Source organism: Rattus rattus, chromosome 9 (genome assembly GCF_011064425.1).
Source record: "Rattus rattus isolate New Zealand chromosome 9, Rrattus_CSIRO_v1, whole genome shotgun sequence".
NCBI lineage: Eukaryota > Metazoa > Chordata > Mammalia > Rodentia > Muridae > Rattus > Rattus rattus.
The window spans coordinates 32,887,373-33,028,663 of record NC_046162.1 but is presented as its reverse complement, the minus strand read 5'-3'; the positions used below and the strand labels follow the sequence as shown (position 1 = coordinate 33,028,663).

General features: G+C 46.1%; 6 protein-coding genes across 10 annotated transcripts; 4 read left to right on the top strand and 2 right to left on the bottom strand.

The window, feature by feature from the left end:
- Nucleotides 1-6,023: 6,023 nt before the first annotated feature.
- Nucleotides 6,024-7,923, bottom strand: Cby3 (chibby family member 3). Its single transcript, XM_032914147.1, has 2 exons — nt 7,874-7,923; nt 6,024-6,693 (listed from the first exon to the last, which is right to left on the bottom strand). The coding sequence occupies exons 1-2, from the start codon at nt 7,921-7,923 to the stop codon at nt 6,060-6,062; spliced, it is 684 nt and encodes a 227-aa protein (XP_032770038.1). The 3' UTR covers nt 6,024-6,059.
- Nucleotides 7,924-31,094: 23,171 nt separating this feature from the next.
- On the top strand, nt 31,095-31,562 carry LOC116910237 (40S ribosomal protein S19-like). The gene is given in 4 exon segments (XM_032914127.1): nt 31,095-31,211; nt 31,214-31,238; nt 31,241-31,311; nt 31,452-31,562. Coding segments are annotated over 4 exon segments (324 nt in total).
- A 5,592-nt stretch (nt 31,563-37,154) lies between these two features.
- Canx (calnexin) lies at nt 37,155-68,187 on the top strand. 3 transcript variants are annotated; one of them, XM_032913914.1, is made up of 15 exons: nt 37,155-37,290; nt 50,912-51,092; nt 51,647-51,720; nt 52,108-52,166; nt 53,275-53,416; nt 53,815-53,896; nt 54,903-55,095; nt 57,729-57,918; nt 59,999-60,112; nt 60,782-60,938; nt 62,365-62,580; nt 63,667-63,786; nt 64,707-64,827; nt 64,963-65,042; nt 65,971-68,187. In XM_032913914.1, exons 2-15 carry the CDS (start codon nt 50,919-50,921, stop codon nt 66,022-66,024), a joined length of 1,776 nt encoding a protein of 591 aa, XP_032769805.1. In that variant the 5' UTR covers nt 37,155-37,290; nt 50,912-50,918; the 3' UTR covers nt 66,025-68,187. The 3 variants fall into 3 exon arrangements, with proteins under 3 accessions (XP_032769805.1, XP_032769803.1, XP_032769804.1); XM_032913912.1 differs by having other exon boundaries at nt 37,169-37,326; XM_032913913.1 differs by lacking the exon at nt 37,155-37,290 and adding an exon at nt 37,355-37,374.
- Nucleotides 68,188-69,732: 1,545 nt separating this feature from the next.
- Maml1 (mastermind like transcriptional coactivator 1) lies at nt 69,733-104,866 on the top strand. The gene is made up of 5 exons (XM_032913911.1): nt 69,733-70,534; nt 93,393-94,808; nt 97,080-97,304; nt 99,370-99,466; nt 101,726-104,866. Exons 1-5 carry the CDS (start codon nt 70,199-70,201, stop codon nt 102,703-102,705), a joined length of 3,054 nt encoding a protein of 1,017 aa, XP_032769802.1. The 5' UTR covers nt 69,733-70,198; the 3' UTR covers nt 102,706-104,866.
- Nucleotides 104,867-125,973: 21,107 nt separating this feature from the next.
- Ltc4s (leukotriene C4 synthase) lies at nt 125,974-128,023 on the top strand. 2 transcript variants are annotated; one of them, XM_032912832.1, is made up of 5 exons: nt 125,974-126,074; nt 127,065-127,164; nt 127,241-127,311; nt 127,403-127,484; nt 127,784-127,925. In XM_032912832.1, exons 1-5 carry the CDS (start codon nt 126,017-126,019, stop codon nt 127,923-127,925), a joined length of 453 nt encoding a protein of 150 aa, XP_032768723.1. In that variant the 5' UTR covers nt 125,974-126,016. The 2 variants fall into 2 exon arrangements, with proteins under 2 accessions (XP_032768723.1, XP_032768722.1); XM_032912831.1 differs by having other exon boundaries at nt 127,082-127,164; nt 127,403-128,023.
- A 1,258-nt stretch (nt 128,024-129,281) lies between these two features.
- On the bottom strand, nt 129,282-139,036 carry Mgat4b (alpha-1,3-mannosyl-glycoprotein 4-beta-N-acetylglucosaminyltransferase B). 2 transcript variants are annotated; one of them, XM_032913119.1, is made up of 15 exons: nt 138,631-139,036; nt 133,529-133,714; nt 133,292-133,432; nt 133,069-133,202; nt 132,622-132,668; nt 132,247-132,360; nt 131,991-132,066; nt 131,703-131,817; nt 131,313-131,443; nt 131,011-131,118; nt 130,728-130,921; nt 130,239-130,401; nt 130,072-130,159; nt 129,878-129,990; nt 129,282-129,793 (listed from the first exon to the last, which is right to left on the bottom strand). In XM_032913119.1, the coding sequence occupies exons 1-15, from the start codon at nt 138,725-138,727 to the stop codon at nt 129,770-129,772; spliced, it is 1,731 nt and encodes a 576-aa protein (XP_032769010.1). In that variant the 5' UTR covers nt 138,728-139,036; the 3' UTR covers nt 129,282-129,769. The 2 variants fall into 2 exon arrangements, with proteins under 2 accessions (XP_032769010.1, XP_032769011.1); XM_032913120.1 differs by having other exon boundaries at nt 130,239-130,317; nt 138,631-139,034.
- Nucleotides 139,037-141,291: the final 2,255 nt, after the last annotated feature.

Sequence of the window (141,291 nt, the reverse complement as noted above, 5' to 3'; positions counted from 1 at the left end):
GGTTGTGAGCCACCATGCGGTTGCTGGGATTTGAACTCAGGACCTCTGGAAGAGCAGTCGGTGCTCTAAACCACTGAGCCATCTCTCCAGCCCAAGGTTCTGTACTTCGTGGCTAGATTTTTCTCAAATTTCTTAGGGTGCTGTCTCTAGATGGCTCCCCTCCCCTGATACAGGAGATATGTTTCTTAAACTGGCCTGGAGCTTGCTATAACTAGCTAATGCCGAGGATAACCTTGAACTTTTATTTCTTCAGCTTCCATTTCTCTAGTGTTGGGATTACAGAAGTGTAACATTATGCCCAGTTCATGCAGTGTTGGGGAATCAAACCCAGAGCTCGGTATATTCTAGGCAAGCATCCTACCAAGTGAGCTAGCCCCCTCTTTCCTTCCCCCCCTCATCTTTATTTATTTGCTTGCTTGCATTTGTTTTGTCTTTCAGGCAGTCTCATGTAGCCCAGGCTGCCTCAAGCTCGCAAAATCAAGACTAACTGTTGGCTTCTGCTTGTCCTGACTGCACCCCTGAGCGCTGGAATAACAGGTACAAACACTGTCAGCTGCGCTGTCCTAGCGATGGAACAGTTGGGACTGTATAATGCGGGCTGTGACGTCTGTTCACAGTGGTATGCAAACATCCCCACGCTGCCTCCGAGGCTGCTCACTTCTTTTTCTGGCGGAAACGCTGCGCTCATTTACAGATTCACTCAGTTATGTCGGCTCATAGAACAAGGGTACAGTCAATTCATCAGGGCTGGGAAGAAAGCAGGACCTCAGATCAGCCGCTGGCACTTGGATTTTGCCAGTTTTTATCTCCAAAGGACAGGCATGGCTGAAGGAATTGGGCATGAGAGGCAATGTTTGAGGCACAGCCTACTGAGCCAATTAGGACCAAATTGATAAGAGAGGTGAGAAACATGGGCTGAGCTAGGCCTAGTGTCCAACACCTTCGATCTCAGCACTCAGGAAGCACAGGCAGGCAGATCTCTATGAATTCGAAGCTGACCCGTTCTATAGAGTGAGTCCCAGGATAGCCAGGGGTATTAAACAAAGAAACAATGTCTCAAAAATCAATCCATCAATCAATTGTGGGATGGGGAGAGGGCTCCGGGGCTAAGAACACTTGCTCTTCTTGCAAAGGATCCAGGTTCAATTCCCAGCACCCACAGTAGTTCACAGTCATCTGTAACTCAGTTCTAGGAGATTCAATGCCCTCTTCTGACATCTGCAGGCACTGCACCCACATGGTGCCCCCCGCCCGCTCTACACACACAAAATATCACATTCATGGCGCTGGAGAGATGGCTCAGTGGTTAAGAGCACCGGCTGCTCTTTCAGAGGTCCTGAGTTCAATTCCCAAAACTACTTTAGTGGCTCATGACCATCTATCAAGGAATTTGATGCCCTGTTCTGGCATGCAGGTACATACAGAGCAACACACACATTAACAAAATCACACTCAGCATCTACACGTATGCATACACACGTACCATCTCTCCCTAATTGCTTACACGTTTTACTGGTCTGTCACAAGGCCTGGCCATGTGCCAGGCCACCTAGTGGTCACACCTGTTTCTCCCCTTTAACCTGCACGAGTTCTCACAGGTCCTTCCATTCTCTGATTGCCAGGTTGTTTTCAGGTGGTGAAGCTCGGGCACAGCAGTCATAGTTCAGTCCCCCGAACTCATGAAAAAAGCCAGGGATGGTGGCATGCTCTGGCAGTCCTGGTGCTGGTGAGGCAGATCTCTGTGGCTAGTCGGCCTGGCCTACTTGGTAAGTTTCAAGTCAAGGAGAGACCTGTGTTTATTCTATTTTTATTATTTTTAATGTGTATGGTTTTGTTGTTGTTGTTTTTGCCTAAGTGTTAAGGCTGTCACATACATGCAGTACCTATGTGGGCCAGAAGAGGGCATCAGATCCCCGCAACAGAGGTTAAAGTTGTGAAACAACTATGGGTTCTCAGTATTGAACCCAGGTCCTCTGCTCTTAACGGCCATCTCTCCTAAACTAATTTTTATTTTTATTATGCGTTTACTGTTTGTTTGCTATTTGTTTATTTACTCATTTATTTGGTTTTTCAAGTCGGATTCTTTATATAGCCCTGGCTGTCCTAGAACTCACTCTGTAGACCAGGCTTGCCTTAAACTCACAGAGATCCACCTGCTTCCCAAGTGCTGGGATTGAAGGCATGTATTGTCACCCCCTGCCTAGCTAAACTAATTTGTTTTTATTGATCAGCGTTGGACTAAACTAATTTTTAAAATGAATGTTACTCCTGTTTCTTTTGTCTTGTTAACCCAGTCTAACCTGGAAAATAGGAAATCCACAACATTGCAAAATCTGAAACGTTTTTGAGTAACAGGATGATCCATCTCAACAGAACAAAATTTGGCACTTTCATGGTTTGGATCTGCAATGTCCCCCAAAGGCCTTCAGGCTTGTTGTGTAACAAAACGTTTCCTGGGGAGATGCAACCCACGTCCACTCCTCCCACCTAGGGAACCCTTGACACACCAGAGTACAGGTATCGGCGAAGTCCAACTTGGTGGAACCAATGAGTTTTATTGTGAGTTCTTACAGTAATATGGGTGAGGGGTTACTGAGGAGCAGAAATGACTCACCACCAAAGCCAAATCCCAGCAAGAGTGACAGCTCACAAAGCTGGGAACCTGGAGCACACTGCACAGCCTGCAGGCCACTCAGTAGGCTGCAGAGTGTCCTTGCCAGGTGCCTCAGATGGCTCAGCTTCTTCCAGGTAGCTCAGCTGGTGTCTGCTTCCTCCAGACAGCTGGTCTGGTCTCAAGAGTCTCGGAAGCCTTTCCCCTCTGAGAGCCTTCTGTGCAACTCAGCTTTTTTTTTTTTTTTTTTAAAGATTTATTTATTTATATACATGAGTACACTGTACTGTCTTCAGACACACCAGAAGAGGGCATCAGATCCCATTACAGATGGTTGTGAGCCACCATGTGGTTGCTGGGAATTGAACTCAGGACCTCTGGAAGAGCAGTCAGTGCTCTTAACCTCTGAGCCATCTCTCCAGCTCGCAACTCAGCTTTTGTTCATGTGAGAGGGACTCTCATCTTTTATTGCTTACTCTGGTAGGGAGGGGCCTAGTGAATCTGCTCAGTTTCAGGGACTTCTGAAGCTATTTCGAGTTGTTTACCCTTCCTGCTCAAGGAGCTTCCCTGAAAGATGTAAAGTTTCAATCTCAGAGGAAACTTACACAACATAGCTAAAGACTCTAAGCCTACGTGGAGGAGTCTTTGGTGGTGGTGGGAGGACCTAGAAGGTCACTAGCCCTGTGTTCCTGAGGGCATGTTGGACCCATCCTCTCTGCATTCCGACCTCTGAACACAGCTGTTCCTCCATGTGCTCTCACCATGCTACACTGCAACCAAAAGAGCCCAGAGACTATGGCTGAAGCCTCTGAAACTGTGGACTGGAACAAACCTCCCCACTTTGAGCTATTACAGGCTAGGAGGATAGCTTAGTTGACAGAGTACTTACCTGGCTCTCAAGAAGCCCAGAGTCTGATCCCCAGGCCTGAATAAATCAGGCGTGTGGTGGTGCACACCTGTAATCTCAGCACTTGGGGGAATGGGGCAAGAGGATTGCTGTGATTCTAACAATAAGAGGGCTACTGAGTGTGACCCTGTTTTAAGAAAAAAAAATTAAATAGGGGCTGAAAGAAAAGACCTTAGTTCCCAGAATCCACAAGGAAGCTCGCAACCCATGTAACTTTAGTCCCAGGAGATCTGATGTCCTTTTCTGGACTCCACAGGGACTGCATGCACGTGATGCACAGTCATACATGCAAATGACATACACATTAAATAAATTACCTCAGGCTACATTATAAAGTGTGCATAAAATAAAATTAAGCTCTTGTTTAGATTTGGGTGCTCTAAAACACCGCAGTATGTATAGGTAAATGCCTATAAATTAAAAAAGAATCCAACACAGGGCTGGAGGTATGGCCCAGTGGTTGAGAGCTTTTGTTGCTTTGGCAGAGGGCATGGGTTCAGTTCCTATGTGGCTCACAACTGTTGGGGATTGGTTCCAATGCTTTGTCTTATTTTGGCTCCCAAAAAGCCGTGCTTCCAGACCTGAGGATCCCCACCCCTAGCTGGCTTCCATTGATAATACAGAATTGCCAGCCTGCTAACGGATGGGTAGAAAGACAGAGGCAGGGCTGTCAGATTGCATGGACTGTCAGGATCCTTGTAGGGGCTAGGAGAGAGAGAAGAGAGAATCACCATGACTCCGAGGGAAACTGGTCAGATTGAAGAGTTGCAGGAGGGAAAGCATCCTATAATGTAGGTAGAAAGAGAATGCGGCCCTATAGAGGGCTGCCCAGAAGGTAATGGGGCAGCAAAAATAAAATAAAGATTTAAAAGGTGTTAAGCCAGGAATACCAGAGAGAAGTGTATGCTAGCCACAGGGAGGATTAGAAATACCCAGCCACTGAGCTAGTCAAGGCATATCAATCAAAATTAACTGGCTTACGCCTGTCTTTCATTCTCGAATCCAGAGAGCTCTTGGGCTGGTGCACGAGTGTGACCACCAGGAGCAAAAGTGGTTTAACTAATTCACCACTACACACAACCATTCCTAACTCCAGTTTCAGGGGTTCTGATGCCCTCTCATGACCTCAGAGGGCATGAGAAACTTATTCAGTTCACATACATGTAGGCAAAATATAACACAAAATTTCATAAAATACAAAACAATAAGGGGTTGGGGATTTAGCTCAGTGGTAGAGCGCTTGCCTAGCAAGCGCAAGGCCCTGAGTTCGGTCCCCAGCTCCAAAAAAAAAAAAAGAACCAAAAAAAAAAAAAAACCAATAAAAAATTATATACTTCTGGGTCCCAGGTATTTCAGAAAAGGGGTCCTCAGTCCATTAATAATTATTATTATTATTATTATTGTTATTATTTTCAGTTGGTTGGTTTGGAGCTCCTATGTATGTGTGTATATTTGAGGCAAGAGCTGGCCTGAAGCTATGTAGACCTGTCTAGTCTCGAACTTAAAACGGTCCTCCTGCTTCAGACTTCCAGACGCTACCTGGGATTCCAGGTGCCAACCAGGAACACCTGGCTATAAGCTGCGTTCCAGTCTGCAAAGCACTCTACCACTAACCATTCTTCCTGGCCCTTTCTCTAGTCTCAGCTGCCACCTACCTGAGCTGGTAGGCAGGTAGAATTGTAGAGTGCCTGTCTTTAGATAGGGCTCTGGCCTCACGACCTCTGCTTTCTACCCACTACCCACTCTGGGTCTTTCCCACAAGGGATGTGCTCACTAGAGAGGAGCCTCCCTCCCAAAGGGTCAAATACACTTCCCCCTTGCTGTGACTCAGCCTCTCCTATGTGTCTTATCAGCTCTCCCACAACCTCCAGTGTATTAGAAACGTGTATAAGTAGTTATTTGCTGTTGGGTGAAGTGGTGCATATCTTTAACCCCAGAAAACTGGCAGTGGAGACAGGTGGATCTTACGAGTACCAATCTGGTATACCTGACCCTTCCTCAAAAATGAATTATAGTCCTGGAGTTTGAACACAGGGTCTTGTATATACACACATCACACATATATTTGTGTGGCTCCAATGCTTTTTTTTTTTTTTTCTTTCTTTTTCAAGTTTCTCTATGTAGCCTTGAACCCCAGAGATCTGGCTGCCTCTGCTTCCCGAGGGCTTGAATTAAAGGCGTGGGCCACCCTCGCCTGGCTTCCTATACATTTTTTAAAATGCTGGGTCAAACAGAAGTCTTTATTTCGCGTATGATAAAATTACGGGCTTCACCAATAGAAAGCAAAACAAAGAGAACCATTCCTGTGCGTGTGGGAAAACAGAACCTAAGGTTTCGAGAAAAATCCAAGCGCCCTCTCCCCCCACCGCCCAAGGGCCCCACGCGCCTTCACTCCGGTCCCCACTTATCTGTGTCACACGCAGCTCCACCCAACGAACACCCGGCATGCCCCCGGGAAGCAGATCACCCGGGCTACACGGGCGGGGCGGGGCGGAGCGAGGCGTGCACGCGCAGCCCTGCTTTAGGTACAGCTTTATTGCATCACCGCGACTCGAGAGCGCGCGGCTGGACTATAAGTACGCCCGCGCCCTCGTGCTTGTGAATCTTTCTCTTCCAGGAGCGCGCCGGGGCCGCGGGGTCGTCATCTGTGACCACCTTCTTCTCCAGCAGTTGCATGCGCGCCGTAGTCTCGGTCAGCATGTCCATGAGCAGTTCTTGCTGCAGCTTCAGGTAGTTGTTCTCTTCCAGCAGCACCTGGCTCTTGATCGGCTGCTCTTGTGGCTTCCAGGTCGGGATAGTGGGCGAGGGCGGAGACGTGCGCGCGCGTGCGCGTTTCCCCTCCGAGGTCCAGCGGCCGCCGCGGAACACGAAGGCCTCGTCGCTCAGTCGAGTGCGCGGCGCGCCGTAGCTGAGCCCCAGCTCGGCCTGTCGCGTGCGGTAGTCCAGCAGGTAGAAGGTGGACGTGGATGAGATATGGCGCAGCGGCGGCCTCCGCGGCGAGAAGCGACGTGAGAAGTGGTCGGCCCAGAATTGCCTCACTTGTTCCCACAGGCGGCCCACTTGGCTCGCGGACAGGCACTCAAAAGCCTCCAGGGTGAAGTGTAGGTTGGCCACGCTGGGCGCACGGGTGTCTGGAGCCCTGATGTCCTGGAATGATGAAGGCGAGCCAGTGGCACTGCTGAGAAGCAAAGCGGCCTGCTCAGGATAGACTGTTACTCAGGGTGTCCAAAGCTTTGCAATTGTAGGCTAATGGGGGAGCCCTTTCCTGCATAGTCACACCAGCCGCCTTCACCACAACTACCTCCCCCAGGACCCTTTATCTGTGGGTGTGTAAGAGGTAATGTAGGTAAAGGCCTAGGAACTACATTCTCCAAAATGCAGCGGGAAGAGACCACAGGTGGGTGGGGGGCCACAAGTGGGGATCAGTAGCCAAGCAAGTAGGACAGGCCTTTCCTTGGAACACAGAGCTGTGAGGCAGTGACTAGTGAGGCTGTCATGTTCCAGATGTGTGAAAGAGCCTCCCAATAGGATTGGTTCTGACAATAGCAGAAATGTTGGCTAGAAAGGCGAGCCAGGGCATTTTGAGGTGCAGGACAGGGAAGCTGAACATTTGTACTGTTGTTCTTTAGGGGAGGCTGCTGATGGTTGCAAAGCCAGGGTTAGTATGAACTCTGCAGTGTGTCTGGTTAGATGCCTAGCATTTTCTTAAACCGGCAACTGCTCCATGTCACATATAGTCTGCACAGAGGACACTACAAGCACAGCCTTTGTCGACCCTCGATGTTACTGGTCCAGTTAGAAAGACATATATTAAAATCAAGTATGCCAATGACATCTTGGGATAGGTGCCTTAGCCTAGACCTTATGCTTAGCTTTGAAGTAACTAGAATTCTGGAGCTCAAGGAATCTAAAGCCTAGATTACTACCAGAACCCATTCTACCTGCTTCTTAACTCTTCTCACAACACCTATAAAGTGCTGATTCTACAGTGTGTTTTTTCAAATTCCTCTCCTGCCCATGGTGGGTGGGATTAAAGAAAAATGCCGGGGTTGGGGATTTAGCTCAGTGGTAGAGCGCTTGCCTAGGAAGCGCAAGGCTATGGGTTCGGTCCCCAGCTCTGAAAAAAAGAACCAAAAAAAAAAAAGAAAGAAAGAAAAATGCTGCCAGGGTTCCCTCTACCACACCTTCATTAAACCAACACAATTCTACCCGTGGGCAGAGGCAGGGTGCTCCCCCCACCCCCACACCGCCATTTGGTTCATAGAGATGGTCTCTGAAGTCCCTACGTATCCATCTTTGAGGTCACAACTCCCCAGGAGACTGTTTCCTGACATTCCTTGCAAGTTGTTCCTCACCTGGAAGATGTGGTGGAGTTCCCAAGCTGCTGTCCCAGGCCTGGTCCCATTGCTGGATTACTTCACCCACCTGTCTGCCAGCTATGACTCACAATGCCTCCTTGCCAGGGCCCCCAGGGTAGAGGAGGTGCAGACAGTGAAATGTGTTCAGTTAGGTGAAGTTTACTGTGCTCCGGGCGCTGTCCTGGGAGAGGGACAGCATTCGATTATTAAATGGCACTCCTATTTTGTTTAAGTCTTTGTTGTTTTGATTTAGGTCCTTTTTTTTGTTTGTTTGTTTTTTGTTTTTTTTTTTTTTTTTTTGTTTTTTTGTTTTTTCGGAGCTGGGGACCGAACCCAGGGCCTTGCGCTTGCTAGGCAAGTGCTCTACCGCTGAGCTAAATCCCCAACCCCGCTTTAGGTCCTTTTGAGACTAGATAGCCCGAGCTACCCTGTAGCCTGAGCTGGTTTGACTACGTAGCCCAGGCTAATAATATCTGAGCCAGTCAGGGGTGGCAGGTAGGTCTCAAGAGTTCGAGGCCAGCCTGGTTCAGAATTGCCAGGGCTATACAGAGAAACTCTTGTCTGCAAAACAAAACAAAACAAACTACAAAAAGGGAACCTTCCTGTTTCCTGCCTTAGCCTTCTGGCTGGACTATAGTAACCCAGCACGCAGGGTTTTGTTTATTATTTTTTTGGTTTGTATGTGGAAGGTTGGGTATGGGTAGTGTGACCTCTGGCCAACAGTTAACATCCAGTGTTTTCCTTGATCACTCTTCGCCTTATTTATTTGTTTTTTTTTTAAAGGATTTATTTACTTTATATATGTGAGTACACTGTCGCTGTCTTCAGACACACCCGAAGAGGGCATCTGATCCCATTAGAGATGGTTGTGAGCCACCGTGTGGATGCTGGGAATTGAACTCAGGATCAGGAAGAACAGTCAGTGCTCTTAACCGCTGAGCCTTCTCTCCAACCTCTACTTATTGTGTTTTTAAAGACAGGGTCTCTCTATGGAGCCCTGGCTGTCCTGGAACTAGCTATGTAGACCAGGCTAGCCTCCAGCTCACAGAGGTCCGCTTGCTTTTGCCTCCGAGCGCTGAGATGAAAGGTGCTTGCCAACCTCCCTGGTCTTCCACCTTATTCTTTGAGTCAAAGTCTCACTGAGCTAACAGAGTCACAAGGCCAGCTGGCCAAATAAGCTGTAGGGATCTTCCTGTCTCTACCTCCAAAAGGTGAGAGTGAGGGAACGCCCAGAGATGCCGTCTATGAACCAGGTGGGAGCGGGGTCCCACTCAGCTTCCTGCCAGCTGTGAGAATCATGTGTTCAATCAATGGACGTATGGCTGAGGGACCTTACTCATTCCTTCTCTCCCTTCCTCAAGTTCCAGAGAGACATTGCAGTGCCCTGCAGATTTTGTGTGTCAATGTCCAATGTCCTCTTGTCAGCGCTGGGGTTAGAGAAGCAGGCTGCCACACCCATAGGCTTCTGGTACACAGTTGTCTTAACCCAGCATTCTCGGCAATGGTGTGAAGTGGGAAGCGACCAGAAGAATCTGAGAGTGTTCTGGATATTTCTCTGGCGTACATGTGGATTGTCCTCCAGAAATTTGTGTCCTGAATGTGGCAATGGGAACTTTTGGGGGACAGATTGAGCCCAGGGCCTCCTGCATGGTTTATGTATACTCTCCTGTAACTTTAATTTTTTTTCAAATCCTATTTTAAACGATGGTTCTTAAATGCTTTAAGCTCCCTTGTGGCCCACCACCCACCAGAGGTAGTGGGAAAGAAAGGATAAGAAGGGGGAAGTGGACCTGTTTAGAAAGGTTCTTTGGAGCAGCTCCCGTCTGGGTCTGTCTGGAAGGCAGCAGTTCAGTTCACAGGTCAGCAGCCAGCGGCAGCTCGGTCCACTCGCAAACGCTTCAGGGATACACACCAGCAGCTGAGTTCAGAAGAATCAGGATAGCAAACTCCAATCAGGCACTACCTAGCAGAGACAGCCAGGCCTCAGCCTCCACTTGAGTCAGCAGGAGGGACCAGGAGGAACACCGGAAGTTCTCTGCTGTGCCTCTCTCAGCAAAGTGAAGATCAGGAAGACTCAAGACCCACAAGCATTGCAGCTCTGTAAGCAAGTCTAGCCCAGCCTCCTTCACTGAGTCCTACTTACACCCTCCACACATCACGTGTCCAACACAGGTCTTGCCTCAGCTGACATCGTCTGCCAATCAGCCTCAGTCCAAAGAACGGCAAGAAACCCGGAACATACAACCAGAAGGTTTTTGGTGCATTTCTCTCTATGGAGTCCCAATAAATGTGCCTCAACCATGCAGTGTAAGGCGGGCCAATATATGCATGTTGTTAGCAAAGACTCCTTCATCACGTGTCCTTTCAAATGCTTGTTTTAGCAGAACATCCTTTTCCCTGTGTCTGCTTTAGCTAAACGCTCCTTCACGAGTCTGCCTTCGTCTTTGACCTGTGTCCACTTCAGGAAAACACTCCTTCACATGTTTGCCCCAGCAAAATGCCATCCAACTGACTTGCTAAAGAACCCTTAAGTTTCCACTGTCCTTGCCTACGGGAACCTTTAAAAGGAGATGCTCAGTGAAGCATTGAGGGCTCTGGGGCTACTACACCGACAAGAGATTTCTGCTGGGCTTGAGTGCTTAGTTCCAGAAAAACTGGCTTACAGTGAGCCTGGAGCCAGCCGTACCCCACCCTGGGGGCTTATATTCAGTTAATGGTTGATGGAAGGCCACTGGTTAAGGTCCCAGTGCTCCTGTGAATAAATTACCCATGTTCCTTTTAGCCCTAATGAAATTCTTTAGCTCATTTTGGGCTTGCACAGGCTCCTTCCCCCCAACATACACTAAATACAATGTGAAATTAGAAGAGAGGCTAGTTGGTAAGAGGAAAATGATTAGTGATTGTGGTGGAGGAAAAGAGGGTAAGAGGGTAAATAAGACGGAAATGCACTGCGCGCGTCTATGAATGAGTTAGGATGAAACCCATTGTGTATAATTAATGCATACCACTGAGAGCATTTATAAAGCGGGTGAATGCCAGCCCCTCCTTATGTTAGCACTTAGGAGGCTGAGGTCAGAGGATTAGTCTTGAATTCAAGGTCAGCCTGAGCTACAGAGTGAGTTCTAGGTCAGCCTGGGGTAGAGTTAGACTGCCTTAAAAATGCAGAGACGGGGAGAGGTGGGGGAAGGAAGAAGCTTGACGTCAGCTTTTCTGTGTGGTCTCTCCTCTTGAACCCCTACCATCTCGCTGTCTGCCATGTTCTACTACAGCCAGGAAGACCTCATCAGGCCTGGAGAATATCAGCACCATTCTCCTGGACCTTCCAATTGTGAGCCAAATAATTCTGTCTCTTTTTAAAATTTGCTTTAAAAAAAAAAAAAAAAAAAAGATGCAGATATGTGTGTCTGTGTGGAGTTTGTGCACGTGAGTGCAGTGCCCAAGGAGGCCAGAAGAGGGCATCAGATCCCCGCATGCAGTTATAGGTAGGTAGTTGTGAGCTGACCTTTTCTGCGCTGGAAATCAGATTCTCGACGAGATCTGCAAGTCCTCTTAACCTGTAAGCCAACACCTCAGTCCCAAATCCTTTTTTCTTTACAAAGTACCATCATCATGTATGCTGACAGAAAGCGGAGTGATACAGGGAATTACTAGACAACCTCTCATAACATGGTGTCGTACCGCAGGTCCTTGAGATGCACAGTGTGTGATGAAAACTCTTGTTGAGTGATTTATGAGGGTGTGCTCTCAGGAGAACAGGCGGAAGGACAGGCTTAACACTAAAGGGAGACTGGCTTCAGTCTGAGCCTGTGGGTGACTCAGCACAGACTGTGCTGACTGCATCAAGAGGGGAGCCAGTCTTTGCCCCTTCACGCCTCATGTTTCTGTCAGGTACTGCTGGGGTGTGCGGCTATGAGGTATCACCTGATAACAGAAGCAACAGTGGGATGGCACACAGTCCGTAGGAAAGATCTGGGTAGAAGGCTGGAGACATGATGGCCCAGCAGGTCACAGTCTTGCTCTCTTCCACAGAACTCAGGTTTGGTTCTCTGGATCCCACGTCAGGTGGCTTGCAACTGCGTAGAACTCCTGCTTCGGGGGATCTGACGCCTTCCCTTGACCTCCACGGCCATAACATATACAGGCACACCCAGGCAGTCCTAACTAGGTTTCTGTCAGCTTGATACAAAGCTAGAGTTCTTCAGGAAGGATTCTCAGTTGAGAAAATAGCCCCCCCACCATAAGATTGGTCTTTATGCAAATCTGTAGTCCACCGTCTTAATTATCGATTCAGTCCACTGTGGGTGGGGCAGTCCCTGGGCAGGTAGTCTGTTCAGGATACCGTAAGAAGGCAGGGTAAGCAAGCCAGGAGGGAGTAAGCCAGTAAGCAGCACTCCTCCATGGCCTCTGCTTCAGCTCCTGCCTCCAGGTTCCTGCCCTGACTTCCCTGAATAGTGAACTACAGGTTTTAAGAAGAAATAAACCGGGGCTGGGGATTTAGCTCAGTGGTAGAGCGCCACCTAGGAAGCGCAAGGCCCTGGGTTCGGGTCCCCAGCTCAAAAAAAAAGAACAAAAAAAAAAAAAAAAAAAAAAAAAAAAAAAAAAGAAATAAACCCTCTCCTCTGTTTTATCACAACATTAGTAACACTAACACACAAACACAAACACATACATACACTTACCCCCCCTACACACACACAATAATAAAACAGGCAGTGGTGGCATAGGCCTTTGATCCCAGCAGTCAGGAGGCAGAAGCAGGCAGATCTCTGAATTCTAGGCCAGCCTGATCTACAGAGCGAGTTCCAGGACAGCCAGGGCTGCAAGACCCTGTCTTGAAAAACAACAAACTTTTTTTTTTTTTTTTTAACGCCAGGAATCCAGGCATGGTGGCACACACTTTCAGAGAGATTGTGAATTCAAGCCTTGTCTACATAACAAGTTCCAAGCCAGCCATGGCTATACAAACACTGTTTCAAAACCCAAAGCAAATAAAAAAAAAATGAAAAATGGCAGGAAAATCGTTATATGGAGAAGAGTTCCTAACTACAATGCATGCCATGAAGAAAGTAAAAACTAATACAGAAAGTGGTTTTAGGGCAAGTGTAGGGTGAGAACTTATTTATTGTTGGATTTATTTGTTGTTTATTTTTTTTTTTTTTTTTTTTTTTTTTCGGAGCTGGGGACCGAACCCAGGGCCTTGCGCTTCCTAGGTAAGCGCTCTACCGCTGAGCTAAATCCCCAGCCCTTTGTTGTTTATTTTGAGACAGGATTTCTCTGTGTAGCCGTAGCTGTCTTGTGTAGACCATGCTGGTCTTGAATTCACAGAGATCCACCAGCCCGGGATTAACGGCATGCACCACCACCGCCCAAAGAATTAATTTATACATGCTATTCAGAGAGGACACTTACTTATCATGCCTAAATTTGAAGAGTGACAACACACATGGAAGATCTGTGGTCTAGAATGGAAAGAGCTCGCCATACATGGACCACACTTGGGACAGAGGAAGTGCACTACTTGGCCTCTCTAGTCTTGGTGGTTTCTTCTCAGGGCCTAACTCATTAAACTTACCCTCTGCATGCCCTAGGAGAAGGCGGGCCCAACCCCAGGGGAATGCTCAAGCATAAACAGGCAGCAATACTGCTTCCTGGAGGTTTTTTTTTTTTTTCTTTTTTTCAGAGCTGGGGACCGAACCCATGGCCTTGCGCTTGCTAGGCAAGCACTCTACCACTGAGCTAAATCCCCATCCCCTTCCTGGAGGTTTCTTTAACAGTTTTAAGAACTGGGTCTCTCTATACTACTGTCCTTGAACTTCTGGGGACTGTAGACTCACAGAGTGTCTGCTCTGTCACAGTTTTATAGAGGTATAATTAACACAGTAAATTGCATGTCTAATGTACAATTTGATGTTTGGATAATTTCTGTCATCTCCAAAAGCATTTGGAAATAAAAATATGGTGAAGGTTTAAATTGCTTGCCGAAGTCATCTGTTCTCGTCTCTGTAGTTAACAATCTGTGGGATTTTCTTTTTAAAGATTTATTATTTCATGAAGGTGAGTACACCATCGCTGTCTTCAGACACACCAGAAGAGGGCATCAGATCTCATTACAGATGGTTGGGAGCCACCATGTGGTTGCTGGGAATTGAACTCAGGACCTCTGGAAGAGCAGTCGGTGCTCTAAACCACTGAGCCATCTCTCCAGCCTGAATTGTAAATTTTTAATGCAAAACAAAAATTGTCAAGTAAAATTTGTAAATATTTCCATGTAGTCTGTGATTTCCTGTTAGAGTAAAAGTTTTAACTTGTCCAATTAATCCTTTTTTGTTTTTAGAGTTTATAATTCTTGTGTGATATTTAAAACTCATTGTTAATCCTAAGGAAACTAAGATTTTTTTTTTCCTTTATGTTCTCTTCTGGAAAATTATAATTTTAGTTTTACATTTGAGTCTGCTCCATTTTTAATTAATTTTATTTATGTTTTTTTTCCATAATTGTTTTTCTTTTTCTGTAGTATCCAGTACCATTTATAATAACTTTGTGCCATCAGTGCTGGCACAGGCTTTTAATGCACTTGGAGAAGCAGGTAGATCTCTGTGAGTTGAGGCCAGCCTGGTCTATATGGAGAGTTACAGGATAGCCAGGGCTGCACAGTGAGACCTTTCTCAAAAAACAAGCAAAGTGGTGTTTCCTCCACTAACATTTTGTGGGTTATTCTGTTTCTGTTCTTGCTCACCTTCCTCAGCCTTCCCTTCCTCCAGATTAGAGCTGTTTAACTTCAGTGTCAAACTGACTGGTTTAAAATCACCATGCAAGTAACTATTTTTTTAAAAGATTTATTTATTTCATGTATGTGAGTGCACTGTCACTGTCTTCAGACACACCAGAAGAGGGCATCAGATTCTATTACAGATGGTTGTGAGCCACCGTGTGGTTGCTGGGATTTGAACTCAGGACCTCTGGAAGAGCAGTCAGTGCTGTTAACCGCTGAGCTGTCTCTCCAGCCCTGGAAATTTAAGCTTAAGAATTTTTTTTTTAATTTAGTTGTATGAGGGTTGGAGAGATGACTCAGCAGCTAAGGGCACGTGTTCTTGCAGAGAACTAGGTTCGATTCCCAGCGCCCTCATGGTGGCTCACAGCCATCTGTAACTCTAGTTGCAGGGAAATCCCACACCTTCTGGTCTCCTCTGGCACCAGGCACACACGTGGTGCACAGATTTATGCATGGACACTCATATTCAAAGATTAAAATAAATACAAAAGTGCATTTTTAAATTTGTATATTTGAGCCAGTGTGATTCTGTGTGTGTGTGTGTGTGTGTGTGTGTGTGTGTGTGTGTGTGTAGACCAGAAGAGGGAGTAAGATCCCTTGGAGCTGGACTTATAGGCGGTTGTGAGCTATCCATGTGAGTGCTAGGAAACAAACCCAGATCCTTTGGAAGAGAATAGCTCTTACTCCCTGACCCATCTCTCTAGCCCCAGAATATCCCTGTTTGGGTGTACACTACATGTATGTGTACCAGAGGAAGCCTCTACTATTTCCACCTCTTCCTTCAAGGCAGACTTTCTCCCTGAACCTGGGGCTGTGTTTCTCTGCTAGTCTGGAAGGCTGCAAGTCACAGAAATCCTCCTGTCTCTGTACCTCTCAAAGCTAGGGTTACAGGGGCCTGCAGATGGCTGAGTGTGCTGCAAGGTTACAAGCTTGTAAGTGCTTCGATCTGAAATCTGGTCTTTGTGCTTCAAGGTGCTGGGCTATTTCTTGAAGATGTGTAATGTTAACTGAAGGATTCACATTCGCAATATAAACAAAAAACAAGCACAGCACTCCACAGTAGGTCTTGACTTTTTTTTTTAATGTTCTACCTGCATGTATGTCTATGTGAGGGTAGCAGATTGCCCAGGAACTGGAGTCACAGACAGTTGTGAGCTGCTATGTGGGTACTGGGAATTGAACCTGGGTCCCCTGGAAGATCTCTCTAGCCTGTAAATAAATTTTTTTTTTCTTTTCAAGACAGTGTTTCTCTGTGGTGTAATAGCACTGGCTATATGAAACTCACTTTCAGTTCAAGGATGGTCTCAAAACTCGCAGAGATCTGCCTGCCTAGACCTCCTAAATGCTGGGATTAAAGGCCACCATGCCTGACCTATCTGTTCTTCCTTTTTTTCTTTTTAGCTCACCCAACAATATTATCTAATCTGGTCCCTGTGAGAAGGGAATACCAAGTACAAACAGATCTGAATAAGGACATAAAGTTTGTTGTAATGACATTAGGGAAGAAGAGGAACAAAAAAGCCAGGGGTGGGCCTGCAGACGGCTCAACGAGTCAAGATGCTGTGTAGGCCTAACAACCTGAGTTAGATCCCTGGAATCTGCACCAAGGTGGAATCTGTACCAAGGTAGATGGAGAGAACAGACTCCATAAAGCTGTCCCCTGACCTGGGGACAACATCTGCGTACATAATACATACAGAATAGATTTTTTTTTTTTGAGACACTCTCCTGTGAGCCTCCCCTGACCTGGAGCTTGCTTGATATGTAGACTATCGGTCTCAAACTCATAGAGATTCACCTGCCTCTGCCTTTCCAGTGTTGGGATTAAAGGACCACCACATCTGGCACTCATGCTAAATTTAAAGCTTGGGGTGGGATTATACAGCTTCTGAAGGCTGAGGCAGGAGGATTGCAGAAAGTTCCAGGCCAGCCTGGGATGGATGAATAGTATTTGAGTTTGAGACCAGACCTTGTCTGTCTCTGAAAAATAAAAATGGAACCAAAAATAAGTTTTCAGATCTCCCAGTACTGCATACATCTTGGCCAGCGGGTCCCTTCTGGTGATCCGGGATAATACTCCTATAACTGAAATTGTGAAATCCTGTTTTACCCACAACAATTTCATTCCAATTTCTGATAATTGACTGATTGTTTATTGTAGTTCTAGGAATCAAGACCACAGCCTTGGGTGTGCTGGGCAACCGCCCTACCCCCGAGCTACACCGTCTACCCTGGTGAATACTTCTGAGTTATCGTGCTGGGGACACTTCTCTTTCTCTGAGAGAAATGAACTGATCTCTGTGCTTTGCAAAGAGTAAAACGGGGTTGGCGAAGATGGTTCATGGTGCTAACTGTGAAAGTCTGACAACCCGAGTTCAGTCCCTAGAGCCTGGTTAAGAGCCGTCTTAGGGGATGAACATCTGTAACTCCAGCACTCCAGAGAGATGGGAAGCAGGACAGAGTCATCAGGAAGTTAATGGATTTGCTAGCCAAAGTTCTATAGTGTAGCAACAGAGACAAGAGACCCTACCTCAACAAGGTAGGAGAGAGAATGACCCCTGAAAGTTGTCCCCTAACATCCACATATGTGCCATGGCACAACTCATACCCACCTGTAAGTGGAGTTTCAGGAGATCGTATGCCCTTTTCTGGCCTCTGCTGGTACCTAACATGTGTCATACGCACACACACACGCTGAGTATAGTCCTGCACGCCTTTAGTCCTAGCACTTGAGGAGGCAGAAGCAGTCAGATCTCTGAGTTTGAGACCAGCCTGGTGTGCCAGTGAGGTGTAGACCAGCCAAAACTAAAAGTGAGATCGTTTTTAAGCCAGTGATCCCAGTAGCAGCAAGGCAGGCAGAAACAGAGCCCTGAGATGTTTCAGGGAAGATTTCAGTCATGGAAAGAATGCAATGAACTAAAAATAAGCCTCCCTCTAGTACACATGCTCTCTAACGGTTCCCTGAGGCACCAGGCCAGAAAACCCTGCCCTTTTTGTTTTCAGCAGAACAATGTTTCTTTTCTAATTTTTAAAGCCTGGGCAGGGCACTGTGGTATCTCCTCTAATCTCAGCATGTAGGAGGCAGAAGCAGGAGAATCTCTGAATTCATGCCTGCTCCAGTCTACAGAGTGAGTTCCAGGCTAGCCAGGGCTACACAGTGAGACCCTTTCTCGAAAACAACAAAACATAATTTACAATTTTATTATGTGTACGGAATTTTTTTTGCCTACCTGTGTATCTTTGCAACACATACATGTGTGTCTGGTGCCCATAGAGGTCAGAGAGGGCATTGGGTGTCCTGGCATTTGAGTTGCAGATGGTTGTAAGCCGTCATGTGGGTGCTGGGAATCAAACCTGGGTCCTCTGGAAAAGCAGCCAGTGCTCTCTCTAACCATTGAGCCATCTCTCCAGCCTTCAACCGTCTCTTGCTGTTGTCTTCTTTAAGTGTTCATTTGCTTTCTATCTTTGTTTTTATATCTAAGTTAAAAAGTCTTTTGTGCTAGTGGAGCGTGATGGCAGGTGCACACCTTTAGTCCCGGCACTCAGGAGTCAGAGGCTGGTGGGTCTCTGTGAGCTCCAGGCCAGCCTGGTCTACAAAGAGAATTCTAGGACAGCCAGAGCTACACAGAGAAACCCTGTTTCCAAAACCCAAACTAAATAACTAACTTTTGTGCTGGGCATGGTGGCTTAAGTGAGGAAGAGAAGCAGACAGTCTTTGGAGCCTGCCTGGTTCTATAGTGAAACCCTGTCTCTAATACAGGTAAAAAAGAAAAATCTTTAATAAGAGCTGAGTGTTTATAGAGTAGTAGAGTGTTGTCTTGGGATGTCTAAGGCCCTGAGTGCAGCACTGCGGAAATATCTTATGATTTATATTTATACGATATCTATCGATAAATAAAGTTTATTCGCTTATTTGTTTTCGCAGCTGAGCTACATTGTCTTCTTTTTTTTCTTTTAAGATTTATTTATTTATTTCATATATGTGGGTACACTGTAGCTGTCTTCAGACACACCAGAAGAGAGCACCGGATCCCATTACAGATGGTTGTGAGCCACCATGTAGTTGCTGGGAATTAAACTCAGGATCTCTGGAAGAGCAGTTAGTGCTTTTAACCACTGAGCCATCTCTCCAGCCCCTACATTGTCTTCTTAATTGAATCCTTTAGAAGTAGGTCTGCGCTTATGTGCACTCAGATACATCTGTGTGGGGTTAATCTCTAGCCCATGTGTGCTTGCTTTGTCTGGACCGATCCCTTTTCATCTGGAAGCCTTGCTATCACTTCGATGAACACCTCAAGTCCTCTACACAAAACAGAATTCTGTTCTGAGCTTTGAGCTTCTAAAATAGACTCGGGGCAGTTGTCCTTAATGATCAAAGCCTGTCCCCCTCCCCCCTTTTTGAGGATAAGTTCTTTTAAGTCCTGCTGCTTCAGCAGCACCTCCCACCCCACCCGATGCTGGCATTATACAGTCTTGTACAACCTTGCTAGCTCAAAAGTTATGTGAAGAATATTTCTATCCTGTCAGTGTTCCAGCCAATTTGCCTTGTTTTTAAACATTTATATACATTACAGCCATTTTTAAAATTTATTTATTTATTATATTATATAAGTACACTGTAGCTGTCTTCAGACACACCAGAAGAGGGCATCAGGTCTCATTACAGATGGTTGTGAGCCACCATGTGGTTGCTGGGATTTGAACTCAGGACCTCTGGAAGAGCAGTCAGTGCTCTTAACCACTGAGCCATCTCTCCAGCCCCATTACAGCCATTTTTAAAAGAATTATTTATTTTATGTCTGAGTACACTGTAGCTGTCTTCAGACACACCAGAAAAGGGCATTGTATTCCATTACAGATGGTTGTGAGCCACCCTGTGGTTGCTGGGAATTGAACTCAGGACCTCTGGAAGAGCAGTCAGTGCTCTTAACCACTGAGCCATCTCTCCAGCCCTATAGTCATTTTTAAAAAACTAGTGTATATCATATATTTGTTGTTTCATTTTTATTTTCAAGCCAGGGTTTCTCTGTGTAACCCTGGCTGTCCTGGAACTAGATCTGTAGACCAGGCTGGCCTTGAACTCAGAGATCTGCCTGCCTCTGCCTCCCAAGTGCTAGGATAAAAGGCAAGTGTGCATTACCATGCCAGAATGTGTATTCTGGTTTTTTTGTTTTTGTTTTTGTTTTTGTTTTGTTTTGTTTTGTTTTTTGAGAAAGAGTCTTGAATAGCCCAGGCTGGCCTGGAAATTGATATTTAGCTGAGGATGACCTTGAACTTTTGATTCTCCTATGTCTACTCCCTGAGAACTGGGATGGTGGGCATGTGACGCCATGCCCAGTTTATGAAATGCTGGGCCCAGGACCTCATGCGTGCCAGTAAACCACCTTATCAACTGAGCTGCATCCCCAGGCTTCAGTGTATATTCTCTTAATGATTCCAAGATATCTACCAAGGTTACATGGAGTAGTATGTAAATTTATGCTTCAATTCTGCAGGTTTACTAGGATCATCTACTAAGACTGCAGCTACTAACATACCCTGTTCATGCCAGGCAGTGGTGGTGCACGCCTCTAATGCCAACACTTGGGAGGCAGAGGCAGGCAGATCTCTGTGAGTTCCAGACCACAGAATTCCTAGGTCAAAAAAAAACAAAACAAACAAACAAACAAAACAACCGAAATAAACAAAAACCCAAACATGCAAATAATTAATACCCTGTTCTTTATCAAGCTTCCCCCCAAATTTGCATCTGTTAGTGATTTTTGCTTGATTTGAAATTTTAGAATTTGGCTTCGGACTGGAGAGATGGCTCAGCAGTTAAGAGGGCTGACTGTTCTTCCTGAGGTCCTGAGTTCAATTCCCAGCAACCACATGGTGGCTCATAACCATCTGCAATGAGATCTGATGCCCTCTGCTGGTGTGCCTGAAAACAGCTACAGTGTATTCATATATAATAAATAAATCTTTAAAAAATTTTTTGGCTTCATGTGCATGGGTATTTTGCTTGCATATGTTTCTGTGTACCAATTGAGTGCTTGGTCCACTCTGGGGCCAGAGGAGATCAGGAGATCCCCTGAAACTGGAGTTACAGTTGTGAGCTGCCATGTGCGTTCTTATATGGAATCCATATCTTTTGGAAGAATAGCCATCTCTCTAACACTCGATCCGAATTTATTTAAAAATTACGTTGTAGTCAACTTTGGTGACACATCCAGCACCTGGAGCTCAGGGGCAAGTTGATCTCTGAGTTTGAGACCAGCTTGGCCTGCATAGCAAGTTCTCAGCCAGCTAGAACTACATAGAGAAATTGTCTCAAAAAAAACAAAAAAATTCCAGGGTTAGGGATTTATCTCAGTGGTAGAGCACTTGCCTAGCAAGCGCAAGGCCCTGGGTTTGGTCCCCAGCTCCGAAAAAAAAAATTCCTCTCATTATACTGGGTAGCAAACCCATAGCCTTGTACATTTGAAATGCATGCTTTGCCACTAAATTTTACCCCCCAGCTGCCTGCTCCAAATGTCTTATGATGTAGAAGTCATCCTTTCTAGAATCATCCTTTTCACTTATCCTTCCTCAGTCGATGTCTGCCATTGACCCTCAGCAAGCTCCAGGAAGCATGAGGTCCTCTTTCTCTTCTATTGAATCTCGTTTGGTTTGTTATGGGTACGACTTACAGTGGGTTTTCTTTTACATTTATTTACTCATGGTAGGGACGTGTGGGCACACACATGCTATCGTATAGTGTACATGTGGAGGTCAGAGGAGATCTTTCAGGAGTCAGTTCTCTCCTTTCACTACATGGGTTCCAAGGATTACCGTCAGGCTTGCCAGTGCATTTACCACCTGGGCCAGCTGGACCGCTCTGGGGTTTTGTTCGCTTGTTTCCTTGAAGATTTATTTTTGTGTATGTGTATGTCTTTGTGCATATGACAGAAGAGGGCATCAGATTCCCTGTAGCTGGAGTTACAGGTAGATGTGGACACCCCCGTGTGGGTGCTGGGAACCTGACTCAGTCCCTCTGTAAGAGCAGCAAACGCTATGAACTGCTGAGCCACCCACCTTTTTTTGTTTTTTGGGGGGAGGTGTTGGGTTTTGTTTGTTTGTTTTGTAAGACTCTCAGAGAGAATCTTTCCTCAGGAGGGAGATCCTCGAGCCCGATGACCAGTCCGAATCCACAGGCTGCAATCTGCAAGAGGATTTTTATTGATCAGGATACGCAGGTATCTGTGGGCGTCCCAGTCAATTCGGAAGACTGGCGCGCCTAGCAGAACCAGGGACGGGTTTTTATAGGGTATTGGGGCGCAGAAGCAGGCTTACAGAAGCAGATGCATGGTTGGTGGATTCAAGTGAGGCACGGATGTATGGTTACACCCAATTGGCTATTCAAATGAGGTTGTCACACAGCAAGAGAATACATGCAGGTTGGGGCGTCCGGAATGTCAGGGGCTAGGGGCTTATCTCTTGTTAGGTGGCCCATAAAGCAATACTAATAATTTAGACTGGTTTCTGTATTTTGTTTTCTTTTATGGTTTGTTTCGTCTAAATGATGGGTCAGCTTGTCCCACAAAGCTTGGACACATCTGAACTTTCCCAGGCTTATTTTAGTTCTGAGTCTGTGTATCTAAAAACTTACTTTTTACTTCTATAGTTGAGGGCCTTGGGCTTGTACAATTCCCTTTCTGGGAGGGGGTCTTTCAGTTTTTTTTGAGATAGGGTCCAGTATAACATAGGCCTTGAACTCTGGATCCTCCTGTGTCTTCCAAGTTTTGGGATTACAGGGATGAGCTAGCATCCCTGGATTAATTTCCATTTTTCAGTGGTTTATAAGTACTTCAATTACTTCAGTCCTTAGATGGCTGAGTCCTAACCCTGAAAATCTGATGCAGTATTCTACAATACAGTTTGGGTACGGGTTAATTTATTTATTTGTCTATTTATTTATTTATTGCCAAGATCTCCCTGTGAAGCCCAGATGGCTTCACAGGACTTTTTCATGTCATTATCTATTTATACTCTTATATAAGAATTCAAGGGTTTAATCCTGTTTTTAGAGATCAGACCTGTGGTGGTTTGGATGCAGATACCCTCCCCCCACCCCCAGCCCCACTCATATATTTGTGTGCTTGGTTCCCGGTCAGTGGAATTGTTTGGGAAGGATAAGGAGGTGTGGCTCTGTTGGGGGCAAGTGTGCCACTGGGGTGGGCTTTGAGGTTTCAAAAGCAAGAAGCAAGGCTCGCTCTCTCTCTCTCTCTCTCTGCCTGCTTCCTGTTGATCACGATGTAAAGTTCTCAGTCACCTGACCCAGGGCCATGCGCGCCTGCTTGTTGCCATGGTGATCATGGGCTGACCCTCTAAAACTGTAAGCATGCCCCCCAGTTAAATGCTTTATTTTCTTGTAGGAATTTCCTTAGTCATGATTTTTTTCATAGCAATAGAACAGTAACTAAGATACCACTTCTTGGGGTTGGGGATTTAGCTCAGTGGTAGAGCGCTTGCCTAGGAAGCGCAAGGCCCTGGGTTCGGTCCCCAGCTCCAAAAAAAAAAGAACCAAAAAAAAAAAAAAGATACCACTTCTTGACCATTGTTCATGTCTGTTAAATGCATGAATTAAACATCTTCATCATTATCATCATCGTCATCACCACCACCACCATCATCATCATCAGTTTTTCAAGTCAGGGTTTCTCTGTGTAGCCCTGACCATACTGGAAGTCACTCTGTAGACTTAGAGATCCATCTGCTTCTGCTTCTGCTTCTGCTTCTGCTTCTGCTTCTGCTTCTGCTTCTGCTTCTGCTTCTGCTTCTGCTTCTGCTTCTGCTTCTGCTTCTGCTTCTGCTTCTGCTTCTGCTTCTGCTTCTGCCTCTGGATTGCTGGGATGAAAGGTGTGCACCACCACTGCCCAGCTAAAACATTCCTACTTCCTAAGAAGCTGGTGCCTTACCGTACAGAAAGGTGTGATAAACCCAGACCCAAAGTGCATGGTCCTCATGGCCAGTAACTGCCTCTTATTTCCCACTGAGATTGGACATTTTCCCGTGTCCTCCCCGCAGTGGCTGTGATGGACCATGGCGGTGAACCTCTGGTTGCTCCGGCACAATATGGTGGTCCCTCTGCAAGGGACTCAGAAATAGAAGGTAGAGGAAATGGTCACACCACCGGACTCTCCTTTCCTCACAACCTTACTATCTAAGCTTTTGTTTTATAAGACTGGGACTTCTATAGCCCATCTGGCCTCAAACTCATTACATAGACAGGAATGACTGAGCTCCTGATCATCTGGCCTCTACCTCCCCAGGGCTGGCATTACAGGCGAGTACCACCACACCTACTTTATGCAGCCCTGGGAATAGAACCCGGGTCCAGCTGAACCACACCCCCAGGGCATGACCTCGGCCTCCTGCATATTGGGATTCTTGTTGATTGGCACTGGGCTTTGAGAATCCGTTGGGATGGTGCTGACACGCAGGCAGAGAAAATAACTTACACAGAGAGCAGAGCCAAGGTAAGCAAGCAGCTAAGTAAGGTAGGGCACGTAGAGAGTGCGGTGGGAGAGCGGAACTGTTCAGCTAAGGGTAAGGGAGGGCAGTGGTTTGGTATATTAACAAATCCTAGCTCAGAAAACTGTAAAACTGGAGAGAACTTAATACCACACTCAAGGGTCAGGAAGATTGTGTGTTGAAGACCCATTTAGGCTACATATTAAGTCCCAGCAGTTTTAGTTGAGTGGTGAGACCCTGTCTCAAAGAATAAGACAAGAGTATGAAGATCACTCACTGGGTAAAAGTGCCTCACACTTAAGTGTGTGGGACCCCAGAACCCATATAAAAAAGTGTGAGAATCCCCAGGACCCACAAAAAAGCTGGCTGTGTAGTGCAAGTGACTGTGACCCCAACCTGCTGACAGGGAAGTGGGAGGCAGAGAATCCCCAGAAACTTAAGGGTCATCAGACTTGTGTTTCAGTAGAACAAAGAGACTGTCTCAAAGTGGAAGGTTGGGGGAACCAACAGCCTAGGTTTTTCCCAGATCTCCACACAAGAGAGAGAGAGAGAGGGAGACGGAGAGAGAGGGGGGGGGAGGGAGAGGAGTGGGGGGAGTCCAAATTATAGCTATAGAAGTTGAACCAAAGCCAAAACACTGGAGCGATTTTGAAAGCGTTTATCCAGGCAAATCTTGGGATCCAAAGGGTCAGAATAGTAACATTGTTGCCTAGGGTTGTTAATTTTGCCCCACCCTGGTCAGCAGGGTTAGTGTACCAGGAAAGGTTAGGCAAACTGTACAAAATAACACTTCTATTGCCAGAGGGGACTCATCTGACCTAGAAGGAACCACAATGAGATAACCTTGCAGCCACTAAATGGCTTTTAAAAAAAACAGACAATAGCAAATTTTTAATGACATAGAAAGACTGGAACCTTCCACAGGGGACTGTGAAATGGCACAGTGGAAGACAGTTTGGTAGTTTCTTTACAAAGTTAAATATAAACCTGCAGTCAGTAATTCTACTATCTGCAGCACAAGAGAATTGGAAGCATGCCCACAAAAAATACTTGTGTACAAATATTCATAGCAGCTTTACTCTTTACAGCTAGTAACTAGAAGCCATTCAGATGTCCTTCAAATGATCAGGCGATAAGATGTGGTATATCCATATAATGGAACACTATTAAGCCATAAAAAGGGATTAAAATCAAGCTAAAAAGCATCCAAAAGAAATCAGACATTGCAAGTTGCCACATGACATTCCAAAGCTAAAAGGGAAATTCCGTGGTTAAATTAGTAGAGTCAAAGCCAAAGAAAACATGAATTGAACGTCAAGCAGCTCCCAGAACCAGAGCAATCAATGACTTGATCAGACAACACAGAAAAACAAGTGAGATACTATAAAAGCAACTTTATTGGTTATAGCTCAATCAACAAGTTAATTGGATAGTTTTTTTTAACGTGTGTGTGTGTGTGTGTGTGTGTGTGTGTGTGTGTGTGTGTGTTACCATCTGTGTGTCTGGCACCCAAAGAGCAGGTTATCAGACCTTTGGAGCAAGAGTTAGGAGCTATCATGCAGGTGCTGGTAACAGAACGCAGGCTCTCTACAAGCACAGCCCGTGAGTGTTCTTAACCACTGACCTGTCTCTCCAGCCCCTGGTTCCAGTTTTGACTTGTCAATCTGTAGCTTAGTTCACTGGCTTAGGGCCTTTCGCAACCAGTCTGAGCATGGTGATAAAGATGTCAGTTTGTGAATGCCAGCTCCAAATCCAGGGTCTGTTACAAGATATGATCTAGAGACACATTTCAGTTGGCTGGATGCTAACCGTCAATACGCACTAGGGAGTTTGCTAGCGGTACTTGTACTGTATAAATCAGTGAAAGTAATCACTCTTAAGGTGAGTAACATTTATAGCCCGTAAATTGTATCTCAGTAAAGATTTTGTCCTAGCTAGAGTTGACTAAAGGTGGGTTAAAGATCACTTGATATCAGGAGTTCAGAGGCAGCCTGGGCAACATATAATAAGACACCATCCCTAAAGTAAACAAGATAAAAATCATGTAAATATGGTGATGGGGGTTCCATTCTACGTGAGCACTTCTACATTGTGAAAAGGACGTAACGCATGCGCGAGTGTGTGTGTGTGTGTGTGTGTGTGTGTGTGTGTGTGTGTGTGTATCCCATTACAGGTGGTTGTGAGCCACCATGTGGTTGCTGGGAATTGAACTCAGGGCCTCTGAAAGAGCAATCAGTGCTCTTAACCACTGAGCCATCTCCCCAGCCCTGCTTGGTGTTTTTGAGACTAGATCTTATTATGTAGTGCTGGTTAGTTTCCTCTGTGGTAGTCTGTAATGTAACATTTATTCTCCTGTAGCAGTTGTCACCTCTGCTTTTACTGCCTTGCCTGCTAACCTAGGCCTAGTCCTGGAAGGTTCTAGACGATCTCGTCCAGATCAGCCTCTGAGACTTGCTCCTGAATAAGCTCACTTCTGACCTCTGGTTGGCTAATTAGCTTCACAGTAGCTCTGGCGATCTGTTGTAATCTTCTGACTCCTCCTCATTCTCTGGCTCGTTCTGCCTTCCCCTGTGTCTAGCTCGTTCTCTCTTTACAACTGTGCTGGTAAAAATGTCTCCTCACTATATATACTGCCCCTCAAGTCATCTCCCTTTCTTTTTTTTTTTTTTTTTTTTCCCCCCCAGAGCTGGGGACCAAATCCAGGGCGTTGCCCTTCCTATGTAAGCGCTCTACCACTGAGCTAAATCCCCAGCCCCGTCATCTCCCTTTCTAATGAGAGTTGGGCATATCCTATTCTGTCAAACCTTTCTCTGATTTGCTATTTTGTCTGTCTATTCAATTAGACATCACTTTCAAACATGGGTGCTTCCTTCTACAAACTAACTTTAACTTCATTGTTTGGGACTAAAGGTGTGTACTAAGGACTGAGCCGCACTACAACTAGAGACAGGTTTTCAGTAAATAACACAATCTTGGGGTTTATATTGTGACTAAGTATCCTGCAACAGTGGCCTTCGTCTGTCTCCTGAGGACTGGAATTCCAAACCTGTGTAACACCTGATTTACACTTTCCCATTTATTTTAATATTGTTTGAGATAGGTTCTTCTGTACTGTGCGGGCTGGTCTCAAACTCTTGGACTGAAATGACCATTGAGCCTCCACCTCCCAGCTGCTGGGATAATAAACATGTAGTAACCTGCTGTGCTAGAACACACAGTTTTAGGGCTGAGGAGATGGCTCGGCAGTTAAGAGCACTTGCTGCTCTTGTAGAAGACATGAATTCAGTTCACAGCACCCAAATGGTGACTCACAGCCATTCCCAGGGTATCAGATGCCCTCTTCTGACTCCTATGGGGTACCCATACAAATACCAGAGAGAGAGAGAGAGAGAGAGAGAGAGAGAGAGAGAGAGAGAGAGAGAGAGAGAGATTGGCTTAGTGGGTAAAGGCATTTGACCTCACCCCAGCCTGACAACTTGAGTTCAATCCCTGGAATCCACAGAGTGGAAAGAGAGAACTGACTCCTGTAAGTTGTCCCCTGATCTCCACATTCACGTGGTGGCAAGTGTGTAACCCTCCATGCACAAAACATGAAAAACATCTTTTTTAAGAATGTATATTTTGGGGTTGGGGATTTAGCTCAGTGGTAGAGCGCTTGCCTCAGCAAGCGCAAAGGCCCTGGGTTGGTCCTCAGCTCGAAAAAAAAAAAAAAAAAAAAAAAGAATGTATATTTTGGTGGTGGTGCCCACCTTTAATCTCAGCACTTGTGATGTAGAAACAGGTGGATCTCTTTAAATTTGAGGCCAACCTGGTCTATATAGCAAGCTCCAGGCTGGAAAGGGCTACATAGTGAGGCCTTGTCCCCCTCCCCTCTTTTTTTGAGACAGGGTTTCCCTGTGTAACCCTGGCTGTTTTGGAACCAAGATAGCCTTAAACTTAGAGATCTGCCTGCCTCTACCTCTCAAGTGCTGGGATTAAAGGTTTTACTACCGTGCCTGGCTTGAGCCCCTATCTTAAAAAAAAATAGAAGAAGAAAAGAAAGAAAAAGGAAAAATGGAGACCACCAGGACTCTGCTCCTTTCTCCAGTTCTGACCATTTTGTAGCACAAGTCTAATCAGGCCTGTGTCTGCTTCCCTTCTGAGAAGGCAGGCTCCTCCAGGGGGCCAGCCAGGGGTTCCTGACCAGTGTTGTCTCCTGGGGTATTGACACAATTGGTGCAGCAGGGTCAGGGACTGGCACTGGAACGGTGTTTGGCAGCTTGATTATTGGCTGTGTGAGGAACCATAGCTCAAGCAGAGGCTCCTTTCCTCTGCCCTTCTGGGCTCTGCCCTCATGGAGGCCGTGGGCTTCTTCTGTTTCATAGTTGTTTTCTTCATTCTCTATCATGTGAGGTGCCATCGGGTCACTGATGGGCTCTGACTCCATGCCAGTCCAAAGCTGCCATCAAGCACATTGTCACAATGCTTCTTTTTCTATTAAAAAAGAAAGAAAAGGAAGAGAGAGAAAGAAAAGTTCTGATGAAGATTTACAGTATAAGCAAGGATTCTAAAATAATATGCTGATTGAAAGGCTGCCCAGAATCACAAAATACAAAAAAAAATAAATAAATAAATAAATAAATAAATAAATAAATAAATAAAAAGGAAAAAAAAAAAAAAAAGAAGGGTTGGCAAGAGGGCTCATCAAATAAGGATGATTGCTGCCAGTGCTAATAATCTAAGTTCAAGCCCTGGAGCCTATATGGTAGGAGGAGAGAACTGACTCCTACATAGTTGTTCTATGGTCTTCATACATGATTCATAACACACCAGTGCATGTACACACACACACACAATGTAAAAAAACCCTAAGAGCCAAATACAAAATACTGCACGGTTATCTGCCGTCTCTCTGGAATGTGTTCTGAGGTATTCCTCACATGCCTTGTGTGGAATCTTGGATACTTCTAAAACATTTATATTTATTTTTGTTAAAAGCCCATACACCCATACTTGTGGTAGGTCAATGTATGGATAGAATAAGAACTTAACAACAATAGCTAGTAGTAGGATAACTGTAACTATACTGTAATACAAGTCATTTTAAAATTGGTTATTTTGGGGCTGGAGAGATGGCTTGGTGGTTAAGAGCACTGACTGCTCTTCCAGAGGTCCTGAGTTCAATTCCCAGCAACCACATGGTGGCTCACAACCATCTGTAATGGGATCTGATGCCCTCTTCTGGTGTGTGTGAAGACAGCTGCAGTGTACTCACATATATCAAATAAATAGTTTTTAAAAATTGGTTATTTTTATTTCTGGAATTTCCCATTTACTGATTTTGGAGTGAGGTTAGTTGAGGTAGCAGAAATCTTAGCAGGGGGGTTGGGGATTTGGCTCAGTGGTAGAGCGCTTGCCTAGGAAGCGCAAGGTCCTGGGTTCGGTCCCCAGCCCCGAAAAAAAGAAAAAAGAAAAAAAAAAAAAAAAAGAAATCTTAGCAGAACCTTGGGTAAGGAAAGGCTACGGATGATTTCATGTTTATAAAGTTCTACAAAAGACAGATCTCACCTGTAGACGCAGCTCAGCTTTCCTGATGCTGGTGTCAGGAACAGACTCAGAACAGGGTGAATTGTAGTAAAAAAAAACTCCTCCTACCACAGAGTCCTAAAGCCTTTGACTTCCTGGGCGAAGGAAGAGAATCGAACCCTTCCCCCCACCCAAAGCCACACTTAACAGTAAACGTTCTACAAAGCAAATCGACTGGTTAAAACTTCTGTGACTGTGTAGAGCCAAAGTGTTTCCTAGGTGGGAGCCAGATTCTCTTGGGATATATTTAGCTCTTTAAATGAGTCATCTATTGCCTACCCCTCTGTGTAATCCTGAGTAAGTCCTTTTAGAATGTACCAGCAAGACCCCACCATCTTCTATAAGATTGTCATTATATAACATCTGAGGCCTAGAACAGAGACTTCCTCCGAGCTGCTGTGGCCGCCTACCTGATGTTTCTAACCATGCATTTGAAGAATCTTGATTTATGGGTTTTGTTGTTGTTCCGTTACTATAAAACCTTCAGCAAGCAGGTAGGTTGGGGTAACCTAAATCGGTTTCCATGGGGATGGTTACTCATGTTTGACTCCAGAATGAACTTCCCTTTGAGGTGAGAAATGTGTTTTGAGTCCTATCTTTTGTACTTCAGTCGCTCTAGAGTTTGCTTGGGTGAGATGTCTACTGATGGACTCTGGACAGTTTCGTCATGGGGGCTGGTAACGAATGAAACACCCCTGTGAACACTGCTTCGGAACTCTCCACTCTCACTCCAGCGGAGAAGAGACGTCTCGGAGACTGAGTTCAGTCACCTATAGCTTGGAGACTGAGTTCAGTCACCTATAGCTTGGAGACTGAGTTCAGTCACCTATAGCTAGTGATAGCTTGTGATTCCTGTGTAATGAACCCTTCGCCCCTGCCTCCCTAAAATCCCCCAAACAAAAAAATCCCAACATACAAAACCCTAGCACATAAAATTAGGAGAATTTTCTACTCAGTCAACAACTGAGGTACAAGGAGAGTAGTGCGCACACAGAGGGCATGGGAGCTTCAAGTACACGACCTATCACCCCTCTTTTGCTCCATGTATCTCTTCATTTGGCTGTTCTTGAGCAGGATCCTTTAGTGTAAACCAGTAAATACGTACAAGGTACCTCTCTGAGTTCTGGGCTTATTCTATTTAGCAGATTATGCACCCTGAGAGGAGCTTGTTAAAATCCTCAAATTTGTAAGTCAGTCTGGAAATGTGGCTGGGCATCCTGGCCTCCTGTTTGCAGGTCTCATCGAAGGGAATACAGTCTCGTGAGACTGAGCATATGGATCCTGGTTTGTAATTGGATAGCATCAGGACAGAATTGAACTGACAAGTGATGTCTGTAAAAAAAGATGTCCCCGCCCTTTCCCCTGGCTGGCAGCAGAGGCTACAGGATGCCTGGAGTTACTGTAAAAGACGTTAACCAGCAGGAGTTAGTCAGAACTCTGGCAGCCTTCCTCAAAAAGTCCGGGAAGTTGAAAGTCCCCGAATGGGTGGCCACAGTCAAGTTGGGTTGGCCAAACATAAAGGGCTTGCCCCATAGATGAGAACTGGTTCTACACACGAGCGGCTCCCCCAGCACAGCACCTCTACCTCCGTGGTAGTGTGGGGGTTGTTGGTTCCATGAACAAAATCTACGGAGGAGGAATGGTGTCAGGCCCAGCCACTTCAGCAGAGGCTCAAAGAGTGTGGCCCGCCGGGTGGCCCGCCGGGTCCTCCAAGCTCTGGAGGGGCTGAAAATGGTGGAAAAGGACCAAGATGGGCCGCAAGTTAACACCTCAGGGACAGAGAGATCTGGACAGAATCGCTGGACAGGTGGCAGCTGCCAGCAAGAAACATTAGAACAAAGGATGCTGGGTTAATAAATTGCTTCATTCATTTAAAAAAAGATGTCCCATTGGTAGTCAAAAAACACATCATGAGCATTTGGCTAGTGGGAATGTTCTTTGTTGTGACAATGATAGTGATCTCATGGTACGTACTGTACATTTTCAAAATCATGGAAAGGTAGAGCAAACTTTAAACCACAGATCAAGGAGTTGGCAGATGGGTCAACGAGTAAGGCACTTGCACAAGTGTAGTGAACAGAGTTCAAGTCACTGGGACCAACATAAATGGTGGAAGGAGAGAGCAGACTTCTCAGAATTGTCTTCTGACTTCCTATACTCCTGCATGTGCACCCCCCAGTCCATGTATATGAAACAATTCTTAAACTTATAGACCACGAAGTCCTCAGTCGATAGGATGCATACTTAACGCACAGAAGGCCAGGGTTCCATCCCCAGCGCTGCATAAACCATATGGTATCTCATGCCAGCACTTAGGAGGTGAAGGAAGGAAGATTAGATGTTCAAGACCATCATCAGCTACAGACTGAATCCGAGGCTAGCCCAGTATACCTGAGACCCTGTCTCTAAATAAGTTAATAAGTAAGGGACAAAGAGGTGACTTCGGGCGACAAAGGTGCCAGATGTCAAATCCGATGTCCTAAGTTTGATCCTGATACCCACATTGTAGGAGAGAATAGATCTGTTGAGTGTGAGGCCAGCCTGGTCTACAGAGAGTGTTTGAGGTCAGTCAGGAGTACACAAAGAAACCCTGTCTCGAAAACCCAAAACAAGCAAACAACACCAACAAACGAAAAACAAAAGGAGAGAGCGATTTTCTTGCACGCTGGTCGCTGGCCTTCACACCCATGCAGCGGCAGATGCAAATGGCCTCTACCTGCACGTAACGTTTAGAACAGCCTGTGTGTATGCATGTGTCTGTGGCAGCGCTTATTTAGTAGGCACAAGTGTGGGTGTGTGTGTAGGGGGAACGAGGGGAAGGGGTTGTAGGAGCAACCCTGCTCGAGATCAGTTCTGGAATCCCAGAATCAGGAGGCAAGTTCAAGGCCGGTCACAGCTACACGTCGTGTTTCAGGTTAGCCAGCACTACTAAGATCCTTCCTCAACCAGCAACTGGAAGCACAAGTGTTTAGTGAGGGAAGGGAAGAGCAAGCAGGGGTCAGATGGCTCCAGAGGAAAGGACAGCCTCCATTGCAAGTGCCAGGTTGGGCTGGCGTAAGGTGAGTCGGTATTCTTTTCTGCTTCACGTGTTTTTGACATAGCTATACATGTGTGTGTGCGCCCGTGCATTCCTCTGTGTGTGTGTGTGTGTGTGTGTGTGTGTGTGGGTGTGGGTGTGTGTGGCCTAAGGAGGCTGAGGCAGGAAGATTTCAAATTCAAGGCCAGCTTGGCCTTTATAGCGAAGTCTATCAAAAAAATAAAAACAAGAGAGACAGTTTAGATGGCTCAGCAGGTAAAGGCATTTGCCATTGTGCTGACTAGTTTTTTTTTTTTATTTTCGGGGCTGGGGATCGAACCCAGGACCTTGCGCTTCCTAGGCAAGCGCTCTACCACTGAGCCAAATCCCCAATCCCGTGCTGACTAGTTTTATGTCACCTTAATACAAGCTAAAGTCATTTGAGCGGAGGAACCTCAATTAAGAAAATGCCTCCGGGGCTGGAGAGATGGCTCAGTGGTTAAGGGCACTGACTGCTCTTCTTGAGGTCCTGAGTTCAAATCCCAGCAACCACATGGTGGCTCATAACCATCTGTAATGAGATCTGATGCCTTCTTCTGGTGTGTCTGAGGACAGCAACATTGTACTTATATAGAATAAATAAATAAATCTTAAAAAAAAAGAAAGAAAAGAAAATGCCTCCATAGATCGGGCTCCAGGCAAGACTGCAGTTCTCAGCCTGTGGGCTGCTACCCCTTTGGGAGTTGAAAACCCTTGTCACCTAAGACCATTGGAAAGGGTCGATATTTACATTACAGCTCATAATAGCAGCAAAATTGCAGTTATAAATTAGCAATGAAAATAACTTCATAGTTGGAGGTCACCATAACACAAGCAACTGTATTGAGTGGTTGTGGCATTAGGAAGGTTGAGAACCACTACTAATATGGGACTCTCTTAATTAGCGATTGATGAGGGGGGGCCCAGCACATTGTAGGTGAAGCTACTCTTGGGATGGTGGTCCCAGGTTCTATAAGAAGGTAGGCTGAGCAAGCCATAGGGATAAGCCAGTAAGCAGTACCCTCCATAGCTTCTGCATCAGCTCCTGCCTCCAGGTTCCTGCCTTGTTTTAGTTCCTGTCCTGACTTCCAGTGAGATAAACAGTGATATGGAAGTATAGGTGGAAAAATGAACCCTTTCCTCCCCAAGTTGGTCATGGTGTTTTATCAAGGCAATAGTAACTGAACTAAGATGTCCATTAGGCCTGATGACAACCTCATTTCATCCTTAGGAAACACAAGAAGGAAAGAGAGAATTGACTCTTGGGTGTTGCCTTCTTTTTCAGACATTCATGACATGTGTACACACACGTTTTATTGTTATTTTGTGTGTATTTTATCTGCATGCATGTCTGGGTACCATGTATGTGCCTGGTGCTCACAAAGGTCAGAATTGGGTGTCAGATCCCCTGGTATTGTAGTTACAAACAGTTGTGAGCTGTCATATGAGTGTTGGGGATTGAAGCAGCATCCCTTAAAAAACAAACAACAACAAAAAACAGTGAGTTCTAGGACAACCAGAGCTACACAGAGAAACCCTGCCTTGAAAAGCAAGAAACGAAGAGAGACAAACAGAAGGAAAACTGTACAGGTATGGAATTACTGAAGGATAAGTAAAAAAATATTTTCTAACAAACCAAGGGCATGGTGCACATGCCTGTGACCCCAGTGAGGTTGCAGGCAGAGGCAGGAAGAGCAATGGGGCATGCTGGCTACCAGCCTATCAGGTTCAATGAGGAGACCCTGTCTACAGCGTTTCAGTGGATTTGGGTGGAGAAGATAAGGACATGCTAATCTTGTTCCATATACACAGACATATGCAAGTGTAGCACACTCATAGAGCCCTCGAACCCACACAAACCATAATGAGGAAAGAAGTAGCAAATGAAATTAAGAGAAAAGAGATAGCTCCTAATTTAAAACTTCTAATGAAGCTAGATATGGGTGGGTTATAGTAGTAGCTAAAGAGCATCTCAACACATGAAGATTTCTCATAAACCATCCAAACTTGCTCATCCAGAAGACCCTTAGGCTGCAGATTTCTTACAAGTCAATAAGAGAAGCTTAGAATACAAAATTGGGGGCTGGAGAGATGGCTCAGTGGTTAAGGGCACTGACTGCTCTTCCAGAGGTCCTGAGTTCAAATCCCAGCAACCACATGGTGGCTCACAACCATCTGTAATGAGATCTGATGTCCTCTTCTTGTGTGTCTAAAGACAGCTCCAGTGTGATTATATATAATAAATAAATAAACCTTAAAAAAAAAGAAAACTGGACAAGTTGCATGAATAAGCAACTAAAAGAAATCTATGTGGTCAATGAAAAGTATTTAATGTATCTGTGACAAAATAAGCTTTATTTTCTACCAATTAATTTGACAGTGTCTGATTAGTGTGTGTAGAGAGAAATGACCAATACTAATGTAGCCAGTGAGACAAAATTGTGTGGAAACATGAATGCTATTGACTTGAAGGTATATATTTACTAACTTCCTTAAGGTTTTAGCTATTGGACAAACTGAATCTCAAAGGAAACTAATATTCTATAATGACACACCATGAAAGGATCAGACAACTGAGGTTCCCAGTCTCTTAGTGGACTGAACAGTTTGGGGCCATCATGTTCTCATTTTTAATAGAATTTCACATTTATTATTGTGTGTATGTGAATTTGTGTAGAGGTCAGAGTACATCTCAATTCTCTTCTTCCACCATGTTGAGTTCTGGGAATCAAATTCAGGTCATCAGGCTTGGTGGCAAGTGTCCTTACCTGCTGAGTCGTCCCCATGGCCCTCAAAACGTTTTTTGTATATAGATCTCCCAAACACCCGAGAGCCACTTTCGTGCTTTTCTGTAGAGTTTTCTCATCTCAAGAACTTCTTTCCAACTCCACCTACAGAAAATTTGCATATCTATGAGGTCCAGTCCAAGTCTCACCTCTTTCTCTTTCTTAGACAGAAAAGTTCTGCCTCAACTCCTCTACTCCTTCAGTACTGACATATTTTAACACCTTTCTGCAGAAGTTGATTTTTTTTTTTGTTCTCTTAAATTCAATGCCACCTTGGGTAACACAAGCCAGAACCCTTATCCTAAACAAATTAAAAAAAATATATATATATGTATATATATATGTGTGTGTGTATGTATATATATATATATATATATGTGTGTGTGTGTGTGTGTGTGTGTGTGTGTGTGTGTACTTATGTAATGTCCGTATGTGACTAGAGTGTCGCTGTCATTGGATTCGAGGCAGCATAAAATCCCCTGGAACTGGAATTACAGGCAGTTGTGAGTGATGGGAACTGAACCTGAGTCCTCTGGAAGAGCAAGTGCTCTTGATCACTGAGCTTTCTCTATCCAGATCTTTAAGGGGATTCTTCTGCCTTAGCCTCCTAAATACCTAAGAACTGGGACTAAAGCATGTGCCAACCTGGCTTCAATTTTTTTTTTTTTTAAAAACATGCTCTTTATAAGGCAAATAAGGAAAGGGATTCTCTTCTTTAAAATTAGGGAGAATTGGCGGTTACTAAATTGACCTAAACATCAAATCCTTACTGCCTTTCTCATGGGGTGGCAGGAACAAAGCTGGTTTCACATGTAGTCACATTGATGATAAAAATCTGTTTCTTTCTCCAGTAGTCAAAGCTTTGGGTCACCAAACACAACCAGGAGCGATCAGGATTTTCAAAGACATAGGCAAATCCATAGCCACTTCAATCTTACAGCGTTTTCACCATATTGAAAAAGGAGTGGATTACGAAATGGCTATTTTAAATCTGCACATGGCATCACCCTGTCACTAGAGTATGTCTGATTTTAACAACTGAAACAGCACGGGAACATGGGAAGGTGAGTTCATGTTGCATGATTGTGACTCTAGATAGTGTTTTGTTAGGTAAAGAGGTCCCAGGCCCAGGGCGATGACTCCGCAAGACAGGCAGTGTCTGCTGCCCAGAGGGATCTCATTCGCTGCATAAGCACACTGGCCTGACCTCTCACCATTTCTGATGAAGGGCATAGGTCCCAGACTGGATTGGAACAGGGTTTCTAACTCAATGGGTGGGAAAAGGTATCTTTTGGATGGCCACCAACACACCGGCCCTGAGGAACCAGGTCGACCCACGCGAGGACGCACGCCAAATCCGCCCGCCCTCCGGCCCGCGCACCCGCCCGTTTGGTGACGGCCGCCTTCTTTCCTCATACCCAATCAGCAACCACTTCCTGCCTCACTCTTGTCCAATCATCACGCTCCACGAAGAATAGCCCTAGGGGGCGTATGGGAAGGAGCTTCGAGCGATGGCCGTATCTACCAATAGATTCTCAGATCTTGCGCAAAGGGACGGGAGTTGACGTTTGTTGTAGCCACTCAGGAACGAGGGGCGGACGCGGGGTTGGGCTTCGTGCGGTGGGGCTCGCTCGCGCGGCGGCGGTAGCCGAGGCCTCTTAGTTCTGCGGCACGTGACGGTCGGGCCGCCTCTGCCGCTGTCTCCACTGCAGCACGGGGCCCGGTGTGCGGGTGGGAGAAGGTGAGGGAGCCGCCAGTGGTCCCCGGGAGGCTCGAGGTGAGACGGGAAGCGTGTGCGGGGGCCTCAGGCCTGGGACGAGTCTGGGTGAGCGGCGGCGCGGCGGAGGGGGTCGGGCGTGGCAGGAATCTCGACGGCTGAGGGTCCGGCGGGCTTTGGAGTGGCGCAGGCCCGGGCGGACGCTCAGGGCAATGAGGAGAGTGGCAGGGTTAGAGAGACTGGTCTGGGCAGCGCCGCCGGGGTCGGGAGGCGTGGCAGGTGTCCTGGGGTTTCCCTTGACCTCTGAGAAAGCTAACTACTTCCTATGGCTTTGGTTCTAGAGTTTTCTTAGGCCCTGTCCTGGCCCACCCAGAGGTGGACTGAGTAATCCGGTATAGTTGTAGTATTAGAATTAGGCCTAGTAGGTAGCCCAAATAGTAGGGAAAGGTGAAGTAAATCCGTAGAGATAAGCGTTACAGTTTCAATATTAGAAAATAATATGTCCAAAGCGAAGTCTGGACCATAGCACCCCGATGAGGGAGTAGAATGTACTAGAACGTGTACCGCTTGAGAAACTTAAGGCTTAACTATTAAAGCACCTGCCTATTCAGTGGTGATAGATAGTGATCCAATGAGGGTATTCACTGGACCTTAAAAGCAGGAAATACAAGCGAAAGTTCAGTTGGTGAGTGTAGGAAACTGAGGCCTAGAAGTTTGAAATGACTGGCCCAAGGTCATACAGGTAGTTCTAATCCAGTTCGGAGTGTAACTGAGGACTAGACAGTTTGGGTTTCTTAGTTAAGGTTAAAAGGCCTGGTGCAAGCTCCTAACTGCAGTTTATCGGGGGAAGTGGGAATTTGGGAGATTTTCTACTTTATGGCTCAGTCCCCTAGGAGTAGACAGAATGGCTGATGATCTTGTATTAAATTAAGAGGTAATGGGAATGAGAAATTGGATGTATAGTAAAGATTCAGTGAGTAGTAATTGCACTGGCTTCTTGTAGTCGGAATGAATGCTTTGGTCATTACACTGATATACTAATTTTTATGTTAAGTCCTGAGGGCACATTAGTGACACCTTGTATATTAACTGCTGGTCATGACATTAGTGATTGCTGGTTGTGTGAAGTTAAACCGAACTGAATATTAAACGCTTGACAGAGAAGAGCTACAGTTTCTTTACCCTGAGGAAATGGAAGATTCTGCCTGTTTTTTAAATAATCCTCCCCCTTTTTAAAGGGAGAAATAATTGGGTTATCTGAAAAATCTTAGTATATTTTCTAGTACCATTTGAAAGGACACGAACGGAATCGATTCTCATTTTGTACTTGAGCTGTAATTAAGCTTACAGGCCAGGCAGGGTACACAAGTGAGCCAGGCCCTGAAGAACTGTTTATAGAAGTGAACTATCCAAAATAGGAGTTTACTGAGCTGTCTGAAAAATGGGTGTCTCCACCTTGCTATCTTAACAGTGCAATTAGCTCTGTAATCTTTCAAGGGCCACAAGGCACGTGCATCTTGACAACACACCTTGCATCCATGTCCTAGAGAGGTCACTTGCCCTGCCAGAGAACTTTAAGGGAGTAGAGTGGCAGTTGGTAAGCATAACTGCAGAATACAGTGTCCAGCATAGTAGCTTTGCTTCCTGTCCTTTAAAAATGGGAATGAGTCTCCTACTTGCTTTACCTTTGAGGGGGCAGCTACTAAGAAACTGCTTTGGATATAAGGAAATGGGCAAATAGAATTGGCAGCTCATAAAAAGTCCTAAGAAGTAATTAAGTGCCAACCAAAGATAGTTGTAGTCTGTATAACTTACTGTAAAACTCATTAGGAACATGCTTATTAAATGCTTTGTTATTGCTACAAGTGCTAGGTAAGAATTTTTAGGCTTATTTATCTAATTTTTGGTGTATGCGTGTTTTGCCTGCATGTATGTATGTGTACCAATGTGTGTGAGCCATCATGTTGGTGCTGGGGATCAAACCTGGGTCCTCTGGAAGAGCAGCCAGTGCTTTTAACCAGAGCTATGTCTTCAGCTCTGAAAAATTTCCTTTTTTAAAGAATCTAGAAAATTTTCATATTGTGGTATTAATGTCTTTTAAAAAATCTCTTTAAGGGTTGGGGATTTAGCTCAGCGGTAAAGCCCTTGCCTAGGGAGCGCAAGGCCCTGGGTTTGGTCCCCAGCTCCGAAAAAAAGAAAAAAAAAATCTCTTTAAGATTTATTTAGGTCGGGAGAGATGCTCAGAAGTTGGGAGCACTGGCTGCTCTTCCAGAGGTCCTGAGTTCAATTCCCAGCAACCACATGGTGGCTCACAGTCATCTCTAATGGGATCCAATGCTCTCTTCTGGTGTGTCTGAGGACAGTATACTTATGTACATGAAATAAATAAATCTTTATAAAAGATATATTTAAAAACATTTTTATGTGTATATAGGTATAATTATATACAATATATTCATGGGTACCTGTGGAGGCCAGAAAAGGACATTATATTCCCTGGGGTTGGAGTTACAGACTGTCATAAGCTACCCATCTGGGAACTGAACCATCTCTCCATCCTGGGTATTCACATCTTAAAGTGAATTAATATGAAAAAAGTTAATTAAAAAAAATTTAGTAGCTGGATGGTGTGGTAGTGGCTCACCTTTGATCTCTGCATGAGAATAGATTTCTCTCTGAGTTCAAGACCAGCCTAGTCTACAGAGTGAGTTCCAGGACAGCCAAGGCTGTACAGAGAAACCCTGTCTCAAGAAACAGATTATTTCTATATTTCTGTTAATGAAAAGAGATCCAAGAAGGTGGGTATAACGCTTGCTTAGCAAGTTTGAGACCAAGGGCTTCATTCCCAGCACATGAAAGCAAAAACCCGAAATCTGACCTGTGAGTAAGGTATTACAGATCTCATTGATAGAGCAGATCACAGATCACACTGTTTCCCAGGTGTCTCCCTCCTCCCACTCCCACCCCGCCCCACCCCCAAATGCTAAGGATGGAATCTAGGGCTTTGAACTTAGTCTACTACTCAGCTGTATCTCCTGACTGCCAAGGTAATCTTGAATTTCTGGGTTCACTTAATCATCCAAATTCAGGGACTACAGGAGTGTGTAATCATGCATATTTTTTATTATTTAATAGATGAGCATTTACAGCTGTATTTTTCCCTATTAAATATTATAATTCTCACAAGATGTTTTGTTTTTTGTTTGTGCATGCTTGTGCTGTGGCATTTAGGCTTCTTGACAAGTACCTTTCCCCTCTATGCCTTCTCTCTGGCCTTTTTTCTTTTCTTTTTTATTTTTTTATCCTTTTTTTTCCTAAAGATTTATTTATGTATGCCTGCAGGTCACAAGAGGCACCAGATCTCATTACAGATGGTTGTGAGCTGTTGTGTGGTTGCTGGGAATTGAACTCAGGGCCTCAGGAAGAGCAGTCAGTGCTCTTAACCACTGAGCCATCCCTTCAGACCCCTCTCTGGCCTTTTTTAAAAAGTTGTATATATATTTTTTTAATCGTGTGTTTCTATGTGTATATACACACATGAGTGCAGAATCCCCGAGAGTGGAGTTATAGGTGATTGTGTAAGCCACTTACTGTGGGTATCAGGTCCTCTGCAAGGGCGGTAAGCACCTTTAATATCTGAGTCATCTCTCTAGCCCATGTTTTAAATTTTGACAAGGTGTAAGCAGTAGTAAAATCTGAAGGCAAACACACACAAATAGAGGAAAGATGGTAAGAGGGTCAGGATATTTGCTGCCAGGCCTGATGGGTGCCATTGCTGGGTGCTACTTGGTGGAAAGAAGACACTGACTCCTGGAAGTCACCCTCTAACTTCCACATAAGTAATAAATACAACTAGGTGCTTATATTTTCCCCCAAATAAAGTTTAGAGTACTTGCTTTAAAATTCATTAAAAATCAACAAGTAGAAATATTAGCAATATCTAGTAACTGTAAAGAGTCACTAAAACAGACTTCATAAGCACTTTAGATACGTTTAACCTAGTCAGTAATTCTACAGTAGAAGTTAGTATTGGTTTAGAGAAGAAATCCAGGCCCAGAGATTAGCAGTTGACCCACATTATTGAGTAGCTAACCAGGAATTGTGATTTGAACATGTGTTTATAAACATATTGGGCAGAATATATAAAATAGTAATAGAAACCCCTAGAATTTATTTGGGTTTTTTTTTTGTTTTTTTTTTTAGGCCACCTAAAGTATTCCTTGCCACGACCTAAGTTTTTTAAGACCAAAAATTTTTTTAAGAGACTATGTCAAATGAGATGGTGACGTGCCTACCCTGTTATTTTTTTTTCTTTAAAGATTTATATATTTTATGTACAGCATTCTGCCTGCACATGTGACTGCAGGCCAGAAGACTGCACCAGATCTCATTACAGATGGTTGTGAGCCACCATGTGGTTGCTGGGAATTGAACTCAGGACCTCTGGAAGAACAGTAAGTGCTCTTAACCGCTGAGCCATCTCTCCAGCCCCTACCCTGTTATTAAGACCTGAGTTCAGATTGTCAGCATTCAGTGCTCGGGGCTGGAGACAACTGGGATGCTAGAGCTCACTGGCCAGGTAGTGTTCTCTTAGAGACCATGTGTCAAAAAATAAGGTGAAGGAAGATGAAGGAAGACATCAGGTCTGTGTCCTTTGTACACACAAGCCTGAACATAAACTCACATTAATAGAATGCTGAAATGAATGGAATGAATGCATAGCTTCCATAAAAATCACATTTTAAATATTCCATGCTATTTCACAAATTGCTTTTTATTTTAGAATAACCAAGAATATTAGGTCCTTTTACTATTCTTGTAATTTTCATAAATGAAAGAAGTTAGAGTTGAAGTTTCTTTTTGTTTGAGTTTTTTTTTTTTTTTTTTTTTTTCTTTTTTTTTTGGAGCTGGGGACCAAATTTAATAATTATTTTTATATTTTTAATTACGTTTTTACTTTTAGTCTTTTTTTTTTTTTTTCGGAGCTGGGGACCGAACCCAGGGCCTTGCGCTTGCTAGGCAAGCGCTCTACCACTGAGCTAAGTCCCAGCCCCTTGTTTGAGTTTTGAAACAGAATTATACCATGTAGCCCTGGCTGACCTGGAATTCATAGTGTAGAACAAACTGGCCTCAAACTTGTGATCATTCTGCCTCTGCCTCTTTGAGTATTGGGTTACAGGTCTGCAAAACCATGTCCTGCTTGAATTTGTTTTTAAGTTCTTTTAAGATATAAAATCTTTGATGGCTGGGGAGATGCCTAAGAGGTTAACAGTACTGGGTACTCTTCAAGAGGACCTGTCTTTAATTCCTAGTACCAAAATGGTGACTCACAATCTGTAAATCTGGAGCTAGAGAATTTGATGCCCTTTTCTAGCCTCTTGGCACTGTGCACATACATGGTACCTGGGCACACATGCAGACATCCACTCATAGATAAGAAATTTAAAAAATAATGTATCTTAAAAATATATGCGGGCTGGAGAGATGGCTCAGTGGTTAAGAGCACTGACTGCTCTTCCAGAGAACCTGAGTTCAAATCCCAGCAACCACATGGTGGCTCACAACCATCTGTAATGGCATCCTATGCCCTCTCGTGTGTCTGAAGATGGCTACAGTGTACTTATATAAATAAAAACTAATAAAAAAATTAAAAAAAATATATGCATTGGGCAGTAGTTCTATCATATAGTTCTATAGACTGGAGGAGGGAGGGACTGGATGTAGATGGGCTGTTATCCAGATAGATATAGTCACCCAGAAGCGGGAGAAACTGAAACAGTTTTCCTTGACAGGACAGGTTACTGTTCTCCACCACTGAGCTCTCTTGATAATAAGGATTTGAGGTTTCAAAATAGAAAACCTGAAGCTGAACACTGGAAATGCAGCTCAGAGGCAGGGTTCACTTTCAGAAGGCTCTGGTTTTGATCACAGCACTGTGAAATGATAAAACCTCAAGTTCCCATTTTAAGATAACTCGCCCTTCTAAAAGCTGGGTGGATTGCACTGAAATATGAGCGTGTTGGGTGGGTGGTTTTGAAGATCCCTTTGGCCCTAAAAACTAGGTCCTTTTGTCTTTGGTAAGTTGGGGAGCATGCTAGAGTCTTAATGCAAATAATGTGTTTTGTTGGCTTTGTATTTGTTTTATGATTGATTGCAGGTGGATGGTCATTTGATTACTGGAGAGCAAATCTAGGGCTTTCATGTGCTAGACAAAGGTTACACCATTGATACATACCCTAAACTTGCTGTGGGTATGTATATGGGTGTGTGCATATGCATATGGGCTGCATGTGTGTGCGTTGTGGCTAGAAGACCTCAAGTAGTTCACCTTGTTTAAGATAAGGGTCTGTCATTGGCCTCATGTTTGCTATTAAGTGGTTAGTAATTCTCAGAAATAGACTTGTGTTTTTCCCAGCTCTTCAAACCCATCTAAATTGAGAAAGACTAAACTTCATTAAGCTTAAATTTATTGTATTGGGGCTAGAGAGGACCTGTGTTCTGTCCCCAGCACCTATATAGTAGATTGTACAGCAGTTCCAGGGAATCTGACATCATCTTATTTTTCACAGGCTCTGGGGATGCACATTGTACAGAAACATGCATGCAGACATTCATAAAAAATAAATTAAGGTTTTACTATTGTGTGTATAGGTGTGCATGGTGTGGGTGGATGCAGGAGTTCTTTCTATTATGTAGGTTCCAGGGGATGAACTCAGATTGTCAGTCTTGGCAGTGTCTACCCACCGAGAGCTCTCTTACCAGCCTGTTTTTTTCTTTTCTTTTAGCCAGTTTTGCTATGAATCCCTGGATGACTAGGAACTTGCTAGCCTTGGGCTCATGATTCAGTAATACATTAAAAATAAAAAACCTAAAGTTTTGAAGTAATTATATGCATAACAGAACTGGCAAAAGCTCTCTTCATGATACAGTGGTACATGAATTTAATCTAGCTCCTGGAGATGGAGGTGGGCTATCATTAAGTCTGAGGCTACCTTGGATTACATAATGAAGATTCTGTCTCAAAAACAAGGGTAGGGATGAAGCTCAGCAATAGAATGCTGACTGACAGCCCTAGCACTTAAAAAGTGGCAAAAGTAATACAGGGTAATCTGTTGTAACCAGTGACTACTGAGTTTCCCTTAGTAAGACCCAAACCAAGCCTTTTACATGGGTCTACTCTTTAGAGTATATTCAGACCATACCCACTTTTATGTAATTTATTTTTGGAATTTTTCCCTTTTTGGCCTTGGCTTTTCTTTCTTTATTCTTTTAAACAACCAGGGAGGGGATGACACGTGTACATGTCATAGTACTTGTGTGGTGAGAGTGAGGGCAACTAGCAGGAGCCAGTTCTCTCAATCACATAAGTTCTGGGGATCAGACTTGGGCTTGTTGGTAAAGCATCTTTACTTGCCGAGCTATCTTGCCAGGCCTTGTTTTATTTCTTCCAGAGAGGGCCATGTGTGGCCCAGGCTGGCCTTGTTCATTCTGTTATTCCTGATCTTTCTGCTTAGTCTCTGGAGTGCTGTGATCAGAGATGTGTACCATTGCAAACCATTTCAGTGTATCATGCTCACTGCTAGGCACCAGATGGCATTTTTCTCTTTTGGCCCCATTATAAAACAGAATTTGTGTGGTATCCAATTATGTGACTGCTAGGAAACAGTCTTGGGATTGACCAGCTTCTTTTTCCTTTTTTTTTTTTTTTTTTTTTTTTTTTAAGAAACTGGATCATAAGTCAGTACTGGTGTCATGTAGTATGTATGCTATTCATCCCTCTGCACTATTGGCTTTATTGTTTGCATTAAAGGCAAAGCCATGTGAAATTCAGGTGTGATGGATGTACTTAAGCCATTTTGGGAAGAAATCCTTGCAGTAGGCTCAGATCTTAAGATTTTCATGTTATATGGCTTTAATTTCTTTCTTTTTTTTTTAAAAAGATTTATTACATGTGAGTACACTGTCACTGTCTTCAGACACACCAGAAGAGGGCATCAGATCTCATTACAGATGGTTGTGAGCCACCATGTGGTTGCTGGGATTTGAACTCAGGACCTCTAGAAGAATAGTCAGTGTTCTTAACCGCTGAGCCAGCCCTCCAGCCCGTGGCTTTAATTTCTAATTGCTACAGTAATTTGTAATTTTACAAGACAAAGATTTGAACTGCATAACACACACAAGGGTCTGGTTTTGCTACTCACCAAAACCTTTTCTTTTGGTTGAAAAAAAGGAAAAGTGAAAAACAGATTTATCATGGATATACACTGACACAGTTGTCTTTGTATTTGTAACCTGATAGCTGTGCAGCCTTGCATTTGCATCCTAGCTCAAAGGATAAAAAAAAAACTTAATGACAAAATCCTTTGTAGGACATGTTAGGGTTAAGACTAGCAGACAGGGCTGAGGATTCAGCTCATTGGTAGATTATGTGACTAGCATGTACAAGCCACACAGTTCAAGCCAAATAGGAAAAAAAACAGTAAATGAAGATCTTCAAGAAATCCAGAAAGTGGGGTTGGGGATTTAGCTCAGTGGTAGAGCGCTTGCAGCGCTAGCCCTGGGTTCGGTCCCCAGCTCCGGAAAAAAAAGAAAAAAAAATCGAGAAAGTGATATATCTTATAAGCAGAAAATAAAATTGTCAGAAGCCAGAAGAAATGGTATATAGGAATGCCAGAATCCTTGCTTTGGAAATAGAAAAGAAATCATAGGAAATGTGTTTCTATATAAAAGTGAGGTAATTTCTGTATTGACTTCCCTTGAGCCTTGCAAATTCAGGTTCCCTGCTGCTTGATTTTTATTTTTATTTTTTTAACTTTATTGCTTAGGTGGGAGGTAGTTCACTGTGTAAAAATGGTTACTGCCAAGCCTAATATCCTATGTTCATTTCCCAAGTCCCACATGGTGGGAAGAAGGAAAGAACAGACTCTAGAAAGTTGAAAGTTGTTCTCTTCTGACTGCCACACACAATAAATAAATGTTAAAAACAAAACCTATTGCTTGCTTGCTTGCTTGCTTGTCTCTTTTTCCTTCCTTCCTTTGTTCCTTTTTTTGGAGACAGGTTCTCTAAATAACCCTTTATGTCTTGGAACTTTGTAGGTCAAACTGGCCTCCAACTCACAGTCTGCTTCTGCTTTCTGAGTTCTGGGATTAAGAGTATGTGCTATCACTTTCCTTTGTTTTGTTTTTAAGCTACTTGTTAGAGATTCCTTTCTGACAATTTTTAGAAACTCTAGGAAACAATGTAAGTTGTGCTGTTTGCTTAGGAGACTGTAAAAAGATAATTTGGCTGAGTAGTGGTGAACAGTGAAACTGTCCTGAAAAACAAAAAACAGAAGATTGGGTATGAACAAAAAAAGTGGAAAAGTGTATACATTTAGATGTATGAAAAGAGCCTAGTGGTGGTGCATGCCTTTGATCCCAGCACTTGGGAGTCAGAGGCAGCCCTGTCTACAGAGTAAGTTCCAGGGCAGCTATGTTTACACAAAGAAACCCTGTCTTAGGGGAAAAAAAGAGAAAAGTATATGAAAAATCAACCAGGAATCTGTAGTCCCAGCATTTGGGAGACAGAAGAGAATTGCAAGTTTGAGGCCACCCTGGACATACCAGACCTTGTTTCCAGAAAATGTGTGTGTGTTTGTCAGTGTAAAAATTCTGTGTCTTTAGAACAGAATGTAGGGTTAATATGAAGGGTATTGGGAATCTTGGCTCCTGAACCTGATTCTATAGTTTACTGATTGTTTTTGGCAAGATGATTTTCAGTTTTTCCTTAGAATAAGTGACTAGATTCCTATAGCATATTCCGTTAGCTAGCAAGCCATGTCTGTCTTTCATATTATCCTAATCTCATAAAATTGGATGTTTCAAGAAATGTTCTTTCCTGTTACTGGCAAATATTAGAAACTAAGATCTTGTATTTGGGCTGTTGTTGGTTACAATAATGTATCTCCCCCTCACCACCCCCAGAGTTGAGGACCAAACCGCTCTACCACTGAGCTAAATCCCCAACCCTACAATAATGTAGTATCTTCATTTCTGTGGGCTTTTTGAGTTGATAGCAAGGAAGTATGTAAGTATTACAATTGGTGTATATATGCAAATTCATGGAAACTTTTTTAAGTGACTTTGTATTAAGCTAAACAGTCATACTAATTCTGTTTGCCCAGGTGGGTTCTTCCAGTCTCTCTATTTGCTTATCTATAAATTTTTACTCCAACAGAAAAAGTGGCTCCCATCCACCATCTATTTAATTCACTTATTGTTGATAAGCCTGGGCAGTGTCAGAGTCATTGACCCATCTGCCATGGGAAATAGCTCTTTGAGCTAGTGTGGTACTTTGAAAGGTTCAGTTTTACTGAGCACCCCTGTACCTCTCAGTGAGATTGTTTTATGGTCCGTAATAAAGCTGTAGATTGTTTGTCTCATTGTACATGTTGTCTTTGATCACTTGAGTTCCTAAATGGTTTTGTTTTGTTTTCTAAAACACCACATTTCTTTGGATTTATTTTTACTTTTAATTTGTGTATTTTTATTTTACTTTTAATTTGTGTATTGTGTCTGTAGGAGGTTGTGCATAAGTGTATATGTCTGCAAAGGCCAGGCTTGGGAATTGTAGATGGGTGTAAGCTTCTTGACATGGGTTCTGGGAACTGAACTTGGGTCTTCTGGAAGAGCAGGTAAGCACTTTTTTTTTTTTTTTTTTTTTTTTTTTTTTTTTCGGAGCTGGGGACCCGAACCGGGGCCTTCGCTTCCTAGGGCAGCTCTACCACTGAGCTAAATCCCCAGCCCCCAGGTAAGCACTTTTAACTGCTGAACCATCTTTGTATCTCTTCAAAAATGTCTGTCTCTATTTGTCTATGAATATTACAGAGTTTATAAGGAATTTGTAGTTCGGCATTAGAACATATTAGTTTACATTGGTCAGTATGGTAAATTGAGCACTTTGCCTTTTCTGTTTTGGACTTGCCTGCAAAATAATGGTTTTGCTTGTAAAAAGAGCCAAAAATAGGCTCAGCCTTCTCTGTTTCTTTTTCTTTTAATTTTGTTTTGTTTTGAAAAATACAGAAGTAGTTTGTGGGGCTAGAGAAATGGCTCAGCATCTGCTGCTCTTGCAGAGGACCTGGGCTTGGTGGTTCTCAGCACTCACGGTGGCTCACGGTCATGCATAATTGGGAATTTGACCTCTTCAGGCAAAACACTCATACAGGTGTGTGTGTGTGTGTGTGTGTGTGTGTGTGTGTGTGTGTGTGTGTGTGTGTGTGTGTGTGTGTGTGTGTGTGTGTGTGTGTGTGTACCAGTGTCTCAGCCTTTCTGTAGAGGTCAGTGGACAATTTCAGAGTCAGTTCTTTATAAATTTACCATGTGGGAGTTAGGGGTGTTGCTCATGTCATGATTGGTATCAAGTGCCTTTTACTTTTTTACACAGGGTCTGACTATCCTGGATTCTATGTAAACTAGGCTGGTCTTCAACTCACATAGATCTGCCTGCCTCTGCTTTCATCTCAAGTGCTAGAATTAAAGGCATACATCATCATGTTTGGCAAGTTTGCTTTCTTAAGTATTTTTAAATATGCACCTCACTAGTACTAAGCATATTTATACCAAATCTTTAGAACCTTTTCAGACTCTTCATATTAAACTCTCCTTTGTTTCTTCCCCCCAGCCTTTATCACAATTCTGTTGGTCTACCTTTATATTTGGACACTTAAGATGTTTTATGTGGGCTGGAGAGATGGCTCAGTGGTTAAGAGCACTTGCTATTTTAGGACCCAGATTTGGCTCCCAGCACCCAAATGGAGGACCATAACCATCTGTTAATTCCATCCAATTCCTGTGGGTCTAATGGCTCTGACCTCCAAAGGCACCAAGCACTCATACACATAACATGTAAAAAAATATTTTTAAAGACACCTTAGTACAGTGGTTCTCAACCTTTCTACAGATACAGTCCTTTTAGTACAGTTCCTCTAGGTGACCTAGGTGACCTCCATCCGTAAAATTACTTTCCTTGCTACTTCACAGCTGTAATTTTGCTGCTTTTATGAGTCATAATGTAAGTAATTGATATGCAGAATATCTCTTATGTGACCCTGGAAAAAGGGTTATTTGATCCTCCCCAAAGTGGTTGTGACCCACATGTTGAGAACTATTGCCTTAATGTCTCTATGTATCTGTAACAGGCTTGTTTTCGTCACTATTGTTATACTGATGAACCTTCATGTACAGATCCTCTGAAACCCTGCTCTTAGTTTTTTGGTTGTACAGCCAGAGTGAAGTTGTTGGATTAACTGTACAGTAGCTGCTTATCCATAGCACTTACATCATTTTATAATTCCACTCATGGTACACACGGGAACATTTACTATCATATGGATTATATTTTTAGTAACAGCTTTGTAAGCTTTTGTATCTTGCTGTGTTTATAACAATATGGTAAGTTTTGGTAGAAATTGTGGGTTTATATTGTTTCGAGAATGTGGGAAGTGTTCAAGAAAAGAATGAAAGTGGGTAAAAGTAATAGTGTAGCCAGAGTGAAAGGTGTGAGTGATAGCCACAGGGTGAGTGAGGAAAACACTTGGCACTTGTGTACATTTCGGGTTTTTGATTTTGTTTAAGGTAGGATCTCACTATATATTTTATCAGGTTAGACTTATAACCAGGTGGGTGTAGGACTCCCAGAGATCTGCCTGCTTATGTTTCCCAGGCGCTGGGATTAAAGGTTATGCTATCATGCCAGGCTGTTTTCTTTCTTTCTTAGCAGTTGTGGTTTATTGAAAAGATGAGCGATTAAAGTAGCTGGTACTCTGCTTAATGGTTTGTTGTGGAATCTTAGAATACTAATATAAGAATGTGTGTATACCTGGAGAACTGAACATCAACAGTGTCCATAGGAAGTCTTCAATGTGAAGTGAACCTTTGTTATTTCATCTTAATGTTTTAATCAGTAGTCACTGTAAATTAGATGTGAAAGAGATTATGGACATTATTCAGGAGATGGCTGGTGGGTAAAGGTGCTTGCCACCAAGCCTGATAACCTGAGTCAAATCCCTGGACTCAAGCCGTAGAAGGAAAGACTCCTTAAAAATTTTCTTTTCACAGCTCTCAGGAAGAGGTCACACATAATAAATAAGTATAATGGGACTAATTAATTAAATATCCTTGGGCTATGTATTGTTTGATACTGTATGTGAGAGAAAGTGACAGACAGGGTTTCCTGTGGTTTTGAGATTTTACTCTGTAGCCAAAGACAACATTGAACTTCTGATCTCCTACTTGTGCTTCCTGAGTGGAGCACTGGTGTAATTTTATTAATTTTTGATAGCACTTCACAGTTCAGACAGGCCTTTAATTCAGGGTTTTTCTGTTTCAGCCACCCAAGTACTAGTACAGGTATGCACCAGAATACCCAGTTTATATGGTATCATTAGATATTCTTTTGAATTTTGCTTTTAATTAACTGACTTTAGGAAAGTCCTTTTATCTCCCAGGGTTCACTTTTCGTTTTTTATAGGCTGAAAATTTTAAAAAAAAAATTTTTTTTTTTGTTCCATGATTTGAAAACCTGATTTTAAACAAGGAGGCTAAGGTTAGTGGCTTTATGGAATTTAAAATGGGAAACAGCACATTGTACATTCCATTCTTTTTGCAGATAGATCATGGAAGGGAAGTGGTTACTGTGTTTGCTACTGGTCCTTGGAACTGCAGCTATTCAGGCTCATGATGGACATGATGATGACATGATTGATATTGAAGATGATCTTGATGATGTTATCGAAGAGGTGGAAGATTCAAAATCTAAATCAGATACCAGCACTCCTCCATCTCCAAAGGTTTGAAGTAGATCAATCTTTTTCTTTTTGCTTTTATGAGACAGGGTTTTGCTTTGTAGCCAGGCTGTCCTGGAACTCAAAAGAATCCACCTGCTTATACCTTCTGAGTGAGGGGATTAAAGGTGTATGTCACCGCTCCCAGCTTAAAGTAGACCCTTTTATCTTTTGGTTTAAAAAAAAAAAAAAAAAAAGTGAAACCAGAGACTGAGGATATATAGTTGCTTGCCTGTTGCTTTGACACTTCCTCACCCCACCCCCAAAACTGGATTGTTTTTAAAGGCAAAGCAGCTTAAAAAAATATTTGCTAAGCTTTCTGTCAGCCTTTGGTACATGTGGATTGAATTCAGGGCAGCTCTGAAAGCTCTCTGACAATTGCAAACAAACCCGAGAGTAAATTCTAAAGAATGTTACTAAATGACCCGTTCCTTCCAGTACAGCAAGGATCTTCTGTAGCCTTGGAATTTTGATATCCTTCAGAGGGGCTGTGATTTCAAGCTTGTGTCACTATGCTTGGTTAAAATACTGCTGTTTAATTAATTTTATGTTTAACATAGGTCACCTACAAAGCTCCAGTTCCAACAGGGGAGGTTTATTTTGCTGACTCCTTTGACAGAGGGTCTCTGTCAGGGTAAGTGTTTTCCTGGGAGTAAAGGTTTGAGAGGTGAATGTCTTCTAAATAAGACAGTAGTGGGAAAGCTCTAGATCCTTTTTAAGCCGTATTGGGGCTGAACCTAGTGTCAGGCATGGGAGGCAAGTGCTCTGCTGCGAGCTACAGCCTGAGACAGTGGCCTGGGATAGCATGTCTAACTGCATCTCGTCATACATGGATGTATTGTGGAACTTTGCTTCCTGTTGCTTTTATTCTTGTTCTTCTCTTCTACCCTAGATTTTATTCTTGGGGAATTTTCTTTCTCTTGAGTCTTGTTGATTAGGCTAGCTGGAACAGGAGCATGATGGTACTTGAAGCAACATTTACAGTCACTTATTTTAACTGTGGGATTTGTCTTAATTACAGGTGGATTTTATCTAAAGCCAAAAAAGACGACACTGATGATGAAATTGCCAAATATGACGGTGAGAGTTCCATTTGTTCTAGACAATTTCTTTTGGCCTCCACGTGAGTGAATGCGCACGTGCACACGTACACACTCACTCACACAAACCTATTTATTCTAAAAAATATCTTTATTTTTAAATTAAATTTAAAATACAATTACATTGTTGTCCCCTTTCCTCCCTCCAATCCTTCTCATGTACCCCAATGCTTTCAAATTCATGATCTCTCCTTATTACTATATTTTCCCCAAGTATATAAATACAGCCTGTTCCCTTATATAACATTATTTGCATGTATATGATTTCAGGGCTGACCACTTGGGAACCAGTTTGGGTGTTCTTCCTTGGGAAGACTTCCTTCTACTCTCAGCATTCCTTAATTGCTAATAGTACTTTGTCTAAGGTTGAGACCCCATGAGATTCCCTCTTTGAGGGTAGCTTGTCTGTTGGTGTCTTCCTTGTTGAGGTCTTCTTTAGGCAGCCGTGTTGATGAGACTTCATGAGACAGGGTCTCATTGTATGTATCCTTGGCTGGCCTAGAACTTGCTATGTGGACCGGGCAGATCTGGAACTCATAGTCTTGACTTTACCTCACAAGTACTGCAATTAAAGGCTTGTGCTGCCATGCACAGCTGAGAATAAGTAATCTGCTGCTTCTTTTAGAGATAGGGTTTCTCTCTAACAGCCAGGGTTATTCCAAGTTGCTCTGTAGACTAACCTCAAACTCACAGATCTTCCTGCCTCTGTCTCCGGACTGCTGAGATTAAAGTCTTGTGCCGCCACACCTTGCTGAAAAATAAGTATTCTAAGAAGAAGATATTTTCAATTTTTTTTTTTTTGCTTGGGAATTATATCATCTTTGTATATGGGGCTTTATGTGTGATAGAATTAGAACTCTTAATAACCATTTAGAAATGAAAGTTTCTCTTTAGTATGACAAATAGGCCACTGTTATTATTCCAGTCATGTCTTACCATATGACAGATATACATGCACACTATGGAACTCAGCTCAGATGTAAATGTAATGGCAAACATTGATTATTTTTATACTTATACAACCCAGAATTTAAAAGACCTTAAATAGTGTGGCTAACAGTCAAGAGCCATTTTGTATTGTTTTGTAGGAAAGTGGGAGGTAGATGAAATGAAGGAAACAAAGCTTCCAGGTGATAAAGGACTTGTATTGATGTCTCGGGCCAAGCATCATGCCATCTCTGCTAAACTGAACAAGCCCTTCCTGTTTGATACCAAGCCTCTCATTGTTCAGTAAGTTCAGTGCCTTCTTGATAATTTTCTAGAAAGGGTAATTTCAGGTGACAGTATGAAACTTGACCATACTAAAAAACCATATATTCGTAGTAGGATTTTGTGTGAATTTGAGTATGTTGAGTAGTTTTATTTTTAACTGCTTGCAAAAAAATCTGGTTGTTTACCTTCTGAGAAGCAAACAAATGTCTGGATTTTACATTAAGGATTACTTATATATTTTGGTTTTTTGAATGTTGTGTGGTTGAGTGGCCACATAAAGGTGGTAGATGATGGAACCCTTTGGGTGGCTAATCATGACATTTGGTAAAACATGATCAAGCTGGGAGAAATCAATTAGGAAATATGATCTTTCAAAATGCCACAGGAGTTTTTTTTTCTTCTCTCTCTGAAACTAGGTATGAGGTTAACTTTCAGAATGGAATAGAATGCGGTGGTGCCTATGTGAAGCTGCTATCCAAGACCTCAGAACTCAACCTGGTAGGCTGTCTGTTTATGTACAATTTGCTTTATGAATCTTAGAGCTTGGGGTGTAGCTCACTGGTAGAGTACATGCCTACCATTTGCAGGGACCTGGGTTTAATCCCCATCATTTAAAAAGAGAAAAGAGATTGCAAGATCTATGAAAATAAATGGTGCCCTGCTGTTGAACCATGGAGGCTTAACGCTGATGGGCTTTTAACTTGAGAAGATGACTGTTGAAAATTGAGCTATATCTTATTTCTGGTCCCCCCCAAGCTGGGAACCAAACCCAGGGCCTTGCGCTCGCTAGGCAAGCGCTCTACCACTGAGCTAAATCCCCAACCCTTATTTCTGGTTTCTTAACTATGGAATTTTTAGGTTTTTTTTTTTTGTTTGTTGTTGTTCCTTTGTTTTATTTATCTTTATTTTTGACACAGGATGTCATTGGGTATAACTTGCTGCATGGAATTTGCTTTGTTGTAGACCAGGAAGGCCTCAAACTTCCAGAGCTCACCTGTCTCTACCTCACAAATGCAGGGATTAAAGCTGTGTGCTAGCAATTTTCAGTTTTCTCAAGTTTATTTCTTGTTTTTGAAAGAAGTCTATATGCATTTAACTCTTTTTTTTTTAAAGTATTTTAGTATTTTTTTTTAATTTATTCATTTATTATATATAAGTACACTGTAGCTGTCTTCAGATACCCCAGAAGAGGGCATCGGATCTCTTTACAGATGGTTGTGAGCCACCATGTGGTTGCTGGGAATTGAACTCAGGACCTCTGGAAGAGTAGTCGGGTGCTCTTAACCGCTGAGCCATCTCTCCAGCCTGTATTTTAATATTTCTAATGATTGCCAGTTATTTTTCATTGGTATCTGAAGAAGCCCTATAAAAGCATAAGGTTTTCTTTAGCACTAATAGAATAATTTACATGTAGTTTTATGAGAGGAAGTATATATTTTTCAAAGTTTGCTGTTTGAATTCTTTGATTAGAGTAACTTAAAGCACTCCACCTTTGTCTCTGAAGGATCAATTCCACGACAAGACTCCGTATACTATTATGTTTGGTCCAGATAAATGTGGAGAGGACTACAAACTGCATTTCATCTTTCGCCACAAAAACCCCAAGACAGGTGTATATGAAGAAAAACATGCTAAGAGGCCAGATGCAGATCTGAAGACCTATTTCACTGACAAGAAAACACATCTTTACACATTAAGTAAGAAAAACCAGCTGTTTGGGGGCTTAAGACATTACATAGTTAGCATCTAGTTCATGTTAAGATTGTATAAGCAAAAGCATTTCTTTATGGAGAATCTTTTGAAAAGACCCCATGTGCTGTCTTCCAATGAACGTGGGTAATATGCTTCAGCCTTGCCAGGAAACTACTAAACCACCTGTGGATTAAAGTAGAGTTTGATGAAGAGGAGAAAACTTACGATAACTGAGATGTCCCCATACCCTTTGTATAAATTAACATCTTTTGTGGTCACGGGTTTACTATAGAAAGAAAACATGCACTAATGCCAGGGACATTAAAAGCCATGTTGAGAGCCCAGGCTTAGTATGCTGAGAAGGGAACAGGTCAGTTTTAGAGAGATCCCTGCATAGATTTTAGCCAGGGTGTGAGAGTATTCACCCACAAGGCCAGTGTACTAATAATATACTAACCTCTTAGAATGGACATTTTCACCCACACCTACCCATTGACCTACAAAGTTGCAGAATAAATAATTTTATGTTCCTTTACATAGCAATAGGAGTTGCAATCTGTTCACTACATCAACAGATTAGTAATGTTTTCATAATATGAGATGTCTTGTTTTGGTTTTTGAGACATGGTTTTCTGAATAGCCATGCTCTCCTGGAACTTGCTGTATAGACCAGGCTGGCCTTAAATTCAGAGATCTTCTTCCCTCTACCTCCTGAGTGCTGGAATCAAAGGCATGTATATATTAGTATGTTTCTGTGTCTATAAGTGAAGACCTGGAAGTGAAGAGATTTTTTTTTAAAGATTTATTTATTTTATTTTATACGAATACACTGTAGCTGTCTTTGGACACACCAGAAGAGGGTATTGGATCTCATTACAGATGGTTGTGAGCCACCATGTGGTTGCTGGGTATTGAACTCAGGACCTCTGGAAGAGCAGTCAGTGCTCTTAACCTCTGAGCCATCTCCCACACAAGTGAAACGTGTGTGTTATATGTCTGCATGAATGTCTGTGTACCTCTTGCATGCCTGGTGCTGAAATGTAGGAAGAGTATATTGATGCCCTAGAGGTAGAATTCTAAATACAGTTGTAAGCCACAATGTAGGTGCTGAGAATTGAGCTGGGTCTTGTGGAAGAATAGCTGCTGTTCTTAACCGCTGAGCCACTTCTCTAGATTCTGTCAATGTGGTTTGTGGGTAATTATGTGGAGGTCAGAGGACAACTTTGAAGATGTTTCTTTCCTGCCCTAATGTGGGTTCTTGGACTCTAACTCAGAGCACTGGGATTGTGTGGCACGTGCCTTTATCTGCTGCTGTAGTGTTTTACCAATTTGTATTTAAAATTAACTAATGTTATTTTGAGACAGGGTCTTGCTATGCAGGTATGTCTGTCCTGGATTTTTCTATATAGTCAGGCTGGCCTCAAGCTCAGATCTGCCTACCTCTGCTGCCCAAGTGCTGGGATTAAAGGTATATGCCATTACACAAAATGCTTTTTCTTTTTCTTTTTTTGCTTACCTTATTCTTAAACTCCTATATAGCTGAGAGTAAAATTGATGACCCTCCTATCACCTATCACCATAGGGTTGAGATCACAGGAGTATGCCTCCTTACCTTGTAGGTCTTTATTGCTGTTTTGAGGCAGGGTCTTGTTGTATATGACCTCAAACTAGTTTGCCTAGCAAGTGCTGATATTAGAGGTATGCACAATTACATCTTGCCTGTGAGTGAGTAAGTGAGAGAGAGGGAGGGAGGGAGAGAGAGAGAGAGAGAGAGAGAGAGAGAGAGAGAGAGAGAGAGAGAGAGAGAGAGAGAGAGCGCGCGAGCACACATGTATATGCATGCGTTTACTCTGCTGGAACTGAAGTTAGAGATGGTTGTGAGCCACCATTGTGGTTGCTAGAAATTGAGCCTGGGTTCTTTGGAAAAGCAACCAGTGTTCTTAACCAATAAGCAATCTTTCACGCCCCTTATTTATTTTTAATTACTATTTATATATATGGGTTTTTTCATCCATGTATGCCTTTATACAATATGTGTGCTTGGTGCCCCTACAAACCAGAAAAGTTTATCAAATCTTTTGCAACTGAAGTTACAGAAGATTGTGAGCAGCCATTTAAGTCCTGGAATTGAGTCCTCATCCTCTAGAAGAGCAGTTAGAGCTCTTAATCAATGAGCCATTAATTCAGGTCCTTTAACTATTTTCATAGAGATGGACCAGGGTAAAAGTGCTTGTCCAGTGTGTATAAGACCCTGGGGTTTGAGTTTATTATTATTTATCATTTGTTGAGGCAGGTAGATCTCTGTGAGTTCAAGGCCAGCCTGATGTACAAAGAGAGCTTTAAGACAGCTGAGGCAAGACAGAAACCCTGTCTTAATAAAACCAAGAAAAGAAAGAGAAAAAAAAAATCATTATTTGTAACTTCTAGGAACCCAAGGAAATGGCATTGGGGCCCTAGGCTCTTACAGAACTAGGCTTTGTTGACTATGACATTCTAACTCCAAGTACCCTGAACTCTTTGTTTCATGACTACCCACTGGGTCTCTCTCTAGAAAATATGATCTACTGTGTTAGATTGATGGAAATGTTGGAATGAGTGGTTTAGTCAGTATTTCTAATTGCATTTAATTTCTTTTCAGTCTTGAATCCAGACAATAGTTTTGAAATATTAGTTGACCAGTCTGTTGTGAACAGTGGAAACCTGCTAAATGACATGACCCCTCCTGTAAACCCTTCACGTGAAATTGAGGACCCAGAAGACCGGAAGCCTGAAGATTGGGATGAAAGGCCCAAAATAGCAGATCCAGATGCTGTCAAGCCAGATGACTGGTAAATCTTGGAGATCCATCTTTGAATATTAGTTTACAACGTGTGTATTCTACATGGCTTAAACCACAAATGTTGATAAAGTGAGATACTATTATGTAAATACTCTGTGATATAGTCTAGGCATGTTAGCACATGCCTGTAATCCTAGCATTCAAGAGGCCAAGGCAGAAAGATTGAGTGTGAGGTGAGTGTGGGCTACATAGTAAGACCCTATGCTTGCTTGCGGGGAGAGGAGGAGAGGGAACTTACATAATCTATTTTACAGGAGAAAAGTACCGATTACTCTGATGGAAAAGAATACAGTGGTAATAGATATTATCCCTCACTAGGTTATAAACTGTAGGGTGCTAAAGCTTTTGTGGTTTGTCTGTGCTGACAGGGTCAGGGTCAGCTTGTGGCAATATTTTTGTACAGCCATTCTAGTGTTTCATTATTGCCAGTTAAACTGGGTTACAGTGCTAAGGATTTAACCCAAGTCCTCCTGCATACTAAAAACATGTGTTGTGTTGCTAAGTAATACTCCTACCACCCACATTGAAAGCTATTAAAGTTCTTGAAATTTTTGTTTTTGAGACAGTTTCCTTGTGTAGCCTTGGCTTTCTTTGAACTAGACTGACCCTGAACTCACAGATCTCTCTGCCTCCTAAGGTCTGGGATTAAAAGCATTGTACCACCACGCCCAGCTCACCAGCTGTTTTTTAATGGGATGAAGAGAGTATTGAACTTTAAAATATCAGGCGAAGTTACACGAAGCTTTGAGGTCATCATAGATTAATTTAAAACTAAGATAGTCACAAAACAGTCTCTTTTGAGGGAGTTATTTCTCAGTGGTAGAGGACATGAGGCCTTGAGTTTGGTGCCAGGACACTAAACAATACAATTGAGCACAAGTAGAATATTTTTGATTACCAGCTGAAGTGTAGTACTTTTATAGCTTCTATATGACAGTGGTCCCTGCACCATTCATTCCTGGTTCCAGAGGAGGAAACTGGAGCTATAATGGTTGTAACCTGCCACGTAGGCACTGGAACTTAAACTATGGTCACCTGAAAGAGCAGCCAGTGCTCTTAACCATCTAGCTATCTTTCTAGCTCCTCTGAGTCTTATTTTAGATGAGATACCACCTCCACCTCCATGCCTTGCCCCGTCCCCACCCCTTGCGGCCATGCATGCCTTTTTTTTTTTTTTTTCATTTTTCTTTTCTTTTTTTTTTTTTTTTTTTTCGGGGCTGGGTACCGAACCCAGGCCCTTGCGCTTGCTAGGCAAGGGCTTTCCCACTGAGCCAAATCCCCAACCCCTACGCCTTTTTTAAAATGCTGTTTTCTGTGTAATCTAGGTTAGTCTCATCAGGATTCTGTCTCAGCCTTGACAGTGATGAAATTGCTGTATATTGCCATGACCATCTTGTGTACCTTTTTTGTGGTGCATAACACAGTGATGGTTAATGTATCTGCAGTGCTGTATGTACAGTGCTATCTAATTGTAGGGTGTTATCATGTACCCTACCTTCACTCCCTTGTCCCAGACTCTGGCTACCACTCATCTTCCTGTTTTCTGTTTCTGGATTTCTCCATTGAGAAATTTATCGAAATAATATTGAATAATAATATTTGGCCTTTGGCTTCTTGTGGTCAACATATTGAAACATGGATAAGGACTTTTTTTTTTTTTTTTTTGGTTTTTTTTTTCGGAGCTGGGGGCCGAACCCAGGGCCTTGCGCTTCCTCTACCACTGAGCTAAATCCCCAACCCCCCTCAGAATTTCTTACTGTAATGGCCTTCTATGTGGATGTTTGATAGTGGTATATTACCATGGTTTTAATTTATATTTCTCTGATGACCAGTGAAGTTAAGCATCTTCTCTTGTAACTCTTGAAGATTCCTGTAGTTCCATTAGAAAAATCTTTACTTGATCTTTAGCTGCTGTTTTTATTTGTTTCTTTGTTTTTTTTCTTTTGGACAGTAGCTCAGATAATGATTTATAAATGTATTTTAAATGAATTAATCTTGGTCTGTAAAAAAAGACTATCATGACTGATCTTCTGGCCTGGGTTGTCATACCTTGTGTTTTCTGTTTTAAGGGATGAAGATGCCCCTTCTAAGATTCCAGATGAAGAGGCCACAAAGCCTGAAGGCTGGTTAGATGATGAACCCGAGTATATTCCAGACCCTGATGCAGAGAAACCAGAGGATTGGTGAGTTTGAGTTTGCTTTTATAATTACCTGGTTTTTTTTTTTTTAAAATTTATTTTTTATTTTATGTGCTTTGGTGTTTTGTCTGCATGTTTGTCTTAAGTGTGTCAAGTCAGTTGGAGCTGGATCTGGAAGAGAAGCCAGTGCTAACTGCTGAATCATCTCTCCAGCCCCAAGTAAAATCAGGCATTTAATCCTAGCAGAGGCAGGCAGGCAGATCTCTGAGATTGAGGCAAACCTAACCTAGTCTACAAAGTTAGTTTCAGGACAGCAAAAGCTGCTGCACAGAGAAAACCTGTCTTGAAATCAAAGCAATAACTATGTGCCCCTCTCCCCCAACAAAAAACAAAAGAAAAGAAAGAAGCTGGGTATAGTAACAGCCGCCTTTATCTCAGCACTCAGGCAGGTGGATCGCTGACTTCCAGGGGTACCAGAGAAACCCTGTACTAAAACCAAAAGGAAAAAGAAAAAAAGCCAATAGCCCAGGTTTGAGTGAAAAGCCTTACAAAAACTTTACTAAATTTCACTGTACAAAAACAAAGTAGGTTGTTAATGATAGTGGGAATGAGAAATGAGAATTCGTTCTGTTTATGCTGCTGATACAGCTCTAACAGCATCTTGAGAGCATAAGACTAGCAGTTTGTCTATATAACTTGTTTATACCTCCACAGGGATGAGGATATGGATGGAGAATGGGAGGCTCCTCAGATTGCCAACCCTAAGTGTGAGTCCGCCCCTGGGTGTGGTGTCTGGCAGCGACCTATGATTGACAACCCCAATTATAAGGGCAAATGGAAGCCTCCTATGATTGACAATCCTAACTACCAGGTTTGTGTCTCCTGATGGTTTAGGTGTTTTTGTTCATTTCTTGGTGTTAGGGCAGAAGTTTGATCAATAGTAAGACCAGCAAATCAAGAAGAGAAAGTAAACTTAAGAGACAGGTGAATAATGGGCTAAACATAAAACTTGGATTTCTATTGCTATGAAGAGAAACACCATGACTAAGACATTGGTTACAAAGGAAAGTATTTAATTCGGGGTGGCTTACAGTTTCAGAGGTTCAGTCCATTGTCATTATGGCAGGAAGCATGGCAGCCTGTAGGCAGACACAGTGCTGGAAAGTTCTACATTTTGACCAGCAGGCAGCAGAATGGAACTGTGTGCCATATTGGGCAGAGCTTGATCATACAAGAACTCAAAGCCCGTCTGTCCCCACAGTGACATACTTCCTCCAATAAGGCCACACATGAGTCTATGAAGCCCATTTTTATTCAAACCATCATAGTGACATTTATCTAAAAATAAAAGTAGAATAGAAGAACTTAGGGTGTGTATACTCTATTGGTGAGTGCAGATTGGCCATAAGGGAACTGTGATGGGAGTTGGATCTTGCCACGTCGAGACAGCAGATTGCTTGGTCTCGTTTTCTTCACCTGCCTAAGACAGGTGCACATGAAGTGGTAGTAATATGTGTAGTGAAGTTATGAAGCTCCACTTGTGTTCTGGGAAGTACCAATGTAGGTCCTTAATCTGGCTTCAGTTTCTAAACCAAAAAAGCTATAGGAATAGATTTTCACTTAGATTTTTAGATGTATGGTGGTACATCTATATGCATATTGTGTGTGTTTTTCTGTTGTAAAATGGTTTTAGTTGTTCACTTAGATAACTGATCAAACAAAAAAATTATACTTCAGCTTGCCATTTGGCTATCTGGATTTTTTTTTTAAACGCCTATAATTCTAACATTTGGTTATTGGCATGACGACCAGGAGTTGAAATGTCAACTTCAGGTTTAACTAGGAAGATCAGGAGTAGTTTAAAGTATCCTGGGTTAGAGTCATTGCAGCTGAAACCATCAGATGTTTGTAGTCAGTACTTTTTTATTTGATCTAAATTACTAGTTGCTAGGTGAAGACTGTACATTGTATATTTTAATCACTACTGGGAAATGGGAAATGGCTGTACTGACCACATTCCACCATCACTTGTTAAGGGTGGAGTGAGGGACATAGAACCAGGTGTTAGTATAGATCCTGCAGATTGGAAATTGAATTTGGTGGTAGTCCAGAATTCAGTACAAAAACAACACTAGCATTTATTGTTCTGTGCTTGTTTAAATTTGACAGTTAATGTTTATCTTCTTTGATCATTCAAAATGAGTCATATAGATTTCTTTTTTTCTTTTGGTTAATACCTAAAATGATGTTTTGGAACTTCTCCTGCCTCACCCCACCCCCACCCCATCACAAACTAGGGAATCTGGAAACCAAGGAAAATACCCAATCCAGATTTCTTTGAAGACCTGGAACCTTTTAGGATGACTCCTTTCAGCGCTATTGGTTTGGAGCTCTGGTCCATGACATCCGACATCTTTTTTGACAACTTTATCATTAGTGGTGACCGAAGAGTAGTTGATGACTGGGCCAATGATGGTTGGGGCCTGAAGAAAGCTGCTGATGGGGCTGCAGAGGTTAGTGATCGTTCATTACTGTGGATTTTATCTGCTTCTAGGGGAGACCGATCACTATGAAAAGCAGATTTTTAGTATTTATTTTAACTGCTAGACTCCGGTTTTGGCTTTCCAGCCCTGTGTTATGTGTAGATGGGTGTGTGTGTCTGTGTGTCTGTGTGTCTGTGTCTGCCTGTCTTTGTAGTATCTGTTTATCATTTTAAGTTTTGGGATCTTTTTGTTTGTTTGTTTGTTTGTTTTGGTCTTCAAGACAGGGTTGGTTTTTCTGTGTAGCACTGCCTGTCCTGGAACTTGCTCTGTAGACTAGGCTGGCCTTAAAATAACAGGGACCCACCTGCTTCTGCCTCCAGTGTTTCAATTAAAGTCATAAGCACTTGATTTAAATATGTTTCAATGCACTGAAAATACTGAATCTTGGTTTTACTCATTGTATGGAATTTTCAAATAACTAATGGTTTTGTTGAGTTGTGATTTGGAGGGCCAGAAAACTGGCACAAAGATATTCTGTTTTCTGAGTAAGGGACCTCTTTGCAGTTATTACAAGCCATGGTTTGCACCTATGAAGATAAAACTTCATGATGGTGAAAGCAGTAAGATCAAGGATATTTTTTTTCTTCTAATTTCTTTCTTTTTTTTTAAAGATTTATTTATTATATATAAGTACACTGTAGCTGTCTTCAGACACACCAGAAGAGGGCATCAGATCTCATTACAGATGGTTGTGAGCCACCATGTGGTTGCTGGGATTTGAACTCAGGACTTCTGGAAGAGTAATCAGTGCTCTTAACTGCTGAGTCATCTCTCCAGCCCTCTTCTAATTTCTTTCTTTCTTTTTTTTTTTTTTTTTTTTTTTTTTTTTTTTTTTTGAGCTGGGGACCCGAACCCAGGGCCTTGCGCTCTAGGCAAGCGCTCTACCACTGAGCTAAATCCCCAACCCCTCCTCTTCTAATTTCTTAATGTGCATAGTTTGACCCCTTTGGAAATAAAAGAATTAATTGCACCCCACCTTGTGTGAACATGAAACAATCTAGCCTATATTTGGTGTCATAAACCAGTTCTCTGAATCACTGTTGTTTTGTATTTCAGCCAGGTGTAGTGGGGCAGATGCTGGAGGCAGCTGAAGAGCGTCCATGGCTTTGGGTGGTCTACATTCTGACTGTAGCGTTGCCAGTGTTCCTTGTGATCCTCTTCTGCTGTTCTGGAAAGGTAGGAAAGCCTAACTAAATAATTGTAGCCACTGAGATTTATATATTTATTTATTTATTATGTATACATCATATAGCTATCTGCCTGCATGTATGCCTGCAGGCCAAAAGAAGGCATCAGATCTCAATACGAATGGTTGTGAGCCACCATGTGGTTGCTGGGAATTGAACTCAGGACCTTTGGAAGAGCAGACAGTGCTCTTAACCTCTGAGCCATCTCTCCAGCCCGAGATTTTCTTTAGTAGTTTGTAAATACTGGTCCATGTTTTGCAGGGGTTCCTTGTACCCAGACGATGACAGGATTTAGAGTTCCTTGTTTGTCATTCCACTCTGTTCTTGTCCTTTATATGGAGTGATCCTATCTAGGGGAAAAAGAACAATATGGATATAAGACCTTCCATCTGTGCACAAAATAGTCTTCCTCATTATTTCTATTCTTATTTATCTATGGCTCTTTCCCTGCCTTCACTCTCTCAGACAATACATCTTAAAACTGTGCTTTCAGGTTTTACAGCCTCAATGTTTTTCTTATTCAGACCTTGTTTCTTGCTGTCTCCTACTAACTTAGGATTTTGACTCTATTTAAATTATTTATACTTTGTCAGATCCAAAGGTTTCTTTCTAGCCTTACCCTCACCATTCACTGTTGGAGTATATGTATCTGAGTCAGCTTGACAAGCTTAGCCTGTGCTTCCTTACTGAATCTGTTTTGTTTTTCATGATACCTCTCTTCCTTAACTTCCCTCTCAGTCTCCCTCCCATGGGGCAAACCTATAGAGTAAAAACAATGTCTTTCATGTGTCTGTATAACTGCCTTGTACACAACCTTGTATATAATTTTGCCTTGTAGACATTCAGGAATTGAGGGGTAATATTTTTGTTATAACATAAACATGGTTCTTACACTTGACTATATTTCAGAAACAGTCCAATGCTATGGAGTACAAGAAGACAGATGCTCCCCAGCCAGATGTGAAGGAGGAAGAAGGGAAGGAAGAAGAGAAGAACAAGGGAGATGAAGAGGAAGAAGAGGAGAAGCTTGGTGAGTAGAGTCTAGAAATCTATTCTAGACCCTGATTAACAAAACAAGCTACAGTGGGTTGTTCTTAAATTATGCTATAATTATTGTCAGAACTTTAAGTGAAGTTCTGTTCAGTAGTTTCATTTTCTGTCTTAGAAGAGAAACAGAAGAGTGATGCTGAAGAAGATGGTGGCACTGGCAGTCAAGATGAGGAAGATAGCAAGCCTAAAGCAGAGGTAAGGCAGGATAGTAAATGCTTCCAGCCACCTAAGCTGAAAACAAATTTAGTAAAGATTTTTTTAAGTAAGTTTATGTGCAGTGTGGTTATGGTATGTACGTGTGAGTGCAAGTGCTTCAATTGCCAGAGCTGATGCATCCCCAAGGCACTGAAGTTACAGGTGCCATGGATCCTCTCAAAGAGCCATCTGTGCACTTACTCACTGAGCCATCTCTGCAAACCAAAGGCAATGTTTTATACATTAGTATACAATGCCTGGAAATTTTTTTCTGTGTGGGCAACGTGGGTCCTCCAACCCTCTTTCTAAATAAATAGGAGTACCAAGTTTCTTAACAGTCCTGTGGTGTATGTCCTCAAAGGTATTTCTTGAATACCACTACAGTGGCTTAGAACTCAGAGGTCTGCATGCCTTTGCCTTCCAAAAGCTAAGATTAAAGCTGTGGTATGCTTTAAACTTTTTGAGACAGGCTTTCATGTAGTCCACACTGTTCATTCTGTGTAGTCAAGGATAATACTGAGCTTCTAGTCTTCCTGCCGTCATACCCAGTATGTGCTCTACTCTATTTTATGTGTTGCTGTGGGTGCTCTCAAGGGTACCTGGATTCAATTCTTAATACACATATGGTGGCTCACAACTGCCTGTCATTCCAGTCCTGGGGGATCGGATGCCCTCTTCAGGCATGCACAGGGTGCAGAGATACAGATTCAGGCAGACACATTGGATAAAGTAAAAAATCCTCTACCAAGTTAGGTTTAAGGAAAGTACATGTTTTCTGAAAATAAAGACTAAAATTGAATACCTATAATTCTAGTACCTGTTACATTATAGCTTTTCACCAACTGAGTGACTTAGTTTAAATGCTTGTGGAAGTTTGACAGCATTTGTGTTTAAATATGCTAATTATATGAACTCTTTCAACTTATAGGAGGATGAAATTTTGAACAGATCACCAAGAAACAGAAAGCCACGAAGAGAGTGAAACAATCTTAAGAACTTGATCTGTGATTTCCTCTCCCTCCCCTTCCCCTGCAAATATGGTCCTAGGAGAGGGCCTGGTGTACCTTAGGTGGGAGCTCAGAAAACCTCAAGATGTCACCATCAACAGGTTCCAGTGAATACTAGCCTGTAATTTTAAACATCTAGCAGTAAACTATTGCAGTTGTAATGTAAAGGACCCTGTTTCTGTAGAAAAGAAAACATTTAACATAATGGTTGTGAAATGTAACATGAAGCAACTAACTAGTGTTTTGTTGTTTTTAAAATCTTCCAGGTTTGTCTTTTTTTCCTTTTTTTAAAGATACAATGATAGAATTTTTGCCAATTTAAAATCTTGGCTTAATTTAATATATTAATTTGTTCATGCAGAAATAACACCAACATTAGGAATGCTAGGGAGAATGAATTGCAGTTTTTATAACAATTTTTTTAAGTTTGGTATTAAAACATTCATGTGTCTGTCCCAAAAATTGTAATCACGTTCAAGTGCAGTCATTTGTGGTTATAATCTTGTTTTGTGTGCTTCCATTACTTAATTCCTCTTAAGGACACAAGAGAGATTAGATGGAAGCTCAATTTATATCAAATTTACATTGTATTGAATAGACCCAAAAAGAACTAAAAGGAGACTTTCACTTGGTGTTGGTCAGATCATAAAGTGCAGTGTTCTGTTGTTGGAACTGCTCCATTCACAAACAGCTTTGCAGAGGAAAGGAGCTGGTTTAATGTAGCAGTTCATACTGTACTTCCCACATAGGAGGTCTGACAGCTCGGATCCTCTGGAGCACAAGGCTTTTTAAGGAAGGCTGGTGGTGCCTGAGTAGATAATTACATCACTTGTTCCACTGTGTTGACACTGTTTTCCTCATGCATCTCCTCAGTCCCTAGCTTTCTCTGCTATGCATTTTCTTCACAGTGCAGCTTGCAGTCCGTTGCTGAAAATTATAAGCTCTGCATAGTGTTGGCTTTACTGTGATTACATGTTTCTTTTTTAGCAAGCCCACATCTTTCTAGGGTCCAACTACAGGATAGATTACAGACTTTCCATTAGTGTCTATTTCTTTTACTCTGTGTAGACTTTAGAAAGTCTAATCCAGAGATGGGCCAATTCAGAATTGACTATAATTGAACACAGGCTAAAAGTATTTATGGGAGGATTGACACATAGCATGAGTTATTTGACTTTTGTGTAGGATATTTAAAATCTTCATTTGCAGTTCATGTAACAGTTGCGTCTTAAAATTCACACAATAAAGCAGTCCTGTTCAATTTTATTTTATTTTATTTTATTTTTTTGTGGCTTGTACAATTTTTTAAAAGTGAATTTAGGGCTTTTTGTTTTGGTTTTTGTTTGTTTTTGTTTTGTTTTTCATGTGGAATGCAGATGGGTGCTAGAGAAGGCTCTCCCACATCACTATAGTGTAATATTATTACACCACACTGAAATGTATTCAGAAACATATGTTTCAATTTCATTCTTTCTCCAGAGGTGGTCCAGTTGTACCAATGATACTTTTCCTTGCACTGAATATATATAAACACTCCACAGTGTTTATATTGGGGGAATACTGGGAAAGAAATATATTTGTTAAGGATGAAGGCTGTATCTGTTGTCTTTATAAACACTGGTTCATTTCTTTTGAGGGTAGAATGCATTTTTCTTCCTGTTCAGTGCTTTATCACCATCTGTTGTTTGTGGTCACAGTGACCATAGCTATGTAGCGGACGTTTCCAAATGTATAGAGTGAAATAAACAGTTACTAGCAAGAAATGAATATATGTCTGCAGGTTTCTCCTTGAAGCAAAGGTGGAGATGAAATCTGTTTTATCTGTTTAATCATTCTGCATTGACATTGTTTTGTGCCTACTTTATCTTCACCCAGGCTGTACAATGACAGGTTTATTTATGTCATTGGTGGTGTTCATTGCCTTTCTGGGTCCCTCTTCCTCCCTCAAGGTTCCATTGAAGCTACAGCCTCCTTAAATGTCTGACACATTAATGAATGGCCAGCAGTTTTCAGCTCTTACCAAAAGCTTATAGGGCTGGTATTGTAGCTCAGTAGGTAGAACTGCCAAGCATGTGCAAGGTTCCATGGGTTTGATTCCTGGCACTGAATTAAAATAAATAAAGGCCCGTATATTCTGATTTTCTATGCTGGATTCTTTATGGTTGTAAAATACCCATTCCTTCAGTAGTACTCTTCTGTCGTCCACTTTTCAGACTGCCCCATTATTAAATGACATTACATTAAAGTCTTGTAAATATCTGCATTTGACTGAACTTCATCATAATGTTGGATGTTTTTACTGTTTGAATAAGTGTTAACTTATTCTTTTTATTCTTACAGAGTTTCATTTAGTTTTGTATTTAACTTCCTCTGTCCAGTAATGGTTTAGTCATTACTATTGTGTAAAATGGACAACAGCCCAAAACGGGGAAGTTTTTTGTATGTTTTTCAATTGCTGGTATTTGAACCAGTGCTCTAGCACTAAGCTACACCCTGTTCTCCTAGATAATATTCCTTAAGACATATGGAAACTATTTTAACATTTTTCACTAGAAAATTTTTCTCAGGCTCCATATTTGAGGATATTATTGAAAGTCATGCCCAGAACATGTTGTGTTTTACATTGCTTCCGGAATTTATATACTACAGTGTGTATATACTTCTAGGTAAGAGTTTTGAAGACCTTGCACTTCTAACTGGGCACAATAGACTTGTAACCCCAGCACTCAGAAGTTAGAAGCAGAGTAAGGCAGGCCAGCCTCATACAGTATGTTCCAGGCAAAAGTCTGGGGTACCTGACACTAAAAGTTTAATGGCTGGGTGTACTTAGTAGTAGTGGCACTATATGCATGAGGCCCTGGATTCAGCCTTTCAGCACTGCACACAAAAGTTGTTTTGTTTCATTTGAGTGCTAATTGTAATGTTTGGGTACTGGTAAGAAGCAGTGCTCATTTATCTTTGCAACTCCCTTCACCAAAAACTTAGAATTCCTTTTTTGTTTGTTTGTTTGTTTTTATTTTTACTGCATTTGTATAAAAACATTTTGCTGTTAGCTTTTTTTCTTGTGATTTTAAAAATAAAATTATCGTGAACTCCAGTAAGAGGTAACATGTTTGACTGGCTAATGAGGTCTTATAGTGCAAAGTCTCCCAATCATCTGTGGCAGTTTGCTCCTCAGTAACCATCTAGAACATGTTTTGGTCCTTTCCTGGCTTTTTACCTTCACTCAATTGCTTGCTAGTGACATCTCTGGAACCCAGTGCTTTGGATTGAATTTTGAGTGATTCAGTTTTCTAAATCAGTCGGTTTTAAGTGTATGTCCCTGTGGATCTAAATAACTCTAGTTCCCAATAGGAGGCTAAAGACCATTTAGTGCTCTTCTCTTCCCCTCCCCCCCACTCTAAGTAATGAGATATTGCTCACAGTACCTGTCAGTGATTCCTATCTCTACTAGGTCACTGAAGCGCAAAACAATTCTGATCAATTACAGGGCTGTATGTAAGGAATGAGGTCAGAAATGGCTGGCTTCGAAATAGTGTGGATAGACTAAAAAGATAGCATTGAGCATCTGAGTCTTAAGGCTCACTTACCCCGCGTTCCTCACGAACCCGGAAGGGACTGCCTTCAGGGGGCGGTGTTCTGAAAACGTGGCTCTTCTTGGATAGGTTCCTGTCAGTCACAGTACACTCTGCTACGCTGAGCCCGCCTCGGGGCTTCCCTCCTAGCCTGAGTGTTCAGTTTAAATACCCGAAGATTCCTGACGCGCTTGTCCCCCACGCCCTCCGGCAGCGGGTTTGGTTTGATTGGCTATAGCTCGGGTCCATCAGCAGTGACGCAGAGTTCGCCGGCCCAGGCCCCGCCCTCTTCCGAAAGCCCCGAAAACAATTTTAAGATGGCGGCGGCAGCGGCGCGGAAAACAATGGGGCAGGGGTATAGCGGACAGGCCGAAGCCTGAGGCGGGCGGTGTTCGCTGGCCTGGAATCGGGCCGAGCGGGGCCGGAGGAAGACCCGCCACCGCGCCCGAGTCTGCTCCACAGCCCACCCGGACATGGCGCGGCCGTGAGGCGGATCCGGGCCGCCAAAAGCGGAGGAACCCGAAGTGCCAGCCGGCGCCAGGAGGCCAGGCCGGGCCAGCGCCGCCCGCGGCCCATGGTGCTACCCACCTGCCCCATGGCGGAGTTCGCGCTGCCGCGGCACAGCGCGGTCATGGAGCGCCTCCGCCGGCGCATCGAGCTGTGCCGGCGCCACCACAGCACCTGTGAGGCCCGCTACGAGGCTGTGTCTCCCGAGCGTCTGGAGCTCGAACGCCAGCATACCTTTGCCCTGCACCAGCGCTGCATCCAGGCCAAGGCCAAGCGCGCCGGCAAGCACCGGCAGCCACCCGCCGCCGCCACGGCCCCGGCAGCGGCTCCGGCCCCCGCCCCGGCCCCAGCGGCTGCGCGCCTGGACTCAGCGGACGGCCCGGAGCACGGCCGCCCGGTCGCGGTGAGTAAGGCTGGCGCCTGCCACAGCAGTACTCACTCCCGAAAACGCCTCTTCCGGCTCGGATCGGGCCTCGGGGAAACTTCCCCGAGCGCCCCCATTTCTTAGTCTGGGTCCTGGGAGGAGGCTAACATGGCAGGGCGCTTGTCATCTTCGAGAAGTGGCACTGCGGTGTACTTTGGAAAAACGTCCCCGTGAGACTTTGAGCGAAGTCGGGGCTGGAAAAGCAGGAGAAGGTTAGTTGCTGATAGGCTTTTCTCCCAAATGATTTCCAACTGATGAGAACTTCGACCCGTGTTGGAGTTGCCTAGGATATAGGGCGTTCTTGCACCTTAGGCCTGGCCTCAGTTAATCTGCCGATGTTGATTGGATCTTTGCTTCGTGGAGGTTAGTTAAGGCTTTAATATGGAAATAAGTCTCCCTTCAGTTGACAGTATCCTGCGGCTTCTGAATAGAAAATCGAAAAGCCTTTGGAAGCTTCAGTAAACTGAAGTGCATAAAAGGCATTCTTCCCCCACCCCCTAAAGGGAATTTGCGAACGCAAGATTCCTGCTATACTATTGACAGTTCCAAATTTAACCTACTAAGCTTGTTAAAAACTTCTGATAATATTAATAGTTGTTAACGGAGGAAATGACGTTACTTGTTGGTCAGCTGTGCCCTTTGGGTTTTAGTTGCTAATCCTGAGATTTATTGGTTAGAAGTTTTGCCTCCCTGAAACTGATTTATAAACCGGAAACCTGTTTGGAGGGGGAGGGGCAATGGGTGTTACAAAATTCTTGGTAACGTTTAAAAGTCAAATTTTACAACACTTAAGTTGTTCGGTAATTCTAATTCATGTCTTCATAGTCTCTCACTTGGTCCGTTGTAAAACTCTTTCCTAACTAATGGTTAGTCTTTCAGTCACTTAATACCCTTCCTCTGAAATGTTAGAAACCCTTCTGTGGCTGGAGGGAATTGAGTTAAATCTTTGGTTGGCTTTCGGGACCAGCTTGACCTAGCCTATCTTCCCATGTGCCAAAGAGCTATTGTTTCCCTTCTTCCCCACACTATACCCACTGCAGGGTGAGAAGGCAGAAGAACACTTGGGTTCTGACCCAGCTGCTGGAGTCTTTTCCTCCTCACTTTCCCCGCCTGTACATCCAGGGTATGTTGGGCTTCTTACTAGTTTTCTTGAAGGAATCAAATGAGTTTGAGGTTAGGTGTGGTGATTCACGCCCAGAGGCAGGAGGAAAGAAGACATGAGTATGGATGTGAGCGAATTTCTCAAACTAAAAGGCTGCCTGCAGAGTTTTTGTCAGCATTTTCAGAATCCTGCCATCCTTCCCGCCACAGCCCATCTTCTTTTGCAGTTTCTGAAAAACCAGCCCACAGTAGAATCTCCTCTCTCAATACAGTTATGAAATATATATAGCTATCTGTATGCTTTTTTGTTGTTGTTGTTTGGTTTGCTTTTTTTTTTAAAGACAGTTTCTCTGTGTGCCCTAGCTGTTCTGGAACTCACTTTGTAGACCAGGCTAACCTCAAACTCAGAGATCCACCTGCCTCTGGCTCTGCAGTATTGGGATTAAAGAGGTACACCACCACTGCCCAACTTACACCCTTTGTTTTTAGCACATAGTCACGTATTACTTCAACCATCCTGTGTCTTGACAAGTAGACTGTAAGCTTTGGACCCTGAGAAGGCTTGGGCTAAGTTCCATTCATATTTTAGGCCATCCATATACTTGTTGAGTGATTGATAACCAACTTGGGTGTGCTTTACCCAAAATGACTTAACTGAATGAGTCACCTTACTAACCAATCTTTCTTGAAAGATCCCCACCTTCCTGTTGGGGGATTGAGCCTAAGACATTGTACTTATTGTTTGTCTTAGTTGGGGTCTCTATTGCTGTGAGGAGACACCATGACCACAGCAGCTTCTATAAAGGAAAGCATTTGATTGGGGCTGCCTTACAATTCAGAGGTGGGAACCATGGTGGCAATGCAGACAGACATGGTGCTGGAGAGGAGGCTGAAAGTTCTACATCTGGATGTATAGGCAGCAGGAAGAGAGAGTGACACTGGGCCTGGCTTGAGCATCTGAAACCACCCATGACATACGTCCTCCAACAGGACCACATCTCCCGGTAGTGCTACCCCTAGAGCCTATGCGAGCCATTTTCATTCAACCTACAACAGTAAGTACTGTTTGTTTTTTTTTTTGTTTTTTGGGTTTTTTTTTTTTTGGTTCTTTTTTTCGGAGCTGGGGATCGAACCCAGGGTCTTTCGCTTCCTAGGCAAGCGCTCTACCACTGAGCTAAATCCCCAACCCATAAGTACTGTTTTATCACCGGACTATACTGCCAACCCCAAGGAAAGACCTTTGAGGGCAATGGGGGTCATCCCAAGTGAAGTTGATTGTAAAAGCTCATAAAAAACTTACGTGTATAGTTTCCTTGAACACCTTTCAGAAAGAATATTAATAGTGTTTGAATTTTTGTTTAAAATTATGGTAAAACTTTAGAATTTACATAATTTTATAATTTTTAATTTCTGAATCACTAGAGAAAAACTGAGTTCTCATCTAGTGTTTTAAAAAGAAATATTAGAACTTGAAACCAGCAGGCTGTTTATTATGCCTGTGATCCCAGCATCTGGAGCAGAGACAGAGGATAGTTGCAAGTTCAAGGCCAGTCTGGTATATATAGCTAAGCCAGGTAGGGCTATGTAGGGAAGAGTGGGTTGGGGAGATGGCTCAGCAGTTAAGATCACTTGGTACTCTCCTAGAGGAACAGATTTGATTTACAGCATCCACTTGGCAGCTAGCCATCTGTAACTCCAGTTTGAGATCCTGGAGATGCAGTGCCCTCTTCTGGCCTCTGAGCACACTGGGCACATACGTGACGTACAGACATACATTTAGGCACAACACTCAAAAAACTGAAAATAAAAAAACTTTTTTTTTTTTTTTGGTACATTGTATGTGTGTGCGTGCGTGCATGAGCAGTCCTAGCTGTTTGAGTGTGGATATCAAAGGACAACTTTCAGGAGTTGGTGCTTTTCTTCTGCCCTGGGGATCAAGGAGTCCAACTCAGGTTGCCAGGTTTGTGGGAAAGCAATTTTACTACCTTGCTGGTCCCAAATACAAGTGTCATAATTTCAGGATTGTCTTCTTTTTATTGGGCTTGCTAGATTATAGAAAATTACCACCCGGGTTGGGGATTTAGCTCAGTGGTAGAGCGCTTGTCTGGCGAGCGCAAGGCCCTGGGTTCGGTCCCCAGCTCCGGAAAAAAAAAAAAGAAAAAGAAAAAAAAAAAAAGAAAATTACCACCCACTTCATACAAACCTTCATTCTGTGAGTGAAAATCATTTTCTATAGAAGTACAGATAGTTTATTTCTATAATAAAACATTATAAATGTTTATTCCCAGTCTCTCCTTGACCTTTATTAGACTTACTACTGAGTCAAGGGATTTCCCGTGAGTGGGTGTGACAGTTGCATTTCAGCCTGTTCATCCTTAAAGCCACTTTCCCGCCTCGCCTAGTGACAAGCAGCTTCTTTCCTGTAGCTAACTGCTGTTCTGTTTGTCCATTCCTGGTTGGTTTGTTTATTTGTGTTTGTTTGTTTGTTTGTTTGTTTGTTTTGAGACAAGGTCTCTCTTACTACAGACCACACTGTCCTGGAACTCATAGAAATCCACCTGCCTCTGCCTTCTGAATACTGGGATTACAGGTATGCACCAGCACATCCAGCTTAACTTGTTATATATGGAGAGCACTACACCAACAGTACAAAGAACACTTCACTTTGACCCTTTGTCACCCTTGAGCTCTGGTTTCCTTGTCACTTGCACGATGCTTCCCCTCCCAAATTTCCACTCGGCTTTGTTCTGTGAGCCATCTGAAGACACATACTTCTCTATCCCACTACCCCGCCTAAGAGCAAGACTGGAAATCCGTGTAAGAATTACACTAGTAAAGTCATTCTATGCATGCAAAGCCACTGTTGTGTGATGTGTGGGGCAGTCTTGTTTGTAAAGATGACTTTTCCTTTCTCACCTTTCTTTTCAAGCCTCTCAGCTTGAAAACAAGAGCAAGCATTCTCCACACTTAGTCTCCACTTTCTCATTTTCAGACTCACAGTCTGTTTCTCCTCCCTTTACCCTCTCCACCTGAAATGACTAGCACATGTTATCTGCTGTTTACCTACTTTTCTGAAACTGCCCCCTTCAGGACACCAGAGATGGTATTGCCAAATTCAGTGGTTTCTTAGTCACCATTCTTAACTTCCTCCTCCAAAAGACTCCTAGCTTCTGCTCTCTTCTGATTTGCTTTCCAGCTCTGACTCCACGCTTGTGTATGTGCATGCACGTGTGTGTGTGTGTGTGTGTGTGTGTGTGTGTTTACGCGCGTGCTCCTGCGTGCCTGTATGTGTGTCTCAGTCTCCTTTCCTATTTTTCTTTAGTTTTTGTAACAAATGTTGTGTTGAGATCCTACTGTGTGGGCCAGCATGTTCCAGGTACTAGGAATATAACAGTGGGCAGGACAAATTAAAGCTTGGTGCTGTGGAGAGAAACGATCAGTAGTTTCAAAAGTTAATTCAACCCAAGAGTGTTAATGGGCACTTAGGAGACCAGCTCCTCAGAAGGTTGAAGGAAGGCTTAATTAATCAAGTTAAGTAGGGTTTTACTGCGTCCTGTTTGAGACCAGCCTAGGTAACTTAGTGAGACCTCATCTATTAGGTGCAACCTTGGCTGGCCTGGAACTCCTAGAGATCTGCCTGCCTCTGCCTCCCAAGGGCTGGGATTAAAGGTGTGCATTACCACCACACAGCTTCTGTTTTTGTTTTGTTTTGTTTTGTTTTGTTTTTTTTTTTGGTTCTTTTTTCGGAGCTGGGAACCGAACCCAGGGCCTTGCACTTCCTAAGCAAGCGCTCTACCACTGAGCTAAATCCCCAACCCCATTTACACGTTTTTTTTTTGTTTGTTTGTTTGTTTTGTTTTGTTTTGTTTTACAGCTTCTGTTCTTAATTGTACGTAAAAGAAAGCCATTGCCTAGCTGAAAGTCTTAGGAAAAGACATTCCAGATAGGCCGGCCAGTACAAATTGTCTGAGACAGGAGACTGCTGAGTGTGGGAGAAAAGTCAGTGGCCTGAGCAGCCCGGCAGGTGGACAGCTGCTAAGTTGGTAAGCAGGGACAGAAGTCAGGTTCATTGGGAAGCAGTAGGCAACTTGAAACTCCATCTGTTGCTCTTACCACCCAGTGGCAGCACAAAGTTCCTAGCTGTCTGCCCCAATGTTCTGAATTCTTGAATGAAAGACAGACAGACACACGCGTGCGCACACATACACACACAGCCTTATTTTTAATATGTCTTAATCAGCCCAATGGCTGGACCATTGGCTGACCTTTCCTGGACAGTATTTTTTGTCTGTAGGTGAATTAGGGCAATTCTTGCCCAGTGGCTACCTTGTCACAGCTGGAGCAGCTCCATATGGAGGTTATGATGCTCAGTGTCTTCTTTGAACCATGAAGGGGGCACTGTCAGAAGCAGACCTGTCTCTTAGTCAAAAATCTAATTATAATGAAATGATTATAAATGTCACATTTTGTGGAATTTTGATATTTTTGAAGACTGTATAGAGTATACCTGAACTGTTAAACTTTGACTATTCTTAGCTATTTCTATTTGAATAATATTGGAAACACCTTATAATTAAACCAGAATCTAATATAACCATGAATTTATTATCTGGCCCTTAACTTGCATTAATCATTGGAGTTTTAATTTTTATTACATTTATTTATTTACTATATGGGAGGATGGTGCATGCATGTAATGGCAATTCTTCCCTTCTACCATGCTGGACCCAGGGCAACCCAGGTTATCAGGCTTGGGAATAGGAGTCACCTTGCTGCCTCTGACTTTTTTTTTTTTTTTTTTTTTTTAATATTTTGGTGCCAGATGGAAGATATCTGGGATTGGTGAACAGATCGTGAAGATCATGCACACACAAAGGCAAAATACTCATACACATAAAAGTAAAATTTAAGAAATGAAAATTTGGGGCTGAAAGTATAGGTTAATGGTAGAACATTAGCACAAGCATGATCCTGAGTTCAATTTCCAGCTCTTCAACAGAAACAAACAAACAGACAACCCCAGCTTTCCTTTGCGTGTTTGTTTTATGGAGAACAGACTCTCATGTGGTCAGGTGGTATAGCTAACACTGGCCCCAGATTTCACATTCTTGGTCTCCGCCTCCCAATTACCAAGATTACAGGTGCTGTCACTGGCTCCTTTTTTTCTCAGATTTCTTTCCTAGGTGTGTGCATATGCACACATGCATACAGGTCCCACAGAGGCCAGGAGAGAGGATAGATTCCCTGGAGCTGGAGTTGCAGGCAGGTCCAGCCTCCTGACGTGGCTCTCCCAGAGAGGAGGGTGCTCTGCATCACTGGGCATCTCTGCAGCAGCTTCCCACCCACCCCCTTTTTTCCTTTTGACACAAGATCTTACTATGTTACCCAGATTAGTCCTGAACTTGTGATCTTTCTGTCCTAGGCCCCAAAGTGCTGGTATTACAGGCATGCAGTATTATACCTGGTTCTTTTTTACACACTGGAAAAACAATATTCCTATACAAATACCTCTTCTACTTTAAAAAAAAAAGTGATATTTTTTTCCTAAGTAGCATTGTTGATTGTTTTGTGGCTTTATATGTTACCTGTAATAATAATTTTGAAACTTCCAGGCCAGATCTGTATTACTGCTAGTCTACTGTCCATTCCCATGTGTTTTTCCAATATATTTAAAATGGACTTTTTTTCCTACTATATCTATTTAACCTACCAAATCTTATTTAACCAGCCATACAAAAGCAACTTGTATTCCTCTACCTTGCTTCAGATGCTTGTTGTTTCAGCATCAATAGTAAGTTAATCCTGGGAACCAAGGATTTTAGATACTGAGTCTGTATCAACCACTTGATGGGCAGTGAAGCCCATGCGTCCGTCTCTTGGGAAGGGACGCCTCTTGAGTGCCGTTGGAGCACTTGAAAGAACTGACCTGTAACGTGAGTCTTAAGTTGTCCTTCATTCTCCTTCCTTTTTTGTTTTGCTTGGTTGTTTCAACACAGGTTTCCCCGTTTAGGTCTGGCCATCCTGGAGCTCACTCTGTACACTAGGCTGGTCTCAAAATCAAAGGTTTGCCTGCCTCAACCTCCTTAGCGCTGGGATTGTAGGTGTGCACACTCGCTGCCTGCTTATCCTTGATGTTTTTCAAGGGTTTTATGGAACATCAGTTTTGTATTGGCTGTTTCAGTTCTAGGGGCTGTGGAATGGCCTGGTGCTCCTTGCCTGGAGGCTCTGGGTTTGATCCTCAGAAACACACACACACACAACCTAAAGTGAAATATTTGGGACTCTGGGCTAAATGAATGTAATCAGCTTTCATTATTAGGTCATTGCAAACTATAACAAGCAGGCTGAAACCCATGAGGACTTGCCCTCTTACCAAAAAGCATCTAAGAGGAGTTTGATTTCTTTAGGAAACTAAACATTTGTGTGTGTATGTGCGCGCGTGCATATTTGTTTAAGCCTGTGTGAGTGTATGCCACAAGTGGGAGTGACTGTGGAGGCCAGAAAAAGATGTCGGATATGGAACTGGATTTAACAGGTGGAAACTTGGGTTCTGTGGAAGCACAGCAAGAACTCTTAACCGCCGAGCCATCTCTCTCAGCCACATCAGTTTGAAGCACTCTGAACTCCACAGCCCTTTACATATTTGGCCATCACTCCATCACTGAGCTATATCTTTGACTCTTCAGACTTTCTTTTTTTGAGTCAGGGTATCATGTATAGCGATAGCTGGTGTGGAACTCACAGACATCCACCTGCCTCTGTCTCCCAAGTGCTAGGATTAATGGGAAGCACCACCATGCCTGGCCAGATCTCTAAAACTTTTCATCTTGAGCTTTTAAACTTAGTAAACAGTAAGTACAGGTATAGAGCAATGGTTTCATGGCTAAGAGCACTGGTTCTCTTCTGAAGACCCAGATTAGGTTCCCAGCACCCACATAGTGGGCCTCTTGTAACTTGTAACCTTCTGTAACTCCAGGTGCTGAGAATTCAATATCTTGGCTTTTTCCAGCACCAGGCACACCCAAGGTGGTACATGAATGTACATGCAGGTAAAGCACCTATACACACACATGATTTTAAAAGATTTAATATTTAATACATTTATTTTTAGACCAGCTGTATACTGAATTATCATAATTCATTGAAGTGAAAAAGAAAAATTGTACATTCTACATGCTTAATAGAAACCAGATACTTTAGAAGGTGAAATGGTTAAACATGCTATTTATAGTTCAAGGAATTTAACTTCTAGAGAATTATAAATAATAACATTTAAAAATAAGATGGCTACATCACTTTTTAAAATGGAGCCAGTAGGCATCTTAGTAGCATGATATCCTTTAATAACCATTTGGAGAATGCTTTTCTTTAAATAAGACTTTGAATCACTACTGTGTTTCCTTTTTTTTTTTTAAGATTTATTTGTTTTATGTATGTGAGTACACTGCAGCTATCCTCAGACACACCAGAAGAGGGCATCAGATCCCATTACAGATGGTTGTGAGCCACCATGTGGTTGCTGGGAATTGAACTCAGGACCTCTGGAAGAGCAGTCAGTGCTCTTAACCACTGAGCCATCTCTCCAACCCCTGACTACTGTGTTAGAACTTAAATGTTTTACACTGACTCCATATAATACATATTTTGATTTTTTTAACATAACATGCATGAAAATATTTACTGATCACTCTTCCATATTTCTCTGCAACAAAAATAAATCTATAAATTGAACTTCAGATTTTCATTGTTCAGCATGTGAGTGGTGCAGGGGATGGAACCCAGGGCCTCTTGTGCACTCTACTTCTGAGCTGTAGCCCTAGCTCTTTAGAAAAACAGTAAGTTAATTAAAGAAGATGAAGTCGGTTCATAGGAGAGATAGAAAAGAAGACCTGTGCAGAATCTAGATTTAAAAACGATGGGGGTGGGTGTGTGGGGCACGGCTCTGAAAGGAACAGTGAGAGGAGAGGGAGAGACATGAGAAGGTAAAGGGGTGGCGACTGTGAGCAGAGCAGCTGTAGGTAGGTATAGGTGACATCACAATGACATTCTTTTATACAAATGATGTATCCTAACTATTGAGGAGTAAGCACATGGGCATGTGTGAATGTCTGTGTGTCACACCTGATTCGTAAGTTACATTATAATGATTTAATATGTAATGAACAACCATTCGTTTGCTGTCTGTTTGAGACAGTCTCTATCTATAGACTTGGCTATCCTGATCTCCCCAATGTAGACCAGGCTGGAACTCTGAAGAGATCCACCTGCCTCTGTCTCCCAAGTGAGACCAAAGACCACCACACGCAACTGTATTGTAAGTGTTTATAAGTAACTATTAAGCAAGATGCCCAGGTTTAGCAGAGATGCCCTCGTTAACCTTAATGAGACAGGTGAAGTAGCCACTCCTACCTTGTTCATAACAATGGACAAGCATTTCTTGCCATTAGAATGAGGGAGAGTTCTCAGTTTTTATTCTGTTTTTATAAACCTAAGTCCTTAGAAATTGTGGTTCATGTGAAGGAAAGGAAAAACTTTGGTTACAGCAATATTTCATATGAAACCTTGTTTGTTAGTCCCAGATCACACTGTTATAGCACCAGAAAATAGCCCTTTTGTGCTGCTCTCTACACACAGTGCACTTCCATTCCTGTTTCCTGTTTTACTGAAGTGCTGGACTCCAATGTGTGCCAGCACATCCATCTGTCCTACATGGGGTCTAGATTGCACTCAGAGGACCAACCTTGCCCAGCAAGCACCCTCACTAACTGTGTCATCTTGCCAACCCTGGAATATTACTTTTAAAAATGTATGTGCTCCACATGTGTGCCTGGTGTCCAAGGTCAGAGAAGAGTGTGAGATCCTCTAGAACTGGAGTTGCAGACAGTTGTGAACCATGGGGATGTTGGGGAAAAGGCTGGGGTCCTCTGCAAGAGTAACAAATGCTTTTAACTATTGAGGGCATCTCTCTAGCCCCTGGAATATTACTTTTAAGAGAAGAAAATCTTGTCTTTTTTTTTTTAATGTGTGTATGGCATATGTGTATGTACAGACCCAAGTCTGACGTGGGATGCCTTTCTAGAGCATACTTTTCACCATACCTTTTGAGACAGGGTCTCACTGAATGCCCACAGTCACTAGTTAGCTAAACCTGGCTGGTTGGTTGGCAAGCACTGAGGGTCCACTTGTTTTGTCTTCCCCACCTCCAATCCCATGTTAGGGTTACAGAGTATGTTTGAGTGTGTGCGTATGTGTGCATGTGCATTTGCATGTGCGTGTGCCTATGGTTGCTGGCAATCCAAATTCAGCTCTTCGTGTTTGCACCAAAAGCAGTACAGACTGAGCCCCTTTCACTTCTAACATGATGGACCCAGAGGATATTTTTTGAAATGAAACAAAGTAGTCACAAAAAAAGACAAACACTGCATAATTCCATTTGTATGAGATACTTAAAAGAGTCAGACTCGGCAACAAGACGGTTGGCTCCTGGTGAAAGTACAAAGGAGAGGACAGTGGAGATGGAGTTTCAGGGTCTTGTGGTTGATTTGTTCCTAGTGTTGAGGTGCTCCACCATGGGACCTCTTCATACTCTTAAGTTTTCCTTTCTGGAAGATAAAGGCATTCTAGTGATGTGTTTAAACAGCAGTGTGTGTACGTGTGTTTGCAATCCCCCCACTAGGCTTTTTACATGGGTTTTGGGAATGGAACTCAAAGGATCAGGCTTGCATGGCTAACATTTTTCCCCACTGAGCCATCCCCTGCCTTGGATGTGTGTTTGATCAGAAGACAAGTTGTTTTACAAAGCATATAACCTGACATTTTTAATTCTGTGTGTGTGTGATGGAGGCCTGTCAGTACCTCTTCCACCTTCTTCTTTAAGGCAGGGTTTATCAAGCAAACCCTGAGCTCACTGATATGGCTAGTCTTGCTAACCAGTTTGCTCTGAGGCACCCCCGTCTGTCTTCTGAAGCAGGAATTATGGGCAGGCTCCCACCCCCACCTGGCATCTATATAGGATCTATGGAATCTAATTTCTAGTCCTCAGAGGAACCACTGAGCCATCAACTTTTTTGGTTTATTTCTCCCACCCCCTTTTTTGGTAGTGTTGGCTGTGTTGGAACTCACTCTGAAGACCAAACTTGCCTTGAACTCAAGAGTTCACAGAGCCTGCCTCTGCTACCACTGCCTGGCCAAGGGCATTGTCATTTCAAAGGCAATTTAAAGAAAGGTGTCCATGATTTTCTCCTATATGAAACAAGGAAAAATCTTTCTCTTATTTAATGTTCACTTCAGTCTCACATAGTAGACATTATTTGTCCAACTGTATGTGAGTAAATGGAGACCTACAGCAGGCTGATTGGGCAAAGTTGCCAGCAAACTGGTAGAACCAGAATTCAAAGTAAAGGCCACTGTCAGGGCTCTTTATCCTTTCACTGGATTACTTAGTTTCTGTAGGTGGATCATACGGGGAAAGCACTCTAAAAGTTAGACTTTTAGAAAATAAGCTGCTGGTTATTATTTTATTTAGTAAAGATCAATGGTTTTTCATTGAAGACTGTGGCAGAGAGCCAATGAGGTACAACAGCACTTTGTAACTTTTACCTCCTTATTACTCGTGCAGTCCCTGCCCCTCAATTTTCTTTCCTTTCCTTTGAGAGTCTCATGTAGCCTACCACACTGGCCTCTATGTGGTCGAGGCTGGCCTTGAACTCCTATCCTTACGCCTTCACTTCCCAAGTTCTGAAACTATAGGTATTCACCATCAGTCCTGGAATTTATTTCTTAGTGTTGCTAATGAGCTCCAGTGATGTGTAGCCCTGTGGGAGTGTGAGTGATTAGTGCAGGGCATTTACACATCCGTGCGCACCCTCACCATGCCTCACAGGTGAGCTATGCTCACTCCCTCATCCTGGTTAGCAGTACATGTTTCTTTGGCCACTAAGATGCTGTTTGAAAGCTGAGAGAATACATGTTGTGCTTTCATTCAACAGGAAGTTTTAAAATTCAGACAGCAGAGTCTCAGAAAATGTTACAATATTAAATGTGTATGTGGATTATACACTTGTAATTCAAACACCAAAGACAGGGTCAGCAAAAGGATGTGGGCAGTGCAGGGCCGTGCAACCCTGGCTTTTTGTTGCTGTCAGTGGTTCTGAGACCCAGGGGCTGTGAAGGCTGTGTTCTTTTTTTCTTATTTGTCTCTTCTTTTTGCTTGGTTTTAGCATTTCTGGGGATTGAACCTAGGCACTGTGCTCCTTAGGCAAACACTGTACTTCTGTGCTGTGTTGTGTCCTCAGCTGGCTTTTGTTTTTGGAAACAAAGTCTTGCTGTGCCCCAGGTAGTCTTCAACTTGTTCTCCTGCTTTCCTCCCAGGCCCTGCTTTGCTCCCAGAGTGCCCTGTCTGGCTACAGAAGTTTCTAGTTATCTAGGCATAGATTAACCAGGTAAATGGAAATTTCCAGTTCTTGGGATCTCAGACAGGAATGTCGTATTCCATCAGACACAACTGAAAGAGGATTTCAGAGTGTGAAGCAAGAGGAGAGAATGGGTTGTGCTGCTCCATCAGGGTCCTGAGATGTAGCCACCCAGCTCATCATTAGGGATCCAGGTCCCTGGCTCGGTACTTCCCTTCAGAGAGGGCCTGTGAGAGGCTTGAATGAGGCACACTCAAGTCTAACAGGCAGATCAGCTGAGCACAGTGAGCCTAAGAGCCTGGGACATGGGGATGGGGTGGGCCCCGTAGAACAGGCTGAATATATCCAGGAGACAGAGTGAACTGATGCACTTCCAAGGCAGCCTGTACTCACAATGGCGTCTAGGAGCCTAACCCCTGCTGTACTTGAGGAGAGATGAACTGCTCAGGCCTCTCGTCCCCAAATAGCCTCTTGCCACTTATTGTTTAAGATGGGGTTGGTCTTGCTTTGTAGGCCAGCCCCTGACTCTTGCCTCTCTATACTAAGAGAGCTAAGATGACTGTGTGCCTCCAAGCCTGGGTTTTGTTTTGTTTTAAGGTCTCATTATCACCTAGTACATTCTCAGACTCAAGCAGCCATTCCTCCTCAGCATGTAGCAAGCAACTCAGGACTGTCTGGTTCTTTGTCTTGTTTTTGTAGAGTGTTGGAGACTGAACCCAGGGCCTTGTCATGCTGAGCAAAGATTCCACATTCAGCTATATCACCAGCCCTGCAATATCTGTTTTCAAGCAAACTCCCAACAGTATCAGAAGTGAGGCCCAGGGGCTAGAGAGGTGACTCAGCAGTTTAGAGCACTGGCTGCTCTTCCAAAGGATCCACGTTTAATTCCCAGCACCCACATGGTTCTTCATAACTACAATTCCAGATCCATGTGACCTGATGCTCTCTTCTGGCCCCTACGGGCATAGTGTTCTTGTGACACACAGACATACGTGCAGGCAGCCATCCATACTCAGGTGGTGGCCTGTGCCTTAAACCTGTGAGTTCCAGGAGAGCCAGGGCTCTACTACACAGAGAAACCTTGTCTTGGAAAATAAAATTAAATATAAAGAGAGGAAAATTCAAGGGGGAAAAACTGGGTAAGTATGTTTTGACAAGTTTGACAACCTGATTTGGTTTCCAGGGCCCACATGGTAGACAAGAACTCTTGGACTCCACAAGTTATTCACACGTATGCCTTGGTACATGCACACCCAACCACACAAACACATAAATAAATGTAAAAACAATTCTTTTTAAAGAAAACAGGAGGCAGGCATGGTGGCATACACTTTAGTTCCAGTACCCAGGAGGCAGAGGCAGGTAGATAGATCTCTTGAGTTTGAGGCCAGCTTGGTCTACAGAGCAAGTTCCAGGACAGCCAGGGATACACAGAGAAACCTTGTCTCAAAAAACTGGGGCGGGGTTGGGGATTTAGCTCAGTGGTAGAGCGCTTGCCTGGCAAGCACAAGGCCCTGGGTTTGGTCCCCAGCTCCAAAAAAAAAAAAAAAAAAAAACTGGGGCAAGGGAGGGATTTGGGGGGCCAGTGCAGTAGCCCCAATATCAGAATAATAGAAATTACAGTAAAAACCAGTAGGGAATTACCTTTATAACCTAATCTTGACAGCTGCAGGGAGTGAGCTGTCACATTAAAGGGCTTAGGTTAGTAAAATAGACCCACATCAGTCATACTATCTCAAACTTCTGGAAGGAGGGTCCCTTGTGACTTATTAAGACCCACACTAGCAGTAGAAAAGAGGAAGACAGCTGACCAGATATTCAGAGTCCTGAGGGAGGACCTGGGGAAGTGATAAGTGAGGGAAGTATGAGCTGGGAATTTGCTTCCCTAGCACACAGTGCATGCTGGGTAAGTGTGCAGGCTCACCTCTGATGGCTGCACTCAGGAGAGAGACAGATGGCAGGGCAAGTGGACTTAGCTGGACTTGTCAGAGTACTGAACTCTGGGGTCACCTGAGAGACCCTGGCTCGGAGGGTAAGGTGGGCAGAGATTGAGCCTCTGGCCTCTACGTCCACACAAACACACATGCTGTATGTATGTGGGTCAGAAGGCAACTTCCAGGGTTCTGGGGAATAGCCTCAGGTTGTTAGACTTGGAAGCAGGCATATTTACTCACTGAATCATCTAGCTGGCTCTCTCTCGGCTTTAAATAAGGACTTTAGTGTGATCCTGTTCACACGCTGGCTTCTCCCATTTTAGATACCCCGTTCAGTGGGCATGTTAGTATATTCATGAGTTGAGAAGCCATTGTGTCAGTTACAGAGCCTTTTCCTAAGAAATGCTTCATTTCCTTCATCCTTCCTCTCTTCTACAGCCCCTTCTCTTCCATCATTCCCTCCTCCTTTCAGTCTTCCCCCGCCCCTTCACTCCCAGGCAACCACTTACTCTGTCTACTTTTCAAACTGAGTTTGAGAAAGAATAACTCTCCATGCTCACCCTTTAAGCCTCCTCACTCAGTAACTTCTGCTCGGGGAATTTCTCCAGTGACCCTCTAATCGCTGCTCCACTGCACATGTACAGTGCTTACCTTTCTGTTATATTTGACCTGCTTTTCTCCTTTATACTCTGTTTTCTTCACCCGTCTATCCTCTTGCTTGCTTCCTTTTTCCTGTGTGACAAGGTGTGCTATTAATGTTCCAGCCACATGTCCTGCTGATGTCTTTTTCCACAGCACACATCGTCAGTGTTACTCACTGTTCCTAGATATGACTGGAGAATACCACAGCCATTTCTTCATGGCTGAGATGAACTCACCTTGTTCCTCATCAAGGAGGAAGAAGAAGAAAGGCATTTGCACTAGCTAGGAAGCCTGCCTTTTCCCTTTAAGTAATAACCTTCTGAGTTGTCTTTAGCCTAACTCTAAAACAGTTCCTTTCCCACTCATAAGGCCTTTCAGAGACTAGTTACACTATTTCACGATCTGAGAATACGTCTCAGTTGGTAGAGTCACCCTTAGCTAAAGGGACTTCGAGGCCAGCCTGGGCTACATGAGCTAGTTTAAAAGAGAAAGGGGGAGAGACTGCTGGACAGAGTGGCCTTTCCACACTACCTTTGTAGTTTCCTCTTAATCTAAAATGATCTCAGAGTAAACACTTAAGGACAGTGGGACAGGCAGCTCTGGTGCTGCCAGTCTGCTGCCCTTTGCCACTGCGCTGGATAAACCTGTTCTTGGCTTCAAAGAGAACAATGCAGCATGCATTCGAGCATGCCTACAGTCCCAGCTTTCAGGATGGATGGCAAGGCAGGACAGTCAAAAGTTCAAGACCCAACCCATAATAACGCTCCAAAAAGTACTGTCAAATCTTTTAGAGGGAACTTGCCATCTTCGGAATGTCCCTGGCAAGTGGAAGGAACCTCCAGAGGCCTTATGTAGTCCCTGTTATCTGGTTGTTTGCACTCTAAGGGGTAACTATTCTAAACTAAAGGCAAACGACATAAAAATGGTAAGATCTTAACACCAGGGTATAATATATTATAGGCAGTTCTGTTGTATTTCTTTTCTTTTAAGTGTCTTGTTTATTTTGAGGGTAACCTGGGCTGTCCTGGAACTTACTCTGTAGAACTAACTCAAGACTGGCCTCAAACTCAGATCTGCCTGCCTCTGCCTCCCGAATATTGGGATTAAAGGTGCGCACCACTACTGTCCAGCTCCTCATATAGCTCTTTACAAGAGCTGCTGTGGGCCTGTGTGGACTGGGAACGCTCTTCCCATTCCTTGCTGAGGGGACACTTGTATGATCTGGAACTCTGATGCATGCCATTTGCCCACTGGTATTTCACCTGCAGGGTTGAGCTGAAGGATCTAAAGCAGACTCCAGTATTTACAAGGATCCTTCCCAAGATAGCCTTAGAAAACAGGGGGTTTGCTGAATGTTACTAGCTATAACATGGGAACAATGGGTCTCATCTCCTAGAGGTGTTTGAATATTCAGTGGGATCCCAGATTAAGAAACTCAGACAGGGGCTGGAAAGATGGCTCAGCGGTTAAGAGCACTGACTGCTTTTCCAGAGGTCCTGAGTTCAATTCCCAGCAATGGCTCACATCCATCTGTAATGGGATCTGACACCCTCTTCTGGTGTGTTTGAAGACAGTGACATTGTTAAATAATAAATACGTTAAATAATAAAAGAAAAAGGAATGCAAACAATAAACTGGTAATAAACCATAGTAAGTAATAAGGGGATAAGAGCGGTAAGGTGCTCTTTGTTAATGACGGGCTTTCCCAACAAAACAGCAGTGAAGCCTCTGAGCCTCTACATGCAGATAGAGCTGAGGGAAAGGAAGAGGCTGCATGAAGCAGGAATCACTAGTATTTAACAGTGTTTACCTTTAAAGTTCTAGCTAGGTGTGGGAAGTTGCCTATAATCTTAGCATTTTGGAGGCTAGGAAAGGATTGTGAGTCTAGGTCAGTCTGTGTATATGAGTTACGGTAGGGGAAAGAAGGAAACATAAGGTTTTCTTTTATCCTGCGCTCTGGAGGACTTCCAGGGAGTCACAGCCTTGGTGCAGCTATGGTGTGGCTGGGGAGACAAAACTCAAAGACAGCAGAGCCAAAGCTTGGGGCTGTGAAGACCCCAGAGCAACCAAGAGCTACAGAGGGGCACAAGAAAGGGGTGATCACACACTTGCTGGTCACCGCCAGTATCTGACCCTGTTGTCAACTATGAGTAGGAGCTGTGCTCCAGCAACACTGGTTTTAGAAATCATCCAAATAGTTCAAACAAGAGAAGCCACTGGTGTTAGTGGGTGTAGCAAGTGGGGGGGGGGTGAAGAAAGGCTGTGGGGTGCATATGTAGCTCAGTGGTAAGTGTTTGCCTGGTGTATAGAGTCCTGTTGACTCTCCACCAACATTAACAAGAAGAAAAGAGCTAGGCATAGCGGTGCACTCCTTTAATCCCAGCACTTGGGAGGCAGAGGCGGGTGGATCTCTGACTTCCAGGCCAGCATGGTTTACATGGTGGATAAAGACCCTGTCTTAGATGGATGGATGGATGGATGGATGGATGGATGGATGGATGGATGGATGGATGGATGGATGGATGGAAGGTAGGTAGGTAGGTAGGTAGGTAGGTAGGTTGGGGGGTGGAGACTGCTTTGATTCAGGGGGCAAGGGGACTCTAGCTTCTGGCTGGCCAGTAGTGACGTCCTCTAAAATAGGAATAAGGAGTAGGGGACACAACTAGGACTCGACTGTATCTGAGGGTATCTGTGTGCCCTAGGGTAGGTGCAGGTAGGTAGAGAGGGTAACAGGAGTCTGCAGAGGTGGGTGAGCTGGAGACAGCACATTCTGTTACCCGCGTGCACTGTCACAGGACGGTGTGTGTGGGAGTTTGCTCTTCATAGTCTTGGTACCCATTCACAGGAATGAGTAAGAACTGAGCGGGTGCAAATGGTGGGGAGTGGGGAGGAGTCGTTCTGAAAGGAGCAGAGGAAGAGCTGCCCTGGGCAGAGAAGAGTGAGTGCCAGAGCCTGTGGCAGGAATGAGCCTGCACATTTGAGGACTTGCAAGGGTGGTGGGGTGTGCTGTGGGAGCAGGGAAGGTGGTGGAGAGGCAGCCTGCTAACTTAGCATTCCAGCCCTGGGCTGCTGGACTCGTTCTGAGTGTGTCGTTCAGCCCTGGAGCATGCGGAAGAGGGAGTGGATGTGATCTACTGTACGACTGTGTAGTGGGACAGAGGACAGAGGTCAAAGAGACAGCTCAGAGACAGAAAGGAAGGAACTGGGAAGGCAGTGGCAGCACAAGCCTGTAATCCTAGAGAGTTCCAGGACAGCTAGGGCTGCACAGAGAAACCTTCTCTCAAAAGAGGAAGAGGCGGCAGGGGCAGGGGCTGGGAGAGCTGATGCTAAAGCAAGACCATGGACAGGAATGGCGAGGCCCTTTATTGAGAGTCAAATACATAGACTTATTAGCTGGCATATGGTGCGGGGGACAGATGAGGAGAAACGGAAGGACTCAAAGTGTGGTCCACATCCAGAACATTCCCGGAGTAGGATGGAAGCCACCTTACCGAGGGCCTGAGGGAGGCAGTGGGTGATCGTGGCTAGTGGGGACAAGAGAGTCGAAGGGGGGAGGAAGGAGGAACAGCACATTTCCAGTGAGCAGCAACAGAAGTAATAGTGGCCACTAATATGTGAGGGACTGCTAACATCGGCCAGGTGCCGTGTGCGCACTTGTAGTCTCACACAGGAACTCACACAGCAGCTGTGTAACTGTGAGATCCTGAAACAAATCCCGAGCACCTGGGAACATGACTCAGCCAGAGTGTTGCTCTTCCTGAGGACCCAGGTTCAGTCAGTTCCCAGCATTTACATGATAGCATATAACTGTAACTCTAGCTTCAGTGCATCACAGACCCTCTTCTGGCCTCTGTGAGCACCAGGCACAAACACAGTGCCTTTGCGTACATACAAGCATGCACATAAAATAAAAGTAATCTTTAAACTCAGAGCGGTGGCTGGAAGAGACCTTGTAAGGGCTGAGGGGGTATTGCCCACAGCCAGGATACTGATTTCTGCCCATAAGGTGCGGATGACTATAGCTTCAGAGCTGTGCTGATAATCCTGGAGACCTCCTCCCAGAATTTGGTGGGTACCATCAGGAATCTAAGGCCTTCCAGTAGGAGAGCTGGCCCATGTTGGGGTGGGAGTCAGGACTGAGGAGACCATCATAGAGACACTTGATATTCTGCAGACCACAGCTACCCAATTACATCATCATCCCATTGAACTAGATCATTTGTACCTCTAGGTCAGCATGTGCTCAGATAGATGGAGGCTGGGCTGTAATACTCTACAGTGTTCACATAACTTTACTGTAGTAGTGGTGGGGACAAAACATACAATATCACAGACTGTAGGGGAGCGCCTTGTTGCTGAGTCCCATCTCCATCCTAATACGTGACCTTTATTCAACCTGTTCAGATTGTTTTCTCATCTTCCTTGTGAATGGACTTCCCCCACTCCTCCTTCCCCTACAGTACCCCACCCCTGCCTACATCACTCCAGTTAAATCTTTGCCTAGTAGAGGATGTGGCCAAGCCCTTCTCTTGGCTGGAAGCACTGTGTTAGAAAAGTGAGCAGTTCCTTTGGAGCTTGTCTGCAGCTGTTTGCATGTGGCCCTCATGAGGGCACGGCAGGATTTATACTTGTTGGAGTGGAGAAGGATTCTCTTCTAATCTGAGGCAGCTGACTGGCTTATAAATGACTTGGCACCTTTGGTGTGTACCTTTACTGGAAACACGGGAAGGTAACCAGCCAGATGTAGCTCTTGGAGCAAAAGATGGTGATAGGAAAAGTGGAAAGAGTTGTGAGTCACCCTTTGTGTGCTGTGGATTGAACCCGGCTCCTCTAGAAGAGTGGCCAGTGTTCTTAAGCACTGAGCCATCTCTCCAGCTTCCAAGGACTTATTCTTAAATTGGATTCTTGGATGAGATTAAGTCGCTTACTCTGCCCCAGAGTTCCCTTTCTTAGAGCAGCTATGTGCCCATATATGGAGATAAAGGAATGCCAGCTGGCAGTGGTAGAACTCTGAGCTTTAATAATCAAGAAAATCTTCATGACGGGCCTAGAGTGATAGCTTAGCAGTTGAGAGTGCTTACTGCTCTTCAAGAGGACCGAGACTCCATTCCCAGCACCCACAGTGACAGCTCAAAACTGACTAGAATTCTGGTCCCAGGGGATCCAGTGCCCTCTTGTGGCCTCCATGGGCACTGCACATGTGTGATGCATAGACAAGCAAACAGCAAAACACCCAGACAGCTACAGTGGATAAAAGGAAAATGCTGGTAAGGTGGGAAAGAAGAACTGCAGCAATTGAGACTGAGATGGGGGGCAGGGGGAGGACTGTCCTCAGTGGCCAGAGCACAAGCTGCTGCTGAGGGCCACAAACTCAGGCCAGAGCAGGCCTGTGCTCTGCGTCCAAAGCAGGAGCCTTCCCTGCATCCAGAGGGATAGCAGGAGTTCTGTGCTGCCTTGACTCCTGAAGACTGAAAACTAAAACCACTATTAGGGAGTGTTTCTCTCTCTCCCTCTCTTTATTTTACAGAGTTTCATGGTTCGGCTGCTCTTCCGAAGGTTCAGTGTTCAGTTCCCAGCAAACACATGGTGGCTCACAACCATCTGTAATGGGATCTAGTGCCCTCTTCTGGTGTGCAGGCGCACACGCAGGCAGAACACTATACATAAATAAGTAAATCTTAAAAAGAGAAAGAGTCTCACTCCATAGCCGAGGTTGGCTTTGAACTCTAAAGACTTAACTCAGCCTACTAAGTGCTGGGATTACAAGCATACACCACACAGCACCAGGCTGGACCATTTTTTATATCACATTTCATGTGCTCAGGGGTAGTGGGAGGTGGATGGTACTGGAGGTGAGGGGTAGAAAATAGGATATGACAATAAATGTGAGCACAGAAAGGAGGAGCTGAGAGCTGGAACCCCAACTTGGGAGAGAGGAGCCATACCCTGTTAGTTCTCATCATGGGCTTCCCACCCCCACTCTTAGGGGGCTTATTCCATGGCATGATGGGGCATTTGCCTTATTCTGTAGCAGTGTCCAGTTTGCTCTGCGCTCTCGGGAGACTGGAGGGCTTGAAGAGCATTGCCTCGTTTGCCTCTGTAGTGCCCACAGCACTTGTCCTGGCACACGTAAACTCTCAGGAAGCCTAGCCGAATGAACCTAGTCACAAAGAACACGAGGGTGTCAGAGCAGACGTGTTGGAGTCCAATGACAGACTTTCATAAACGTTGCTCATGGGGCGCCTAGTTGGAAGCTGCTTAGGAAGCGATGAGGTAACTGGTGAGATGGCTCAGGGGGTTAAGACTTGTCCCCAAACCTGAGAACCAAATTTCAGGCCATGGAACCCACATAGTGAAAGGGAGAATCATGCCCTAGGAGTTGACTTGTGACCTCCACAGGTGCACTGTGGCCTGGGTACATGCCCCCCACACACACACTGTGGCCTGGGTACATGTCCCACACACACACTGTGGCCTGGGTACATGCCCACACACACACTGTGGCCTGGGTACATGCCCCCACACACACACTGTGGCCTGGGTACATGCCCTTACACACACTGGCCTGGATACATGCTGTCACACACACTGGCCTGGGTACATGCCCTCACACACTGTGGCCTGGGTACATGCCCCCACACACACTGGCCTGGATACATGCTGTCACACACACTGGCTTGGGTACATGCCCCCACACACACTGGCCTGGGTACATGCCCCCACACACACTGGCATGTGTACATGCCCCCCCACACACACACAATAAATAGATATAAGTAGGACAAGAACTGAAAATACAAGCTAGCTCATGTGGTATGGGAAGAAGCATGCACCACGGAGGGAGCATGTGGCTTTGAAAAGGCTATAGAAATGGGCAGTTAGATGGACATAGGATTATTGTGACTAACACTGCCACTACCTGAGGAAGGAAAACTACAGTCAGGGCTCTTGTCTGAGTCACCATTCTGTTGCTGTGAGGAGACACCATGACCAAGGCAACTTTTAAAAGAAAGCATTCAATTGGGACTTACAGATTCAGAGAGTTAGTCTAGGACTCTCACAGGAAGTGATATGGTGGCAGGCAGGCATGCCGCTGGAGGCCAGAGCTCACATCTGATCACAGGTTTCCGGCAGAGAGAGAGAGAGAGAGCAAGACTGTTCGCAGTGTGGGCTTCTAAAACCTCAGCGGCCACCCCATCCCAATGACTCACCTCCTCCAACAAGGCTCCTAATCTTTCCCAAACAGTTCCACTAACTGTGGCCTGTGTATATAATATACAAGCATATGGGGACCATTCTCATTCAAACTAGTATAGCTCCTTTGGTTGGAAGTCATAGAATCCATATTAAACCAGCCCAAGCACAAGAAAGAAAAAAATGTATTGGTTTATAAGAGAGGAAAGTCAGGGGCTGGGGGTGGTGGCTGGAGGTGGCAGCTGAAGACATTGGCAGGTCTTAGGTATGACAAGACACAGGATTCCTGTGGTCATCTAATGCATACATCAAACTAGATGACAGTAGTCACCATCAAGCTTGTGCCCTGCCAAAGCCCTGGGTGTGATGCTCACTTTTCTACAGCAAGCCAGGTGTCCAATTCTGACTGGCCAGGCCAGACCTAGTGAGAGAGGCAGTGCTAGAAGGGGAGCAAAGGGCAGGGAGGTGTACTGCAAGAATGCAAGGTCACTGTTGGAAGCAAAGGGGACCTAAGACAAGGCTCTGCTCCTAAGTCTGTTGTTCAATGTCTTTCAGCATCTCCATGATCCAGTGAAGAGGAGTCTTGACAGCGCTGCCTCCCCTCAGAATGGCGATCAACCAAATGGCTACGGAGACCTGTTTCCTGGGCATAAGAAGACCCGCCGGGAGGCCCCTCTGGGGGTCAGTGTGTCTGCCAATGGGCTTCCTCCTGCCTCACCCCTGGGTCAGCCTGACAAGCCTCCTGTGGGAGATGCCCTGCAAACTGGTGGGAAGCATTCCCTGGGGCTAGACCCCATCAACAAGAAATGTCTGGCAGACTCAAGCATCCACCTGAATGGAGGCAGCAACTCCAGTGAGCCGTTCCCTCTAAGCCTGAGTAAGGAGCTCAAGCAAGAGCCAGTGGACGACCTGCCATGCATGATCGCAGGGGCTGGCAGCTCCGTAGCTCAGAGCAACCTCATGCCTGACCTCAACCTTAATGAGCAGGAGTGGAAGGAGCTCATCGAAGAGCTCAACAGGTCAGTGCCCGACGAAGACATGAAGGACCTGTTTACTGAGGACTTTGAGGAGAAGAAGGATCCAGAGCCCCCTGGTTCTGCCACACAAACCCCCTTGGCCCAGGACATTAATATCAAGACTGAGTTCTCTCCAGCAGCCTTTGAGCAGGAGCAGTTAGGTTCTCCACAAGTCAGGGCTGGGTCTGCAGGCCAGACCTTTCTAGCACCCTCATCTGCCCCTGTGGGCACAGATTCTCCAAGCCTTGGGAACTCTCAGACTCTGTTTCACACCACTGGTCAACCTGGGGTGGATAATTCCAGTCCAAACCTGATGCCGGCATCAGCCCAGGCCCAGAATGCACCAAGAGCCCTCACAAGTGTGGTATTACCTAGCCAGGGCCCAGGGGGCGCCTCGGAGCTGTCCTCTGCTCACCAGCTCCAACAGATAGCTGCCAAGCAGAAACGTGAGCAGATGCTGCAGAATCCACAGCAAGCTGCCCCAGCACCTGGCCCAGGCCAGCTGTCCACGTGGCAGCAGGCAGGGCCCTCCCACAGTCCCTTAGATGCTCCTTATCCCATGGAGAAGCCTGCCAGCCCTTCTGGATATAAGCAAGACTTTACCAACTCAAAACTGCTCATGATGCCTAGTGTGAACAAGAGTTCTCCTCGGCCAGGAGGCCCCTACCTCCAACCTAGCCACTCCAACCTGCTGAGTCACCAGTCACCAAGTAACTTGAATCAGAACCCTGTGAACAACCAAGGGTCCATGCTAGATTATGGCAATACAAAACCCCTGTCTCATTACAAAGCAGACTGTGGCCAAGGTGGCCCTGGGTCGGGCCAGAACAAACCAGCTTTGATGGCATATCTTCCCCAGCAGCTGCCTCATCTGAGTAATGAGCAGAACTCCTTGTTTCTGATGAAACCAAAGCCAGGAAACATGCCCTTCCGGTCATTGGTTCCACCTGGCCAGGTGAGTAGGCCCTTCGCTTCCCATCACTCCACTGTGGGCACTAGGGAAGCCTCATACTAGACTAGAAGTCGGTGTGCAAGAGACTGTGGTGGGAGCGGCTCTGTCATCCTGTGAAGTGGGAAATGCAACAATCAGGGCAAGATTGATCTTCGTGATTTTGAGTCCCAGTTCATTTATCCCTGGATAGCTGTGTAGCCAAGCTGCCCTTACCTCCTGATTTCCCTTGCCTCTTCTTCCCAAGTGTTGAAATCACAGATGACTGGAATTGATCCTTAATAAAAGTAGAGTAAAATTTCTCAATATATCTGAGCAGTGGTGATAAGAACTGTAATCCCAGCACTTGGGAGGCAGAGGCTGAGGATCTTTTGGAGTTTGAGGCCAGCCTGGTCTACAAAGCAAGTTCCAGGACAGCCAGGGCTAACCAAAGAAACCTTGTCTAGAAAGAAAAAAATTCCTTAGTATAATTTGGACTTTAACTACACAAACATTTGAGGAATCACCTAATTTAGTTTAGTTGTCTCTTTCATGCCAAACAACTACATAAAGCCCTGTCAAAAAATAAATAAAAATAGGGCTGGAGAAGTGGCTCAGCAGTTAAGAGCACTAGCTGTTCTAGAAGTCATGAGTTCAATTCCTAGCAACCACACGGTGGCTCACAACCATGTGTAATGGGATCTGATTCTCTTTTCTGGTGTGTCTGAGGACAGAGCACCCATATAACTGACTAAATCTCCTATTTATGCATATACACAGAGAGCATAATGTATATGTGTGTGTTATACATACACATATAGAATGAGAGAGAGAGAGAGAGAGAGAGAGAGAGAGAGAGAGAGAGAGAGAGAGAACACGCAAGCCTGACATGGCAGCACATGCTGTTTAAACCCTGTGTTTTCGGGGAGGCAGAGAGTCAAGGGGAGTCTCTTGGGTTAAAGACTAGCCTTGTTTACATAATGAGACCCTGTCACAAAACAAAGCAGTTGTGGTTCACAGTAATCTCAGCACAGGGAAGTTGAGGCAAAATTGCCACAAGTTTGAGGCCAGCCTGGGTTACAGTGTGAGGCCTTTCTTGTTTTGGAGGAAAAAAATGGGGTGTGTGTGTGGATGTATTATTTTTTTTTTTTCTTTTCTTTTTTTTGGAGCTGGGGACCGAACCCAGGGCCTTGTGCTTGCTAGGCAAGCGCTCTACCACTGAGCTAAATCCCCAACCCCTGTGTGGATGTATTATTAATATTAAGTCCATAGCATATACCATGAACTCAAGAAAGGCAGAGTGTGGAGCTGGTGGATGACGTGCTCGGAAAGCGCTCTAACGGCAGGACCCCACAGCTCACTGGCCAGCTAGTCCAGCCACATTGGGAAGCTCTGGGTTGAGAGAGCCTTTCTTACAGAATGAGGTGAAACAATTAAAGCCACCTGATCTTGACCACTAGTGTACAAAGAAGCACTAAATAAAATTTACAGTCTAAACATTTAAAGTATCTGTATCTTCCCAGAAAAGTACGCATAGACAAGTGAGCATAAAAAACAATTTTATGCTCTTTGAGGAGAGCCATAAACCAAGTCTACATCTATCAGCACAGCATTATTTGGTTTGGTTTGGCTGGGGTTAGAATATTTGCAGGGTATTATTATTATTATAGGGCTTTTAAAAATCATGTTTTTATTTTACGTGCATTGGTGTTTTGCCTGCATGTATGTCTGTATAATGGTGTCAAAGATTGGAGTTACAGACAGTTGTGAGCTGCCATGTGGGTGCTGGGAATTGAACTCAGGACCTCTGGAAGAGCAGTCAGTCTCTTAACCACTGAGCCATCTCTCCAGTCCTATTGCTTGTCTTTTTTTTTTTTTTTTTTTTTTTTCCTTTTCTTTTCTTTTCTTCGAGCTGGGGACCGAACAGGGCCTTGCACTTGCTAGGCAAGTGCTCTACCACTGAGCTAAATCCCCAACCCATTGCTTGTCTTTTTAATGAGGATTTTGTTCTAGATTGGTTGGTTTGGGGTTTGTGGGGAGGGGCGTTGTTTGTTGTTTTGAGTTAGGGTCTCATTATGTATCCCTGACTGATCTGGAACTCAGAGTTCCATTTGCCTCTGCCTCCCAAGCACTAAAACTTAAAAGATGCCTCCACATACATAAGGGACAAGCAGAGGCTTGGAGTTAAAAAGGAGAACCGTGAACAAGACTATCCCTAGGTGCAGCTTACCTGACCTGACAGGATTGGGACAGATCACCCGTACGACCTGACCTGGATCCCTTCATCTTTGTTGACAGGAGCAGAACCCTTCCAGTGTCCCTGTACCAGCCCCAGCCGCCAGTGTGGGAACCCAGCCTAGTGTGTCGGTGGCCAGCACTCACAGCAGCTCTTACCTCAGCAGCCAGCAGCAGGCAGCTGTGATGAAGCAGCATCAGCTGCTCCTGGACCAGCAGAAGCAGAGAGAGCAGCAGCAGCTGCAGCAACAGCAGTTCCTGCAGAGGCAGCACCTCCTGGCTGAGCAGGTAACAGACACCAGAAACCACAGGCACCATTTGAGCTGGTTTGCACTCAATGTCAGTGCTGTGTCCTTTAAAATCCCCTTCTCAGCCCAGCAATAAAAGCAGGTAAAGTGCTAAAGTGCTTGTCAGCCTGATGACCTGAGTTCAATCCCTGTAACTCACATACACATGAAAGGTGAGAATCAACTCAAGCGGCCCTCTGACCTCTATACCACACCATGGCACGCACCCTCCAAGAGCAAGCCAAGCTTTCACACACACATTCACACATGATGGTAGGTTGGTTGTTGTTGTTTTAGAAGTTAGGACCTGCTAGGCTGGAGGTCTTTCCCAGCACCCACATCAGGTGGTTCACAACTGCCTATATATAACTCCATTTGCAGGAACCCAGCTACCCGTCTCACCTCTGTGGACACCTGTATACGTGTGGTACAAACAAACATATGTTTTTAAGAATGTGCCAGGCGTAGCGGTGCATGCCTTGAATCCCAGCACTTGAAAGGCAGGGGCAGGTAATCTCGAGTTTGAGACCAGACTGAGCTACATGGTGAGACACTACATCAAACAACAACAGCAAAACCTTTAGTAATAAATCTTAAAGAAGGGAGTAGAGACGGCTCAGAGGTTGAGAGCACTGACTGCTCTTCCAGAGGTCCTGAGTTCAATTCCCAGCAACCACAGGGTGGCTCACAACCGTCCGTAATGGGATCCGATGCCCTCTTCTGGTGAGTCTGAAGACAGCTCATATACATAAAATAAATAAATCTTTATAAATAAATCTTAAAGAAAAAAAAGGCTAGCAAGGGAGCTCAGTGGGTAGAAGTCCTCGTATTCAGGTGTCGACCTGAGTGTTATCCTGAGCCCACAAGGTGGCAGGAGAGGGCTGAGTTCAGCAAGTTGCTCTCTGATTGCCACACCATGGCACATGGTGATACATACACAAATAAATGGTTTTCATATTTTACTTCATTTTTTAAAAGAATGCTAAAAATGTTTTTACTTAAAACAAGTAAATGGAATCCCCTTTCCAAGGCTAGAGCATGAGGTAGAGCTGCCCTTGAAGTCCTGAGATCAAGATGCACATTTCCCTCACCGGGTTCCCAGGGGCAGTGCAGACACCCAGCAACCATGAGAGCCTTTGAGAGGTTGAACCTTGTCTTCTAATTAAGACGGGAGCCGGCTGGGCATAGGAGCTCTCCTCTGTGACAGCTGTCAGGAAGCTGGTGCAGGAGAATTACCTCGTGCTTAGCTACATGGTAAACTCGAGGTCAGTCTGGGCCACAGAGTGGTGCAGTATCTCAAAGGGAGGGACTCACAGGTCAGAGGCCCCGAGTCCATAACCCTGGGATCCATTTAAAGCAGGATCCGAGTCTGTAGCCCCAAGGCTCCTAGTGGAGGTGGGGGACAGGGCCCCTTGATGTTCCTGGGTCAGCAAGCCTGGCTTCAGTACTGAACAAAAGAACTGGAAGGAAGCAGGACCCATGCCCAAAGTTGTCCTCTGACAGACTCCACGGCAGTGCTTACCTGCTTCACAAACACCAAGAGAACCCTCTGGAACCCACTCTAGAGACTGCACTGCTGAGGGTGGTCACTGCCTCGGTTCCTGTTCGTTCATTCATTCATTCATTCATTTTTGTTTTGTTTTTCTAGCCAGAGTTTTTCTGTGTAGCTCTGGCTGTCCTGGAACTCTGTAGACCAGTCTAGCCTGGAACTCAGAGATCCGCCTGCCTCTGCCTCCTGAGTACTAGAATTAAAGGTGTGTGCCACCACCACCAGGCCCACCATCTTTAAACTAGCTGCTTATTAGGGTATCTTCTTACCACGTACAGTTTGTTTAACCAACACACTTCAGTGACTGCCACTGTGACTTGTGCAGAGTTGGGCAGTTACCTTCAGAACCCATTTTTATCACCTAGAACACTGTATCCATGAGCACTTGGCTTCCCTGCATTCACAAGTGCCTGCGAGTGAGCGACACGCTGGCTTGTGTACCCTGCTTTTCTCAGTGGTTCTGACTTCAGGCTTACATCGAGTTTTACTGTTTGTTTCTGCTCTTGGCACATCATAGGAGAAGCAACAGTTTCAGCGTCATCTGACCCGCCCACCCCCCCAGTACCAAGACCCAGCACAAAGCACCTTCCAACAACAGGTTGGACAGTTCACAGGTAAGGAGATGAAGGAGGTTGGCGGGGAGGCAGCTTTGGGTATAAGGAGGTTAGAGCTCATAATGTGGTGCTGACAGAATTCCTGGTTTACTTGCTCACAGAAACTGTGGTTAGGAGGTGAGGGCTAGATTTTCAGTTTTTTGTGACACAAGGAGAAGGTCCAAGGTTGACTATGAGGATACTCAGTTAAACATCCATCTGAAGCAAAATTATTACTAGTTAGAGGACATCTTATGTATAAGCCTTGTTTTGTTTTGAGACAGGACTTTTCTATGTAACAGCCTTGGCTACCGTGGTATTCACCTGCCGACGAGGCTGGCCTTGAGTTCATCTTCCCACCTCTGCCTCCTGAGTGCTGGCTGGGATTAAAGGCTTGTGCCTCGTGAAAGCCAGGGTGTGTGTGTGTGTGTGTGTGTGTGTGTGTGTCTGTCTGTCTGTCTGTCTGTCTGTCTGTCTCTCTGTGTCTGTGTCTGTCTGTGTCTGTGTCTTTCCAGTACCACAAAAACAGGAGTGGACAGATCCCTGAAGCTTTCTAGCCAGTCAGTCTAGCCTACTCAGTGAGCTTCAAGCCAGTGAAACACTTATCACAGAAAGCAAGGTGGATAGCTCTTGAGGAACTAGGCTTAAGGTCAACCTTTAGCCTTCATGTGTATGTGTATGTACTTGCGACACACACACACACACACACACACACACACACACACACACACACACACACACGAAGGGCAGATGGTAAGTTTTCTGAGGATTAAGGCTCATGCTCAGTAAATACCTGGTAATTCCATTCTAGATTTCTGCCTCCCTCAAGCCTCAAGCACCTTATATCTAAACACTACAGGGTGGAGAGCCATGTCTTCAGCTATAGCCCTCCCCACATTGACTCATCCGAGTCACTGACAACCACACCCCAGCAGAACTGAGCTGTCTGTAGTCTCAGGCTTTCCTGTCCTGCTCTTGAAATACCCCAGCCATAGCTGGCTCCTTAATGCCCTTTAGCATGTTACAATTCTGTCCTTTCACAGGTGTCCCTTTCCTCTGTTCTGAATGCCCTCTTTAAACTTTCATGTTGTCAAACCTGTAAGTGGGTGCACATTTGTGTATGCATCTGTGTGTATATATATATGTATTACATGTGTGTGTATTTGCATGGGTACACACACATGTGCTTCCGTGCTGCTGGTGATTGAACTTGAGATCTGCATGCTAAGTAAGCCGCTCCTCCAGCCCCAAACTCAGTTCTAAGCCTCTGCTTTCTAAACATTTCCCAAATGTTAGGACAAAGCCTTCCTGCGTGATTTCCTGTAACCTGCTGCTCAAGCTTTGAGCTCCTCACAACATGTGATGGAGTTGGCTTCCACAGACAGATTCTGGAGTATTGGTCTTGAAATCCCTAGTCCAAGCTGAGACAAACTTTGTTGGTGACTTGATAAATAAATGGACAAGACAGCTGGCTTCCCCCTCTGGAGCCTCCCTCTACCCCGTCTTTGAGTGCTGCTCCTCTCCTGTCCCAGTGCCCATGGCATGGGAGGGCTCTGACTCCTGTGCCCCTGGAAGATGATCTGTGGCATGGACCTCAGAGACAGCTCCACCCTGAGTCAGGAGTGCCAGCATGGGCTGACAAGATCGCTCAGCAAGTCAGGTCTGATGGCCTGCGTCTGACCCCTAAGTCCCACATGGTGTAGGGAAGGAGCTGTACTGCCCAGTTATGACGCTTTTGTTACAAGCCAGAGACATTTGGGAAGAGGGATGCTCAATTGAGAAAATGCCTCAGTAAGATTGGCCTGTAGGGCATTTCTTAACAGTGATTAATGTGGGAGGGCCCACCCACTGTGGGTACTGCCACCCCTGCTCTGCTTGGTGGTCCTGGGTGTAAAAGAAAGCGGACCGAGCAAGCCATGGTAAGCAGTTAGTAGGCAGCATTCCTCTCTGGCCTCTGTTCAGTCCCTTCGTCTGGTGTGGTGGTGTACACCTTTAATACTGGCACTTAGCAGGAAGAGGCAGGCGAATTTGTGTGAGTGTGAAGCCACCCTGGTCTACACAGTGAGTTGCAGGATAGCCAGAGTTACATAGGGAGACCCTGTCTCAGGATGGGGGAAAATGAAATAACCCTTTGCTCCCCAAGTTGCTTTTGACCATGGTGTTTATGCCTGTGGTCTTTTTACTCCCGCACACTTGTGGCACATATGCATTTGCACCTATACACACAAACATAAAGGAAAATGAATGCCAACTTGACTGCTAAAATTTTCTTTCTTCTAGGACCTTCTGCTGCTGTGCCTGGAATGAACAACTTGGGTCCATCCAATTCCAGCTGTCCTCGAGTGTTCCCTCAGCCTGGGACTCTGATGTCAATGGGTCCTGGACATGCCCCCATTTCCTCTCTCCCCCCAAGCTCAGGCCAGCAGGACCGTGGAGTGGCCCAGTTTACTGGGTCCCAGAGTTTGCCTCACAACAGCCTTTATGGCATGGCATCAGGCCTAGCCCAGATAGTTGCCCAGCCCCCACCACAGGCTACCAGCACACATGCCCACATTCCACGGCAGACCAATGTGGGCCAAAATGCCTCCACCTCAGCTGCATATGGACAGAACTCTCTGGGGAGTGCCAGCCTCTCCCAGCAGCACAATAAGGGAACCCTGCCTCCTGGTTTAGCAAAGCCACAAGTCCCAAGGGTATCAGCAGCCATGGGAAGCCAGAATGCCTCATGGCAACATCAGGGAATGGCAAACCTGAGCAGCCAGACACCTGGGAACAGCAGTGTGAGCCCCTTCACTGCAGCTTCCGGTTTCCACATACAGCAAGCCCACCTGAAAATATCTGGTCAGCAGTTCTCCCAGGCCATGCCCACCAGGCCCATGGCTCCTCTGAGTTCAGCAGCTGCAGCAGGGCCCATGCTGCCCCCAGTGAGCACACAGCAGAGGAACAGTGCCCCTGCCCCTGCCCCTCCCCAAGCAGCCTCACAGCAGGGCTTGCCTGGCTTAAGTCCTTCAGGGCCCGAGCTGGGGGCCTTCAGCCAGAGCCCCACTTCCCAGATGAACAGCAGGCCTGGGCTGCACTGTGCTCAGGCTTACCCTGTGAGGACCATGGGCCAAGAGCTTCCCTTCGCTTACAGCGGGCAGCCAGGCAGCAGTGGTCTGTCCAGTGTGGCTGGACACACCGACCTGATCGACTCGCTGCTGAAGAACAGGACTTCCGAGGAGTGGATCAATGAATTGGATGATCTTCTAGGGTCACAGTAACAGAGACCTCTGTGGTGTGTTTGGTGTTTAGCCATCTTATTTTTGTTCTCAGATTCAAGAAAGAGCAACTACTTTGGACCAAAAGCCCATGGCCCAAAGAATTGGGCCAGTAGAACCTAAGCCACAGCTGGGGCCCCCTCTGGTCAGTATCTGACGTTCCATTGGGCTGGCCCAGCACATTGGCATCACTAACTAGGGTTGGGATAGCAGGATGGAGGTTTGAAAGGTCGCTTCCTGCCCAGATGACCAAAAAGCCAGTGGAGACAATTGTCCCACCGTATCAGGCCTACAAAGAATATGTGCCGGGTTTCCACCCATGGCTTCTCCATTTGCCTCAAGGCTGGGAACAAACTTCTGGTGGTTAGGATTATTTGCATTTATAGCATAGAAGTCATTTTTTTTAACTTAAGGTTTTTACACAGATTAGGACAGGTGGTGGTTGTATTGTAAGTGGCACTGGAAACAAAGGGTTTCCTTAGGAGTCAGAGCCTTTTTTATTCCTGCTCTGTCAGCTTTCACGGTCACTGGAAATCACTGCCACAGTACAGGCTGTGACTGCAGATGCCCAAATGATCAGGATGCCACAAGATGGTACATCTAGTGGTCCACATAGGATCCTCCTCAAAGCTCCTCCTATTTCTTGGCTGCCATTCACTCTTGAGGACACTGGGCCCCCATGGAGTCCCCTCCGTGCCCTGGCATGGCTAAGGTGGAGATTCAGCATGTCTCTGACAACCCGTTCCTACACAGTAGAAGTGCCATTCAGTTGTACACACATCTTTCCTCCTCCCCATCCCCATGACCCTTCTTCCTAACTCCCGGCCTCTTCCAGCCAGAACGGGAAACCGTGGCTGACTTCACTGCAGTAGAAGAGGAAGAGTCAAACTCCTTAGGGAGTCTGAGCCTGCACAGGCTTGGGGAACGAAGGCTGCGGGCAGCCTGCTGGCCAGGCATCACTTTACTCTCTCCCCTCCAGACTTCTGCTCCTCCCACAGCTGATGACTTGCACTTTCAAAGTGGTTTTATAACACTAACTGATCCTTGCTAAAGACTGAAGTAGGTTCTCTGAGAAGGTCTATTGATGGACATGTCTGAGCAGCAAGAGTATGGAATAGAATATGGTGTGTAGGCTGCTAACAGCAGAGTGAGCACTTGTCTTCATCACAAGCAAGACGATGAGCACATTGAGACCTTTAACAGGATGGCGGAGGGAAAGGTGTTTGCTGGAGTGACTTCTGTGCAGAGTGGTCTGTAGAGAAGCCACGGCTCCGCTCGTTGTCCTGGGGCCCTGGAACACTTCTCCAGCATAAAGAACTGAGCCAAGGAAAGCCAAGAGCCGCCTTCCCACCCAGAGGGAGGAAGGTGTGCCCACACCGCTAACTCGTTTGCACCAGCAGTGCCTTTTTCACTGAGGGCACTTGTCCCTCATAGCCATTTCTCCTGCCATGTCCTCCCCAGAAACTCAGTTCAGCTCTCAGAGCAGCAGGTGAATCATAAAGTCAGTGAAGCCACCACCCTCTGATGTCCCCAGCTGCAGGGGAGAGAGTGGCTTCAGCGGGTTCTCTACCAAAAACAGGGCTAAGGGCTGGGCCTGCAGCCTGAGTCCTCTTCCAGCTTCCTGCCTCCGCTGCCCAGGCCCCAGCACTCTACCTTAGGCCCAGGCTGGCCACACGGGCAGTGGGCAACTTGCTGCAGTGTCATAGCAATAAAATGTGATTCTTGGGGTCCCCCCCCCAGAGCTGCCCATGGCTTTATTTATGAGTCTGGCTTTGAGAAGCTGGGGAGAGGTAACCTGCTTCTCCCATCTTCTCAGAGCCACGACTCAAGAAGAAAAGGGTGCTCAGACTCTCTTATACACATGTGCTTTGTGTAAATAAATGTTTACAATTTTATACTGAAGATGGAATAAGTGTTAGAGCGTCCAACTGTATATTTTTTACTTTTATAGATTTTAAAACCGATCCTTTATATGTGTTTGGAGCTATGATAAGTTTTATGGCAAGCAGTTGGTATTGTTAACTTTTTATGATCATCAAAAGTGTATAAAAGTCCTATTAATCCCTTTATTCTGCTTCCCTTAGCTCTGGTATACACCAAAAAGAAATCTTTACTTTCCTTGTGTTATAAAAATAATAAAAATATTTTACTAGTATGGAAATCACAAGTGTGTTTGACTTCCATGGAGACATTTGACAGCTGTGGGTTTCTGATTTGGCTCTGCTCTCTCTCTGCATGTCTTGTGGTGGCTCCCTCGCTGGTGGCCATGAGGACAGGGAGAGCCAGGCATGCTGCAAAGGTGTAGCCCTCTCACTGTGGTCAGACCGAGACATATGGAGACAACACATTCTAGGCCTCCAGGAAGTCAAAGGGAGTGGGAACCGGGAGCTGGGGCTGACACAAAGCCAACAGTGCACTGAAAAAAATAATTAGGAGCCAACTAGGACCCAATGTGAAATCCAAATGCTTTGTTGTTCTGAGATAGGTTTCTCTGTATAGTCCTGGACCTTGCTATGTAGATAGACCAGGCTGGCCTCGAATTCAGAGATCCACCTGTATCTGCTTCCCAAGAGCGCTGAGATTAAAAGTGTATACTGTACTACTCACACCACTCCAAAGCTGCCTTTATACACAAGAATGATCCCCCTGCTTCAGCACTCCTGACTGCTGAAATTACAGACACACACCACTATGCCCGGATAATAAACCTCTCATAAACTAAACTATTCAGCCACAGCATTTTGTTAGAGGAACAGAAAATGAACTGCTAGGCCTAGAAACAAGAAGGGAAACATAGGGCACTGCAAGGCACTGCCTGTAGAAGCCAGTCTGAAGGACCATCATTGCTAGATTGGAGGAAGGGAGGGCTTAGAGGCGTAGTAGCCCTCTGCTCCGATACAAAACTTGCCACCTTGGCAGAGCCCCCAGCAACCAGTAACAACAGGCTTGGCTCTTGGAAGCTCTGAGAAAGCCACCATCCTTACTGAGGAAAGTCATGATGCAGAGGTAACAGATTCGGGGAAAGGGAACAAACATCTAGAGATGCAATTATTCTGGGATGGAGTGCTCTGTCTCGGTGGCCAAATTCACCAGCCACATACATCCAGTAGGACTCCGAGCACATATTTCATTGACTAGAAAGAAAAAGCACACAGGGGAAGCCAGCCTCTGTAAAGCTGTGTGTTCCTCCTAGTTCCAGCCTGCTGATAGCGGAGGAAGATTCAGGATCTTAGAGGAATAGGGCCAGAAGGCAGCTCAAGACCTCCCAGAAACCAGGTCAGTTCAATTATCCTGGTGAACTCACCATAAGTTCCAGGCTGGAGGGGCAGCCTGCAGTTCCTGAGCTGTGCAGAGCTAGGTGGGTGGGGGTGGGGCCAGTTCCCATCTAAGATGCCCCATTTGTGGTTGCTCTGCTTTCCACAGTGCGAAAGCAATATGAAGTCAGGAGAAGCTGCTTTTCCCAGTCCACCCACACACTGCACTGCCTTCTGATGCTAGGTGCTGATGCAAGTGCAGCCCGCCCACAGGTCCTGCAGCATCTCCAAGGAAAGAGCGTGGAGGCTTCGCATCTGTGCTGAGCTGGCTACGAGCATAATAAATAAATGCCATAAAACTAAAAAACAAAATACTTAAAAAGGCACACATGGAGTCTGACCGATACGGCACATATCTAGACTCTAGCACTCAAGGGGCTGAGGAGAGAGACTTGTGAGCAAGCCAGGGAGTTCAAGGCCAGTGTCAGATAGCACAAAGGAATGAAGGGAAGGAGGGAGGGAAGAAAAGGATGAGTTTAGAAAGGAGAGGTGAGAGTGGGTAGTTGGCTCATCGATAGAGTGCACTGGCGGCTCCCCCAGACAACCCAGTTTCTGTTCCCAGCACCCACATGACACCTCGCAACCATCTGTAACTCCAGTTCTAGGGAATCCAACCCGTTCTTCTGACTGGTGGCATCTGGCACACATGTCACGCAATACATACATGGAAGCAAAACATTCAACACTTTAAGACAGAAAGGATGGCATTTGGATCAGTCATGGGAGTGGAGAGAGAATCCCCAGAGTCGGGGCAGCCAGAATGCTGCTAGCCTGGTGCCATGGCAACCCTGGAGGAGATGCAGCTGCCGCAGCCAGCTGCAAACACCATCACCACTGCCATGAGTGGCAAAGATGTCACCAAGCAGCCACCAGCTAACACCAGTTCCACCCAAGCCTACCGTGGCAAGTGGCACTGGCCCACGTGGCCTGAAGTCTGCAGTGTCTGGTGACAGGGACAAAAGGTTTTGGGAACAATAGAACGGTCTGAGGTAAGAAGAGACATGAAGGCCGCACATGATGGCACTCCCCTTCGATCCTAGCACTTGGGAGGCACAGGTAGGTGGATCTCTACTAGTTTCAGGCCAGCCTGGTCGACACAGTGAAACCCGGTCTCAAAACCAACAAAAACTGACAGCCCCAGGAAGTACCTCCAAGTACAGGAGTGGAAATGAGTTCAAAGGCAGCCAATGTTATAAGCCCTCATGGAGGGACACTCCACAGCTGTACACACAGCAAAGAGAACCACTGTAACACCATCTGCCTCCTAGGGGCTCTTCACAAGGTCACAAGCAGACTACCCCAACAGTTGGGGAGGGGATGGTAGAGAACGCCTGAAGGCCAGACCCAACAACGCCAGCCCACCATAATGTATGAAAAAAAATGCACAGACCAGTTTCCACCCCCTACACTGGATGGAGGATGGCTGCTAACAACCACAGTGCAGGCCAGGAGCGTACATCAGCGAGACGGTGCATGTGTGTATATACAGTTACAGACCACGAATCCCGCAAAGTCCTCTCTGCTAAAGACAGCCTAGAGAGGATGGCATGAAAGTACGGGCCCAACGTCAGCATCAACAACTTCAACCGCACAGATCCAGGGAACAAGATGGTTCAGACAAAAGCTGCTGTTCCACCAGCTGAGCCTCTGACCCCTCCCCACAACCCTGGGGCTGAGCAGGACAAAGCTGGCCAGACACCTCAGCCATCATCTGATTTAGTAATCCAAGAAGAAATACGTGTACAATCCCAGCGGTAAGAAATGAAGAGAAGACTGGGGTAGAAAACCTTCAGTGCTTGCTTTTTGCCTCATTGACCGGGTGTGTGAGAACTATCGACATCTCTACACAGCACGGGGTTTTCATTATTCTTTTTTTCCGGAGCTGGGGACCGAACCCAGGGGCTTGCCTGAGCCTTGCGCTTCCTAGGCAAGCGCTCTACCACTGAGCTAAATCCCCAACCCGGTTTTCATTATTCTTACCAAAGACATCTTATAGTGGCAATGTTGGAGTTTTGGGTTCATTTAAAAAAAAAAAAACAGTACAAAACAGAAATATTATGAGAATATGTTTTCGTTTTAATCCCAGGTGTGGGATATGGGGCTGCTTCAGATTGTCCACAGCAGCTGACTATGACTTGCCTCGGGCTCTAGCAGAGGCACGATATTGCCAGTGACAAATAATTTCTTCCACTGAGTGATGTTGGAATTCTGGGTTCTTTTAGAGGGGATATAAATGCTAGGGCCCTGAGAGGCAGGGTGGGTTGTTGGTTGGTTTTGGTTTGTTAAATAGTTGTAGGCAACGAAGAAACAGGAAGAAATTGGATATCCTGCTGGCAAAAATCAAACTTGCCTCAAGGGACTTGTCAGCAGGAAGTGATCTAAGGATAACGTTGCCCTCCTTCCGCTCTATCTTTTTCTCTCTCCTATCTGTTGTTAGAGGGTTAAAAGGGTTGGAAAGAGGGTGGAGAAGGGGGGAAGAAAGAGGAACCCACCACACAGGCAAAGTCCTGCTACAACGTCTCTTTTCGATGGTGATGGTCTACTGCTTTCCTGTTGCTGTGCTGCACCGTGACCAACACATCTTGGAGAAGAAGGGGTTGGCTTAATCTTATAACTCTGAAGTCATACTCCATCAAACTGAGAGAAGTCAGGGCAGGCGCTCCAGGCAGGAACTGGGGCAAAGGTCATGGAGGGACCCCACTCACTGGCTTACACCCCATGCTTAGTTATCCAGCCCACCCAGGACCACCTGCCCTGAGTGGGCTGGACCCTCTGACATCAATCAAGAGAATGCTCCACACACATATTGGCTGGCTAATCGGATGAAGGCGATTCAACTGAGGCTCCTCCTTCCTAGGTGACTCTAGTTTTTAATTAAGCCAACCAACGTCACACACAAAGCATCACTGTTAGACCGTAACATTTCTTTCCTTGCTTGTACCAAGAGCATGTTAATATTAACACCAAACATATCATTTTAGAAGTCCCACAGACTTTTAAAAAATTCAAATACTTAGCTGGGTGTGGTGGCACATTCTTTTAATCCCAGCACCAGGGAGGCAGAGGCAGGGGGATCTCTGTGTGTTCCAGGATGGCCAGAGCTACATAGTGAGACACTGTCTCAGACAAAAACAAACAAACAAAAAACCCACGAAGACACAAAATGACAGAAAAGTAACTAAGAAAACCCCCACTGTATTCTCAAAAACAGTAGCATGAGGGAGACTCTTACACATTTCTGATTCCGGCTTGAGATGCAGCCTTGCCCTCTCCTCCCTCCACTGGGCCACAGCTGACCCTCAGGAAATACTTCCCAGAAGATATTGCCTCAATGACGCTGGTCTCTTCTCAATCACAACTGACTTAGTGCTTTATCCACAGCCCCAGTGAGCCTTAATCTAAATCACCAATGAGCAGGCCCTGGCTTGTTTTCCTGGTCTTGGCTTCTCTCCAAAGCAGCGCTTCTCAACCTGTGGGTCGAGACCCCTGCCAAAACTTCTATCTGAAAAAAAAATTGCATTATGATTCATGAGAGCAGCAAAGTTACAACGGAAGTAATCGTATGGGTGGAGGGTCACAGCAACATGAAGGGCTGTATTAAAGGGCTGTAGCTTTAGGGAGGTTGTGAAGCACTGCCCTTAGAGCCTCACAGGCAGGGCCCCACTGCAGTGCTCTCCTATGTTCCTTTTCCCAAATTCTGCTCTAGTTTCTTTCCTGTTGCTGTGAACACTGTGACCAAAAGCAACCTGAGGAGAGCGTTGATCTCAGCTTACAACTCGCAAGTCTAACTCCACCACACGGACATCAGGGCAGGAACCTGGAGGCAGGAACTGCAGCAGAGCGCAGAAGAACGTTTATTTACTGGCTTGATGAGTGGCTTGCTACTACAGCCCAGGAGCCCTGTGCAGTGCTACTGAAGGACCCTAGGGGCTTTCACCAGCCTTACACCCAGCACCTCAGGTAAAGACCAGGCTAAGTATCAGCTTCCTGCCACAGGTCAAGGCTAGGCCAAGTTCCATCTCTGCCCACAGTTCTCGGAACAGCAGAATGTACTGACTGATAGTCACCTGACCCTCTGGTCCCAGATAGAGTTCAAATGTGTGTCATATGCTTGCTAGCCAATGGATTCAAAGGTCAATATGCTTTGTCGATAAGTTTAAACTGTAACCTTGCTGATGTAACCTGTTCCCCTAAAAAGTATAAAAACTGCTTGTTATAGCCACTCGGGGTCACCTTCTAGTCACTTGCCACGAGGGGCTTGATTGAGAGTCGACCCCAATGCACCAGAAAAATAAACCTCTCGAGTTTGCATCAAACTCTGTTCTCCTGTCTCACTTGGGGGGTCTCACGGTATTTAAGACTCACTTCGAGCCTTACACTACTACAACCCAGGAGCTCTGTGCAGCAGTGGCGCCTCCCACAGTGGGCGGGGTCCTTCCTCCACATCAATCCTAATGGAGAAACTGACTTGGCTACTGACAAAAACCAGCATAGATGATAAACATATAGTTCTGTTTTGCTTTGAGACACAGTATACATCCCTATCTGACCTTAAACTCACAGAGATCATCTTGTCTCTGCCTCCTGAGTGCCACCATACCCAGTGGATAAACATATATTTCTTTTTGGGGGGAAGGGGTGTTGTCAAGACGAGGTTTTTCTGTGTATCTGTGGTTATCCTGGAACTTGCTTTGTAGACCAGGCTGACCTCGAACTCAGAGATTCGCCTGCCTCTGCCTCCTGAGTGCTGGGATTAATAAACATATTTTTAAAAGATTTATTTATTATATGTAAGTACACTGTAGCTATCTTCAGACACACCAGAAGAGTCAGATGGTTATGAGCCACCATGAAGTTGCTGGGAATTGAACTCAGGAACTCTGGAAGAGCAGACAGTGCTCTTAACTGCTGAGCCATCTCTCTAGCCCCAATAAACATATTTTTTAAGGCACAATTTTTCTCAATATACCTGTAAAGGTTTTTAAAATTGTTTCACATATCTGATTGAGATGTGCTTTTCTTTTAAGAACTCCATTTTTAATTTCTAGTAAAACTTTATGACTTGAAATTTTCTTTTTTTAAAAAACTTTTTTAAATTATTTTTTATTGATATGAGTACACTATAGCTGTCTTTAGAAACACCAGAAGAGGGCATCGGATCTCAATACAGATGATTGTGAGCCACCATGTGGTTGCTGGGAATTGAACTCAGGACCTCTGGAAGAGCAGTCAGTGCTCTTAACCACTGAGCCATCTCTCCAGCCCCCATGACTTGACTTTTTCAAAAAAGCCACTTTTAATAAAGATCTTGAATGATTTTTCAAAAACAAAAATTAAGGCCAGGGCTGGAGAGAAGTCTTCGAGAGGTCCTGAGTTCAACTCCCAGCAACTACATGGTAGCTTACAACCATCTACACTGAAATCTGATGCCCTCTTATTACCTCTTATTACAGGAGGTGTACCTGTAAATAGAACATACATACATACATACATACATACATACATACATACATACATACATAAAATAAATAAGTCTTTAAAAAAGAAAATAAAGGCTAAACTTGTTCCTTTAGCCACAAAGGAAGGGACAAGCTGTGAACACCAAAGACTTGGGTTCTGCTCAAAGAAATGTCCTACTGTAAGAGCCATGATGTTACCCGGCATGTCCTTGGCGTTGTTGTAAACAAGTCCATTTTATTGTTGTTTTGTTTTTGACTTTTTTTTTTTGAGGCAGGGTTGTCTCTGTGTAGCATGGATACCTTGGAACTCATTCTGTAAACCAAGGTAGCCTCAATCTGAGAGATCCACTTGCTTCTGTCTCCTGAGTGCTGGGATTAAAGGCATGTCACCCAGCTGGCTCAACCTCCCATTTGGATACCCAGTTCAGTGGGCATGTTAGTGTATTCATAGAGTTGAGGGGCCATTGTACTGTCAGTTAGGGAATGTTTTCATCGGGCACCGAGCATATGTTAGCATTCTACAAGAGGAAAACAATGACATGGGCTGTTATCTCAACATCCAAGAAGCAGAGGCAGGGGGATGGCTGTAAGTTCAAGACCAGCTTGGTCTATATGTCAAGTTCCAAGCCAGCCAGGACTATATAGCAAGGTCCTGTCCCAAAAATAAAAGCAGGGGCTTGTGGGTAAAGACACTTGCCAGAAAACCTATCAATCTGAGTCCAATTCCTCAAACCCATGTAAAGGCAGGAGAAAGTTGATTCCTCAAAGCTGTCCTCTAAGCTTCACATGTAACCGTGTAACTGTTGAGAAGGCTAGGCTGACTCCATGACAGGCTTCCAAATGGCAGGCAGTTCAGGAGACATGGCCTAAATCTGTTTCCAAGAACTGAGCAAGTCCAGGCAAGCCCAGGCCTCAGAAGCTGCCCCACACCTGGCCTGAGGCAAGGACAATGGGTCAGCAGCCTCAGCAAGTTTTCCAGCCCCCATGCCCTGGTAATGGTTCTGGAATGTCCCTAGAGATGGAGCAAGATAAAGGTCACCTACCCCGGAATTCTGCTAATGTATTTTAAATCAGTCCTGCGAGCTCACTTGGTTGTCTGTCTTGGTAATGGGAGGCCCCAGCATGCTGGACTTCAGCAGAATAAAAATCTTTGTGTTTACATACCATTTGAGTCTGGGTTACCAATCTTTGGCAAATCATGGACACTTAGGCTATGTAACAACAACAACAACAACAACAACAACAACAACAACATTCTAAGGGCCCACACGGCTTCCTTGAAATGGTCAGAAAAAGGAGGAAGCCAAAGGGAAAGCTATCTGTCCAGCTGCAGCCAGCCTGCTCCATCCAGAACAGCACACAGAATCTAGGAAGTAGCCAGGTTACAGAAACCACTCCCTGGGCTAATGGCCTAAAGGGATGTGCTGCCCAGACGTCTGCTACTTGACACACGGATTAGAGGTACCTGAGAGGTACGCCCTCATAAGATCAGGCTGCAGGCAAGTCTGCAGAGCATTTTCTCACAGTGATTGATGGGGAGGGCCCAGCCCACTGTGGGTGGTGCCATCCCTGGGATGGCGGGCCTGGGTTCTATAAGGAAGCAGGCTGAGCAAGCCGTGGGAAGCAGGGACAGTAAGCAGCACCCTCCATGGCCTCTGCACCAGCTTCTGCCTTCAGGATCCTGCCCTGTTTGTGTTCCCGTCCTGACTTTCTTTTGACGATGAACAGCAATATGGAAGTACAGGCCAATTAAACCTCGTCCTCCCCAACCTGCTTTTTGGTCACAGTGTTTTGTCACAGCAACAGAAGCCCTGACGAAGACATATATGACTGTGCCACCAGACAGAAGAACTGGTAAGGCTGTAGCAAGTTCGGAAACCTGAAAAAAATCTCATAACTGAGAATGGCAGGAATTCAAACTAGCTCCCCACCAGGTTACTGTCCTGAAGTACGTGACCGTGACACACCACTAAGAGGACCGTGACAACCAGTCACGAAGCGTAAAAACCTAGAGTTCTCATGCTGATAAGGTATCTAGATAGGCCCCCAGTGTTCAGCCAATGAGCTTCCCTTCCTGCAAATGGTGTTTAATCTCTGGTTCACCCTGAGTAAGACATATGCATCCTCACCTGCCACGAATAAAACAGTTTGGACAAGCAAAGACCGTCCTTCATCAAGGACCACAGCATCGGGGAGGCCTTCGTCATACAGAGTTATACCTAAGTCTCCCATGGAAGACCCCTCTTCCAGCCCCTCTGTACTCCTGGTACTCATGCCAAGCAAAGCCAGATCCCGCCCCATCCCAGGCTCATCAAGGGCCCGAAGAACCCCATTCCTCACTCCTGGTGGTCCCCAGCGGCATCTGGGTGCACAGGAGTTTGAGAACCGATACCTGTCCCAGCTCCTGCTGTTTTCACCCAGAAAAACATTTTTTTTTAAAGATTTATTTATTTATTTTATATATGTGAGTACACTGTAACTGTCTTCAGACACACCAGAAGAGGGCATCAGATCTTATTACAGGTGGTTGTGAGCCACTATGTGGTTGCTGGGATTTGAACTCAGGACCTCTGGAAGAGCAGCCAGTGCTCTTAACCACTGAGCCATCTCTCCATTTTAGACTGTGTCTCACCTCCCCTTAGCAGCACATCGGCTGCGTTCTGACACCCCAGCCAGCTCGCAAGGCAAAACCACAGAACCGCAGACTTGGGCAAATAACAATAAAAAACACTGGGTGGTAAAAAGTGCAAGGAACTTTAAGTGACGGTTGTGCCTGGTCCTTCAGAGCTTCTTGTGTCAATGAAAGAGCCCAGTGGGAGGAGTCAAGCCTGTGTCTTAGGAGGGGACTTTGTCCCCTTAAGGGCTGAGGCAGGAGGATTACAGTAATTCGGAGGCTAACTGGAACTGTGTGAGACCCTGACAAGGAAACAATAAAACAAAAGGTGAAAGCCAGGGAAGTCGGGAGCCTCACTGTTCAGATGCTGTGGGAGTTCTTCTAACCTCCACCTTCATCCGGATGTTAAGATACCTGGGTGGGGTCGGTCATCCCAGGGACAAAGGTTAGAAACTGTTAACAGCGGTGCTACGGATGGCGCACTTAGTTCTCACCACATCTCAGCAAGCATGAAGCAGATACCACGGTTCATATCACCATCTGCAGGTCCGATCGACATCAGATGTTTCCTGCAATAAAGCACTAGGAACCCAAGTCTGCGGTGTTCTTGTCAATGGCGTGTCAACTAGTTCCTGCCCTGCAGAAACCCCAAAAGGCTCTGGGTCATCAGACGGCCCAGAAAACCATCCTGAAGGACCTATTAACCCACACGCATCTCCAGATTATAGGACGCCAAAGATGCTGGAAAACCTGGGGTGCAGCTCAGTGGCAGAGTGCTTGCTTAGCACATATGGGGACCTGAGCACACACCCAGCTATGCACATACACAAAGAAAGGGGATGGACAGACAGCTCAGTGTATAAGAGTGCTTACAGCTCCTGTGGAGGACCTGTTGGGTTCCCAGCATCTGCATTGAAAGGCTCACAGTTACCTGTAACTCTAGCCCCAGGGAGATCCCACACCTCTGGCCTGTGCACTCCTGTGCAGATACCCATATGCATATACACTGTTGATGATAAATCTAAGAGAGAGAGAAACAGAGCCAGACATGGCGGTGCAAGCTTTCAGTCCCAGTACTCTGCAGGAAAAGGCAGGTGGATCTCTGTGAGTTCCGGGTCAACCTGACTACATAGGGAGTTCCTGGACAGCCATGACTACAGTGAGACTTTGTCTTAAAGGAAAGTTGGGGGAGGGAGGGGAGATGACAATGGAACTGAAAGCAGGGCACAGCGCTGGAGTTCCTTCCCCACAGCACAGTATGTAGGCCTAGCTGAGGTTTTTTTGGTCATGGCGTTGTCTCAGTGTCCACTGCAGTAACCGTAGTGTAGCTGTAGAACAGAATGTCCCAGTCTGTGAGAGCAACAAACTAAAAAAAACATTACTGCATATAGAGGGGACATTTTGCCTTCAAATTATCCTAAAATAGTCACGGGGTGGGGGTGGGGGTGGGGGGTTATGTCCACAAGCACGTACCTGAAAGATGGGGGACAGGGTCGGTGTAGACTGTGGTAGGAAGATAAGAACTTGGATTAAAGGGATAATACAATCCTTTGTCACGTTCTTACAAATCATAAGCTTAGAATTATGTTTTTAAAGCTTTTGTGGGCTGGGGGGTTTAGCTCGGTGCAGAGCACTGTGTAACATGTACAGTGGTCGCTGTCCCGCACTGGTGGTTGCAGAGAACACTCTATGGTTAGGAGCACTTGCTGGTCTACGTTTGATTTCCAGCACCTACATAGCAGCTCTAAACCAGCTTAGAACTCTGTTACAAAGTATCTGATTCCCAGTCCTGACTGTCACAGGCACCAAGCATGCGTGTGGTACACATACATGCATGCAGTTGAAACATTCACACACGTATAATCTAAACAAGGGATACCCTGCATCCAATCCCCCACCTCCACCCCATCCCACCCGCAAACATCTGCTCAAAGTTTAGGGGGGAAAATGCAACCTCGACCTGACACATAAGCAAAGTCCTTGTGAATTACAGGCTTGAATGCGAAAGGCAAAATTACTGTTAATGTTTGGATCTTAAATGTTCCCCAAAAGCCTGTGCTAAAGGCTTGGTCACTAATGGAGGACGGGGATCCTAGTGGAAGGAAGCGATATCAGTAGAATGTGATCTTGAAGAGGTCCCAAACTCTACCTACCGTTGCTTCCTTTAAAAAAAAAGTTAAATTTATTTCATTCTTCCTACGTGTTTTATCTGCGTGTGTGTCTGTGCACCATGTGTATGCCTGGTATGAAGAGAGCATCATATATCCTGGAACAAGGATTACAGATGGTTCTAAGCTACTATGTGGGTTTGAGAATTGAATCTGGGTCCTCTGGAAGAACAGCACTGCTGAGCCGTCTCTCCCAGACCTTATCTGTTTCGTGAGAACATGGTGAGAGTAAGCTATGCTCCTCCACCTTGAGGAAAGCAGGCACAGGAACTAGGTTAGTAACCTGGGACTCCATTGTTTGTGCTATGCACATCTCTTTTCTAATAGTAGGTTTGGGCAGTCTGAGACACCCTCCACCCGTAACAATGTACCAGGTAACTTGCTAGCAACAGAGGATCACACCTGCTTTGGGCTGTGCATTATGGGAAAGGCCAGGCATAGCAGAAAAAAACCAGGGGAGGGGAATACCCATAAAGAAGGGGAGGGGCTAGGGGGATGTTGGCCTGGAAACCGGGAAAGGTAATAACAATTGAAATGTAAATAAGAGGGCTGGAGAGATGGCTCAGCGGTTAAGAGCGCCTGACTGCTCTTCCAGAGGTTATGAGTTCAATTCCCAGCAACCACATGGTGGCTCACAACCATCTGTAAAGAGATCCGATGCCCTCTTCTGGTGTATCTGAAGACAGCTACAGTGTACTTATATATAATAAATAAATAAATCTTTAAAAAAAAAAAAAAAAAAAAGAAAAAGAAATGTAAATAAGAAATACCCAATTTAATAAAGATGGAGAAAAAAAAAAACACAAAAAAAAACCAACCACTGTCTGACCTAATACATCAATCAAAATAGAGAGCCGCCCAAGAAGCTTGGTAAGAAGCTGCTGGCAGTCCCAGGGGCCCTGCGGCATTTCCTCTCCTGCACTCTTGCAGATTGTTCGGACATGTCTAAGTGCTTCGCTTTTGAATAAAACTCATTGTTACTTCGCAATCTCTGTGAGCTTTTATTTCATTCTTGAATCAGAGCCCGAGAACATGGAAGCATCCAGCCCAGCCCCTGCCCTCAGGGAACACCGTACTAGTGACCCTCTGCCTCACCAGAGGCCAAAGCAACTGACCACGGATTGGGTCTCGATATGCAGCCCTGGCTGACCTGGAACTCACTGTATAGACTGCTCTGCCCTCAAGCTTGAGGCCAGCCTCATGTCTCTGCCTCCTGTATGCTACAATTAGTCATAGACACCAAGCCTAGCCCCTTTCTCCTTTTTAAATTTTTTTACTTATGTGTACGAATGTTCTGCCTGTATCTATATGTGTATCACATGTGTGGCTAGGATCTGCAGAGGTCAGGAGGTCAGATTTCATGGAATTGGAGTTACAGATGTTTATGAGCCACCGTGTGGGTGCTGAGAACTGAACCTGGATCCTCTGCAAGAGGCAACCCGTGCCTTAACCTCTGAGCCATTTCTCCAATCCTCCTTTATCTTGTATTGTTTTAAAGATTGATTGATTGATTGATTGATTGATTTTTTTTGAGACACGGTTTCTCTGTGTAGCCCTGGCTTTCCTGGAACTCACTCTGTAGACCAAGTTGGTCTCAAATTCAGAGATCACCTGCCTCTGCCTCCTGGGTGCTGAGATTTAAGGTGTGCACCACTACCGCCCAGCTGTTTATATCCTACTGTGTGTCTTGTGCACCAATTGTGTGCTTGTTGCCTGAGGAGGTGGTGAGCCTTTATGTTGGTGCTGGGAATTGATCTCTCACAAGAACAAGTGCCTTTAACCGCTGATTCAACTCTCTAGACCCACCCCTTCCTTTTCTTAATAAAATAAAACAAAGATAGCATCTCGGGTTTTCAGGCTGCCCTCTTTATGTTTGGACTAAGGATGACCTTAAACTCCTGATCCTTCCGCCTCCGATTTCCTCATACTAGGATACAGGCGTGTGCCGTCAGGACTGGCCTGTGAAGTGTTGAATGTCAAACCTAATGCTTCCAACCGCTCTCAGCTGAGCTGTCTGCTCCAGCTGCGAAGCTGATTTTCCTGGGCAACGGAAAGCTAACACACTCACGGGGCTTCGTAAGATAACACGGGAGACTCCTGATGACCCGAGAGTTAGAAAAGCATTCCTTAGCTCGGACACAAAACTTAACTTATTAGGATTAAATTAAGAGTTGGATCCCAACACTCAGGAGGTAAGGTAGGTGAACCTCTCTGAGTTCCAGGCCAGCTGGGGCTACATAGCAGGGAAAGGAAATCTTTGTTTTGGGCTGGAGAGATGACTTTGTGGTGAAGAGCACGGGCTTCTCTTCCAGAGAACCTGAGTTCAAGTCCCATCACCCACACAGCAGCTTCACGACTGTCTAAAATTCCAGTTCCAGAAGATCCAATGCCCTCTTCTGGCCTCCACAGGTACTACATGCATATGGTGCACAGACACATAAACACACAAGAAACCCATATACATAAAATTAATTTAAAAAAATCCTTCCACCTTTGCCTCCCAAACTCACAATCAAAATTGTGCACCACAGCCTGGCAGTGGTGGCGCAGGCCTTGAATGCCAGAGTACACTCGGTAGGCAGAGGTAGGGAGATCTGTGAGTCTGAGGCCAGCCTGGTCTACAGAGAGAGTTCCAGGACAGCCAGAGCTACATAGAGAAACCCTGTCTCAAAAGAAAAAAGGCGTGTGCACCATCTGGCCTAGCACAAAGCCCTTTCTTGCTCTGAGCTACACTCACAGTTGGCTTCCTTCCCTCGTGTCTACGTGAGTCATAGCTGGATTCCCATATGTGAACCCAGAGAGGCCAAGCCTTATGCTCCATGTTCAGTGATTGGGAGCAAAAGCCCAGTAACTTATATTTCCTTTGTGGGGTCGTCTGACACTGCTAGGCGGACCTCACTGAGAGCTAGCCCGGGACCCTGAATACGTGCAGAGCTCCCCACCTTCTACAGTGTTTCTTCTTACCCAGCCTCCAGTGGAGGTGGCCTTGCTTGCCCATCCTGTCAGTTAGCATGGTGGCCCAAGCAGATGCTAGAGAGTCTGTTTTCTCTGAAATGAGCGAATTAGACTAGTCTTGAGCCATCTGTGGTGGCACACAGGCGTAACCCAGCACTCAGGGGCAGGATTGTCACAAGTTGGAGGCCAGCCTGATCTTATATTGAGCTCCAGGGCAGTCAGGGCTATACAGATACACCATGTCTCACAGACAAAACAAAACCCACACCCAAACAAAAAAGGGGTCGCAGAACAGGGTGTGACTCAGTTGGTAGTGTGTTTGCCTAGCGTGCATGAATCCACTGCATAAATCGGGACAGAAGAACCAGTAATTCAAGGCCATCCTCGGCTACATAGAAACCTCAAGGTCAGCATGGGCTTGACCCTGTCTTAAAATAAACACACAGCCCTGCAGCTGGCATCCACTTGGCTGAGTCTGCAGTAACCCACTCCTAATAAGGGCCTTCTTCTTTCTTACAGGGGCCAGATGGTGAAAGAAATAAGGTCATACTGGGAACCACCCATTCCCTGCATCCTTCAAGGGTGATTCTAAGTTCCTGGATACAATAATGATACAATAATGTTTCAGGGGTTTTGTCTTGTTTTGTTGATTTTTTTTTTTAATGGCGCTGAAGATCAAAACCAGGACCTGTGTGTGCTAATCCAGAGCTCTGCCATTGACAAGGTCTCACCATGTAACCCAAGCTGGCCTTGAACCCATGATCCTCTTGCCTTCACCCACATCCTGCTTACAATATGACTTTTGAAACTACTTTCTGTCCACACAGGTTCCAGATCTGAAAATCCAACCAATCTTGAATGACAGCCACTCAGAAAAAGAAACTTGCATCTGTATCAGATTCATGTAGAGCTCTTTCCCTGGTCATTATTTCCCCCAAACAGTAAAAGTATTTACATAATGTTGGTGTTGCATATTAAGAATTATAAGCCATCTAGACATGGCTGAAAGACATGGGAGGGTGTGCGTAAGTTATATGTAAACACAGCCTTGTTTTATATAAGATTAAATATTTGCAGATTTCAGCATGCAAGGGTGTCCTGGAATCAGTCCCTGGTGTATTCCTAGGAATGCTCAAACTCTACACTGAGTAGCAGTTCAAATCCTATTTGACTGTCTTCCTCTGATACCTCTTAGTCTGAAAGTCAAGGAACCAGAGTGGGATTCTGCCTGTGTCAGGGAGACCCTAGCCCATACCTGGCAGAGGATGCTCAGCTCAAGTTATGACTCATGGTGAAATGATGGCATGGGCTAGAGATGTCATTCATTCGGAAGCATAATTGCGTGAAACCCAGGGTTCAATCTCCAGCATCAAATAAAAACCAGGCACAATGGGAACCCCTGTAATGCCAACACTTAGGAGGTAGAGGCCAAAAGACCAAGAGTTCAAAGTCATCCTTGATTACAAAGTGAATTTCAGCCTGGAAGACCCTATCCAGAAGAGAAAGGGTGCAGGGAAGGAGGGGGCACAGAGAGAGAGAGAGAGAGAGAGAGAGAGACAGAGAGAGAGAGAGACAGAGACAGAGAGAGAGACAGAGAGAGAGACAGAGAGAGAGAGAGGGGGGGGAGGAAGAGGGAGAGGAAGAAACACACACACAAGTAAAGCCAAGGGTGGGTCCCTACAGAGAGACCAGAGAGAATAATGAAGACAAAGGGTTGCCATAACAACAGCACACATTACCAAAAATAGATTCTGAAGAAGCAGCTAAGGGTCAGAAAGGGGAAGTTTGTGTCCAGGGCCACATGAACCGGAAACTCAGAGTCCCAGGGTGAAAGCCTTCCTTCAGAGCTTGTCAACTGTGAACACTATGTCTAGACATGTGACATCATCACAGATTACAAAACTGTGGAGTTTGGTTTGTTTGGCACCAGTAAATCACCTTTTATTAGGTGTCAATTCTCAGCTGGGAGACAACAAGATTCAGCCGTGACTGAGTTCCTTCAAGAGGGTGTGAAGCCACGGTGGTCCACAAAGGGACAGCCCTTTCTTCCTCCCACTGTGCACACCAGGCAAGCACGGCAGGTTCCACCTCCAATCGGCTTCTTACTCTGTGTTTTGAAACAGGGTTTCACTAAGTTACAGACTTTGGATTTGTGGTCCTCCTGCCTTTGTCCCAAGTGCCAGGACTTTAGGTGTACACTCCATGCCCAATTCAATGGTGGCTTTATTTTAATGATGATGGCATAAAATACACTTTAAAGATTGAAATTAAAGTGTTGGTAATCTTCAACAAAGACTAATAAATGAAGTCTGGAGGTATACAAAATAATTATACACCATGACCAAATAGCAACTACAGCAAGAAAGGAAAGTTGGTTTAACATTATTAAATAATAAATAAATAAAATAAACCAAACCAATGTATATAGCCAGGCACTATAACAAATGCCTGTAATCCCAATGTTTGGACGGTGGAAGCAGGAGGGTCAGAAGTTTAAGTCATACTTAGTATGGGGTCAGCCTAGGCTACATGAATATATGAGACCTTGCCTTATCCCCCTTCACCCAATATACATTATTGATTGCAAAGACACTAAACAGTGTTAAAATCATGAAAAACAAAGGCCAGGTATGGTGATGCACATCTGTAATCCCAGCACTTAATTGGCAAACAGATCTCTATGCCTTCAAGGACAAGCTGGTCTACACAAGTTCAGGGCCAGCCGGGGCTACAAAGTAACCCTACAAACTGAACTAAAACAAGCAAACAGCCAGACTGAGGAATGGAATTGTGTTTTACTTAGGAGGAAATTAAACGATACATTTCAGCTAAATACAATGGACGTGAAAGGGACATTCTGGGATGACTATGTAATTCTGAATATAGTCCATGTTCCTCCATGAACTTTGAATATACAGACACATGCCCACACACACAGTGGTCTAGACACACAGCCCCTGGACAGCAGCCTGCTATTTGGACTCTGTGTCCCTAACAAAACCTCTGTTCTATATAGCTTGCCTCTAGTAATGAAAACTAGCAATGTAGAGATTAGTGAACAGCCTCACATCCATCCATGTTAATTTACTGGGTTTTTTGTTTTGTTTGGTTTGGTTTGGTTTGGTTTGGTTTGGTTTGGTTTGGTTTTTCAAGACAGGGTTTCTTTGTGTAGCCCTGGCTTCCCTGAAATTCTGTAGACCAAGCTGGCCTCAAACTCCACCTACCTCTGCCTCCTGAGTGCTGGAATTAAAAGTATGTGTCTGGCTGATAACTGCATAATTTTCTTAAAGGTGGTATTTAGAAAAGAAGGCCTGGGAGAAAAGAATCCTTTGTAGTATGTTAACTAACCAATCAATCGATCGATCAATTGATTAACCAGTTTGTTTAATTTCTTGAGAAGTCTTAATCTGGAACTCAGAATGCCCTAGAACTCACAATGCAGACCAAAGTGATCTCAAACTCCAAAATTTTCTCTCGGTTGCCTGAATACTGGGATTACGAGTCTGACCCACCACAAATGGCTTGTACGGCTTTTAAAAACAACTTTATAGGGCTAGAGAGATGGCTCAGTGGTTAGGAGCACTGACTGCTCTTCCAGAGGTCCTGAGTTCAATTCCCAGCAACCACATGGTGGCTCACAACCATCTGTGATGGGACCCAATGCTCTCTTCTGGTGCGACTGAAGACAGCTACAGTGTACTCATAAAAACATAAATAAAATCTTTTTTTTTTTTTTTAAAAAAGGTGGCCAGGGGACATAGCTCAGCAGTAAAACACCTGCTAAGGATGTGTAAAGCCCCAAATTCAATCTCTGGTATCTCACACTCACTGAATATGGAGTTGCCCCATGCTCTCAGCCCCAGGTAATCACAGAATGCATTTTTGCCTACCCTCTATAGTATAAGTTGCCTTTTCTGGCCACTTCATATTTACAGAACAAACGGTATGTGGTTTTGTGTGTCCCACACAATTCAGCATCCTTTCTGAGCACTTGGTACTATTTGAGGGGACAATCAGAGGATGAATGAGACCTGTAAAATGGCCGGCTGGTGATCTACCCATGCTAACGTGCGGGTCTGCAGGCCCGCATTCTGGTTACACAAGATAATCCTTTAATGCTGGAAGAAGCTGGGGATTGGCATGTGGGAGATGTTTTATTTGGTTTTTGTTTTGGGGGGGGGGTTGTTTGTCTGTTTCTGAGACAGGGTTTCTCTGTGTAGCCCTGGCTGTCCTGGAACTTGTTCTGTAAGCCAGGCTGGCATTGATCTCAGAGCTCTGCCTGCACCTTCTGAGTGCTGGGATTAAAGGCCTGTGTCACCACTGCCTGGCCATGTGAGAATTCTTCCCAAAGAGAAGCAGGCCTCTGATGTTGCCCAGGCTGGCCTAAGACTCTCCATCTTCCTGCCCCAGCCTCCTAAGTGCAGGGATCATGGGCACCATGCACAAGGGCCTGACTGTGCACTGTGGCTGATTTCCAGTACAGTAACAATGATTTCTTTCTACCCTCATGGTCCGCTGGCCTTTCCACCTGTCAGAGGTTACTCATGACCTCATCAATCCTGAAGACTCCTCAGGGCCATTTAAGGACTGAGTCAGGAAGGGTACACCATGCAGAGCTCAGGGAAGAAGATGCTGGTGCCTGCAGGACGGGTTCTTTGGTCAGAGGGTGGGCAGGCCCAGTAGAGCCCTCAGAAGCTAGGCAAACTGAGTACAAGGCAGAGAACCAAAGGATGCAGGGAGAGGTCAGAGAGAGACCAAGCCCCTTGTCTCTGCCCTGAACATCTGCTCAGAGACTTCCTGAGAAGTTGCTGATGTCAAGCCTCTGTTTCCTGTTGCCAGGCCGGAGAGAATGAACTTGGTTGGGAGGACATGAGGGCCTTGGAGGAAATGTAAGGTCGACAGAGCAGAGCCTGAAGTAACACAAGACGTAGGCTTCCTTGTAGCCTGCACCCCTGGGCACCCACGCTCACAAGCAGAGACACATAGATAGGTTTGCTTGTTGACAGGCACACAGACAGGCACACTAACCACATGGGCATACAGGAGCATAGCCTGCCAGCACCATGTCAATGCCTGGGTTCTAAACTTCAGGAATTTCCAGATGGTACTGGAGGGGAGACAGATCAGGAGGCTGCAGACAGGGCAGCTTCGGGAGGGAGGGCATAGAAAAGTTAGGTGGAACATAAAGAGACAGCTCGTCTTGCCCTGTGTCTTGATCCATTCCTCTCTCACGGAGCACCAGCTATTACACTTTGGTAAAAAGCAAGGACCAGTATTGACCCAACTCTGTCCTTGAGAATCCTGCAGAGCCCCATCTGGGAGGTCTCATCTTCTGAGGGCAGTGTTGAGCAAAAAAGACGGAGGGAGTTCTGGGGGAGCCCATGGGGACCAAGGCAGCGGGCTGGCCCTCGGGCGTGAGGGCAACAAGGATAGAGGCTGGCTGTGTGGGAGCAGAACAGCTCCTGAGGATGACTCTGATGTCTTAAGACTCCCATGAGATGGCCAAGCTGGCTGCAGGGACACGACTATGGGCTAGGGCTTGGAAATTACGCAGTTAGTTCCCCAGTACGTGCCCTCTCCTGTCCGGTGCTGATTTACTCCCTTTACCTGTGGCTCTGTCCATTTCTTCTAGATCAATCTGGATTTGGCCACTACTGGCCAAATTTACCTCACACTAACTTCATCGGAAATGAGAAGTGGCTATTTCATAAGGAAGAACAATCCAGGAGCACATACCAGACAAGGTGGCCCCTGGGGCTCAACACCACAAGTTCCCAGCTTCCGTACTCTTAAGCTTCCTTTCCCAGACGGCTAATGAAGTTTCCAGAACTGGGTCTCTCTTTCTTCTGTCAGCCTTGGCACACATGTCTACACCACAAGTTTGGCAGCTTAGTCTGGGGTGAGAAGGACTAGGCTAAGGAAGGGAAGTATCAGTGTCTGGAGCCAAGTGGGATGCTGGGCAAACACACTAGCAAATATGTCCCCATAGCCCAAAGATAAAAGGTATTACTCATGAGCCCGTGGGGCTCTGAGGGTGGTAGGCCTCAGGATGCCTATAAGGAACAAGAATGTGGGTAGGTCCATTGTGTCTGAGGACACCTGGACAACCGCATTAGACATTACAGAGTAGCCCTGGATGGGGGGTACAGATCCAGGTTAAGTAATCACTGGGGTAGGGAAAGTCAGGGCAAGGAGTCCAGGAGCCCAGAGCCTAGGGCAAACCCTGGATGAAGGAGAGGTCTGTGAGGCCAGTGGGAAACTTACCAAGGGTGCGGGCCTAGGTGATATGGTAGCTGGAAACACAAGGCTAGAGAGGTCCTGGGTGAGCAGCCAGAGGGGGCCTGGGTGAGCAGCCAGAGGGGGCCTGGGTGAGCAGCCAGAGGGGCCCTGGGTGAGCAGCCAGAAGGGGCCTGGATAAGCATCCAGAGGGGGCCTGGGTGAGCATCCAGAGGGGGCCTGGGTGAGCATCCAGAGGGGGCCTAGGTAAGCAGCCAGAGGGGGCCTGGGTGAGCAGCCAGAGGGGGCCTGGGTGAGCAGCTTGAGCTCTGCCATCACAGGACTAAGCATAGAAGGGCCAAGAACAACTGGAGGGAAGTGGCCAAGCTGCCCACAGCCTTGGTTTCTACCTCCCCAGTCTGGCCAGGCTCCCTGCCTCTGTGGAAACAGTCGTGTCCCCATCCCTCCCTCCCTATCTCTACTGCAAAGGGGTGTGGAGTGCTGAGTCCCTCCCTCTCTGGGCCAGCGTCGTCGGAGCAGCACACTGGGTGATAAGAACTTAGGCGAACTCTGCCTGTGGCAGGCAACATGAAGGAAGAAGCAGCTCTCCTGGCGACCGTCACCCTCCTGGGAGTTCTGCTGCAAGGTGGGCTGGCTCCTGTCTGGGGGGTGGGTGGATCTTAGACCTACGCAGCCTGCTCTCAGTCCTTCAGCCCCTTGGGGTAGGGAATTGGGGTGCTGGCAGGCCTAGGCTCAGGTGAAGGACAGAAGGCTTCTAGCCTAGGCTCCTGATACCAAGCTCTTCAAGAACTACTGGAGTCTTGGGTGCTGGAGTCCCTAAGCCCCAGCCAAGGAGCCCATACTTCCCTAGAGTGAGGATGAAGCCCCCAAGGAGTGTGTAGAGGGGAGCAGAGGAAACTGTGCATGGGTCAACCGGGAGGACCAGGTAAAGGATGGCCATATTGCTGAGGGACCACTAAGGCGCCTGCCTTGTGGTGGGAGCCAGTTTCTGCTTGGGAATACAAGGACTAGTGGAATAGCTACGGGCTCAGGTTGGGAGAGTCCTAACTACAGGTGTCCGGAGCACGGTATCTGCCAGATTTAGGGCTGGGTCCATGATATATCTAAACAGAGAAACTAAGACAAGAATTCATGCCATTGTGTGGTGATACTGAGACCCAAGCTTGAGGGACTCTGGCCTGAGGCAGGGTCCCTTCTGGCTGAGTCTGCAGAAGGAAGACCAGGGTCCCTCAGCCACAGGATGTGTGCTTCCTTGTTCCTTAAGGAATACAACCAATTTTGTCCTGGGTCACTGCCTATTCAGGGGCTAAAAAGACTGGAGTCCAGACCTGCAGAATAGGAGTTGGGATTTGCCTGGGCTTTGCAAGTCAAATCGTTCAGGAGTTAGAGTCTTCTAAGGTTCCTCCCACGACAGGTGTTTCAGGTGTGCATCACCCTAGTCAATCAACCCTCAGGCCTACTGGGCCTCTCTCCATTGAACACCACTTTGGGGCAGGTGGGAGAAGGGCGTTAGAAGGGAGTCGCTCAGCGAGGGCAAGGAGAAGGGAACTGGGGGACCGACCCCGCCCCAGGTCTGTGGGGCACCACACCTGACTCCCACACCCCACGGCCGCAGCCTACTTCTCCCTACAGGTGATCTCTGCGCGAAGAACTTTCCACGTGTCGCCGCCGCTCACCTCTGGCCCTCCCGAGTTCGAGCGCGTCTTCCGAGCCCAGTGAGCGCGGCGGGTACGGGCGGGTTCGGGTGTCAGCCCATGCGGGCCGCGCGCTCACCCAGCTCACCCCACGCAGGGTAAACTGCAGCGAGTACTTTCCGCTGTTCCTCGCCACGCTCTGGGTCGCCGGCATCTTCTTCCACGAAGGTGCGGGATAGCGTGGGGGCACACTCGGGGGGGTGGTCCCCGAACGGCGGGAACGCGTGCTCACCGCACCGCCTCGCCTCGCCTCTTGCAGGCGCCGCAGCCCTGTGCGGACTGTTCTACCTGTTCGCGCGGCTCCGCTACTTCCAGGGATACGCGCGCTCGGCGCAGCACAGGTAACTCGGGCCGGACTTCCGGGAAAACACTGCAGGGGAGGGTCGCTCCGGGACGCGACTCTAAGGGTGGGAGGCGGCGATCCGCCGCAGGAGACCCATGGAAAGAGATCTGGGGTCGGCGGGTGGGCGGTCGTAGCCCAAGAGAGCCGGTCTAACCCGGCGTGGGAGGGGCCTGAGCCTGCGGGGCGGGCCTAGTCTGGAGGGGTAGGGCCTAAACCTAGGGGGGCAGTCCTAGCACAAAGGAGGCGGAGCTTTGGGGGCGGAGCCTTGGCTCCGCTCCCGCTGAGCGCCGCCCGCAGGCTGGATCCCCTGTACGCGAGCGCGCGCGCGCTCTGGCTGCTGGTGGCAATGGCTGCACTGGGCTTGCTAGTCCACTTCCTCCCTGGCACACTACGGGCTGCGCTCTTCAGATGGCTCCAGGTGCTCCTGCCGATGGCCTGAGGCGAAGGACTTCCAAGTCAGCAGAACTGGAGATCTTCGAACTAAACGCTGGGGCGCCCACCTCCGAATCCCAGTTTCTAATTAAAGTTTCCACGAAGGTCCCGTCTGCATTTTCTCGGTCTGAGGAGGGTCGCATACCGCAGGCTGCGAAGCCTGGAGGGCCCCAACCCCGGACAGATGCAGCCGGGCTTTGGGAGGTAGCATAGGCAAGCTTGGTTTCATCCTTCTCATAGTACTGTCTTCTAGACAACATCTTACCTGAGCAGCTACTTCTGCCTTGACATTTATTTCCAGAGATAGCCTCCCTTCACCCACCTTTCTGTACTTGGGGCTCATCTTCCTCTCAGGCTGAGCCTCAGTCATTGGATTCTTCCTTGTATGCCTTCTTGTCCCCTACACCCACCCGACGTCACAACTAGAACCAGTCTTTCCCCAAGTGAGATCTGGGTCCCTGTTTTGGATCAGCGCTAGATCTCCAAATAGAGATCAGTGTAGGTGTTCAGGACACCCCTACAAAGGCCCACACAGCAGTGAGCATGACCAAAAATGTCGTCAGTGATAGGTTCTCAAGTGGACCTCAGGATGCTTGAAAAGACTTGGGTATGCCTACTGACAATACACCTCTAAATGACTTTTAACCTACCTGGCCAGCAAAAATGCTTCTCAAACAGGCCTAACAATGTGTGGGTGGGGATGGGCCATTTATTTTAGAGATGACCACAGTATAAGCCAGGAGTTGTGGTATAGTTGTAATCTTAGTACTTAGGAAGTGGAGGCATAAATCCGTGGCCAGCTTGGGCTACAGTGAGTTCCAGCACTCCCTGACTGTCTCAATCCCCTGTCCACACCAAGATCCTATTATATGAGACAAGGAGAGAAGCAGGGAGCACGAGACTAAGGACTAAGTATGTGTGTGTGTGGGGGGGGGGGTTGGCAAACACTCCCCACCCCGAGGCGCTCAGGTCTGTGCAGTAGTTGGGCTGGGTAATGTGTTGCCAGACCAGGATGCTCTGAGAACACATTGGACAGGGATTCCTACAGGATAGGTGCATGAAACCCCAGTTACTGACTCAGTGGTCACGACTTTCCTGCTAAGTAAAGATGAGGTTACCGTTGAGGTACGCCAACAGAAACTTGACATGGTAAAGGAGGGTCTGGGACTTAGTCCTTGGTATGACAGAGATCAAAGTCACCTTTGATCAAGTAACCAGTCAATATTGGATAATAGTCTTCCAGCACGGGTGAGCCAGCCTTCCCCCTCCCGCTCCCCACCACCAGCAAGTTTTGGGAGCCCAAGATGATAGGCCAAATACAGGCAGGCACCGTACAAATGCCAGAACCGGGAAAAGTCACCTATGAGAGAGATACTTCATTAACCCTTTATTACAAGTCACGCTCTTATAGAAGTATATGCGAACTTACGTGAAAAAATCAAATGTATCCAAGAATAAAAAACACAGCACATAAAGTAGTGTATGCATTCCAGTGTTCCGCGCCGCACACAGCGGGCACCCAAGAAAAAGCTCTTCTAATGGCCTGGCTCAAGACCACTGGCCGGGGCAAACGGTTCGGTTCAGTTCTTTTTGGGCGGCAGCAGGCCGGCCCTCAGGCACAGTGTGGGGGCCGCCTGCCTCTCCCGCGGCCCGGCGGGCAGGAGCAGCACCAGCTTCTGGGGCCTCCGGGCCAGCGGTGAACCCCAGGCCAGCCCGAGCCGCCTGCCAGGCAGAACCCTCCAGGTGGGGTGGATATGCCTGGTCCTCTGGGGCAGCAGCAGCAGTAGCAGCGACACCCTCAGAACCGTGGGCTCCAGAGCCGGCCACAGAGCACCCTTGGAAGCCTTCTACTTAGTCGGCCTTTTTCAGAAAGATCTGGAAGAGTCAGGCTCAGAATGAGCAGGAGACTTGGGACTTCTTATGGTCCTAGCTGGTTAGTCCCATCCCAGTCTATCTCACCTCACTCAAAATGACCCACACCGGGGAGTCAGTCTGAATGGAGAGACGCAGTGCTTCCAGGGGGCCAAAGGCAGGATCCACTTCTCCTTCAGCTACACCCTTGTAGAAGGAGCCTGTAGGAGCGCAGTGCCTAGATGTAAACACCCAACAACACCACCCAAAAGCCCAGCCCACACAGGCCCTGCCCTACTCACCAATCTGGAGGTAGCCATCAGGGCTCCTAGGGTACCGGAGAGTGGCTGAGCGGCCCTCCTGAAGGGCCTCCTTCTCTGACTGGGGGTTCTAAGGGCAAAGCAGCAGGGCTTGAGTGTCTGGCCAGAAGGGGGCGCTGTCAGCTCCCACCCACACCCGCCATACTCACATCGAAGGGCAGCACCTCCACAGAAGTGTTGAAGAGCTTATCTTCTGGGTGCTCAATGTTCCCGCTTCGGAAAAAGAACCTACAGACGCCAAGCGGGCCAATGAGCCGAAGTACTGCCCAGGAACCCCTGTCCAGGCCCAGCAGAGAGAAGGCCATGCCTGGGCTAGAAATATATTAGATGGGTGTCCAGGTGCTGGGAGAGGTTAGGGCACCATCTTGGACAGTTCCCTGGGCTGTGCAAGGAAGCCAGAACCTTACCCTGAGACTGGCGACAGGAGTCACTAAGAACTAGATTTACCTGCTTTAGTCCTTACAAGGTAGGAAGTACTATTATGGATAGTTTCAATAAGGAAACTGAGGCATGGTGGGGTTAGATGGGGCAAATAGTTACCTCGGGGGATTATAGAAGGAGTTACCTAAAGACCCAGAAATATAGGCCGAGGCCTCTAATTGGTGTTCACCCTGGCCTCTTTCCCGGGGAGCACTGACCGCTCGAGGCGCAGTGGCTGGAAGAAGCGGAACCGGATGAAGTCTCCTGCAGCAGGTGTGAAGGCCCAGAAGAAATCCTCTCGCAAGTAGGCCTTCTCCAGGGTGAAATGCTGGTACGTCTTCAGGCTTGTGCTCACCTCCGCCGGTGGGTTCACGTGCTCCTTCCGTAGAGCATGCTTTCCAAAGTCTTTATCCTGGGGGAAGAGGGGGTACAGCAGGCATGAGTGCCACCCTCCAGTCCTGTCTCCACTGTGTTCCATCCACACTGTGGGCCACGCCCCACCTTCAGTTTCTGGATTTTGCCCGCCAGGGATGAGTGAGTGCCCACGTGCTGGAAGAGGGACGGCTTGAAGCGGATCCGAAGGTTGGCCTTCTGCCGATCACAATGTTTCTGTGAACAGATTGGCGCCTTAGGGTTCAGCTCAGCCCACGGTCAAGGATGTGGGCCTCTTGTTAGGATAACCAGGGGATTTCCTCGGCCAGCAGCGTCCTCTCCTTGCTATAGAGCCATAGCCAGGAACACAGTGTGAGCTGGCAGCCAAGGGCCCTCCTTCCCTGGACTGATTCTAAATATGCCCTGCTCACCGCATCCTTCTCAGGGTTGCAGACTTTCACCCACAGGATGTGGTCCAGGAGCCAGTCAATGGGCTTGTCTCGGTAGAACATAAGGATGAATTCCACGATCAGGCTCAGATCCAGTGACTTGAACATCTTCCCTGAGGGTAGAAGTCGGGGAAAGGCTCTGAGTGGGGGGTACTGCTGGCCCTATTTTTCTTCACCCCTGTGGGGACCATGTGGAATAATACCTCATGGCAAACCTTTGGGCATGTGTGGACCCAAGAGGACAGGGCAGGGCTGGGGACCCTGGGACATCCTCACACAGAGGGCACTTCCAGCAAGGCTCAGTAGCAAGGTACTGGGGCTGAGAGATGGGAGACAGAGGGCACGGGTGGGGTCGGCAGAGGAGTAGCTTACCAATGAAGCCCAGCTGCGAGAACTCCAGGATCATCCAGTCCTCAGAGGGCTGCTGGAGGGCAAAGTTCTTCATAGTGCTCAAGTAGTTGGGCTTGGCTACAATGTCATCCTCCAGCTGCACAGAGAGGGACAGAAGGGAGCTGGGACTTGAGGTGGGCAAAGGACATTAGTGGACCCCTCGCCCCAGTGTGACCATGAGCAGAGGAGGCAAGGGTGACCAGCAGGTCAAGGCTCACTACTCAGGTCAGACAGGGTTCAGGGTGGGCAGGAGAAAAGCCACAGGCTGACCTGCACATAGTAGATGCCTTTGGACTGTGCATACATCATGAGGAAGCAGTAATCGAGGTTCTGTTTGGTCCTCCACCTGTTAGACCAGGAAGGAGTAGGAGCCTCAGAGGAGAGATAATTCCACTTCCAGTGGCCTACCACAGAGAGCCCACTGAGGCAGGGAGGACCCACTCTGCCCACTCCCCACCCCGCCCATCATGCAGGGTCCTCCGAGGAGACAAGGATGGTGCCTCTTGAGGGCACAGAGTATAAGTACCTGACTCTCTCCTTGGGATCCCCAAAGGACTCTCGAAGGCGGGAGAAGTCAGGATAGAAGTGAGGGGAAGGGGAGATGACTTCCAGGAGCCCAGAATGGATCTCTGTGGGGAACCTAGGTGTGGGGGAAGACCCAGTGGGTGTGCAGCCTCCAAGGGTAAAGGAAGGTGGGAGCTCTCCAGACCTGCCTCTAAGCAGATGTCCCTCTTCCACTAGCCTACTGAGGCACCGGGGCTCCAGAAAGGGCAAGGCTCTCACATACTTTCCCTCTTTTAACAGAGATGGGAAGCCCCTCCCCACACGAGGCTGGCCATTCTCCCCCACACAAGGCAGACCATCCTCCGTCCAGCCACCTTCCCCAGTTGCCTGTACTCACAAGGCTTTGATGTTCTCTGTCACTGCCGACGTGTACTGTGTATCCGTCTGTGGGAAGACCGAGTACATTTAGCTTAGCTAGCATCCCAAATGGTCTGGAAAGGGGTTGGGCAGGAGTGCGGGCTTCAGATGTCCCCACATACAGGAGTGAGGCTCCCTGTCCTAAGTGCCCAGGAATTTGGGGATGGGTGCTGGGCCTAGCTGTGGTCACGGTTACCTCAGAAAGCAGCCTACTGAGATACAGGCAGGTGTTGAAGGGAACCAGTTTCTCCACAAGAGGGCGCAAAGATGCATCTTTCTTTTTAACTTTGTCTTGATCCATTTGTGCATGAAACTTATGACTACAATTGTGGTTGTAATCTCCCCACCCCGCGACTCCCTCTCCCGCTCCCCCTATATCGTTCTGTTTGTTTCTTATTCTTTTATCCCCAGGTCCTGGGCCACTCGCCTCGGCGATCAGCACCACGATGACCGAGTCTTCCTTCTCCTGCGGGCTCAGCTCCGAGATGAGCGAGTGCAATGTGTCAGTCAAGTACGAGTGCACCTCGCGCCGCACGCTCGGAATGCCCATCACCACGGACACTGCAGGGGCGCGGAGGGGTGACACTGGACAGGGCTCCGGGGGACAGCCTCTCTGCCCGCCACTCGCCCCTCCCGGGCCACGCCCATACCTCCGGTGCGGCCCTGGCCCACTCGCACTGCGGGCTGCAGACTGCTCTCCTTAGCCAGCAGGTGCGGCAGATGGTGGAAGACGGTGGGCAGATGAAGTACGTGCCTGTGCGAGACGTTCCACGGCTTCAGTCGCGGATCCTCTGGGTGGATGAGAGAGGCACAGGTCAGATTTTTGCTGGGTCTGAAAACAGCCCCGCTCTGCAGACCTCCATCCACCCCATCCCGGTGGAGCTCACCTGTTAGGCGGCCCCAAGTGCGATTGCCTTCTCCGTCCCGCAGCGCCTGCCTCTCGGACACTGCCCTCTTGATTTCTTCCAGCACCAGGTTTAGCTCCTTGGAGCGCTTCAGGCTCTCTTGCTCAGCCGCGTGCAAACGGTCTCGCAGTGCCAGGAACTCGCGCTGGTAAATGTCCACCACGTCACCTGTTGGAGAATAGGGAGGTGGTACACACAGGCTAATACCAGGAAACAGCCCTCCCTGCCATCACTGAACACCTGTCTGTGCAAGAGCAAATATGTAAGGGTATGCCTGCCACACCCCAACTACCTTGAGGCATATATAGGTTCATGTGAAGTTACACTGATCCTCAGCCTGGGGTTGAAAAGTCCCCAGCAAAAGAATTAGCACTCCCTGCACCCAGTTATCTCGCCCTTTAATTCAGATAGGGTAGGAATAAGGATACCTTGGACAAGTTGGGAAGGGGGTATGATCTCCTTCCAGTACTAAGCACAGGCTGAAACAGCCTGGCTGAATCCTTTCCACCCACTGGCTCCCAAAACCCCCTCTGGCTTTTGCAGCCTGTGCCCCTTGCTGGGAGTCAGACATCCAGTGTCACATCCAGGGTACAAGGACACAATCCTTCCTCAAGGAGCATCTAAACTCCAGCCTTCTACTCCTTTCCTGCCCTCCTTCAAGGTGTGGAGAACAGACAACCCCATTCTTAAGGCCCCATGGGCACAGTCAGCCTCCCCAGACTCTGGCCCTAAGGACTGAACCTGGGCATAGGACCTGTGACTATGTGTTCAGCAGGAAATGGGGGTGGGGCTGCTCCTCCACCGTGGTTGTCACTAACCGCTCATTCACAGAGTCCTTTCCATCTCACACGTACCCCTAGCCCAGTCCTCAGGTATGCTCAGAGCAACAGATGAAGCTGACTGGCCCAGGAGCCCCTAACTAGCATGTGCCCCAACCTCAAATGACTCCAGAGCTGGTAGTAACTATGCCCCCATACGAGCGATGCAGAAGTCCCTGGGACCCTGAGTGGAGCTGTGAGGGTGAGAAGAGCCCCCAGGGTGAGAAGCACCTGGCCTCATTGGTCTGGCAGGGATCAAGAGCAAGAGGAATAAACAGTATTTTGGTGGCGAGGGGCCAGCAGCTCCTGCCAGCCTGGGCGCTCAAGGCCTTTGGCCGGCCGGCTGTCTGGCTTCTGCTTTCTTTATTTGCTATCACATACACCTCCCTCTCCTTTGTCAAGTGTCTAGCTTCTGCACAAGCTGTCTCTTTTGTCTGAATCCCACATCGTCTGACCTAGCCTTCAAGGCCTCGTCTCTGAGTCTAGGAAGCCTTTCCAACTCCCACCCCATCCCCAGAAACCAAATCCTTGGTGGGCAAAACATCCCCAGAGAGGCCTTGGGTTGAGCTGTCCCTAGTGTCTGCAAACCAAAAGTGAAGCTCAAGGCAAGGTGAGTCACTTCAGGACACACTTACTCCTGTAAGCAACCAAGACAGGGGTCTAAGTGTTACTTAAGTCACAAGCAAGGAGCTCAGAGGAAGAGAAGCTTGGAGACAGGCGAGCCAAGTGGATTCAGTTGAGGCATCCCTTACCTGAGCAGCAACATCCATCCCCAATCCTATACCCTGCCTTACTCAAGGCTAACGTTCCAGGGTTCCAGGCCACACCCAGGTTTAGGGACAGCCCCGAAGTGGGAAGAAGAGGGAATCAAGTTACAGGGTCTGTGAGACTCAGAGCTGGGCTCAGGGGCCAAGTTACCCTGGAAACCTGACCCCTTGAACACGGAGAGCCCACCCCGAAGCTTGCCCACAGCAGAAGGGGTTGAGGGCTTGAGGTGCACAGGCCACCAGAGCCAGCCAGGGAAGTAGTTCACAGTGGCACAGACAGACAGGTGCCTGCCACAGCTTGGTTGGGAAGTCCCTGCTCTCTCCTCATAGTGAGGCTAACAGGTAGCCTGTGCCACTGGCAGGATCCCAAGCGGCCCTGAGATGAGGCCATGGAAGGGAACAGGGGAAGTAACACTGGCCTAACAAGAGTGTATGTTTCCAACAGACCTAGTCTGCTCTGGAAGTAAGCCCGAGTCGGCATTAAACTGCCCTGGGTAGGTCGTGGTGAGCAGCAGGTCCCTGAATCATCTTGAGCATCCAGGCTTGGGCACAGCTGGATCCCTGTCCTGGCACCCCTCCCTCTCAGGCCTGTGCTGTTTACCAGCAGGTAATGGGCCCCTTGGGTTCTTGGGCCTAGCTACCACCCACACATCCATTCTGCCGTTGTTTCTCAGAACCGGGAGGGCCCTTTCCCTTAGCAGCAGTACACCATACTCTCCTGGCCCTGTTCTGCCTGCTGCTGCTTGCTGTAACAGCCCAGTGATCTTATTCCCAAGTCTACTGACTTGGGAAGTCCCCTCTTGTCCTTGTCCCCTTCAAATCCAGAAACTAAAGCTGTGTGATTGCCTCCCTAATGGTTGTTCATGTTCTTGTTTTTTTTTTTTTTGAGACAGGGTGTGTGTGTGTGTGTGTGTGTGTGTGTGTGTGTGTGTGTGTGTGTGTGTAGACTTGGTTGTCCAGGAACTCATGCTGAAGATCAGGCTGGCCTCAAACTTAGAGATCCACCTGCCTCTACCTCCCGTGTGCCGGGATTAAAGGCTTGCACCACCACCACCACCACCACAATCATGGGTTGTTCTTAAAGCTGGACAGCACTGGTACCCCACATCTCTAGTGGGCTGGATAGTGAGGTAGGTCAGTGGTAAGGGCTTGGGGACTCCTTGGTCTCTCTGGGTATCTGGAGCACATCAGGATAGGCCTTCCTCTGAAGCAGAGGACTTTGGCTTCCATTCATACCTTCCTATCCCAGGAAAGCAGGATGGACCTAGCCCCGGGTAAGAACTGCAGCAGTGACCATACCATAACAGACTCTAGCGAGTGTGGAACCTGTGATGCCCTACGAGCAGGATAATTAACATTGCCCTGAGGGCTATGAACCACAGTGTTCCACCTGGCTCTCTCTTGGCAGAGAAAACAGACTTCGGAGCCAAGCTGGGGTATAAACTTTGCACATTGTCCTTAGGGAAGGGGCAATAGGCTCAGGACCACAGGAAGATGGCAAGCCCAGCCAAAGATTTGCCATGGACCTGCAAGAGGGAAGGGGGTAGGGTAGAGGTGGAGAGTGGCAGGTGTCCACTCTGTCTCCAGGTTGTGCAGTCTCCAAGGACTCTAGGACAGCAAGGGCTCAGTGAGAGCGTGGGCTGGACCCTGAGAAGGGCTGTGTGGAGCTGTCTCTCTGAGGTGCAAGCTCAGCAACTATTTGTCTGGGGCTCTAGTTTGATCCCTGAAAGTCTGGCTGCTTCAACAGATATAGCCAAGGTTGGATTTGAACTTGAGTCCTGAACCCTAGGTGCATCTGGCCAAGTCTGAGTCTTTCTCATTCTTAACCCAGGCTCTAGGGTGACCCTCTCTGGATCCCTGCCTACATCCTCCCTTCTGGTTCTTTTGCTCTTCCCCTAAGCACTGGACCCTCCTCTCCTGAGCCCTATATCCGCTACAAACTGGAAACCAGCTTCAATCTAGTGGCTGACTGGCTGAGTTTGATACTGAGTTATCTGCATGGAAGAATGAGAAAGGTTCACACAGTCCACAGACTCCTGACTTCTAGACAGCTGGCCTTGCTGGATACCCATGGAAACAGTACAGCCCTCAGACAAGGTGGACTCTGTCACTACTCTCTCCATGCCTACAGACTTGTGCCTCAAGAGGAAGAACTCTGTATCTGAGTCCTACTCTGCTCTGATTCTCTTGTTCGCCATGCCCTCAGAATGCTAGTCTCCTGGCTTGCTCCCTTAGGAGGTATCCTAACATCAGATGGGGACAAGTGACTGCTACAGTAAGCACACGGGAATCACTACCAAATGAGGAGGAGACACAGTCTAATGGCCCTACCACAATGGGACAACCTGATTCCAGTTCTTCAGACATTGCTCCACTACAGCCATCATAGCCTTTCATGGTTATTCTCTCAAGGGCTCAAAATGTACCCTTCTGGGTGCCACGCCCTACCTTCAGAGAGCCATCCCCTAGCCATCCCACCCCACACTCTCTCTGTGCCAGGCCCTAGCAAATCTCTCCTCAGAGTTCTTGGCTTATGATTCTCTCAAGACCAGTCCAGACCTCCAACCAAAACAGGGAAAGTGCTGGAGGAGACTGGGCTGGAACGGCAGGAGGAGCCTGGTGCCAGGAGTTGGACTTGCCACAAGCTTCCTCCCTGGACCCCCTGACTCATTTAGCATAACCTTGGGGAACAGAAAGCCTGCCTGAGGGAGGGAGAGAGCTAGCCCACCTCAGCCTGATATGACAGGAAGAGCAGAAGGCAGGAAGGAAGGAAGCAGCTCCCAGCCTCCTGTGTCCAGGCTGGGTAGATCATGGTCTCTGAAATGCTCAGCTTCCACTCAGTTCAAACCTAGCTCAGAAGGTTTCCTAGCAGTGCTAGGGCCTGTGTCGTTTTACTCCCAAGGCAGCTGGCCAGGCTGGGAGCCCAAGCTTCGAAGCTGCTGCATCAGGGAGGGCCAAGGAAACCCCACAAAGTGATCACATATCAGGGTTTCTGGGCTAGCTGTTCAGGAGGCCCTACAGAGAAACCCTGGGGCCCGATGCCATGGAGGAGGCTGAAGGCCCCCAGGGAGCAGCACCCACGGGAGCAGAGCTGCTGCAGAGCACAGCAGTGGATGGGGCAGGGGTATGGATGCCTTGGCTATATCTCCTCACCTGTCTCAACAACACTGTGCCTGCTTGTCCAAGAGCCTGCGCCAGGTTCTCTGGGTACACCTGACTAAAACTACCTCTGTGACCTTGTGTCTCTGCCCCTCTGTGGGAACTCCATAGGTCCTTAACTTGCCAGTGGGAGCGCCCGCCCCTGGCATGGGATAACCGCAGGCAGAGGCCAGTTCTGAGCGCCACACGGAGGCGGGGATCTGGTAACCACTCGCCCCCCTCCGCCAGGCCTGACCAGGGAATTTCGTTATGCCAAAAGCAAACAAGTGGGGCGAGGATGGGAGAGGCTCAGGTGCTCCCGGTGCGGGCCTGAGCGGGCGGCGGCGGGGTGGGGGCTCACCTTTCTGGCCGCTGAGCGCTGCGTACCAGGAGAGAGAGAGGAAAGCGCACAAGCAGAAGAGCAGCAGCGTCAGGAAGGTGCCATTGCGGAGCCTCATCTCCCCCGGTGCGCGGCGGGCGCCGGCGGGGCCGAGGCCGCATGGCCCGGGGAACCGGGGCCGGGGCACGGGGGCCCGGAGGCGGCGGGGGCCCCGGCCCCGGAGGAACTGCGGGCCCGGGAGAGACCGCTACGGGCAGGGCGGGAACCGGGGTGGAGGTGGGGGGTGCGTGCGGGCTGCTCCTCCGCGGTGCACGGCGCTGGCGGCCTCGATCTGAGGCTGGGCCCGGGCAGAGCAGGGTTGGGGCAAGGCGGCAAGAGCCGCGGCCCGGCTGGATCCGGGACCGCCGCCGAGTCGACGGGCGAAGGGCGGGGCGGCCGGGATTTAAAGGGGCCGCATCACTCGATGCGGCTGGGAGCACCGGGAGGGGGCGGGGTAGGAGGCCAGCTCCTGGGATCCCGGCGGGCCCGCCTAGGGATCGTGGCACTCGCGTGGAATAGCAGCCCCCAGGAAAGTAGTGGCTACAGTGGTGATGAATGAGGGTCAGCTATTGTGCAGCAGGGACAGACGGCGAAGGCGCCTGTCCCCCATAAGACTCCTTTCAGGAAGATCCCACGAGCAAGTCCCCACATCTAGACCCTCAAACCCTCCTCCCTACCGAGAGGGTCTGGCTTGGGAGGGGCCCGTTGTAGCCGAGCTGAGGTTGTCTCTAGCTAGCAGGCTGGCCACAAGTGCTCGCTGCCCATTTTTGCGCCCACTAGTACTTCGTTCTCAAGGCATTCTCTGCTGTGTCTCGGATAGTATGCTACGGACCGGGGGAGGCGCTCCTACTCTATGGAACAAGGACAATGGGCCGCTCTCCGGAGTAACAGAGCAGTTGTTTGTAGGTGTGGAGCACCCTCCCGAGCCCAGCCAGCTAGCTTCCCGGTGCCAAGCGTGCGTGGGCGGGTGTCAGGCTCACCCTGTAGTTTAGAGGGGCACGGGTCCGCAGGGTGACGCGGGCTCTGGTTCCTGTTTGTACAGCGGCGCCTCAGACTTTATTGCTGTCTCTTCCTGCACCTTCATATAAGAACTTATTACAGACTTCCCTCCAGGCCTCTGCGGAATCAGGAACTGGACACAGAAGGAAAGGACTCGCTGAGCCAAGGCAGCCTCGGGGCATGCATTTTGGAAGCGCCAAGTCTACTTCCCTTCTCGAGTCTCATCGCCATTCAAAATGGAACTAAATGCTACTTTGTAACATGGAGCTACTACCTAAGACCAGAGGGATGACGACTACCAAGCCTGAGTTCCATTGCTCAGGTTCCACAGGGTGGAAGGAGTGAAGCGACTCCTGCAATTTGTTCTCCTATTTCCGTATGGTCCCTATGGCACGACAGTGCCACCCACATATATGTGTATGATGGATGTCCCGAAGGACCTTGCTTGGAATGGTGACGTGCGTGCGCGGGGGTTGGGGAGGGGAGGTGTGATCACACACGGCGGGGTGGGCGATGGTCTCAGTAAAGCAGAAGCTACAGTGGCGATCACACACACACACACACACACACACACACACACACACACACGTATATGAATATGTATATATGTATGCACAGTGCAGTGGCCTATACCCAGAAGGCAGGAGGATCCTTATGAGTTCAAGGAAGGCTTGGTCTACATTTAGAATTCTTGGCTAGTGAAGGCTGCATAGTAAGATCCTGGGGGCAACATTGGGGTGGGGAGCAACAGAAGGCAAGGCACAGCCCAAAGCCAATGTTGTACAGTTTGGAGTGACTTAGAGCAGGGTACAGCCTGATTTCCACACCTGATCTTGTTGGAGCTTTCTGAAGAGAAGTACCCTGGTTTGTTTTCCTGTTTTCATAGGGCTCTTCTCTGGGTGGCAAAGAAGAGCAGGTCTTCATTTTAGTCATATAAAATCTTAATTTTGTTTAAAAGACAACAGTGGGGTCAGTATAGTGTGTCACATGCCTCCGATCCCAGCACCCAGGCAGCGGAGGCCATTGCATGAGCCCATGTTGTCTCCCCCACCCCCAAACAGTTTGAAACTAGCTTGAAATACATAGAAAATTCGAAATTCTGAGCCAAGTAGAGCTATACTATATGGTGTAACTATCCTAGAAACAAACAAGAAGGCTGGAGGGATAGCTCAGTAGTTAAAGTTAAAGGTACTTACATGACGTCTTGCTCTTCCAGAGGGCCCCAGTTAGATTCCCAGCAGCCTTATCAGGGGGCTCACAACAACTACCGTGTGTGTGTGTGTGTGTGTGTGTGTGTGTGTGTGTGTGTGTGTGTGCACATGCACACACACACACACATCTAAAACCCAAGCAACGAAGGTATATTAGAATATTAGAGCTGGAGATGGAGCTGAGGGGTGATGCACTCAATACCGGCATCAACTAAACAACAAAAGCACATCTAGGTTTTATGTGGATGATTTAAGGAAAATGCTATAATTATTAAGCCAGTGGGTGTGAAGGAGATGGGCTGTAGGTGATCACCTTTGATTTCCTCCATCCATTACTACCTTGGAGTAGGGGAACAGGAATGAGAGAAGGTCCCTGATGTCCCTCTGGAGGAGGGCCCTCTGGAGAAACAGGACATGGGGTTAGGTAGGGCCC

Coding starts and splice junctions, on each gene's coding strand:
- Cby3 (XM_032914147.1), bottom strand. CDS start 7,923: ATGGGACCAGGCCTGGGACAGCAGCTTGGGAACTCCACCACATCTTCC. Junction 6,694..7,873: donor AACTCCACCACATCTTCCAG/GTGAGGAACAAC, acceptor GCTTCTCAGCAG/TGCCACTGGCTCGCCTTCAT.
- Canx (XM_032913914.1), top strand. CDS start 50,919: ATGGAAGGGAAGTGGTTACTGTGTTTGCTACTGGTCCTTGGAACTGCA. Junction 51,093..51,646: donor GCACTCCTCCATCTCCAAAG/GTTTGAAGTAGA, acceptor TGTTTAACATAG/GTCACCTACAAAGCTCCAGT. Junction 57,919..59,998: donor GCTGTCAAGCCAGATGACTG/GTAAATCTTGGA, acceptor TTCTGTTTTAAG/GGATGAAGATGCCCCTTCTA.
- Maml1 (XM_032913911.1), top strand. CDS start 70,199: ATGGTGCTACCCACCTGCCCCATGGCGGAGTTCGCGCTGCCGCGGCAC. Junction 94,809..97,079: donor CATTGGTTCCACCTGGCCAG/GTGAGTAGGCCC, acceptor CTTTGTTGACAG/GAGCAGAACCCTTCCAGTGT. Junction 97,305..99,369: donor AGCACCTCCTGGCTGAGCAG/GTAACAGACACC, acceptor GGCACATCATAG/GAGAAGCAACAGTTTCAGCG.
- Ltc4s (XM_032912831.1), top strand. CDS start 126,017: ATGAAGGAAGAAGCAGCTCTCCTGGCGACCGTCACCCTCCTGGGAGTT. Junction 126,075..127,081: donor CCTGGGAGTTCTGCTGCAAG/GTGGGCTGGCTC, acceptor TTCTCCCTACAG/GTGATCTCTGCGCGAAGAAC. Junction 127,312..127,402: donor CGGCATCTTCTTCCACGAAG/GTGCGGGATAGC, acceptor CGCCTCTTGCAG/GCGCCGCAGCCCTGTGCGGA.
- Mgat4b (XM_032913119.1), bottom strand. CDS start 138,727: ATGAGGCTCCGCAATGGCACCTTCCTGACGCTGCTGCTCTTCTGCTTG. Junction 129,991..130,071: donor TGATGGCTACCTCCAGATTG/GTGAGTAGGGCA, acceptor GCGCTCCTACAG/GCTCCTTCTACAAGGGTGTA. Junction 129,794..129,877: donor TGTGGGTCATTTTGAGTGAG/GTGAGATAGACT, acceptor TGACTCTTCCAG/ATCTTTCTGAAAAAGGCCGA.